This window comes from Nicotiana tomentosiformis, chromosome 2 (genome assembly GCF_000390325.3).
Source record: "Nicotiana tomentosiformis chromosome 2, ASM39032v3, whole genome shotgun sequence".
Classification (NCBI taxonomy): domain Eukaryota; kingdom Viridiplantae; phylum Streptophyta; class Magnoliopsida; order Solanales; family Solanaceae; genus Nicotiana; species Nicotiana tomentosiformis.
Window position 1 is genome coordinate 159913592 of NC_090813.1, and position 144179 is coordinate 160057770.

At 38.4% G+C, this 144179-nt stretch overlaps 4 protein-coding genes across 5 annotated transcripts; 3 read left to right on the forward strand and 1 right to left on the reverse strand.

Moving 5' to 3' along the window:
- The first annotated feature begins 13235 nt into the window (after positions 1-13235).
- LOC104118695 (alpha N-terminal protein methyltransferase 1) lies at positions 13236-38963 on the forward strand. 2 transcript variants are annotated; one of them, XM_009629999.4, is made up of 8 exons: positions 13236-13515; positions 13853-13997; positions 20442-20500; positions 27085-27204; positions 30186-30287; positions 32581-32635; positions 35319-35416; positions 38590-38963. In XM_009629999.4, exons 1-8 carry the CDS (start codon positions 13255-13257, stop codon positions 38713-38715), a joined length of 966 nt encoding a protein of 321 aa, XP_009628294.1. In that variant the 5' UTR covers positions 13236-13254; the 3' UTR covers positions 38716-38963. The 2 variants fall into 2 exon arrangements, with proteins under 2 accessions (XP_009628294.1, XP_033508050.1); XM_033652159.2 differs by lacking the exons at positions 35319-35416; positions 38590-38963 and adding an exon at positions 34977-35017.
- Positions 38964-48457: 9494 nt separating this feature from the next.
- On the reverse strand, positions 48458-72090 carry LOC104118697 (30-kDa cleavage and polyadenylation specificity factor 30-like). The gene is made up of 8 exons (XM_009630001.4): positions 71437-72090; positions 58997-59389; positions 53252-53414; positions 52912-53022; positions 52105-52173; positions 51540-51626; positions 48913-49770; positions 48458-48790 (listed from the first exon to the last, which is right to left on the reverse strand). Exons 1-7 carry the CDS (start codon positions 71829-71831, stop codon positions 48913-48915), a joined length of 2076 nt encoding a protein of 691 aa, XP_009628296.1. The 5' UTR covers positions 71832-72090; the 3' UTR covers positions 48458-48790.
- Positions 72091-135577: 63487 nt separating this feature from the next.
- Positions 135578-136405, forward strand: LOC138905945 (uncharacterized). Its single transcript, XM_070194459.1, has 3 exons — positions 135578-135868; positions 135933-135983; positions 136031-136405. Exons 1-3 carry the CDS (start codon positions 135578-135580, stop codon positions 136403-136405), a joined length of 717 nt encoding a protein of 238 aa, XP_070050560.1.
- A 2406-nt stretch (positions 136406-138811) lies between these two features.
- Positions 138812-139495, forward strand: LOC108944546 (uncharacterized). Its single transcript, XM_018769686.2, has one exon. It carries the CDS (start codon positions 138812-138814, stop codon positions 139493-139495), a length of 684 nt encoding a protein of 227 aa, XP_018625202.2.
- Positions 139496-144179: the final 4684 nt, after the last annotated feature.

Here is a 144179-nt window from a genome sequence, read left to right on the forward strand (position 1 = left end):
AGACCTTATGTAGTTGAATGGGGCATAGATTCTTAAAATGACAAGTCAGATCGTTACAATTCCCTACCCCGCGTCGCCACCGCCGTCGCCGCTGCCGCTGCCACGGTCGCCCCTCTCCTTCTCCATCTCCTAAAACTTCTAGGTTTGGATTACAACTCATTTATTTATTATTTTTAGGTTTTGTTAATTAGTTATGAATTAGTTTTAATTGATTAGTGTCTCAATTATTTGAACATTGCATTTTATTGAGGATTAGGGTTTAGGTCTTGTTTTAATTAGTTTTGTTAATTAGTTTTATTAACTAATTAGTTTTGTTAATTAGTCAATTAGTTATGAATTAGTTTTAATTGATGAGTGTTTCAATTTTGCGTTTGTATTGTCTTAAATAGTTTAGTTAGAATTGAATTATTAACTTTGTATTGTCTTGAATAGTTTAGTTAGAATCTATGGTTTATGATTTGTTCTTATGAATCGAACTTTTAGGGTATGGATTGAATTTCTTTAATTTAGTTAGTTTATGTTTAAACTCGTAAGATATGAATTGAAATTTTAGTTTTTAGGATTTGTTCTTGTGAATTGAACTTTTAGGATATGAATTGAACTTTTAAGATATGAATTGGACCTTTTGGATATGAATTGAACTTTTAGGATATAAATTGGTGTAATTAGGAAAAAATAATTATCTTGAATTAACTAAAAAAGATATAATTAATTTATAATTATAGAATAAATTAATTTGTTCTTGTGAATCGAACTTTTAGGGTATGGGTTGAATATCTTTAGTTTAGTTAGTTTATGTTTAAACTCGTAGGATATGAATTGAAATTTTAGTTTTTAGGATTTGTTCTTGTGAATTGAACTTTTAGGATATGAATTAAACTTTTAAGATATGAATTGTACCTTTTGGATATGAATTGAACTTTTAAGATATAAATTGGTGTAATTAGGAAAAAATAATTATCTTTAATTAACTAAAAAGATATAATTAATTTATAATTGTAGAATAAATTATTTTGTTCTTGTTTTATTTGTATAGATGGAACATCGTACTTGGATGTACAATAGGAATTATCCTAATCGGCGTGGATTGCGGGAGGATTTTGTAGAAGGGGTTGATGACTTTATTAGACATGCAATGTCACTTCCACCATACCAAAGTGAAGGAGTAATTAGGTGCCCTTGTGTCAGGTGCGATTGTATGAAGTTTAAAAAATCGGAGGAAGTTAACCTTCATCTTTATAGGAAGGGGTTTATAGAGAATTACTTTGTGTGGACTAATCATGGAGAGACCGATGATAGCCGTGGGATATTTTATAACATGGTTGTTGGTGGAAGTAGTAGGTCGGTGGAGAATACGAATCTTGATTCTAGAATTTAGGATATGGTTGCGGATGCTTTTGGGATGCACTTCGGGGGTGAGCCCAATGAAAATGTTGAACAAACTCCTAATGATGACGCAAAACATTTTTATGAACAGTTAGAGGAAGCTAGTCGTCCACTACGTGAAGGAAGTCCGCACTTTGAGTTGTCTGTTGCAGTTAGATTACTAAGTATCAAATCTGATTGGAATATTTCTCAAGCAGCCATGGACTCTTTCATTGACCTTATGAGTGAACTAATTGACCCTAATATCAACTTACCTGGTGATTTTTATAAGGCAAAGAGATTGGTTTCTAAGTTAGGACTTTCGTCAATGAGAATTGATTGTTGTGAAGATGGTTGCATATTATATTATAAAGATGATACAACTTTAGATAGTTGTAAATTTTGCGAAAAGCCTCGTCTCAAGAGGCTTTCCAGCGGGAATATGGTCGTTGTCAAGGCGATGCATTATTTACCTCTTATACCTAGGTTAAAGAGGTTATATGCGTCGATGAGTTCTGCTTCTCATATGAGATGGCACTTTGAAAAATAGAAGACCACCTGGTGTTATGTGTCATCCTTCAGATGGAGAAGCTTGGAAGCACTTTGATAGGACATATCTAGATTTTGCTAGTGAACCAAGGAACATTCGGTTAGGTCTGTGTGCGGATGGCTTCACGCCTTTTTCTATATCTGCGACACCATATTCATGTTGGCCTGTCTTTCTTACACCTTATAATCTACCACCTGAGTTGTGTATGACTAGTCCATATATATATTCTTAAATTGTATTATCCCCGGTCCACGTAATCCGAAAAGTTTGATTGATGTATATTTGCAACCTTTGATTGATTAGCTAAAACAATTATGGTATGATGATGTTGAAACATATGACATATCAACCAAGTGGAATTTCAATTTGCGTGCTAATTTAATGTGGACTATTAACGATTTTCCTACGTATGGAATGTTGTCTGGGTGGATGACTGCTGGGAAGCTAGCTTGTCCTTACTGCATGGAAAATAGTAAAGCGTTCACTTTGAAACATGGCCGAAAGCAATCATGGTTTGATTGTTACCGTCAATTCTTGCCTGATGATCATGAGTTTAGAAGGATGAAAAATGCATTCAAAAAGAATAAAGTGGAATATGATTCTCCACCTCCAATACTTTCAGGTGAGGAAATTTGGGAGAGGGTCCAGAACTTCAGTAAAGTTACTGAGGCTCCACCTTATAGATTTTCCGGATATGGTATTAATCATAATTGGATGAAACAAAGTATATTTTGGGAGTTTCCTTATTGGAAGGATAATCTTGTCTGAAACAACCTTGATGTCATGCATATTGAGAAGAATTATTTTGACAATTTGTTCAACACAATGATGATGTTAAAGATAAGACAAAAGATAACCCGAAGGCTATAATGGACTTACAAGAATATTGCAGGCGGCCTATATTATACTTGCAGACAGCAAACAATGGTAAGGTGTTCAAGCCCAAAGCAAGTTACACATTCACTTTGGAGGAAAGACGACAAATTTGTGATTGGGTTACGAAATTGAAGATGCCTGAGGGTTATGCGTCGAATCTTGGAAAAAAGTAGATATGGAGGTAGGGAAGTTGAGCCATTTGAAAAGTCATGTCTGCCATGTTTTCATGGAGACCTTAGTGCCTATTGCATTTTGTGGTTTGCCTGAAAGAATCTGGAAACCCATCACAGATATTAGTTTGTTTTTCAAAGACTTGTGTTCTACCACATTAAGGGAAGAAAACCTACTTCGGATGGATCAGAACATTCGTATAATTTCTAGTAAGATAGAAAAAATATTCCCATGTGGTTTCTTTGATGTGATGGAACACCTTCCAATACACCTTGTACACGAGGCACGACTTGGAGAGCCTGTTCAATGCAGATGGATGTATCCCTTTGAGAGGTAATATTATAAGTTTGATGTAATATTCTATTTTATTTGAATGTTCTTGACTAACATGACATTATGTAGGACAATTGGCAAAATGCAAATAATTTGTTAAGCAAAGGAATTGGATTGAAGGATCTATATGCGAAGCTTATCTTGCAAAGGAAACTGCACATTTTTGTTCCTATTATTTTGAGAGTAACGTGCCATGTTCTAGGTATAGGCCCAATAGGCACACAGTCGAATGTGTGAATGATTCATTATATCCACCAATATCCATATTCAATCAACCAGGCCGATGTTCTAAGGATGTTAGAAAGAGAAGCTTGAGTGATATGGAGTACAAGTCAGCTACACTTCATGTGTTGCTAAATTGTCCCGAAGTTGTACCATTTCTCAAGTAAGTATTGATTTATTAGTATCAAAATGTAAAATTTACTGTGACTACATATTGATGCAGCTTACTAAAAATATTTGATGTGTCACAGTCACTTCGTGGGTCAATTTGGCCATGATGTTGTATATACGAGATTTGATACGTGGTTCAAACAGTTTGTAAGTGTATATATATATATATATATATATATATATATATATATATATATATATATATATATATATATATATACACACACGTAGTGAATGTTTAAAAATTGATTCATAAGTTGTGCTAACTTATGAATTTTTTTAACACTACGTAGGTAAATAATTCAAATAATGGTGTAAATCAATTTTTGAAAAATATATCTTGGGGACCTGGGCTTCAGGTCACAACAATGTCTAAGTACGTAGTGAATAGTTATAAGTTTCATATAGAGGATTGCTCTAAAAATAAAAATAGCAACAACAACGGGGTGTGGGTTCAAGGTGATGATGGCAACCAAGTTGGAGATATTGATTATTATGGTGTGGTCAAAGAAATATTACAACTAGAATATGCAGGTTGGCCATATAAGAAATTGATACTCTTTAGATGCAAGTGGTTTGACCCAAATCCAACAAGAGGTACAAGAGTAGACTACCAATATAACATAATTGAGGTTAATCATACGAGGGAGTATGATCGCTATGATCCATTCATAATTGCACATAACGTTAGGCAAGTGTATTTCCTTGTAGTCCACGGGATTTGACTCTGGGGAAGCTCATTCCTTGGATGGATCATAACTTATACAAAGGATCCCCAACTTCCTTTCAATCCACATCGCTCCTTATCCATTGTGGCAGAATAAGTCCGATTGGTGTGTTGTAATAAAAACTAACCTTGTAGGTAGGGTGGAAGTCGAGAATGTGTTAGATGTTGCATATCAAAATGATATCTCCAGTGTTCACCAAATAGTGGACGGTCAGTTAGAAAATAATTTGGAACATCCTTAACGCATATTGGAAGAAGTTGATATAAATGAAGTAACAATTACAGAAAATGAGGACGAAGAATCAACTGATGAAGCTCAAACAAGTGAGAACGAAGAATTCTCGGACGAGGAATAATACGTCGATGAGGATTAAAAAGTTGGCTTTTTAAAGCACTCTCGTTTTATAGCTAGTTTCTTATATGTTTCAATATAAATGTATATTATATTATGTAGATGGTAGGCAAGGGTCAAGATAACAATGACCCTACTAGTTCTCGGGGTCGAGAAAAGGGTAGGAAGGGAAAGAGGAGGGTAGAAAATAATAGTCCCTCTTGTCCATCCTTTTTAGAGATGCCTATGTCTTATCCTCCACCACATGGCTATACTGAGCTTCCACAGCATCACGAGCCGTACACCTTCATTCAAACACCAGGTCTTCCATCACAGGGCCATAGAACTATACGTCCGACATACAGTCCAGCTGCCTCACAACCATCTGCATCACAACCATCTATACCATATCCATATGGATCACATCCCTACATATTATAGCCACATGGATCTCATCCATCCATGTCACAGACACTCGGGTCACAGCCATCAGTATCACATCCACTTGGGTCGCATCCAGCTATGTCGCAGTCATAGGTATCGCAACCATCTTCATCATCGACTCCATCTATTGCAGGTCTTCGCCTGCGAGGCAGTAGCTCGGACCCGCCTAAACCGTCTTCACATGCCTCTGATACACATGTTTCAGATGGTGATGACGAGGTAGTGCATTATGATCGATATGGCAGGATTATCATAGTCCCTGAGGGTGATGGGTAAGTGTTATTCATTATTTTTGCGTCTATTGATTTGTAACATTTTTACTAAGATATTAGTGTGTTTTTATTGTTAAATTGCAGGTTCAGGCCGGGTAATAAGACTACGAAGATAATCACCAATGCCATCAGAAAGCTTTATGATGGCCCTTATGCGACTTGGACTGATTGCCCATTTTCGCTGAATGAGCAAATTTTCAATCAATTTAAGGTATAAATGTTCTTTTAAACAGTTTAATAATTTATATTTATGATGTTTCCATCTAATATTTAACTTTTAAAATACAAAGCAAGTGTGTATGGGAAGACCGCTATAGCGCGAAAGTGGCTGCAAATTTTCATCATAAAGCTCGCAAGAGATTGACGGATGCTTTCTCGGATGCTAGAAAGAAGAAAAAGAGGCTTGTCTAGTTACTTGAGGATTTTGTGGAAGGGAGGCTCCTTGCACACTGGAGGTGCGATCAGCCTACGGACAATAAAAAGAAGATTGGTATGTAATTCCTTAAATTATTTTACTTTTCTAAGTATATCTATTCTGTTTATTAACTAAATTAATTTTTTTTTCAGGAAAAGAAGTATGGGCGTCCAATGAGTCATGATGAGCTATTCAAGGAGACGCATATTGTGAAGAAGAAGAAAGAGGGGGATCAAGATAGGTGGGTTGAGGACCGGGCCTTGACTGCATATGTAAGCTTTCAATTTTCTTTAAGTATTATAATTTACTTTTATAAATTTTTTGAAATACTGATTTAATTTAAAATAATATAGGGTCGCTACCAAAGTAATGTGGAGGAATTCATCCGTAGTCATCCAGTTGGTGAATCGGGTGAGCCAACCCAACCTTCGGACGAGGATGCTAAAAGAATATGGTTGGAGTTTGTTGGCGGTCCAAATGGGGGAATGTATACGGGCTTCCTACTAAAAACTTCCATCGCTATAAGTGTGGAATGCGAGGAATAGGGACTTCCTCGCAAGGCGAGCAACTTAATAGGGAGAGCCTCTCTGCTATGAAGGAGACAGTGACAAAGCTCACATCCGAGCTAGAAGCGGCCAAGGAAAGAGAAGGGCTTAGAGATGCTCAATTCCTTGGCATCCAAGCTCAGATCAGAACTCTCCTATCTAGTGGAGCTTTTCCGTTGCCCCGATCTCATGAGTCATCTCCAGAGGGTCGACCTCCACGTGATCGTTCCTCCCGTCCTGCTCGTGATCGTTCCTCCCGTCCTCCCCGTGATCGTTCTTCCCGTCCTCCACAAGACCGTTCTCTAATCCGTCTTGTAAATGAAAGTTCATCAGATGGTGATGATGATGTTATAGAAAACATCCCTTGACTTTTATATACTTTGAACTAGACAAGTAGAACCAGTTTTGAACTAGTTGTAATTAGTATTAACTTGGTTTTGGATTTTTATGTTCAATTGAATTTTAATTTGTTAGTTTTAAAGTATTTATTGAATGTTTTGGTTGTTGTTGTATTGTTATTATTGTTGTTGTGTTGTTGTTGTTGTTGTTGTTGTTGTTATTAGGTGTATTGGTATGCTGGCAGGTGGTGTAGCTGCCAAAACATGCATTTTATGCCAAAATTAAACCCAGAAAAACCGACCAAAGTTGGTCAGTTTTTAATAATAATAAAAAAAAATTATTCCAAAATACCGACCAAAGCTGGTCGGTTAATGAACATTGAATTCCCAGAATTCAACATTACCGACCAACTTTGGTCGGTATTTTGCCTGCACTATTGAGGTTACCGACCATAGTTTGTCGGTAATGTTTAATTTTAATTATTTTAAAATATATATATATTCAATTACCGACCAAAGTTGGTCGGTTTTTTTAAATTTTAATAATTAATAAAAAAATATAATTTAGTTAAACCGACTAACTTTGGTCGGTAAAATTAAATTAATAAAATATGTTTCCGACCAAAGTTGGTCGGTAAGTACTTAAACTTGTCAGATGGTCGTTTTAAGCTACCGACCAATTTTGGTCGGTAAGCCATTCCGACTATCAAAACACCGTCCACACCCTAATGATCGCGTTTTTGGTCGGTAATTGGCCATAACCGACCAACTTTGGTCAGTTTTTTGGTCGATTTTTAGCGAATTTCTAGTAGTGATATACATATCATCTTTTTCCATGTTCATCTTCTACTTCGAATTTTCAATTCAAACTACCTCAAAACTCTATCAAATCATCCCAAACATACACAAACTCCTCAAGATGTACCCAATCTATTCCGACAATACCCACTCAAGGGAAAGTAAAAATTTGACCTTTTTTTTTTTTTTGCTATAAGTAGCTATTTGGCTAATATTGTTAGCAATTAACTAATATTGGTAATATTTTATGAAACTAATTTTTATACTAATTTGCTTATGGGCACATAATCGGTAGTTTCTCAAATAAGCCCTAAACGAATGAAACCCTCATTTCACCCTCACCCTTTTCAACTTCTTCCTCCCGTCAAACGTTCACTCCAAAGGCTTCAATCCAGCACAAAATGAGCAATAGAAAATTTGTGCAACTTATGATATTCATCATATACAATATTCCTTCCATTCCAATGGGACATTGTAACATACATAGTCATAAAAATCAGAGTCGTAATTTTATTTTATTTAGGTAGAAGTGGGTAATGGGAATAAAGTGAAATTCAGAATAATTGGAATACTACGCAATTGTATGATCATTTAATTCTTCGATGACAAGAATAAGAAGTTTTCTTCTTTCATTTGCAGTTACGCACCTGCAATAAATCCACTGTGAACATCTACATGAATGCATTTAATTATGTTTTAAAATAAGGGCGTGTTTGGTATGAAAAAAATATTTTTCGAAAAATATTTTTCAATTTTCTCATGTTTGGTTGGCTTTAATATTTTGGAAAACATTTTTCTCATGAACTCATTTTCCTCCAATTGGAGAAAAATATTTTCCCTATCAAGAGAAGGGAAAATATTTTTCAAAACTCTTTTTTAACCTTCCCCATCCGATTTCTCATCCCCACCAACCCACCCCACCCCCACCACATCCTTGCCCCAACCCTTACCCCCGCCCCCAACCCCCACCCTAAATATAAATATTATTAATAGTACTTTCTTTTCATGTTATAGATAGAGTACTTTTTTTATTATTTCAACAAATGAGTATTTTCTTTCATTTTAACAAAATGAGCATTTTCTTTTTATGATGTAGAAAAAGTATTTTCTTTCATTTCAACAAAATAAGTACTTTATTTTCATATTGTAGAAAGAGTACTTTTCTTTTTATTAAAAAAAATATTTTCTTTTTAGTTATGGAACACAAATTTCAATGTTATTTTTGCGTAAAAAATTAATGTAACACATTAGTTATTTTGGGTTTGTGTGAATTTTTAGAAGAATAATTAAATTATTGAAGAAAATAGAGTCCTGAAACTGTTGGGTATTTGGAGGGGAGGGGGAGAGGAGAGCACGGGAAACACGGGGACTTGGGGGAAAGGGGCAAGGAGAGTAGTATAAAAAATTATTTTTCTAAAAAATATTTTTTACTCTCTAACCAAACACTAGAAAATATTTTTCGGAAAAAGCTTTTCACTCACCAACCAAACAAAGGAAAATAAGTTATAAAATCACTCATTTTCCAGAAAAATATTTTCCACGAAAAACATTTTCCTTCCTATCAAACACACCCTAAGTTCAGTTTTGTTAGGAAAATGTTTTCCATGGAAAACACTTTCCTTCATACCAAACACACCCTAAGTTCAGTTTTGTTTGCTGGGTGTGCTTACAATTACTCTGAATTTTAGGTCGTGAGGGTGAAATGAGAGTTTCATTTGTTTAGGGTTTATCAGTAAAGACTTTTTAAAATGATATTGGTAATATTAAAATATGTGCCTAATGAGTAATATAAAATTAAGAAAATACAAGCTCAAATTGATGAACAATTAGTCTATTTTGACGAAAACACCAAATTATGTCTAAATAGCAAATGATCAATCTAATACTTATTAAAAACATTGTTCGTTGTTACTCGTGAAAAGATTAATATTTCGTGGTTTGAATCTAATATAAAAGAAAAATCTATAGAATAATGTAATATCACAAAATTATTGAACGAATTATGATGTAATAATTGTGGCTAGGGGTGTACAAATCGAACCGGAAAACCGTATCAAACCGAAAAGTCAAACCAAACCGATTAAAAAACCCGACTAGATTTGGTTTGATTTGGTTTGGTATTTAGTAAAAAAAACCGAACCAAACCGACATATAAATATATAATTTCTATATCTATTTTTAAGATTTTATACAGAATTTTCTTTAAAAATGTCTAGAAATATTTGGGATTCTTTTACGTGATATAATATTTAATTGAATATGAAGTGCTCCATATTTATTAGCTTTAAATATATAATGGGCTGTATGATCACTTTTTTATCAAGTGTTACTGAAATGCGTCAATTTTTTTTATTCTTCCATATTCATATGTCAAGATCTATTAACTTTTTATATCTTTTTCAAATTTGAAGTGATCATTATTATTTAGGTATCATATTGATTTTTATGTTTAATTACTAAATTTGATTAACCTTGAAAGTGTACATCAACAAAAAAATTATTGTCAGACGACTAAAAAGATAACTATCATGTGTTATTAAGTAAATTCTCCCAAAAGAATATTTTAATAGATAATATGTTTGTCAATTTTTTAAATTTTTACTAAACATATATTTACTTATCAAAAATTTAACAAAGTAAGATTGAAATAATATTTAAGTAACAAAAATCCGAAAACCCCGATAAAATCGAACCAATCCAAACCGATATAATTGGTTTGGTTTGGTTTTGATAAAAACCGAACCAACCAGGTCCATGGACATCCCTAATTGTGGCACACATTTAATTTAGACCGGATAATAGACGAGCTCAAATTTTGTGACAATAACTAATGTTCTTCACCTAACGATGACTTACAATTATTCATTAGAGATCTTACGCTTGTTTGGATGGTTGTTATCTATTGTATTGTATCGTATTATTACTTTAAATACGATGTTTGTTTTGATTGTTACTTAAATTTTATTATATCGTATCGTTAAATCCATCGTTACGTAACGATGAAATGTGTCACTTTATGTAACAACCGATTCAGTGTGGTTGTATCGTTACCTTATCTTTTTCTTTCATCTCTCCCTTCGTTATTATTAAATAGTTTTATTTTATCGTTTACCCTACCTTGTTATCTATTATATTGTATCGTATTATTACTTTAAATATGATATTTATTTTTATTGTTACTTAAATTTTATTATATCGTATCGTTAAATCCATCGTTACGTAACGATGAAATGTGCCACTTTATGTAATGACCGATTCAGTGTGGTCGTGTCGTTACCTTATCTTTTTCTCTCATCTCTCTCTTCATTATTATTAAATAGTTTTATTTTATCGTTTACCCTACCTTTTTATATAATAATTCTATCCCGTATCATATTTTTTCTTTATAATATTGCAAGTTTATTCTTCATATTGCTGGTGCGTGATATCATGAAACGACAACAAACGATATAATCTATCCAAATATTATATTCATCAAACGATACAATACAATATATGTAATACAATACAATACAATACAATACAATACAATACAATACAATACGATACATTATAAAACGATATGTAACAACCGTCCAAACAAGCTGTTACTCAATAGGTATTGCAATACCTAAAATTAGCTGTTACTCAATAGGTATTGCAGTATCTAAAATTACTCTCACTAATATCTAAATTAATTATATTAAATAAAATTTATAGAAATTACGTATATAATATACTGACAGATTATTTCAAGTATTTTAAAATAAGTACATATTTTTTACCTTTAATAGATTTAAACTCTTTGTAATTGTCAACGCAATTTATTTTCTCCATCTAACAGGATTGTTGGAGAGGCTTTTTATTTAAATTCTTGAATTGTTAACTATGTGAAAAAGGGGTAAAGTTTGTAAAAGAAGAAGGAAAAATACATAAGTACCCCTAACCTATGACCGAAGTTTCAACTACACATTTTTACTTTTCGGCGGTCCTATTATCCCTGAACTATTTTAAAATGGAATAAGTACACCATTAGGTGCTGAGCTGGCATAGAGAGTGTGCTCACTCTCTTGGAGGCATGTGAAAAGCAAAGCATGAGTAAAGTCTGATTAATATTATCACATGTTATATTTTAGTTGGACAAGCATTTATAATTAATTAACATTATAACTTAAAATGATATATCTTTTTAGTATTTTTTTTCTTTTTTAATAGAATCAATATTTATTTATTTTTCCTTTCTTTCATTGGAATACAAACAAATCCTCCGGCGAAAGCTTACCGACATCCACCGGAAATACCATTAACACAAACATCATCCTGAACCTCCATAAAACCCCTCTCCTCTCCATGCTTCCAACACCTCATTTACAATCCACTATGGCCAATTTATCACAAAAATCCACTGAAACATCTTAACACTTGACTTTAGTTTTTACTGATTTTGATCAGATGCAAAACATATTTGGTTGATTTTGAAGAAAAGAGTTTTCATTGTCCACCCCAATCAGATCTCCATTAGTCGATTCACGCGGCGGCTGGCCTTCCCTCTTTCTCCATCGTTGAATTTGTCGCTCCGTTAGTGCGCCAGGACAATGCAAAATCACCCGTAAAAAAAAAAGATAAAATAAAATAAAACAAGAAAAGAACAAAGAAGAAGAGAATATGGAAAACTAAAAATACAAAAGGTGAGGAACTTGTATTTGATTTCGTCGGACAAACGACTCCAAGAACGAAATGAAGAAGAAAGGAAGGTGGAAAAGAAAGAAAATGAAAAAGAATAAAAAAAAAGAATAAGAAAATTTAAAAATTAAAATTTACACTTGATAGGCGCGTGTTTTTCACTACTTTGATACGAACCTGATTTTGATCTTTTAAGGAGAAATTGTGTAGTTGGAACTTCGGTCATAGGGGGTACTTATGCATTTTCCTAAAGAAGAACAAAAAAAGAACATGCACTATGGTTAAAATAAAAAACACAAAATAAAGAAGTAGACAAACCCTTCAAGCAAGTGTAAATGCTTCCAAATTATGAGCACAAACAAGATCATTAGTTGATTTCAAGAAATGTGAATTCTAGTGATATAATGCCAACTCTACTCTTACGAATCTTCATTATCATAGACGGCTGGTGCTCATTCAATACCTTTTTTTTGGACTTTGGAATAACGTCATAAACATTCATCACTCACAAGACTTTCACCCCCAACTTTTAAAGTCTTCCTTCAAACCTATCTTGGAAGAAGAAAGAATCAAACAATAAAGATTGAAATGACTATGAGTAATAACTAAGCAAATTTACACCTACAATAACTACAGGTAGATGAAACAATTCTCAGTTTACATTAACCTGATCTAAAAGTAATCATTTAATGAAAGGTTTTTTTTTTCTTCAAGGACAAAAAAGTCAACTAACTTTGAGGGATAGTTTAGTAATTCAAATGATTTTAAGTTGGGGGAGGGGAGCTAGGTCAGGTTATGGGTGGGTTTTAATGGATTTATGTAGTTTAAATTGGGGTGAGTCTATTTAATCTAAATTAAGAGCAATTTTGGATTAAAGTGTAATTGTAGAATTTCAAGTACACAGATTTTTGATATAAAGGGTAGGTTTAAATAATTTCCTATACTAAAAGGGGTATATTCGGCGCTTTTCCGAAGGAAAAAGAAATGAAAACTAAAAACAAAACGTAAGTTAATTTCTCTTATGATACTTTCATATGGACACGGGAAAAGCCCCTTCCCTTCCTAGCCTTGGCTCTCACTTTCAAATTCCCGACCTCTTTCTAGCGCCGAAATTACCAGCACGCAGAGCAAGGACAGCATTGGCCGCTCGGCCACTGACCCAAATGGAAATCGGCGGATTAGACTCAGATGGCCGTGAATTTAGAAACGCGGACGAGATGTGGAGAGAAGAAGTAGGAGATGGTGACCACCAAAAGAAGTCTCAATGGTATAACAAAGGCATCAATTACTGGGAAGTAAGTTCCCTTTTTTTGCTTTATGTTATTTATACGCGTTCGGTTGTTGGTTTTTGTCTGTATAGAGATTTGTTCAATGAAATGAGATGAGAACCATGAGGTGTGAGGTTCATCCAAGCGAGATAAAACACGCTAGGTGATTTCTCCCTGTCTGTCTAAGTGTTTGTGAGTTACCCGGCTTGCCTGGTGGGAGTAGCAGGTACCTGATGGAATAGTTGAGTTACGCACCGACACTAGCCAACTGGAACTAAATGGATATTGAGGATTAATACAGCTAAACCTGACTAGCTTGTAATTTCTATGTGTTTACTTGATTTATCTCTGTTGGTATGTGAAGGGTGTGGAAGCCACAGTGGATGGTGTGCTAGGCGGATATGGGCATGTGAATGAGGCTGATATAAAGGCAAGTGAGGAATTTCTCAACACCATTTTGGCAGAAAGGTTCCTTGATGCTGGAAGAGGCCGCCATATTGTAGCTCTGGGTAGTCCATCCATTCTCTTTTATTCTTGGATCTTTTTCTGAAACAATGGAACATATTGGTAACTCAGTATGACATGTTAGCATACAAGATTAAATGTATTTCTTAAAAAAAGCTCCCCAAATTATTTGGATTTTTAGTAAAATATTTTCTAGGAATATGGTTTTTAGTGTTTATGCAACACATGATATGTGGGTTTAGCGCAAGTCATGGGTTCGAACTTTGATGCAGATAGAAGTCTGGTATTTAAGTGGAGAAGGGTAGAAGGCCGACCCTATTATCCGCCGAGTTCCACCCGTGCGCTATTGTCCTATTCAATCTTACTCGTTTTAATCAACATTTGGATGTTGTCGTCAACATTTAATATCTAGAAATATCATCAAATATTGCTCTCATACTCTTTATACACCTTCTACAATGACCACACATGAGGTACTTTTGTATCCAATATAACATTTAAAAATGATTCAAAAAATTATTTCGTAAGGGATAAATCATAGATTGTTTTTCATGGAAGACATTTTCCTCCACCCTAAATGCCACCCAAGACTAGAACTTTATACCATTGCTATCTTTACACTATTTGCTACAGGGTTAAGGTGAAGCTGCCTCTTTGAGTTAAAATGTTTTGACAAATTTCTTACTCCCTTTGTTTCATTTTATATGAAGCTCTTTACTTTTTAGACCGTTTAAAAAATAATAACACCTTTCTTTATTTGAAAACTCCATGTTCTTATAGTAAAATGCCATGGTATGTTTATGACTACTGGTTCTAAGGGTACTTTTGATATGTCCCAAATATATATATATATTTTTGTTAAACTCCGAGCCCAAGTAAACATTGGAATATAATAATGAAATGGGGGAGTATTAGACAAATTTATTTACTAAAGGAAACTCTTAAACTAACGGGTTACTTGGGTGGATGACCCCTTTTAAGTCTTCAATTGAGTAAATACTTTTCAAATAGGTGACGGTGTTATGAAGGATAGGGCAGCCCACTCTATTGAAATTGCCATGGTGGTTGATGAGTTGGATACTCCAGGTGGCACAAGGAAAAGCTCGAAGCTGCGTACAACTAATAGAATGTTAAGGGATTATTCGTGGGACCTTCCCTGAGAATTCTGTTAGACGTCAGAGTGTGTGTGAGAGTTTTAAAGTTTGTGATATGGGACCATTATGGATTATGCTAATTGTGAACCTCCTTCCTCCCTTATCTGCCTCTTCTCTATCTTTCTTCTTCTCTGCCTATTCTCCTCCTCTTCTTCTTCTTCTTCCTCTCTACTCTGACTGTTCTTCTGGTTCTATTTCTAAGTTTAACTTCGTTTATTGTATTTTCATTCCCTAAGATTACTGTAATTGTTCCGTAAATTTGATCAATAAAAGTCTGTATTGTTGTTGGGTTGATTGTGAATTAGTAGCAACTGCTAACATTGGTACTTTCATTGATTTAGCCTCACAATGGTTGACACTCGTTTACAGAAGTTAGATGACTCCATGAAGTAGGTTAGGGAAACTCAGCTCGAATTCAAGCACGAGATTCGTGAAGTTACTGCTTCGATGGCCAATCTTGATGCTAAGGTCGATTGCCATCAATGGAAAATTCAGGAGATCATTCTCATATCACTGCCTTGGGTAATCAGATCACTTCTTTCTTTGCTGAATCTAGTCGTTCTTGTCCTATTCAGGTTGATGTGACCCCACTGTGGCGGCGGTCGACCACCCAACTCTGCGCCATAAACCGGCACAGGTGAAATTTGGTCGTTTTTCGGGGGACAATCCAGAGGCTTGGGTCTTTCAAGCTAATCGCTATTTTGATTTCTACGGTATTGAAGCTGACCATCGACTCACCATTGCTTCATTTTATCTGGACGGTGAAGCTATTGCGTGGTATTGCTGCCTTTTTCGTAATAAGTAGTTAAGTGACTGGTCGGCTTTCTCTGAGAAATTAATGTCCCACTGCAAAAAGAGGTACCTATAGGAGCCGGAAGGACATTTGGCCAAACTCCAACAAGTGATGACGGTGGCCGCTTATCGGGCGAGTTTGAGGCAATAGTTACTGAAACTGTAGCCCTTCCAGATGCTATGATTTTAAATGGGTTCACTTCGGGCCTTAAACCTGAGATAAAGGATGATGTGCTAATTGCAAAGCCCAAAATATTAGATGAGGCAGTCCACTTTGCCCAATTGTATGAACATATGCTGCAGCGTGACCATGGGCCTTCTCGATCCAGTTGGCCCAGATCACAACCCCTTTTGCCTACTCCCACATCCGCATTACCCACTTCGTCTTCCCCCTTTTCACCTGTCTCTAGTCCTGCTTTAGCCATGCCTAAATTGCTTATCAACCGACTCTCTACATTAGAGCTTCGTGAACGCCGCGAGAAGGGCTTGTGTTTTTCCCGTGACAAAAAGTTTACCAATTACCCCCGGCCACAAATGCAAACCTTTCTCTCATTTTTTTATTGATATCCAATGAGCATTTGGAGACATCAGGCGTTTTCGACCCAACTATTTCTGATAAGGCTCTGGCCGAGCATCTTCAAGCCTTAGAAATGGAAGCTCGCTCCACCATTTCCTTTCACGCCCTTACTGGTGCTTATTCCGTGGCCACCTTATGCTTCTGGGGCCATATTCAAGGATCTCCTGTCCAGGTTCTCTTGGATGGGGCTAGTACCCATAACTTTGTGCAGACTCGAGTTGCTAAATTTCTTCAATTACCAGTGGAATCAACATATAGTTTTTCAGTTGTAGTCGGCAGCGGACAACGCCTTCGCTGTGGGTATTGTTCGATCTGTTCCTCTGACCATTCAAGGCCTTGAGCTCCTCCTCGATTTCTATGTTTTGCCTATGCACAGAGCTGATTTGGTCTTGGGTATATCATCATTGGCTACTCTAGGCCCCATTCTGACCGATTATGCGCAACACATATTCAAATTTCACCATGATGGTCCACGCATCCACTGGGACGAAGCCTTCCCTGTCCTTCAACCAATACAGCTTCAAAGTCTCTGCCGTTTGTATAACTCTGATTCTGTGGCATCTTATTATCACCTATGTTGCTCGGACTCTCCGAAAATGTTACCGGGTGCGTGTCGGATCCTCCAAAAATAGTGTATTTTTGGAGGATCCGACACGGGTGCGGCATCATTTTGGAGAGTCCGCGCAACATAGATTATCACCTTGCTTTGGTGTCTCATGACCCAGATAGTCCGCTTGCTTATCCATTAGATCTTAAGGAGCTTCTCGATGGATTTTCTGACATCTTTCAAAATCTATGTTCACTCCCACAGGATCACTCTATCCATTTGTTACCAAACTCCGGGCCTATTACTGTCAAACCTTACACGTACCCGTATTTTCAGAAGCGTGAAATAGAGCGCTTAGTGGATGCGATGTTGAAGGATGGTATAATTCATCCTAGTACCAGTCCATATTCTTCACCTGTCTTGTTGTTTCGCAAAAAGGATGGCACTTGGGCATTTTTGTGTGGATTATCGGGCTCTCAATGCCATTACAGTCCGAGATCGTTTTCCCATTCCTACTATCGATGAATTATTTGATGAACTTCATGGCTCGCAGTTATTCTCTAAGTTGGACTATTTGGCAGGTTACCACCAAATCCGTATGAAGGCTACCGATGCAGAAAAGATAGCCTTCCGCACACATGATGGTCACTATGAATTTTTGGTAATGCCCTTTGGTCTGTCGAATGCCCTTTCAACCTTACAGGCCTTAATGAATAAAGTATTCTGGCCTTATCTTCGCAAGTTCGTTTTGGTGTTTTTGATGATATCCTGGTATATAGTCCGTCATGGGAGCGTCATTTGGAGCATCTTTCTCTGGTGATGCAGCTGCTTCCTCACCACCAGTTGGTGGCTAAGCTAATTAAGTGTATCTTTGGCCAGTCTCATGTCGACTAACTTGGGGCATGTTTTATCTCCACAAGGACTCTGTGGATCCAGACAAGGTACTTGCAATTCAGCGATGGCTGCCGCCTCGGAATGTGAAGGAACTCCGTAACTTCCTTGGATTAGCTGGCTACTATAGGTGTTTTATTCGCCACTATGCTCAAGTGTCTAGCCCCCTGACATATTTGTTGTGAAAGGACTTCTTTGCTTGGACCTCTGATGTCCAAGCTGCTTTTGATAAATTGAAGGAACTATTGAGTTCCACACCTGTTCTTGTGTTACGTGATTTTTCCCTACCATTCCAGGTTGAAACAGACGCTTCGGGTACTGGTATTGGGGCTGTTTTAACATAGGCCGGCCACCCCATTACTTTCTATAGCCAAAAACTATGTCCTCGTATGCAAAAGGCCTCAGCTTACCACCGTGAGATGTATGCTATCACTCAAGCAGTCAGCAAATTGCGCCAGGATTTGTTAGGACATAGTTTTACCATTTTGACGGATCAGCAGTCTCTCGAGAACTTAACTGAGCAGGTCATTCAAACTCCGGAGCAACAACACTGTCTGTGTAAACCTGTGGGGTATGATTTCACTATTCTCTACCGTCCAGGCCGTCAAAATTTAGCAGCAGATGTTCTGTCTCGCACCCCTATGGCTTCCTTTTTAGCTTTATCCACTAGGACGTTTGATTTCATCACTACACTACAAGAGGCTAATCTGTCCCATGCGGTATTATTAGATTGGCAAGCAGCACTGCAGCAAGATTTAGCTACTGTTGCAGAGTTTTCCTTTCGTGACGGTTTAATTTTCCACAAGAATAGACTGGTGATACCATATGATTCTCCACTTCGTCTGCACTTGGTCCAAGAGTTCCATTCATCATTATTGGGTGGTCATGCTGGGGAGGCAAGAACATTTCATAGGTTGTCTTCTAATTTCTTTTGGAAAGGAATGAAAAAAGATGTCAAGACTTACGTTGCCTCTTGCCAAATTTGTCAACAGATGAAGGACTCGTCTCAATTACCTGGGGGCTTGTTGCAGCCCCTTCCAATCCCGGATATGTTATTCGAAGAAGTAGCCATGAACTTCATTACTTGCTTGCCTTCTTCGGAAGGCAAGGCGACCATCATGACGGTAATTGGCCGCTTGACCAAATATGGACACTTTGTGGCCTTACCCTCTAGTTTTTCAACACAACCAGTGGCTACTGCTTTTGTCAGCCGCGTCTTGAAGCTACATGGTACTTCTAGAGTGATTATCTCTATCTTGATCCAAGGTTCCAACATTCCTTTTGGAAAGAGATTCACAGACTTCAGGGTACCACTCTTGCTACCAGTACGCTTATCACCCTCAAACCGACGGCCAGTCAGAAGCTTTGAATAAATGCGTCAAAATGTACCTTCGTTGCTTTGTTGCGGATACACCCCATGATTGGGTTTCCATGTTACCATGGGCAGAATTTTGGTACAACACCTCCTATCAATCAGCTGGTATGACTCCTTTCCAAGCTCTATATGGTAGATAACCTCCTGCTATGGTTCGATATGTCTTGGGTGGCAGCTCAGATGATTTGGTGGAGAAATATATGACCCGCAGAGATGAGGTCTTGGGCATTTTGAAACTTAACTTATAGAAGGCACAAACGAGGATGAAAGAGGTAGTGGATTGCAAGAGGCGAGATGATCACTTTTTCGAGGGTGATTGGATTATGAGCTAGTAGCAGCTGCTAACAGATGACCCTTTTATTACATTAAAGAATTAAGAGGATATCAATTTTTCTTCTGTTGCTGTTTCATTTAAATTGATCTGTCATGGTTAATCAACCTCCTTCTTTAGTCGATTATCCCCTATTGTCTATATTCAACCCTCTTTATTGGTCATTTAGTTTATCAACCTCCTTCTTGGTTGATTATCAACCTATTGTCGATAATCGACCCTCCTTTTGGTATCACCTCCGTGGTTAATCATTAACCTATAGTCAATAAAATGACCTCCTTAGTGGTCGATCATCAACCTTCTTGGTCGTCTATCAACTTGTTGTCGCTACTCAACCTCCTTCTTGGTCGGTTGCCACCTCCTTCTTGGTGTAAAACATCATCTGTCTGAATGGCTAAGTAGCAGGGACATCAACCTAGGGTCGATAATTGACCTCCTTCTTGGTTGATTAAGGGCATTCCCTTAATTTTAAACTTCCGCGAAGAGAAAGAAAAAAGAAAATGAATGTCTTTTAATTAATTCAAGACTTACAGAGGGCGCATACACCAAATCTTCTCTAACTTGTGCAGCCTGTCTACACCTTAATACACAGTTTCCGAAGAACTTGAGCATTACTATTTTTCCTGAATGACTTACCAAAAAGCAATGACCTCCCAAATGCTGATTTTAAGTGCAGTGTATCATTTTTGACTTGTGATTGAACTTTAATACCTATTGGAACTCTTTGTTTGCTTCAAGTTGCAGAATTGACAGCAATTGTGTACCATATTGTCTAGTTTCTTGGTTTATAACGCGTGGACAGTTTGCTCCAATTGGTGCAGATTGTGGATCTGGCATTGGAAGGGTTACCAAGAATCTTCTTATACGATATTTCAATGAGGTATATACTTTCAATTTGAATAAAGTATATCTGATTTATCATCAAATAAGATATTCAAACAATTTGATCTTTTTGACAAGACATTCTGTTTAATCCCTCTAAAATGGCTATCTAGGCTAAAAACAGCAGACAACCAGATTGGACTTTGGCTTGAATGATAGATTTCAGGGTACTTATATTCCTAAGAAGATAGTAAAGAATCCTTGATTAAGCAGAAAACTAGAAGTGGGGGAGGAGGACTCCATGATTCACCTCAAGAGGTCCTAATGATTATCCTTGAAGCAAGTTTCTATAATGATTACTGCATTTGATATCTATGGAAATTGGGGGGGGGGGGGATCCATGTTTCACTCGTCAGTCACTACTAAATGAGTAAATGGATTGAATCAGTTGGTTGATATGAGAAAATTGCCTTTCGTTCAGCTTAAAGTTGTAAAACATGAACCAAGACAAATTATATTTCAAATAATCTTTTTTCCTTTTTCGGTATATGTCTATTGTATCTAACTTTTTGTGAATGCAATTGTTTGGACTTAGAATTCAGTTGTGCATATTATATAGGCATTGTCCCATTACCTAATATCTACATTTGCCATTGTAAAGATAAGAGAAAACATGTTAGTGACTTTGTTAAGTGTTATATGTTGGCAAATAATTTTGAGTCATCTAAGCTGGGTAGCTATGGAGTCGAATTCACCACTATGATTCTGAGGGCGTGATTCCTCAACTATAGATTCATTGGAGTTCTTCACGGGCTGTCCTAGTTTTGAGAGTGTTACAACTATTGTTACCTTTCTCAAACAAAGAAGAAGAACATGTTATGATTATTGGCATAGAAATAAATATAGAGTTTTGATTAAATAATCTAGCTAGAATAGGCCTGTATGTAAAGAAAGCAATGTACTGGGAGCTGGAGGAAACTTGTGAATAAGCTAAATATATTCGATAAAGGAAAGGAAATACTAATTTGTTTGGAACTGAGGCGTAGTTGTTGTTGTTGTAAAGGAAAGGAAGTGACAAGAGGTAAGGATAGATTTGATGTTGGTTGTTAGGTTGAGATGATGTATCTATGTACAAGAAGTAAAGATAGATTTGATGTTGTGTTGATAGGTTGAGATGATGTGTATATGCACAAATGTATGTCTATTTGTAGCTACTATGTTTTGGGTCTCAGCCTCTTTCTTTGTTGTACTCCGGATTCTTGTGAAATTTTAGCGCATCATGAATAATGTGCAAGTGGCTATTGGCTTGATCAACTGTTCATTCTATGTCTATGAGCGATGCTGCCTAATTGTCTGTGTCATATGTTCAGTCAGCAATAATCTATCCCATTTTTGTGGAGAGCAGTTATTGATTGTAGAATCGATCATTGATTAAAAGTAGTTTTATTAGTAATTTCAATTCTTCCCGTGCCCGGAGGTGGTTGTTCTATTTTGATCCATAATTGTACAACCACGTACAATCCAAGTTGTTGAGTCTTCGCCTAACCTGTACTCCATGAAAGCTCATTTGTCAACCATTCGGCTAGGCAGCTAAGGTCAACCTCTTGATCATCCAACTTTGCGATGGCAAGGCTGGGTGCACATTTTGATTTTTTGGAATTTTGGCATTAACACTTTGTCCCCGTAACCGCTTGAGAATTTAAAAAGTTGAAGAGTTCTGCCGTGTTTAACACCTAAATTTGGATATCATTGGCAATTACCAAAGGTTATGACTGGTCTTTTCGGAGTCTGCTCTTCCTAGGAATATTTGCTCCAGTGATTACCTTTTGAAACTCTCTATAAACTTTTGCAATTGTTATGACATATTCTCACCCCTTTATGTACTCTTTGCTTCATTGTTTTCCCCTTCTAACTAACCTTCGATCACCCTCATCAATGCCTTTAATTATCTTCCCTTTCTATCTAACTTTCAAATCATCCACTTCAATGGCTACCAGATAATCTCCTTTCTAAACCTTTCAAGAACCTGTAGCCTCCAACGCTTTAGTTCCTTTTCCGCAAACAGAAAAGCTTATATGTTGGGTCCCCTCATAGTAGATGATTTTGAGAAGGGATCTTCAGACAGACCATCTCTATGTCCTGTTTGCCCTATAACATCTCACGATCTCAATGGTTCACCATAAATAACTTCCCTATACATCTCAATGATTCTGTACTTCCGTAAGAATTCTAGTGACCGTGGGGATTGGCTTATTCATGGTGAGAAGGCCAAGGCAATGATTGAAAGAAACAAGAAATTTACGACATGGTACAATTCTCCCGTTATGACATCCTTATGGATATGAAACCAATCTTGTGTTTTTTTTGGATTTTTGTCTTTATTTCAATCAGCAACTTACTGCTTGTTTTGGAGTGATGGGACCTACTATAGAGAATGTGATAGCCATTATTTGGCTCTCAGCAGATGGAGATGAGGCTCTAGCTTTATGCGATTAAGTCTGAGGATATTAGTTTCCAACAACATCAACAACTAAGCCTTAGTCCCAGACAAGTTGGGTTCGCCTATATGAATCCTCACTGGTTATATTATTGCATATAAATTATCTCAGGCCAATAATATACAATATAAAATAATAATTAGAATAAAACTAAAAAGTACTAGAACCTTGATATAAGAAATAGTAAAAAGTACAAGAAGTTCTTTATATTTTCTACTGATGTATAAATCTCTGAAAGACTACACCTCCTATAAAAGCATAAGACGTAAAGTAAAAGTGCTAACATGACTAAAACATATTCTCAATTAGTAGGTCTCTCTTATATAGATCTTTTTCTTCCACTTTGCTGTATCTTTCGCTATTTTTGCATGGATCTCAAAAGATTGTAAGTCTTTCGAGATAACTTCCTTCTAAGTGATTTTAGGTTAACCTTGTCCTTTTTAACACCTTTACCCACCATGGTGTCACATCTATGCACTGGTGCATCTGGCGGTCAACGCAAGACATGACCAAACCATCTCAAGTGACATTGTCTCATTTCGATCATTTCTAATCTTGTCAAATCTTGTATGACTGCACATCATCTTGACATACGCATCTCTTCGACACTCATCTTGTGGATATGCAACACCTTAGTGGCCCAACATTCACTCACATATAACATTGCTGATCTTATAATTACTCTATAAAACTTACCTCTGACTTTCACAGGCATCCTTTTATTACATAATATCCCAGTAACACTTCTCCATTTTAGCAATTCGATTTTGATTATGTGTAACATCTTCATCTATCATTGCATTCTAAGGATATTAGTTGCCAAATTTCTAAATCGGCCTCCTCTCATTACTTGTTCTCGAATAACAAGCAAGACATTTTGGACATGCTCAGTGGCGGTGAGCATTAGACCTTCCTCTTCCACAGGCTCTGAAGTACTATGTTTGTATGAATTCCGTGGCTGTCATACTTGACTACAAGACTCTTTTACCCTTGCCCTTTTGCTTCTTTCCTTGCATTGTTCTAAAACAATTAGTAGACTCTTTGATGGCTCTAGCTCTGGATTACACATGTATTTTTCTCAAGTTCGATTCTTTAACCTTGCATGAGGAGCGAGATGAAAGCTACCCACTTATAGGATGCGTCGAGGTACCTAATTGCGAATCATTGGCTCAGTAAGCTGCCTCCTTGCTTCTTGATGGGAGAAAAAAGAGTCTAGGTGATTTCTTTTTCCGGAAAGGAAATACGATCATGTTTAGTAGAGGACAGGCGCAATTGCTTCCCAAGAGAAAGGCTCGCAAAAATTGTTATCAGTATACGAGCACGTTGATGGTTAGGGATCCCCTTTTGGGGTGTGAAATTGACGTCTCGACGAAATATAATTTTCATCGAACATGTATTCGTCAATGTTAATACCAATTTGGCCCGATTCAAAGTGTGTTGAGAAGCTATTCTTTGCAGAGTGGCTTAATAGGCTAAATACTATGGCTGATGTAGACATAGTGGCAATGTTCAGCTTTAAGAGAGTGAGTTCCTTTCAAGATCTGGCATTTCCTACCATGTTGGTGAGGCAGTAAGTATAAGCTTTGCTAGTCAAAGCCATATTCCCTGTCTGCACTGGCTCAACTCATATATGGACATATCAAATTGAAGAACCATGGGTTTTAAAGAAGCAAACAGTGTTATCAAAGGCGAAAAGCGCAAAAAAGCTCTAAGGTCCGTTGGGACTTTAAGCGCAAAGCGCAAATAAAGCGTGGGCTTTAATGAAAAAAGGCGCAACTGGAGAAAAAGTAAAAATATGTATATGTAGTCCAAGACTAATAATTATAAGCATGAAAAACAAATATATGGACAAAGAAATTGGGAAAAAATTATGATAAAGTGAAATATTAATTGTTTAATGTCGTCTTTTCATGATTGCACTCATTGGCAAGGAATAGTATGCCTTAGAGCCTTGATGCGATACTAAAGCGCCCACAAGGCGAGGCGAATCGCTCAACATGTTTTTAGGGCTTAAGCGAGCCTTTAACAACACTGGAAGCAAATGCATTGGTTGCCACCCCTTTTAGACCCAAGGCTTCTTTTCTTCTGCCAAAATAAGATTCTTTGTCTTTCTCATGCATTCCGGTACTTACCCATCTTGTTGACCCCATATATTTAGCGTCTCGCAGCAAGAACATCCTCTCCATCATTTGTTATTGATGTTGACAATTTTAAGCATCTCTTTGGTGGAGTTTTGGCAGGATCATTATGTAGGCATACTAGACAGTCACACTGCTGCTGCTTGAATTATTACTTTTGCCCCTCCTGCATTGGGGAATTTAAAACGACCTCTACCCGAAGTTGATTTGGCTGCAACAGCTAGGTGATTGGACCATCCGACTATTTGTTGTTAAACAGAATCATTGCCATGTCACTCATTTGTTACACCCTGTTCTTGAGGCTTGCTCCCTGCTAAAAGATCTTCCTCTCTGTCAAAGAAATCGGGAGTTCTAATTTCAGGCGCAAGTTTCTTCTCTCCTGCTCTTAAGGCCCAATTTCCCACTACCGTCCAATGAGTTGATGGAAAATTATCCCCTTCTACTGGTCCTCTTGTCCCTGGTAGCTCTCCTTCTAGTGTTATTAAAAGTCATCTCTTCATCGTTTGAAGTGCAAAGTGAGGGGTTATCGTTTCATGGGCGAACTTTATTGAAGAGAGCACTTCAAACAATGACGCACAAAGTGATCCCAACAAGAAACAGTCAGCTCTTCGAATCTCAACTTTGAAGAGTTGGATTAATATTGACATTTTTGTATATTTGGGTACTGAGATTATTTATTTAAACTGCAATTTGATCATTATAGTACTTAATTCATATGTGTAACATCGTGAATTGTGCATTTCACTTCAAAGAAGCATGCGCTGCACATCTCGCTTTTCGCTTCAAGCCCCATGGATCTTGTCGCTTTCTTGCGCTTTTCACTGTTAATAAAACTGTTCCTTCTCTATCTGCTTGAGTTAGTGAACTGGTATATGCATGGCCCTATTCCATGAACAAAGTGCTGTGGACGCTATGAAGTCTGTTTTAATCAGGATTACATCTTGCATCTTCCACACTGCATTTACAATTGAAATGGTCATATAGAGTATAGCTTCTGATATTCTCAGTGATAGCCTTTTAACTATAAGCCTATAAGGCCAACAAAGAGCATGAACAACTCAGCAAGTTTGAGTCGAAACGGTAGGCAGACCGTCAGAGCAAGATGCCACTGTATTCTTGTTCCGTGAGTAGTTTTATTGGTGCTAACTGTTAAAAACATACTTGAAACCTTGATGGCTGAAGAGTCAGTTGATGATGCATAATCTAGGACTGTTCTGAAGTTAGGTTACAGGAAAGCTTAACAATTAGCAGAGAGGAAAGGTTTTGCTTGTAGTTGTAGATGGACAAATGATCATACCCTGTTTTATTATTGCTTTCTATTAACTGTTGACAATATTCCGGTTTCATTATTCATGCTACACGGAAAAAAGAAATGAAGGACCAAAAAGTAACCATCATCCTTGGATGCTTGTGATTGTTACGAAGTTACCTAATTCCTTTTTGTTATTTTTGTTTCTTGCGAAATAATACATTATGAAACTAGGCTGCGAATTGTGTGTAAACTTATAATGGATTTGCACATCGCATTTCAAATTGGGGGACTTATCAGACACTGGGTTGCTCAAGGTGGGCATCCTTCTCCTCTTTTTGTTTTATTGGACTTCTTTTGGAGAAGAAGTTTGGTAAATGCTATAATTACTGTGGGATGCAGTGTACATTTGCAATAAGTCTTGATTGATGTTTTTAGTTTAAGCTCTTCACACTTGATTGCTTTGTCCTGGTCCCAAGGATGATTCTGTAATATTTAGTTTCCTAGCATGTAGTCTTTTCTTGAATACAGGGGCACTTTTCCACACCCACCCTATAGTCACATGGCATATATATGCAACATATATTCTGCCCACCATTTTACACCATAATTTACTGCTGCCATCTCGTCTAAATGGCTGTGGTTTCTTCACAAACATGGTAAATGGCTTCACCTACTTAAGAAACTTTTATTCCTCAGATTTACCTGCAGTTAATATTCCTTTGACAAAAATTTGACATGTTCGTTTTTTCATCAGGTCGACCTTCTAGAGCCTGTATCACATTTTTTGGAATCAGCCCGGGTAAATTTGGCTCCTGAAAATTTAATGGTGTCAGAGTTGCACAAAGCTGCCAATTTTTATTGTGTTCCACTCCAGGTACAAGTTGCTGCCTTTTCACTAAAAAAGTTATTCCCTTTTTGCTATTATCTGCTTATAGAACTCATTTATGAAAGCATAATAATTGATATTTGATATTTGACTAACATTAATTATTGCATTAAAGTTAGGTAGATTTATATTGTCAAGTCAATAACTTGGTGATGATAAAAGTGCAAAACATAGGAGTATAAATAAACCAAAATATTATTAAAATAATACCGGTTCCACTAAAAAATAAGGAATTTCTAAAAACAAGAGATGAATAAAACAAGTATCCGTTGTAGGCATATAATACATAAATAAAAGTGTCCCCTCTAACATATTAAGATTTTAGATGTGGTGGTTACACAATTAAACATGGTGCTAGAGTCAGTAAAGGTCCTAGGTTCGAACTTACAGCTACCTGTCGACAAAAATATTTCCACGTGCATATCTCATTAAGAATAATCAGACCTCCACATGATGCGGAATGTTGTAGGCATATACAACGAATTTCTCCTCTTTAACAATTAAATTTTTAAAGAAGTGGTCACACAATTTAACAGTTTGGATTTATACAAAAAAAGTTGGAATGTAAAAGAACCATTTACTGTTTGCTCGGTTCCTAATTCATTCGGTAGATTCTCGTGGATCTGCCTGCTGAATTTTATATCATGATCTCCGAATAGCAACAATCCTACTATTCTCCTACGATTTTAGTCTGCAAAGATATCACCAAGCTGCAACCTCATCAGAATCAGGTGATAAAAGAAATTTTATCCCGTAATTATTTCTTTATCCGAGCCTCCTAGGTACAACTAGTGCTTGTGGAGAGAACGATATTTTGACGTTTCTGCTGGATTGTTGAATTTGAGATTTCAGTAATGGCATGGCTGGTGTTGTTTTCACTTATATGAGTACGTTTCAAACATTGAAGTATCATCAACATTATCATGGTCCAAACAACAAAATAAATATGGTAGTACAAGATTTAGTACATTGCTTTTAGGATTTCCAGCTTTCATCAGATAACATTATCAATAATGTCTTGGTGGCCTCATCTGGACAGGAAAGTTAGGGGCCATATAAAGGCAAGTTAGGATTCAATTGTAGAGGGCACCTTTTCGGTTAAAGTCTATGGGGACAAAACCGTGTCGTTCCAAAGACTTGCAAGAGTTAACAATACCTTGGCAGTTGGACTGAGGTCGTTACAAGTGGTGTTAGAGCTAGTAACCCCCTTAGTATGATGGTCGGAAAAACCTCAGCGAGGAGCCGAGTCTCTAAGGGAGGGGGAGTCGGTGTAACAGCCCATGAGCCATTGGCGGTTGAAATTGAAAGAAGGTTCATGGTGAAGCTTGACAAATCTCATATCAGGATGGGAAGTGAAAGCTAGGGGCCATATGAGGGTGAGTTCATGATTCAACTGTTGAGCCGCATTTAGCCAGAGGGACAAAATAGTGAGGCCTCAAAGTTGGGCCTTAAGGGACAGTACCTTGGCAGTTGGGCTTGAGCCTTTACACTCATCTTAATCCAAGAGTGTACTAGTGCGTTAATAACTATTTCGACATTCAGAATTTGCCTTTCTTCAGCGAATGCAATTGGGGAGGTTAAGACCATCACATCCCATAATTTGGTAAATCTGATAAAGAACACCTTAGCAACAGTGCAAACTCATATAGATGCTTCTTGCTACCGTCATAGGTTCAAAATTCTTAATGCTTGTAACTCATCCTTCCTTGATATGATTGTTTGAAGGAAGCATTGGCCCTCTTTTAAACTTTTCCAGTGGCTTGAAAAGAACGGACGGTCTCCATAGCATTTCGTTTGACCGAGCTTTGACAAAGTGAAACCATTAGGACCAATATCCACATCATAGAGCATTATCTTGCTTAAAAGTTTAAGCAAAACACAGCCCTTATGGATCATGCAATCACTGACCCGTCTAACCTCCGCGTTTGTGGGAAGTAGGACATATATCTAATTTAAGTTTTTTTTTTCACTCACCTCTTCAGTCATCAAATTGGAAACATGTTGCTTTCTACATTTATCTTTTCTTTTCCCTAGGTGATGCATAGGCAGCAGGTGATTTACTTTAACAATGCAGCTGTTTGTTTCTCCATGTAATCAGTCTCAAAATCAGGTGAAAAGAAGGAAGAATTAGTGGTAGGAGGTCCTATGATCAATCAGTATCTCTTGAGACATGGTCATTTCAAGTAATGAAGTCCTTATTGCGGTAGCTATCCCTTAGCATTTGATACTATGATTTCTGGAAGCAGAGAACAGAGAACAGAGACAATAGTATGCTATTCAGATTAAAAAATTTTAAAAAAAAGAAGACAATAGTATGCTGTGTTGTAACTTCTGCTGAGAACAAAATTGATTCCCCATTTTGCGGTGTGAAGAAAGAAAATAGATATTTTCCTTTTTAAACTGTTTCTTCTGTTTTGTTCTCCAAAGAACCATTTGCTGCTAGACAGAGATTTCAGGGAATTACGTTTTTAAAGAGATTCCTTTAGGCTTTTTCCATACATATCTCAAAATTCAGTTATTTCTAGTCATAGCGTGTCATCATGATGCATTCAAAACTTATTGCTGATCCATTGAGCTTAAGAACGAATCTCACTAGCACACCATATCAACCTCTGGTCATATCACTTTCTCTTATCTTCGAATGATTTCATTCGAAACAGTATGTATATTGAGTGAAACATTTTTCACGGTAAATAAATATGCAGCGCGTGCGCACACACACACACAAATGTATATGCATATAAATTTGAAACTTAAACTGAAACATTAGCTTATTGCAATTCATAGTATCTGTCACATGCTTATGGTTTGGGTGTTTTAAAGGTAAGTCTAGTGTGTTTATCTGACTCGTGCTTGCACTTTGTTTCCACATATTTGAATTAGAAAGATTACCGTGGTTTTGGTTAGTGTCTTACTTCACTTTTAGGCTGTTGCTTACTCATTGTTTTCCCTTTTCTTTTTTCTTCAAGGAATTTACCCCTGATGCTGAAAGATATGATGTTATTTGGGTTCAGTGGTGTATTGGGCATCTTGCAGATGATGACTTCATTTCATTCTTCAAGAGAGCAAAGGTGAAGTGATCTTCTAAAATGAAGTTCTATTAGGGCTCGATTGTAATAAGTAGCTATTGCACTATTCATTATGTTCATGATCCAGTACAATGTGAATATTTTGCAAGCTACATTAGCTTATGAAACATGGGCAGTAGTGCCAAAAAGCAACAAGGTCTACACGGCGAAGCAAAAACCTGAAGCGAAACACAAGCTCCTTTTGAATTGAAAATAACAATTTAGAGAAAATTTAAAAAATACAGAACATATTTAAATCTATTACTATAAAATAATCATATTACAATTAAAATAACTAATCTCAGCATCCAATATAAATAAATCCAACTCTTTAAAGTTGAGATTGAAAGAACATAGCTCTTCTTGTTTGGATCATTTTGCGCGTATTTTTGAAGCATGCACTTCTATGAAGCGCATGGCTTCACCCATGAAGTGATTCGCACATTGCTTTAACTGACAAAGCAATTGCTTTTAATAACACTAAAACATCATAGTTTTATTCTTTATAAAAATCTATTTTCCTGATCAAGAAAATCTTTTTAAAACTGTGATTGATTGAGCTTGCAACAACTTTTTATCCCGAGCCAACAGGCTATGCCATGTAGTAGATTTAGTTTCTGCTATAGCTTTGTTTCTGCAGGTTACTGCAACTTCCACTGTAGGCAACCGATAACCATGTATTCTACCATTTCTGAAACTAAAAGCTAGGATTCATTTTATGCTAGAGTGTCAGGGAGAATGCTTCCAAGTACTTGTTTTTCCACCCCGTAGCATAGCAAGTGATCCGTGGTCAGACAGGACCTTAGTACTTTCTTTGCTGCTATTCTCAACAATATGAACTTTTGGATTACTTAGCTCTCCATCCTTATATCCAGTGCGATTGAGAGAATGCGACTGGGCTTTTTTAGCTGCTAGGATTTTCACATCCACCACAATCTCGATATCCTCTTCATTCAACAATTTGTCAACAACCTTCTCAACAATATATCCTACTTGATTGCAGTCCCTATCGCTATCAGTAGAATGCCAGCTTGTGAACAATCTATACTTACTTCCGTGGCATGACCTTTTTTTTTTTTTTTGAAAAGGTAAAGCAGCAGAACTATTGTGCTGTGGTTACATCCCAGCAAAAAAGACAAGAAAGAAAGTAAAACCATTTCTGGCTATGTAGTGAATGTAGAAAGTCTAACAGGGTTTCAAATTCATTTATAATTTCCAATGTATAACAAAGTAAATCACAAAAAATATATTCTGATTTAATTTTCAGAGTAGAGCTAACCTTCAAAGCATGTTCTGTTTCTTTCTTTCCATTGGCTCCACCATTCTATCTTTGCTGTTTTAGACATGCCCTTCCTGCTCCGATATTTTAGCCAAACTGAGGCAGACATGGCATAGCCCATTGCAGCCCTGATATGTTTCAAAACATCTGCCAAACTTGTGCTGCCATTGTGCATGTTTTTCAGCCTTATAGTTAGAGATTTTGCATCTTCTTCTTTGTTTTCCTTACGCCTGGGATGTATACCCATAGCCGGGTCATGAAACATATTCTTGTGCATTTTATAAGCTTTTGTTGTTTTACTTGTTTAGAAAAATAGGTAAATTCTAATGAGATTTAGTTGTTTAGCTGACTGGGGTATGTAGTTGGAATATGAGACCTGAATCATTCTGTTATAAGATCTCTTTAAGTTATGCACGGGGATAGAGAACAAAGTACTTCTGCTCTCTGTGTTGCAAAGGCCATAGATCTCTCTTATGACTGGCATAATTGACCTGCATCAAGATCGAGATGAAAAAAAAACACGATTCTTTTGATATAACTTACACTTTTGATTAAGGAAAGCTCGTGCTCCTCCCTCTACCTCTTTTTTAAGTAAAATCTATTTGTTATCTAATATGAAAGAGCTGCTTGATCATATCGGATACCTGATAACTCATTGCCCATAAGTTTGTCCACTATAATGGTCTCGGCGAACATCATCTTAAAGATGCTTATCTCAGGTACTAGTACTTATTCCTTTATAACGCCCAAAATGTGTAATCCGAAAGAGTTACCTTATCAAAAAAAGTGTAATGCTAAAGAGTTATACTTGTTATATTTTTTTATCTTTATCTGTTTTCTGTTTTGGTTGCTTTTATCAAGGATTGACAGCTGTGTGAGGGACATGGATTTTCTGAACTTTAGTTTTGTAATAGAATACCTGACATGTTTACTTGTTCTCAATTAAACCACATCTGATTTTTTCTTTTCTCCGATAAAGCAGTTAAACAGTTTGTTTTTATTCTATTTTTCATCTAGGTCGGCTTGAAACCTGGTGGACTTTTTGTTCTAAAAGAGAACATTGCAAAAACAGGTATCATCTCTTTGACTTCTCTGTTATGTGGAAATTAGTATCACCTACTTCCTTCTCGTGTTATGTTATTTCATCAAGTTGGGCACGATTTTCGGTTCTGTTGCACTTTTTATAAAAGTATAAAACTTGAAAGGGAACTCTTATGTTTTTAAAATGATAAGTGTAAAACAACGATAAGACTCTTGGTGTTTTAACCAACAAGTGAAAGAGACACTCGTTAAAAGTAAAGCACACAAGTAGAAAAACTCTCTTAACATATAGAAATAGAGTAATTATATCATAACATTTGCTATTAGCATTACTAATCAAAAAATCCAAAATAGTGATAATATCTATCCTGACAACTACAATTAGCAATTTGATTTAAAAAATTCCATGAAGATTAACTTCAATCCCAATACTTACCCTTTCAAAAAAACAAAAGACCACTTTAACCCCAATTTTAATTAATTGGCTATAAAAGATCAATCTTTTGAGATCATATTTAACTGCTATAGTAACAATACTAAATATCATGTGCCAAAATCTTCACCCACCTTGATAGCAGAACTCATATTGAGGAAATCCCAGTGAGCCCTAATGTGTTTCCATAAACAGAGACCGAGAAGGAAGGAGTTGGTTTGGTCATCCAAGGATTGAGAAGCCCGTACTTGGTGCTGATTACACCTCTCCTTACTGCGGTTTTTACTTCTTGATTGAACCTCCGGATCCATTTGCTCAACAAGATGGTGTTATGAGTCTTCAAATCTCCGAGTCCCAAACCTTCTAGTTTCTTGATTTTCGTGTCAGTCTTCCAATTGCCCAAATTTTAAGACTTCTCCTTATTCCCTTGCCATGGAAGTCTGCACGGATTTTCTCCGAACTCTTAGCTAGCGTTTGGCCATAGATTCCCAAATTTGTTTTAAAAAATATGATTTGGGTGAAGTTTGGTTTGAAGATGAAAATCTGTTTGGATATCATTTTCCCAAACATATTTCACTTTTTTTTCTGAAAAAACATGAAACGTGACTTGTACCCATAAGTTCTAAAAACTATCAAAAATACCCAACAATACCAAACAAACAAACTTGCTAATCATGTATATGCAGAACCTTCATCAATGCCATTCATTATCATTATCACAAACCATAGTCTTGAACATAGATAAGTTTGGCACAAAATCATTATTTTTATAATGAACTACATAATACACTATCCTAAAACCATAACCTGATATTTTAATATCAAGTGCTAATAACACAATCACTAGCTACAACAATTCGTTAAATTGTAATAATATTACAAGATTTACCAGTCCAAAAAAAATGATAGTAACTATCTAGTTGATTAGTTGGGTCATAATAGATGGAGCGTTTTTTTATAAAATACAAAAGTTTGGGGTAATTTTTAAAATTGTTAAAAAATTCAAAGGTAATATTTTTGGCCAAAAACAGGTGTAGAGCTAGATTTGGGATTTGGAAAATTTGTTTTCAAAATCTGCCAAAATATGGATAAAATCTATAAACAAACAGGTTTTGCCAAAAATATTTTGACAAAAACTTGGCAAAATCTATGGCCAAACGGGGGCTTAGACGCCTGTACGAGCATGGGGAAAAGAGCTATGATGTATGTGGGTAAAGAATCCAACATACTGTTGATGAGAACCAATCTATCTCCCAATGAAAGATATGGTCGAATCCAACATACTGTTGATGAGAACCAATCTACCTCCCAATGAAATATACGGTCTTGTCCAATTTGACAACTTTTTGCATTTCTCCAAAATATCATCCCAGATTTGATTTCCCACCTAGTGAAGCCCCAAATAGTTCGTAGGGAGTGAACCAATGTTGCAGCCCATAATATCTGCCAGCAAATGCATATTGGTGACAGCATGCTTATGACTCTTTAATAAGTTAATGTGAAACCCTGAAACAACCTCAAAATTCACAAGACTCAGTCTCAGATAAAGGACTTGATCTACCTCTGTGTCACATGAGATTAAAGTGTCGTCTACTTAGAGAATATGGGAGGTGCAGGGTTCGTGTAGCCCTCTATACCCTACTGAAAATCCCGTAATCCAACTATTTTGCACTGCTGAGTATTGAAACCTTCCATCACAAGTATAAAGAGAAACCCAGAAAGGGTGATAGAGAATCACCTTGTCTCAGGGCCATTTTTGTGGGAAATAATCTGTGAGGACCATGAGGAAAATTATTGATAATCACAGATAATCTGACTATGGAAATGCACCAACAAATCCATTTGATACATTTATTGCCGAAACCCATGTCCTTTAGCAATTTAAGAAAAGAAGCATATTGTTTAAGATTCCATGTTTTAAAATACATCTTGTCTGCAGGTATATCAGTTCCTTTACAAAAATAGAGAATTGGTCGTAAATGTATTATAGTTTAAAACAGCAATTGCAGGGAAATTGATCCTACAGTGAAAGGACGTAAGGTGATTGTTCAGAATATCCCTGCTTTCCGTAATGTCTGGTCCATATTATTGTTTGGTTGGGCATCATACAGTTTCCATTTGTTTACTGTGCTGAGCTTTAGTTTTTGTTTCTTGATTTGATGAATTTCTAGTTAGAGCTGAGTAAGTTCTTGACTCCAGTTTTCTGATGTTATGGGACGTATATATAATGATTGAGTTGTAATGATATGCAAATTAACTGAAGTATGTAACCTATTTTAAGGATTTGTCTTGGACAAAGAAGATAAGAGCATCACAAGATCAGATTCATACTTTAAGGAGCTGTTCAATCAATGTGGACTATACATCTACAAGATGAAGGTAAAGATGAAGCCTTTACTTCTAGTTCATGTGCCATAAGGGAAGTCTTGAGAAAAAAGGGAAAGTTTATGTGTCCTATTTTCCATGTCATTGGAATTTTTTATTACTTAGCTTGTACAGTGCTTAGGTTGTAACTTTTAGGAAAAGAATGTTTTCTTCTAATGGTTTCGGTGCATCATTTTGTCCCTCTTTCTATAAGACGGAGGTGACAAACACAGCATTACTTCCATCTCATGTGCCATATGAAAATCATGATTTTCTTCCATGGTCACTAACTTTGTTACTTGGTTTTAGTAGTGCATAACATTTTAACTGTCACAAGATGATAAATTTCTTCAGATGGGAGCATAATTTTGTTTCGTCTCTGCTGATTCCCATTAGCAGCAAACATTTTCATTTTCTCTGCGCTTTTAGCAAGTATTGCATTCCCCTTTAACCCTTTATCTTGTGAAGCTGATCTGTTTCCATGATAGAAGCATGGCGATATTTTAGATTTATTTCTTATTTATGACCAACTTGATGTCTTCGATAAAGAAGAGGGCAGGCCCTCTCTGATATCACCATTGCATTAGACTATGATCCAAAGAAGACTAAACAAAAGGGCAGCCCGGTGCACTAAGCTCCCGCTATGTGCGGGGTCCAGGGAAGGGCCAAGCCACAAGGGTATATTGTATGCAGCCTTATCCTGCATTTATGCAAGAGGCTGTTTCCACGACTCGAACCCGTGATGTCCTGGTCACATGGCAACAACTTTACCAGTTACGCCGAGGCTCCCCTCCATCCAAAGAAGGCTATGAAACGATAAATACTAAAAGAACATCCTACTAATAACAATTAGTGGAGTTCAGAAGCTTAAAAGAATGTTATCAAAGATTTTAGTGACACTACTTTTAGTAACTAACATGCTGAACTACAAACAACAACAACAAACCCAGTATGCTCCCAACAGGAGGATGAGGAGGAGGAGAGGAGGAGGAGAGGAGGAGAGAGGGAGATAAAGGATAAGTAGTACCAAATAATAGCAATAAGGAATACAATACCTGAGGCGAAAAAAACCATAACTAAGAAACTCCCTACTAACCTTCTACCCTGATCTTCGACCTCCACCCCCTCCTATCAAAGGTCATGTCCTCAGTGAGCTGAAGCAGCGCCATGTCCTGCCTAATCACCTCTCCCAAGTACTTCTTAGGCCTACCTCAATCTCGCCATGGCCAACCTCTCACACCTCCTAACAGGTGCATCAATGCTTCTCCTCTTAACATGTCCGAACCATCTCAGCCTCGACTCCCGCGTCTTGTCCTCCACGGACGCTACTCCCACTCTGTCCCGGATAGCTTCATTCTTAATCTTATCTCTCATGGTACGCCCACACATCTATCTCAACATACTCATCTCTGCTACTTTCATCTTCTGCACGTGGAAATTCTTGATTGGCCAACACTCAGCCCCATACAGCATAATCGGTCGAACCACCACTCTATAAAACTTACCCTTAAGTCTTGGCGACACATTCTTATCACATAAAACACCGGAAGCGAGCCTCCATTTCATCCATCCCGCTCCGATGCGATGTGCGACATCTTCGTCAATCTCCCCGTTACCTTGGATAATAGACCCAAGATACTTAAAACTAGCTCTCTTAGGGATAACTTGAGCATCAAGCTTTACCTCTACATCTGTTTCATGGGTCCCGTCACTGAATTTGCACTCCAAGTATTCTATTTTGGTTCTGCTCAACTTGAAACCTTTAGACTCCAAGGTCTATCTCCAAACCTCCAACCTCGCGTTAACTCCGTTTCACGTCTCGTCAATCAACACTATATCATCGGCAAATAGCATGCACCAAGACACCTCCCCTTGGATGTGTCATGACAGTACATCCATCGCCAAGGCAAATAAAAACGGGCTAAGAGCCGATCCCTAGTACCGCCCCATCACAGCAGGGCTCCCACAATTCTCACCCGAGTCTTAGCACCATCATACATATCCTTAATCACCCTAATGTACGCTACCGGAACACCGCTAGCCTCCAAACAACCTCCACATAACCTCACTCGGAACTTTATCGTACGCTTACTTAAGGTCAATGAACACCATATGCAAGTCCTTCTTCCTCTCCCTATACCGCTCCACTAATCTCCTTACCAGATGAATCGCTTCCGTAGTCGAACGCCCTGGCATGAATCCAAATTGATTCTCGGAAATAGACACGCACCTCCTCACCCTGGCCTCCACCATTCTCTCCCAAACCTTCATAGTGTGTGACTCAACAGCTTGATACCCCTGTAATTGTTGCAATTTTGGATATCACCCTTGTTCTTGTACAACAGAACCATCGTACTCCACCTCCATTCATCGGACGTCTTCTTCGTTCTTAAATAACATTAAACAACCCAGTGAGCCACTCCAAGCCTGCTCGCCCCGCGCTCTTCCAGAATTCCACCGGGATTTCGTCTGGCCCGTCGCTCTGCCCCTGCACATCTTACGCATCGCCCCTTCCACCTCCTCTACTTTAATCCGCCTACAGTTTCCAAAATCTCGCCGACTCTCGGAGTGCTCTAACTCACCCAGCACAATGCTTCTATCCCTCTCCTCGTTCAACGTAAGTATGTCTGCCATCTTCTTCTAATAAGTGCCTCGTCCATCAATACTTTGCCATCCTCGTCCTCGATGTGCTTGACTTGGTCAGAACATGCTGAACTACTGTTAATTATTATTTGGAAATCGTAAATGACCTTATGGAGTCGGGAAATGTGAAAGAATGATATTCAGAATTTGTGTGCCTATCTTTTTGGGTCTAAAATTCTAACTGGTATTATCATTTGGAACTCCTACATGGCCTTTCTCTTCAAGCTTGATAATCAAGCTTCTGCTTTAGTTGGTGTTTTTTTCCATAATAAAATTGATGGGTGCTTATTTCCCCCCTGTTGTAATCTTTGTGGTAGTACCTTGTGGTTCTGAATTTGCTTATAATTTTTCTTACCCCGCATCAGCTTTGGAGAATGAAATATGAACGTGATTCCTAAATCTTTTCTCTCGAGTATCCTCATCTAGATACAATAATAATATTAGCTAAATTGTAGTTGGAAGTGTGTAACGCTACTTCTAATATGTCTCGTCTCCCTGAAAGGTACAATTCATTTTTGCTCTAACGATAGACTTTACTTTGTCAGGATCAAAAAGGATTTCCAGATGAATTATTTGCTGTGAAGATGTATGCATTGACTACTGAGATGCCAAGGCAAGGTAATAAACCTAGACCTAAACGGACAACTAATAGACCTGCTATCATCAGATGATGAATATCACATTGGTGTGTAAATCATTGTTTGGTTTTACTAACTTTGGATGAAGTAATTCATAGGTTATTTGTTTTTAGGTCGCATGTATGCGAGTTCTGTCAATGTTAGGTTATTGCTTTTGGATATAAGTTATATACATTGATAGTGAAGAGATTTGTTGTGCACTTTAGCTTATTATAGGTTACTTCTTATGTTGAATTATTTATGCAACCACTTTTGTATCAATGTATTCTTCTGTTCTTGTATGGTTAAAAGACCCAAAGAAAAAAGAAACGGGTTTGCTTTTCTTTTATGCAATTCAAGTTGAAGGATGAAAAAATAATTAACCTGAAATTTGACCAAGGTACAGGCACTTAAAATCCAACAGCTAATAATGTGTGTATACAAAAGAAAGTGTTTATTACCATTTTGCCTTAAACATCTTGAAGACCTTGTTTCCCAATTTATGATGTGATAACTGGCTGAAGCGTCTTGTACAATTAGATTATAAAATACTTCGAATATTTATTAATACAACTAATCGCAGAGAAGGATTCACTTATTATTAGTGCAAATGATTTTTTGAAATAATGTTCAAATTTTTAGGGAACAAGATCTAATCTCGTCAAGTGGGCTTATTTTATTATCTGAAGTTAGAGTTATAAGTTCTAATTCGAAGTTTTCTTTGAAATTACATTTTTTTTATCGTACCCATTTTCTGGAAAAGTAAGCAAGTGGTTTTGAAATAAAGGAAAAAAGAAATGAATTTTAAGAATGCGACAAGTTTACTAAATCGAACGGTTTCTTTTTAAATTTGAATCGTCCACCTTTGTTGATTTTAGTTACCTGTTAAAAAAAAAAAAATAGTAATCGTCAATTAATTTAAGAGAGTTGAAATGATTTTTGTTAATGGAAGGACAAAAAATTGGTAACTTTACTTGCAACCTTTTCCCATCCATATTAACGAATCCCATTATGGTTCTTTAATTTAGCTCTATATCTGAAATTTAATATTTATATTACTGAAATTCGTTCAACTCACCGAAAGTTGAGTAATGAGAATATCAAGCTTCTTCTCTGAATGTTATATATATATTATGCTTAGAAAATTTATTTATAACCTTACTCCTTAAAACAAAATATGTCACGACTCAAAATCCCTCTGAAGGAGTCGTGATGGCACCTAGTCTCTAAAACTAGGTAAGCCTAACATTAACTGAAATAACGACAATGTTTACTAACATCGAACAATTTCGAAATAAAAATCTCTATACAATTTACAATCCCAAAACCGGTAGTACAAGTCATAAGCCTTTCTAGGAGAAATTTTACATAATGAATACATCACTGTTCCGGAACAAAAGGAAACAATGGAAATAAATACAATAGAAGGTGACTTCGGAGCCTGCGAACGCCCAGCAGGTGTACCTTGAAGTCTCCAGCCTCACCAAGCGTAAGTTTCAAAACCAACTCATCCGAGGTACCTAGTTCTGCACAAAAAAAATGTGCAGAAGCGTAGCATGAGTACAACATGGTGGTACCCAGTAAGTGTCAAGCCTAACCTCGGTAAAGTAGTGACGAGGCTAGGTCAAGACACCTACCAAACATATAAACCTGTGCAGGATATAACATAAAGCTAACAAGGAAGGAATATCAAGCAATACCAATAGCAAAAAGAAATAAGATTACAAACAGTAGTAGCGACAAGAAAAACACGACTGGCAACAAGAAATAGTCAAGTAATTAAACAACAATATAGTTGGGATACATATAAGTATAAATGTGCTCAAGTAGGGAAAACGATGTCAACTCAACCAATCAAATCGTTTCTAATACACGATTCCAATAATCCCAATTCTCGTAATCTCATACCATAAATCACATCTTCCAAATCTTTAACACACACGACACCTTATGCCCACATCTTTCTATCTCACTTTGCATGGCAAAATTCACGTGCTACTCGGTACATAATATCCGTGTCAAATGCTAATTAAGATGTTCACGAGATTCCATCTATATATCATAAAATAAATTTACAGTTTCTAGACCAAGTAGAAAATCAACGAGAAAGATGAGTTTATTTTATAAATCATTTGAGTGAAAAAAATAACATTTTCAAATAAAATACAACATTGAATAAGCTATTGCATTTAATATAAATTTATTAAATTAAAACATAATAACAATTCCTTTTTAAGTAAAATAAAAACCTCAGACAGATTAAGGAGATTAAGTTGAGAAATTAATTGAAATAAAATATAACAATTATTAGAAATAGTAAATACTGAAATATACGGCGAGTTCTAACTCAAAAGTCACACAAGGTAGCATGATATTAATTCTTTTATTTTAAATCACTATATTACTAACAACTCAGCAGAGCGGGAACTACTGACTCAACGTAGTAAATTCACCTTGAAAATCAATTCACCAGAATGATAGTATTAGGAAAAGAGCTCAGGAAATGACGGCAAGGCAATAAGTCAATGACAATAATTCAACCCTCAGAAAAACAGTGACAACCGGAATTACGAATTCTCAGAGTCTCGTACGAAGGAACTGAAGCCAATACGATAAAACAGGGAATACAAAATACAAAATATGTTGCTGCGCGCAACCCGATCCCACCATATAAGATCAACTTCATAATTCATCCTTATTTCACCATAATAATTCATCCTTATATTACCTGTTGCGGCGTGCAACCCGATCCCACCGTACAATATCAATATCATAACAATAAACAAAATATGTTGCAGGGTATTGATATGCTTACAATATCAATATCAATACCCGAAGGAGTAAGGTTGAAGTGGGATCACTAAATTGCAAGAAGAGATGGAAATAAAAATAATTTTCTCAGAGTTTACCCACTTCCTTCAACAATAGCTAATGATTAATTGAGTGTTCGCATACATTAAAATGTCGCTACTGGATTATCTCAGGCAAGAAACGATTGTTAATGAATTTTTAAATTCTTTTTTATGTTTGGATGTCCTCGAAGGGACATGACTTTTGTAGTTGTAACATTAATAGAACAGAGTTTTGGTACTTTTCTGGATGGATAATTGTATAATTGTACAGATTATTCAAAAATTAATAGAGTTTGTGCTTTGATTTGAATTTATTTTTGTGCGTGACATATGTAGGTGGAAATATACCATATGGAACTGGCATGTCTTTACATACAAAGGAGCTAGGCTCGTTGAAGTACTCTCGACTCTTGAGCTGGCAAATATAAGAGCTACAGTGAAATTTTGAGAGAAGGTGTCACGATCCAAAATTCATTAAAGGTCGTGATGACGCCGTACACCGCTGTCAGACAAGTCAAAAATAAATACTAACTTGGTTCTCATTTTAATATTTTTTGAAATCATATCCCCTTCAATTAAATGGTGAAAGATAAAATTTACAAAATAAATAATAATATTTTTAATAATTCCAACACATAACAATCCATAATCATCCCAAAACCCGGTGTCACAAATGCATGAGCATTTACTAAAAATATAAAATAAAATACAACAGTTGTCCGGAATACAAATTGGACAGGAAAAATATAAGTACTCTGAAGGAGACTCTCCCGACTGCGGATCGTAGTATAGAATGCAACTCACTTAAGTTTCCGTCATAACCGCGCCTCTGCGCCCACAAGGCCACTAGACATATATGCACCTACACAAAAACGTGCAGCAAGTGTAGCATGAAAAATGAAGGAAAAATGGCCAAATCCCGTCTTTAAAACAATCTGCCCAGGCCAGGCCCTTCTTCGCGTTCGCGATCGAAGCTTCGCGTTCACGAAGGCTGCAGACACCACTGCTTCGCGTTCGCCGTTGGAGCTCCGCGTACGCGAAGGCCAAACTACTCAAGGCCCCCACTCCGCTTTTCTTCTTCGCGTTCGCGATGAAGGAAACCAGATACAAGCAACAACAATCCGAAACAATCCGAAATGATCCTAAATCATCCCGAAACACACTCGAGGCCTCCGGGACCCCGTCCAATCACACAAACCAGTCCCACAACATAGCACGGACCTGCTCGAGGCCTCAAATCATATCAAACAATATCGAAATCATGAATCGCACCCCAATCCAAGCTTAATGAACCTTAGAACTTCAAACTTATACATTCGATGCCGAAACTCATCAAATCAAGTCCGATTGACCTTAAATTTTGCACACAAGTCACATTCAACATTACGGACCTACTCCAACTTCCGGAATTGGAATCCGACCCCGATATCAAAAAGTCCACTCCTGGTCAAACTTCTCAAAAGCCTTCAAATTTTCTAACTTTCGCCAAATGAGCCCAAAATGACCTACGGACCTCCAAATCCACATCTGGACGCGCTCCCAATATCAGAATCACTATACGGAGATATTCTTAGACTCGGAATCCCAAACAGACATCTATAGCATTGAAATGCACTTCAACTTAAATTTATGAAATTCTTCCAAAATGCCAACCTTCCACAATAAGCGCCAAAATGCTCATGGGTCATCCAAAACCCGATCCGGACATACGCCTAAGTCCAAAATCATCATACGAACTTGTTAGAACCTTCAAATCCCGATTTCGAGGTCGTCTACTCAAAAATCACATTTTAGTCAATTTCTCCAACTCAAAGCTTCCGAAATTAGAATTTTCTTTCCAAATTAACTCCGAACTTCCTGAAATTAAATTCCGACCACGCGTACAAGTCCTAATACCTGAAGTGAAGCTATTCATGGCCCCAAACTGCTGAGTGATGTGCTAGGGTTCAAAACGACCGGTCGGGTCGTTACAGAAGGGAAGTGGCCGGCTTCTCAACATGTTATTGCTTATCTTAGAATCAATGGCCACTAAAAGGCGTTTGGTAAGAAACAAGACAGGTACAGTTTCATTCACGGGCTTTACCGCTGGTGCATATGTAAATGTATTCAGGTGATTGTTGCACAACAACTTTTATTTTAGAAAAACTATTGAAGCATAAGGGTAAATTTGTAAACAACGATTAAACCGACAATTATTCTTTCTCTCATTTTTTGGCCATTCTTTCCCTTTTTACTTTTTCCCTATTCTTTTCATTGATGTGATATATGCTAGAAGATCCACAAGTTGTCTCTTTAGTTCCCAAAGAAATTACTATTCCTTTAAATGGATTTTGTAACAGATTTTAGATGGACTTTCATTGAGAGGGAGTTTTAAAAATAGTAGGAAAAGAAAAGAAGAACAATGAAAGAAAAATATTGGAAAAGGAAAAAGAATAGGAAAAATTCAGATATTGGAAATACAGTTCAATGGACAGACACCACAACTTTTTTAGATGTTATTTATTCTCTTCTTTCTTTATGTTTTTAGTTGCCTTGCATTTCATTTCAAGTTCTTATTTGAATAGAAGATTTTTTTTAACTATTTCATGAAAGAATCAAATAAAGAAGTGAAAGGAAATAAGGTGCGCATACACAAACACACATATTTATGAAAGTGAATTTTTTTTCTTATGAATTCCTTTTTTTCCCCAACATTTCATAAAGAAATCATATTATGAAAAATGATGTCCATCTAACGTCTAACTCTAATAAAAATATTAAATTTGTGATTAATCAATATATATATATATATATATATATATATATATATATATATATATATATATATATATATATATATATATATATATATATATATATATATATACAATTTAGTTTTTTTTATGTATGTACATTAAAATTTTCTCTCTTTTATGTTGATTAAATTTATAAAAAGATTGTTTTTGAATTAAATATGTTTTTCGCGCGGTTAAACTCATGCATCTATGTCGCCTAACAAACGGGTAGGATATAGTACAAAGTTATTTAGTGAACTTCAATAATATTTGAAGTAATTCAATCTGGCATCTTTCTGTGGAGTATTATGATGTCTTCTTCACCAAGTTAACTATATAAAATTTTATTATTTTCATGAACCTGAGTTTTTTTCCTTTAATTTTATTTTATAACTCAAATATATTTTTAAATAATATTAATGTGGTTTTAAAAAAAAATATTATACTAATTAATATATGACACACGCGCAACGCGCGTGCCCATAAACTAGTTTATTAATACAACTAATCGCAGAGAAGGATTTACTTATTATTAGTGCAAATGATTTTTTGAAATAATGTTCAATTTTTTTGGGAACAAGATCTAATCTCGTCAAGTGGTCGGCTTATTTTATTATCTGAAGTTAGAGTTATAAGTTCTAATTCGAAGTTTTCTTTGAAATTACATTTTTTCTATCGTACCCATTTTCTGGAAAAGTAAGCAAGTGGTTTTGAAATAAAGGAAAAAAGAAATGAATTTTAAGAATGCGACAAGTTTTACTAAATCGAACGGTTTCTTTTTAAATTTGAATCGTCCACCTTTGTTGATTTTAGTTACCTGTTAAAAAAAAGATTAGTAATCGTCAATTAATTTAAGAGAGTTGAAATGATTTTTGTTAATGGAAGGACAAAAAATTGGTAACTTTACTTGCAACCTTTTCTCATCCATATTAACGAATCCCATTATGGTTCTTTAATTTAGCTCTATATCTGAAATTTAATACTTATATTACTGAAATTCGTTCAACTCACCGAAAGTTGAGTAATGAGAATATAAGGGGGATTTGCATCTATACCCAGTTTTTGGGTCACATTTTAACCTATACCCCGCTTTGTAAAAAGAATTGCAAGCGTACCCACTTTTCGGGTAACTTCAGGCATACGGGCCTGAAGTAGCAAAAATTTATGTCTGAAGTTTGAACTTCAGAATTTTTTGCCTGAAGTGTAGCCTTATCAAAGCAAAACTTCAGATATTTTTGCCTGAAGTTTGGCCTGACTTGCAAAAGCAATCACGCAAACTTCAGTTCATAGTGCAAGGAAAAACTTCAGTTTCCCCTCACTTCATAGTGCAAACTTCAGACAAATTAGTCTGAAGTTCTTCAATTTATAGTGCAAACTTTAGGAACTTCAGTTCATAGTGCAAGGGCAAACTTCAGTTTCCCTTCACTTCATAGTGCAAACTTCACACAAATTAGTATGAAGTTCTTCAATTTGTAGTGCAAACTTCAGGAACTTCAGTTCATAGTGCAAAGGGAAAACTTCATTTTCTCCTTACTTCATAATGCAAACTTCAGGAACTTCAGTTCATAGTGCAAGGGCAAACTTCAGTTTTCCCTCACTTCATAGTGCAAATTTCAGACAAATTAGTCTGAAGTTCTTCAATTTGTAGTGCAAACTTCAGGAACTTCAGTTCATAGTGCAAAGGGCAAACTTCAGTTTCCCCTCACTTCATAGTGCAAACTTCAGACAAATTAGTCTCAAGTTCTTCAATTTGTAGTACAAACTTCAGGACAAATTAACTCTTTAGTGTAACTAAGAACTGGTTTGGCATTACATCGGGCTTTACCTCATGGGAAATTCTTCATATTCTTCATACTGGATTTGGAACTTCTGTATATTCAGTATGAGATAAACACATAACAAGATGAACTAGAGAGTATCTGTTGCGCTCTCGATGCATTTGGATTTGCATCTCGAGCTTGCAAAATAAAGGATTGTAAAATTTGCAGAAGCCTACGTTTTACCTTTTGTTGACAGGGTTTCTGAATTCAAATAGAGAACAATAACAATACTCTGTTTTATTATTTTATGACAGTATTTGATCAAATGTAGGTTAAGTTGTTAATTTGACTTCACATTTTATTAGTGAATATATTAAAGTAGTGGTTGAAAAATTAATTTGATAGACAAGAAGAGGAGGAAGAAAAGCGCATAAGTCAGAAGAAAGAAGAGGAGGCGTCTGAAGTTATTAAAATTAGTGTATAGGTTAAATAATTTTAAAAATATGGGTATAGGTTAAATGGGAGAGACCAAATAGGGCGCCCCGTGCAATTTTTACGAATATCAAGCTTCTTCTCTGAATGTTATATATATATATATATATATATATATATATATATATATATATATATATATATAATGCTTAGAAAATTTCTGCTTAACTACATATTATAAATACTTCTATATACCAAATGACGACTAATTAAATATCAAACATATTTTATATATAATAATTTAATTGAGAAAACTTTTAGCTATCAATACTATATTATAAACTTATTTACCTCTCTTAGAGAGGTTATCACTTAATTAAATTTCATATACATATTAACCATTCATATAAAAAAGTAATGTATTAGATTCCAATCTTTTCCATTCTCTCCCTCTTCTTCCTCCCCAAATTCAAACCTCTTCACGTGTACAGGGAATTCAAATATGCTGGAAGACATTCTATTGTTCAACCTTAATCTCCTACATGTAAAATATAAGTATCCCAAGTTTATGTTGAACTATATTTCGAAGACTTTCTACAATTTGTAAAGCTACTACAAAATAAGAAAATGAAACCCAAATTCGTGCAATACTAGTAATGACAATAGATCCGGTCCTTCAAAGCACTTTTGTCTCAAACGAATATACATAATCCTAGTATTTAGTGGCGTGAATGGTTTGGTTCAGCCGGTTATTTTATAAAATTTATACCATACCAATTTTTTAATTATTCTATTATGTATAACTAAAATTAGACTTTTCAAAACCGTCCAATCATGTCGATTTCTCTTCGGTATCGATACGGTTCAGTTAATTTTCGGTATTATTTTTAAATGTCAAGTAAAAGTCACTAGTAGAAGTAGAATGCAATAATATACGTACTTTTATAGGACTTAGCAAAACTCTCTAGAAAATTTTATTGTTTAAAGAGTGATGAATTAAGAAAATATGAAATATGACCAGAGTATATCCATCAACTATTCTACAACAGTGTAAAAGAAATCAAGCAAAGACAAAAAAAAATATAAATCACACGAGTGTAAAGATATTAACCAAGCTGGGACTTAAGAATGAAGTCTATAGAAGATTAAATATTCAAAAGGATAAATCTAAATCATATGAAAGGAAACGACACATTGTAGTTTGCTACTCATAATCTTTAGAATACATTGTGTCTTGCTGGTGAATATGCTGGAAGTAATTTAGTTTCAATTGAGTAGCATAATAGGTTTGGAGGATTCTGAGTTTTAAATACTTGTTGGCTTGTAAACATTTTCATTATTCCAAGACCCAAAGAACAATGTAATACTTTATTATTTTTAAACTAAATATACAAATATATTTTTCAATATAAATTTATTCGGTATGGTTCGGTTTATTTTCATAAATTTAAAAACCTACCCTAATTATCGGTACGGTTATAGATTTATAAAAAACCTACTGTTTTATTAAAAGAAACCTAAAAATCGGCTCGATATGTTACGGTTTGGTCGGTTTTTAAATATCCATTGACACCCTACTAGTATTGTTTATTCACAGCACAAAACAAAGAATATGTATATTCACAGCATAAAACAAAGTCATGTTATTAGTTAAGAGCTTAAACTCCATCGTATTTTGAGCTTCTTACTTTTCTAATGCAAGTCTTTTTTACTTAGATTTTATAAAGTGTTTACTGGATTAATTGGCCTTTTATTTTCTTATCAAGCACATTACATGTCTAATTACTTAACATAACTTTTAAGCCATCAAATAAGGGAAATACGGCAAAGATTGTTTTAGATTTGTCAACTACATGAAGGTTATGCACTGCAATATAGTCAAATGGCAAACCTGAGCAACCATTTTCACCTTCAAAATAGATTGTAATCTAAAAGGAAGGGGGCTGAGTACAAACCTGCTAAACTTATTTTCCAAAGATCAGCAACAAAACTAATTTATAGACACAAATCAAGTCCATCAACTTCTAATGTTTCATGACACGACCTTCAACCAACTTTCATGCTTCAGTATGTCAGGACTATGCCAACAGGAATGTTCCTCAAATTGTATCTAATCTAAGCTTGTATATGTAATTGTTTTACCCACCAAAGGACATATAATATAACTCAAAAAATCTCGACCAAATGACTTCAACAGTTCTGGGCTAACTAAAAGTTCTGTTAATTTCTCAGTCAGGCCGAATATTCTGGCAGGAGGGCGACATTTAGTATGTCTCCCAGCCGGAATGTAAGATGACTTCTCTTTCTTAATCTGCAAAAACAGTTGGCAGATGGGTTTTTAATTTAAAACTAGTCACATTTGCCCCTGTGGAAGCATGTGTTACAAACAGCTGCAAAGACAAGATGACTTCTATATTTAGTTTAGGATGACACCTATTTTTCTGAAGCAGTTGCAGCATCATCATCAGTATCCCGCCTTTTCTTCTTTCCATCCCCATGTCTTGATCTTCTTGGTGCTTCATCCTCACTTTCACTTTCATCATTTTTGAAGCTGTTTCCAGCACCAAACTGGGCATCTTGTTCGGGTTTCCCTCTTTGGGGATAATTTACTCCATCTGGTCCGCCAACTGAGCCCGCCATCTCCTGACCCTTACCTTGATCTGAACCGGAGCTGAATCTATCATTCCTGTCATGAACTGGAGCTCTCTGTTCTCTTTTAGGCCTATAAGGATTTTGAGAAGGCTGAGATGAGGGTGGAACAAATGATGGATGCATACCAACTGCTCGACCAGCTCTGGGTGGGCCTGTCGCTCCGGGACCCATCCCGCCCATGAAAGGGGGCCTTCCGGGACCCATCATCATCCCAAATCCACCAGCTGGAGGGCGGCCATGAAACATCATATCATTTGAAAATCGCGGGCCGTATGGACCGAAAGGTCTGGGACCCATTCCAAAATGATCAGGCATTGGGAAACCATCAGGTGTCATAGCTCCATAAGAAAATCCATCACCCATCATGCCCGGAGGGAAGCCCCGCATCCCAGGAAGAGGTCTGGGCCCATGTCCTAAAGGCATTATTGGAGGCCACACAATTCCCCTCCCCCTTCCTCTGCCAAGAGCAGCTGGTCCGAAACCTTGATCAAAGCTTTCATCCTCGTCCTCACTTTCTTCATCTTCCTCTTCTTCATTGTCTTCAAATGGTACAATATCTGGATTATCATTCCCATTGTCAGGGTTCACTCCCTTCGCCTTTTCTTCCTGTCGCTTGGATTCTGCTGCAAGTGAGATTGCCTGAAATACAGTTATTATCCCATTAAAATACAGTCTACCCGAATTCCAACTGCAACAGGACATAGTTTCTAATGTTCCTATAGCCACCATGTGCTTTTTCATCATGGATACTTCAAGAATTAGATGCTTAATGACAATCAGCACATTACAACCAAAGGGAATGATTGAAGCCAAATTTGAGTTTGAGGACTCAGAAACACTGGGTTGAACTTGAAGCATGATTGGATAAAATCGAGTCATTATCAAATCAAGCAAAATAAAAATAGACAACCGTGTGTAACATGTCCAAACCAAGCTATGTCATGATTTAAATGAAATTAACCCAGTCCCAATAGAGATTGGCGCTTTGTGGAAAATTAGGGGAGAACTGAAGAAACTAGAGAATCAAATCACCAACAAAATCTTGGACAGCCATGTGAGGACAGTGGAGAGTCTTGGTAGGGAGACAATAGAACAAAGAGATTTCCAGTACTAGTACGGTCCTAACCTTTTCCACTTAAATACTTGTCGTGCACCTAATCCACACATCACGTGTTGTGCTCTTGATGTGACATTTTGATTATTAACGGGCCAAAGCAGAACCTTTTCCACTAAAAGCAATGTGAAAATAAAAACTCCACCAAAGATAGCAAAGTTTGTTCAGAGAGCAACATGGGAAGAGCACTTACCAAGGATGACTTGCAGAAAATAGGTAAGTTTTGAATTGTGTGACAACCACATTGAGAGTTTAAGCTATTAGAGAGGGAGCACGTTATTTATTCATATTAGGTCTGCAACACGCGTGAGACTGGCCCTTTTTTCTTGGCCCAAGTGTGTGGAAATTCTTTTTGGTACTTGGGCATTCATACTTCAACAACTTTTCCTAAAATATGATATTATAGGTCAAACCACTAGTTGATACAATCATCTTTGGAAAATGGCATAGATTCTTTAATTGTCTTACAAAAGGAATTGACTGAGTTTCAGGAATAATTAGTTCAATTGAAGCCAACCTCAGACATTCTGTCATTTTTGCAACCAAACAAAAAAGTAAATCAGACTTGCTACAATAAATAGCATTATAATGTCAGGAACATCTGACTAAGATCAGGCAGCAAACCATATTCACAAACGGCACAAAATATTCTCGCTTGTCATCCAAATTAATAATGCTAAAAACTTCAAGACGTTAAAGCTAGCGACTGTCCAATCAAAGCCACTCATGACACTACTGAACTCCTACATGGGACAATTTAAGAATTTTAACTAAAATAAGCAGATAGCCAAACAGGACTGACAACCCACCAGAGAAATAATTTAAACACCCATTAAAGTCACTTGCATAATAACTATCACAGGGAAATTAAAAATATTTGTATATAGTATCAAGGTTCAATATTGTCAATCAGCATTGACTAATTCAATGCACAAGCAAATAACTTGCACAAACTATGGAATCAGAAACTCTTGCAACCAAAACCAGAAATTCTTTTTGATACCAAAAGCAGAAACTATACCATGCACCTGCAGAAACAGTGCTTCACGGAGATAGCCATGAAAGCAGTAACAAAGTGTTTCATTGTATATATCAGCAGTGGTTTTATGCATATTGTCAATATTCATAGCTAATGTAGTCTTTCCAAGAACATATTATCAATTTGGTCTTATACATATTATACCGAGACAAGTGACATGCTGAAGTGCCCCGAAAGCTCCAGGAACGGAAGCATTACCATCTAGAAAAAGAAAACTCTATTGAAGACAACATTCAAAAGAAGTAAAAGTAGTACCATAAGTTCGCTATCTGGTTCAAGATAAAGTAAAGAAGCCAACTGCTCACCAACAGAGGGTTCTAATTCTTGACAATCTCTGCTTATCTGCAACAACAGGAGCAAAATACAACATTAAAAAGGTGACTGAAAGGAACAACAGCATGCAGACCAATTCTAGCATCCAAATAAAACAAAACAGACCAACTAAAGAGCTTCTATTTCGGATATCGTAAGCATCAATCACCAATTAAAATCTTAGTACAAGGAAGATCATAAAATGCAAAAACCAAGGTTGTTTTTTGTTAAAACGAAAGACTTATGGGGATAGAGCCATAGAGGGGTGGGAAATTCAACTAGTCAATGGTTGGCCAGGCCCGTTGGGGATGTGTATTACACATCCATGAGGAAAGACTTTTGGAAAATTACAGCAATCTTCAATACAAACACAATTTCTTGCCTATTAGATATGTCAATCCCAGTCTAAATCAATCATTGGACATCAACATTCTTAGAGCAGTTACACTGGAAATTAAACTAGTTGAAATTGGTCAAAGAATCAACAGCTAAAGGCTTAGGCTTATACCTTCACTGGTAAGTTCTCATTGTATGGATTCCTCAAGTGGTGAGTTTTCTGGAAGGACAATTCACACAGCTGCATTTTAAACCTTACAGTTAGTCCAGATGTGCAAGCAATTATGCAAAAAGAGAGGTTAAAAGAAGAGATTTTCATTTTTTATCGTTAAGGTAAAAAGAAGAAATATACAACAAAAAGAAAACAAAACCCCAGCCAGTCAGTTATATCAAGTACATGTTAGAAAAATTATCATAGTCCTAAAGCTAAATAGAAAGGGCGCTAAAAGCAATAGGATTTCTCTAGTGTGACACTTTTGGTGAAGAGAGAATTGTACTTTCACCTGTTTAGGTTTTAATACTCGCACTAACCTCCATATTGGAACCCAAAACTATAGAATGCTCACCTGCCATCATAACTGAGCGTAAATTCAAATATACCCTTACTAGTATTACCAATTTAAGTTCCCAGATAAATATAAAAAAATTAAAAACACAAAAATAATGCTCCATATCTTCTAGACACATGCCCGCACATGATATCCTTTTTAGACTGGCTGATAATTTTTATCACTGTTGTGTTTCTCCCACTTCCAAGAGACAAGAAAAGCAATATTAATATCCCAAAAAGAAAAGGCAAGTTGATTTCATGCCACGATGCGTTTGCTCCCATCCCCTAAATAGAAGTTAGTAAGGTATTATATAAGCAGATACACATTTAAGATCAACCAAATGAAAAAGGTTCATAAGCAAACAACAGAGAAATCAAGATTAGAGGTGGGAGGGAGGGGGGGGGGGGCAGAAAGGAAATCTGAATGACCTTTAACCATTTTACTGAAAAATTACGTCCATAATGGGCAGTTCCATGTTCATGCTTCCAATTTCCTCCTTTAGCAGCGCCACCAATTCTAGATGTCATCTTTGCACAACCCTAAGAAATAGCAAACAAATTTCACACTGTGAAAACTCATGCGCCAAAGGAAGCTTTGTTTACAACCATCAACTAGCCTTACACTCGCACATTCCTTTCATGACAAGTCAAAATCAAATTATACACTCTTACAATAATTGTATACTAGTAATACTTAACAAATTCCTCCGCTATTTGGTAATGGACAAACTTTATATCTGTAGCACATAAAGATTAGAGAATAGCTTACCTGAAAATGTCTAGTCCGATTAACGGAAAATATCAGAATGACATTTTCCACAGAGTCAAAAGCTTCATTTAGTTTAGCCTCATTGCTTCTTTGAGTTGCCCAAACTCCTTGTTGTACTGACAATTCAAGATTCTCACGGTTGCAGCTTTTAACTATAAAGTACCTAATTCCATGCAATGACACTGGATAAGTATGCTAGCAAAAACAGAGATATGGAATGCAGCTGTCCCTTCTTTTTTCATTAGCCCAACAAGGAGAAGAATGGATAGAGAAGAGGGACAGTAGTACTATACGAACAAAGATCAATGAATTAAAAAATGGAAGTCACTGCTATGCCAGGATCAAAATCAGAAGTTCAAAAATTAAAGGAAATTCATCACCAGTAACAAATGAAGATATTGCAAGTAAAACAGCATCACAAAATGAATCACGACCTTGTGTCACTAAACAAGACAGAATACCAGTTCTGACCAGCAAACCTGTAGTGTTTAGTCCTAGACAGTTTTTCATCCATATAGCTTACTCATACTTTATAGGACATTGCGGGAAATATGTGACAGACCACTATGAGAGAATAATGAAGTTGCTTAACCAAAAAAAATAAAAAAAATAAAAGAATAATGAAGTTGCATCCCACTGCTAACTCATACTTGTGAAACTAGTCAATTAAACTATCAACAGGGCTCTTCCTTTTTCTTGCTATAGCTGTTTCATTACAACAAAACAGGGGTGCTGGTAGCAAATATGTATCGTACTATCATATCTAGTCAAATTGATTTAGATACTTCTGGTATTTGCTTTTTGCTATACTCGTAGTAGCAAAGAAGTTGTACTTCCATGAAGAAAAAGTTTTTGGACTGCTCGATATGAACCGATAAAACAATCACAAGAAAAATCTTTAAGTTACAATGGTAAAATCTCCCATTCAGTAGCAAAAAGAGAAGCTACAACATCATATGATTCTCTCTCCCTTCAAAAGCTCTCATGTTCAAGAGGGCCTACGTGAGTGTAATGCTCAATATTCCATGCTTTTCACTTCTCTTCTTTCTTCAACATGTCAAACTGGAGAAAGCCTCCTTTGTTTTGCCCGGCATCGCCATTGCAGTCCGTCCCATCTCAAAATCTCACAACACGAGCAAGTAGCCACTTGACAATAACAGAGGAAATAGTCCGCATCTTCACCAGACCATTTGCACATATATGACCAGCTGACATTTGTAATCCGCCTTTTTCTCAAATTTCAGTTTTCAGGATTACTTCCTTCATTGCTAGCCAAGTAAAAAAGCACACACTTTTGGTGCCATATGAATCCAAGCCGGTAAGTGTGAAAGATCTGATTCCAACCTCACCAAGAGTTATGATAATATGATTGTACTGACAACAATTCATCTCTTCCCAACATCCACCTCCATGAGTCCTGACTAGTGCGTGATTTATTTTGCTTGTAAAGCCTTTCAACCAGACCTTGGAATTTAACTACTTCCCAATCCAGAAGATTCCTTCTAACCATTATGCCCCAAGGAACTCCCCCCTATTGTAACCTCCAAAACCATCATACTGCCATCTCTCTCTGACTCGACTCTCGAGATATTATAGATGTTCAAGAATGTCCTTCTCAACGTCTCTTCCATGAACTTGTGACTCCAAAAGCTAATTCTACTTCATCCAAAACTTGAAGGTTTTGTTACCAATGAAATCTTTCCATCCTTTCATAATATCCCTCCAAAGTCTGCATCCGAATAGAAGTGTGATATTATTAGTCCTCTACTCCGCTTCACAATTCCATACTTATCCTCTATTACTTCCCTCTTTAGCTCGTGCTCCTCAATCCAAAATCTCTAGAACCATTTCCTTAATAGGGTTTTGATACCCTGGCATCTTTCATCCCGAGACCAACCCCCCACCCCCCCCCCCGGATATGTTACATTCTATCCTCAAATCTAAAATATTAAAATCTTTCTTTTTCGGTAAGTCTAGAGCAGTGTTGTTAAAAGTGACCGTCCTCGCTTAAAGCGAGAAGCGATGCGAAGCCCTCTGGCGCTTCTCTGAGGGTATGCAGTAGTTATTTTATTCTCATTCTCCTTTTCTTCTCCATTGTCTATGCAGTATTTATTCTCATTCTCCTGTTAAAAGCGACCGTCTTAGTTGTCTATGCAGTATTTATTTTATTCTCATTCTCCTTTTCTTCTCCTTTGTCTATGCAGTATTTATTTCAATATTCTTTTTTAAAATTCCGCTTCACATAAAAAATGCGAGCGCTTCGCTTCTCGCTTTAAGCGAAAAGGGGCTTGTCGCTTTTCCTCGCTTCACGCTCTTCACAACACTGGTCTAGAGAAAATTCATTCATTACATCAAGACGGTGTTAGATAATCAAGTATCCCGATACATCAACCTAATTAGATGTATTCTCACACCTGTATCCAAAATTGTATTGACACCCCATATCATAAAAGTAAACATCTTGACAAACCCAACAAGCACCTATGTCCAAGTAATGTAAAACTGCTTAACTAATATCAGTAGCTATGAAAACCTAGCAACATATGTGCACTTCATCGTCCAAAGGGTCACAATCCAAGTTACAATAACCAAATAATACAAGCTAAAACTCAACATCGAACTGGAAAGCCAGTGAAAGGATCACTTGAAAGTCAATATGCAACAATCAAAAAAGAAAAAAAAGAAAGACAAAGTTCCAACATGCAGTTCTGCAGTCAACGCAGTAAAGTCTATCTTCAAGCTATAGCATATCCAAATTCACAAAATGGTCTTTAACAAGAGGTTCACAACATCAACAAAAGATATCTCACTATACTTTCACCAAATGAAGATGATTCCGCCACAAGAGTATAACTTCCAAAAAACAAATTACCTTATTGCCTAACCTGAGAGGTCATCCACAACTTAGACTGAAAATAATAAATCATGTTTCTGTAAGATTGGTACGAAGTTATATTTCATGGAAAATATTTTTATAGAAAATGTTTCCTGTGTTTGGTTGGTAAGGAAAATATATTACAGAAAAAACATATATCAAAAGATTAAAAATAATTATAGCCAAATCAGAGAGTATTTGATGAAATTTTTTAGTATTAAAGAATAATAATAATTTCTAGGTGTTATGACAAGTAATAATAATTTAAAATAATTGCAGGGAAATAACTTCCCTCATAAGTGTGAGAATCATTTTCCCTCTTTGATTGAAATGTTTTTCATTAAAAACATTTTTCTAGTAACTAAACACCAAAAAATAACTTCCTCGCGCAGAACATTATCTTGAAAAATGAATTTCATCATACCAAACACATATCAGCTTATTATTTAGGGGTATGTATTAACTCTGACTATATATTAGACCACTGAGTTCTTCCATTAACTTTGTATGATATAGTTTGTTGCATGGGTCTTTAGAGGTACTAAAGAGGGTAAAGCTATTTGGAGAATTTTTAGTTCCTTTTGGTGCATTGGTCATTATATATAACTGCTATCTTTTAAGATCTCACCTGTCCACGATGGCGAAGCCACGTGAATTTTATTACTTTCCTTTTGGTTTAAATTGGTTTATTGTTATTTCATTCATGGAGGCACTAGAGAGCTAAGCTTTTGGTTCACATATAGCTTGTCCTCTCAACAATAACCAAAATGCCTCACTAAATCTATAGTCTAAGACTCCCATGTAAATACAAAAGGGAGTACAATATCTTGAAACCAATACACGAGATGATGCCCGCAATATTCTCGAATAAGAAAAGACAAATCAAGTGAGCATATAAGCACCCTGAATGCAGGACTTGTCAGATTTCATTTCTATCCAGAATTTTATCCTCAAAAAGTTAATGTTTTTGTCCCATCTATGACCCAATCTTTACCAAATGACTAGTATGCAATTGGGGATGGAGCAGGACAACAAGTTGAAAGTTAATATCCCCTTGTTCTTCCAAAAAGAAAATCGACCAAAAGCACAATTCCATAATTGTATGGCATGTAGACAATTATCAAAGGAGGTAAGATAAATAAAATAAGAATATAGGCAGGCCAAGACTCTGAAATCGAAACATCAGTAGCTTCTTAAAAACCCTAGCCACCTGGCCAGTCTAAATATCAAAAAACACCCTAACTTTTGCAAGAGACTGCCCAGGCATAGTCCTGCAGTCACACTAAAATACCAGAAATCAAAATCCAAAATAGAGAAAAATAGGTATTAAAGTGGCTCACCAAGCTACTAACACTCATCCAAAGACATTACATAAATTTCAAAGATCTCAATAAGCCACACTGGTACATGAATCTGCTTTAGAGAGGAAGAAGGGGAATGGAATCATGAAGGCAAACACAGATAATCTCTCAAAAGCTTAACCATAGTACATACTTCAAAATTTGCAAACCAGGTTTAAGGCAATATTTAGCATTGTCAAGACCTTGATCATGGAAAGCAGTTGGAGATGCATATTATGCATTTCTAGACTATACAGGTTAATCATCACATTTTCTGACAAGTAAATAACATTCTATTGCAAGAAACAACACCAGGAAAGTGCTGACTGCTAATCCATCAAGCAAAGAAATTTTTATAAGATTGTATACCTCAAAGACACAAAAAACAATTCGACAAAAGCTATACATTTCCCAAGTTGCACCAGAAACATAGCTGCAATACTTGAGACTAGAAACAGATTCTAGTTTGCATGTTGATGAAAAGAAGGCGCTTATCTCAACAGGAATAACTCAATATGATAGGATCTATTTAGTAAGCCTGAGACACCATTTCCTTAAAGTCTAAGGAGAAAAGTAACCACCTCGGGTCGCTGAACCATGATTAGTACATAGAGCATGCTTGTCTGCAACATGGAGCCATAGGCTCCTTTGCCCTAGAGTTATGGAGAGGAAGAGGACCACACTTAGAGCTCCCTAGGTCTAAGATGGTCTAATTGTTGTCTGACAGGCGCCACAGCAAAATCTTACTTTTCAAAAGGAACGCCAAAAAATGAGAAAACAATTCAAAGGACATCTCAGAATCAAGATATAGTACCGCTTCACTTTCACAAGCAGGGAGGAAGTTACAATGGGTGCATCACCTCACCCACCCCTCCCTTGACGAAAAATTATCCAATGCCTTTAGTCTTAACCTAGTATTTGATATTTAGATCACTCTGACAAAGTTAGACTAGCTAGAAGAGCAAAACGCAGCGACCACAACAGCTAATGAAATGCTAGTGAGAAAAAAATGAGCTCTTTTCTTTCAAAGAGAGTTGTTTTAGCTTCATTAGTTGTAAGCAATCATTAGGCCTAAACTTCTAGCAGCTATAGATACACAAACCATTGGGAAAACTAAGAAAAACGGAATGAAGAAAGCAAAGTAGCTACATATCTTCTAATCCGATTCCCCTGTCCTCTTTTGGAGGAGAGTGATCTCTAAATTTACGTATGCATCAGGGCACTCAAATTATCCGTAAAAGTATGTATCTTTTATTGCAGAACTCTGATGAACTAAGATCACAATAGTCAATATCAATTCCTCAGACATGCAAACTATGCCTAAGTAGAACAGAAAATAAAACAAAGGGAAAACCAGTATACAAGTGGATATAGAAAACAACAATCACGAAACTAGTTGAACTAGTTACGACCCCAAGGCTCTGGACGAACTCATTACAGCTGACATAGGGGACTGTTAAATTATTGTAAATAATATACGTACATGAACTGATTACATAACCTAATTAAAGACCTTGAAACTCTACACACCTAGAGGTTCCTTGAGGCAGGACTACTGCAGTTCTATCTGTTTGATTTTGCTGGCCATTGGGATGAATTTGTGTTTGAGTTGGGCCACCCTGTTGTTGAGTCTGTAAAACTTGTTGTTGATGAGGCTGGATCTGTTGTATAATGGGTGTCTCAGCTGCTGTAGATTTCACAGCAAGACCCATTCCATTCTGTCCTTGTGAAGCTTGAGATTTCTCAGCCTGTGTTGAATAATTAGCATTCCGGTTTTGGTAAAACCTGTTTGAGTAACCATAGTTGTTGGACGCCAGATGCTGAATTTTCTGAAGAACTTCTTCCACTGGTGGTGGAGGTCCAGGCAACTTTGCATGTCTATATCGACAATCAGGACCATTTGGACAAAACCCCAATTTGTACCTGTATTATAAAAACCATCATAACCAGCAATAGATGTCATTACCTAACCATATGGCATTTCTCTGAGGTTCTCGCTACTGTCATTTTTTGCTTATTAATATATGTTTACCCTCAAAATCGGATAACAATTGAATTTATAAGTGGTTTTAAGGATACGTGATTTAATTTGATACTAAACGACAAATAAGATTGCAATTGAAATAAGTAATGGAAAAGTGAATGCAAACCGCTTAAGTTGAACAGTCTTAGCCTTTGAAGGTTAGCCACCCTCGAGCCCAAAAATGCTTTTATTGATAACAGAACAACAAGAGAATAATAAGAACTTGAAGAGAATAGTAATATACTGCTTTGGGATACGTGTTACAAAGTGTTTTATAAGTAATCAGACTCCCCTTTATATAGTAGGGGAGTCTTACCTTAGATACAATTCTATAAAAGGTAAAAATATCCTGGCTTGTTGATTTGCCGGGTCTTTACTGACACCTGCCGAGATTCCCGCCGAAATATCCGATCGGCTACGGATATTTCGGCCTTCCGTTATTCCGGTCAACCGGGTTATTCTATTCCACCTCTTAGAAAGAAAAGAACTTAAATAGTCTCGCGTGTCTACCATTTCACCACCAAGGCATCTTGAAAGTGAATCGTATTCCATGAATATGATATCTATCTAGTGTGATGTACCTATAACTTATGCAAATTTTGATTTTCCGAACTTAGTTAATAAATAAGGCGAGATGGAGACCCTGATTTGGACCCTCGTGTTTTAAACCGGCAATGTTTCCTCGAGCTTATTCGGGGTCAGGGTTGATTCCGGGATCACGGGCTCAATGTTCCTGAGGACGGACATTCTGACCTCGTGTTCTGGTTCGATGAGATTCAGGGTCGATCTTCAACCCTTCGCGTTCTGAGCCCGATCTGTTATGCAATAGTCCAGCCCGATTTCGACCGTATACAGATAGTCCCCTCGTTTTTCGGAGAATAAACGACGAGAAACGATATGAGCTTCCGATATCTCTCCTCGGTACTCCGCGTCAGAAACGACAAAATGAACGAAACGTCTCGTTAGTCACGTCTTCATGGCATTAAATGTTCGTCAGTTGCTGGTCGGCCACTTGTGGCTTTGAACCGTCGTTTGGAAACTATAAATACCCCCTTCTTCATTCATTCAAACTTTTACATCCAAATCTTCTGTACTCTTGTTTTTTAGAAATTTCAACACTTCCCAGTATTAAATTTCTGGCTATTCTGAAATCCTTTCACAAGAACTTCAGCTTTGTTCCCCAACCATCAAACTTAATCTTTAAACTTCCCCTCTTTCCTTCATCTATCAAGGAAATGGCGAAGACTTCAAAGTCCTTTCCCCAAAAAGAAACTCCCTCTGCCTCGCGACCGGCTGTAGAGGAAAACGTTTCGTCTGCTGCTACTGAGGAACCGACATCGGAACCTCCCCCGAAGATGTTTGTTCCTACGGGGTGCCCAACTGGTGCTGATTTCAAGGTCGAGAAAACCTCCTCGGTACCGGGTCGGTGTGAACCGGTCTCGAGATATATATGTTCGGTCACCGATAGTTTCCTTTCCAAGGTCAAGGAGGATTGCAACTGGGTTAATAAGCACGTGGTGGTCACCACGCCCGAGGAAGTGATTGCTACCCACGTGGAGGTTTTTTTTAAGTGTTTACACTTATCCCTTCACGCTGGGCCCCTTGGATCCGGTCATCATTGCCTTTTGTAAGAGGTACGAGGTGACCCTCGGTCAAATTCATCCTTCTTTCTGGAGGATAATAATTCTCCTCCAAATCTTCGTAAGCAAAATCGAGGGGTGCCCCTTCACCATCGACCATTTCATGCGTTTGTATAGTCCCCGACTCTATCGAGGGGGATTAATCAAACTTGTCCGTCGGGCTAGTAAGGCCCCATTCTCGAGCATCGACGAGGATCGGGACTGAGGCTGGTTAGGCCGATTCGTCCGAGTGAAGACCTCGAATTTAATCCCGGCCGAGTATATGCCATTTCTTGAGAAATGGAACATGACACGTAAGTATAACCTTGCTCTCAAGATTTCGTTTATCGCTTTTCTTTTTCTTCCCTTCTCATCGATGTTTTGTGGTGGTGCAGCTGTTGCTCGTATGCCGGATGTAGTTCCTCAACTCAAGTAGTGGGTCGAGGGCATCATGTTCCAAGAAACCATATTCCGAGCGCGCATGGCGCGAACTTTCGAAGGGCCAGTGGGAGGCCCGTTCTCACGGTGAGATTCTGTTCTCGTGTGAACAACACTTAGGTTTCCTCCGTGTTGCTGAGCCCTTACTCATTTTCCTTTTCCTTGCAGGTCTTCCCAAGGATGTTGCAATGAGGCCTCATCTGGTGGCGAGGATTGCCCCTCTGAGTCCCCTTCTTCGAGACAGGGTGAGGAAAAGAAGAGAAAAAGGGCTCCGAGTTCTCCGAACTCAGAGAAGAAAAAAACGAAAAGGAGGCTGGTGCGCAAATCCAAGGAAAGCACCAGCGGCCGGGTGATCCCATCGGACTCACTCAATCGGCTGAGGAACGAGTCCGAAAAAGAAGAAGAAGCTTCCGTACTGGTGGCCCGCGTGCGAAGCGATACCAAACTGCCTCAAACCAGAGTGGCTGATAAAGAGGCAGTGACCAAGGCCTCTGAACCAGAGAGGGGCGAGGCCGTTTCGCCCCGAGCTGGGGAGGTCGACAAAGAGACCACGACCGGTGCTTCTCGGGCAGAGGATAACGTCCCGAAGGATGCACTTGGGGTGATAGATCTCTCCGAGTCGCCCTCATTTACCGATTCCATGATCAACGAGGCCCAGATGCTGAAAGGACGCTCAAATGAGGGGCCCCAAGGGGTGGCAGACTCTTTTAACAACTTCTTTGATGGCTTAGATTCTACCGCCTCGGAGGACGTCACCGGGTTGGGTGACTTACCGGTACCAAAGAAGAGACCGTCTTCGGGAGCCACCGGGCCTTCTTCAAGTCCGAAATTAGAAAAACCGGTTCCCAGCTCCGAGCGCAGATCCTGATCGAAAGTGGTCAATTATTATGTCTATTCCGGAGGATGCTCGGGTTCTCTTTGCCCCCGTGGGGGTTGCCAGTTATTTTCGGTGCTTGGTGACCGAAGAGGATCAAGCCAAAATGGACGAGGTGGAAGCGCCCTGCCTGTTCAACAAAGCACAACAGGCGTTAAATTGGGTAACTTTGAATGCCTTTTGTCGACCTTTATTATGTACTTTAAATCAAGTCGCAAACAATCGTAACCCTTTTCTTTGTGCTTGCAGGCCTCGGTGCTTCATGACGAGACTTTTCTCCGACATTGGGAAGAGTTAAACCAACACGAGGCCGAGACTCGAGGGCTCACTGAGAAGAGGGATGCTTACAAACTTCTCAGTAAGAAACTCCAGGCTGGGCTAGAGGCGGTCTGGAAGGAACATGCCGACCTGGTCGAGTAGGTAAGAAGAGTATTTGAAATTAGTGACGATGAGTCAGACACGGTGGCTAACGGTCCGAACCCGCAGGTTCAAAAGAAACTTGATCAGATCGAGCAGCTCCAGGCAGACGTGGATGCAGTAAAGGCCGAGGCCGAAGAATGAAAAAGAAACATCGATCGCTTGACCTCGGAAAAGGAGGCTGCCCGGGCACAATTTACTTCGGCTGAGGTTCAACTTCGGACTGCAAAGGAAAAGGCCTTGGTGCAGGCCAAAAAGGTCGAGGGGCTCTAGTCTCAGCTGAGTTCGGCTGTCTCTGATCAAGAAAATCTGGCCAAGGAGCTTGAGGCGGCCAATCAGAGGTTGTCGTGGTCAAAGCCGAAGCTGATGAAAGGGTGGCCCAGCATAAGGCCGATGCCGAGGCGGGGTTTTGATTTATCGGCTTAGATCAATGATGCCAAGGTGCTCGAAGTCGCGGCTAGGAAGCTGGCCTATCCCGAGGAGGAAGATTCCGAGGAGTCTGAAGATTCAGGTGAGTCCGAGGGCGGCGGAGACCCCAAAGGTGATGACGCGGCCCCCGACGAAGACTAGGCCACTTAGAATCTTTTTAGATGTTTTTGTCTTCTGCTTTTGGTTGAGGCCGTTCGGCCTTTGTAAAATTTGTGTCAGGGCTATTGATATGTATATATAAGGCTTTTTCCCTTTCACAGCTTTTGAATTTTCCCTTTGCTTTATTGTGTGTGTTCGCAAAGATCGAAATGCCTTAGCATGAAATAGTTAGGTTATGTTCGAAGGTTCGAACAAACCTTGCCTTTAACATTATTTAGTTTTAAGGCATCATGGGGATTCGGTATTACCGGAAACTTTTTCCCAAAGTAGTTTAGTTTGCCGAGGGTAGCCTTTAGAACCGGTTATGGAATTTTTTGAAGGCCTCGTTTTTGTTGCGAGTCTCGGACGTCTCCGAGCCGTGTTAATATGGCCATAGACTTTTTAGTTCGGGTGTCGTCCAGTGGGCTAGCTGTCTCGAGTTATCCGGGCTTACCTAAGATAACAGTCTCCGATTGGGGGTGGCCGTGGCCTTTGAAATTCGGGCGTTGCCTAATAGGTCTTATGCCCCCCCAGGTCTGATAGCTCGAGCCGTCCGAGTTTGTTTTCGGACGGCAATCCCCGAGTGAGAGTGATTGTTCGAACTCGGATTAAGGTGGCCCTTGGGCTCGATACCCTTAGGGGATCGTATGTAGGAAATTCTTTGAAAAATGCAAGAAAAATTTTAAAGGACAAGATGTTTGTGCGCAAGGAAGAGACCTCTTTTCATTCTTGTGCATAATAGTTATACATGTATACATGCTTTGTGCCAGGGTTTGAGCAGTCTATGTGGGCACGGTTCATTTGACCTTTTGGCCTTTACAATAAATCCTATCGATTGAGACCTTTTATCACGAAGTCTCTTTCCTTGCTAAAGTCGATATTCGAGGGTAATGCCCCTCAGTGTTCGGGGCTGATCGAAGAGAGGCCTCGAATGTTGTTGTCACCGGTTCGTAGCCGGCCTTCAATTCTAAGTTAGCACGATTTACTTGTTGCCTCGTTAAACACCTTGCCGAAAAATCCATTTGGGACAAAACCGGTTCAAGGGAAAAAGAGTGCAACGCGTGCTTTCAGACCTAAAATCTCGTATTGTCCCTTGTTGGTTACCTGCAAGCGTTAGCTTAAAATGTAAATAAAAGAAAGAAAGGGGCCATACCTTAGCAGTAATATCGCTTCAAGTGAGTTATATTCCAGTTGTTCGGCAGTTGCTCGCCGTTCATTGTTTCGAGTTTGTAGGATCCCTTTTCGGTGATCTCGATAATTTGGTACGGTCCTACCCAGTTCGGCCCCAATTTCCCTTCGTTCGGGTTTCGGGTGCTCAGTGTGACCTTCCTTAGTACCAAGTCCCCGGTATTGAAGTGTCGAAGGTTGGCCCTTCGATTGTAATACCTTTCGATCCGCTGTTTTTGGGCGGCCAAACGGACAAGGGTGGCTTCGCGCCTTTCATCTAATAGCTCCAGGCTCGTACTCATGGCCTCGTCGTTTGATTCCTTTGTCACATATTGGTTCTCCGACTTCGACCGGTATCAGAGCTTCGGCGCCATAAACCAAAGAAAACGGGGTTGCCCCGGTACCGGACTTCGAGGTCGTACAGTATGCCCATAAGACTTCGGGTAGTATTTCTTTCCATTTTCCTTTGGCGTCGGTTAACCTCTTTTTAAGGTTTTGGAGTATGGTTTTGTTGGTAGATTCAGCTTGTCCACTCACACTAGGGTAATAGGGTGTTGATAGGATCCTTTTGATCTTGGGGTCTTCAAGGAATTTGGTTACTTTGCTGCCGATGAATTATTTTCCATTGTCGCATACAATCTCGGCCGGCATTCCGAATCGGCATATGATGTGATCCCAAATGAAATCGATGACTTCATTCTCCCTGACCTTCTCGTACGCCTGGGCTTCCACCCATTTAGAAAAATAGTCAGTCATAAACAATATAAATTGAGCCTTACCGGGTGCCCATGGAAGGGGGCCGACGATGTCCATTCCCCACTTCATGAACGGCCATGGCGACAAAACCGAATACAGCAGCTCCCCGGGTTGATGAATCGTCGGGGCGTGTCTTTGGCATCCATCACATTTTCGAACGAACTCCTTTGCGATTTTTTCCATGTCGATCCAGTAATAATCGGCTATGATTATTTTTCGAACCAACGATTCGACGCCCGAATGATTTCCACAAGTACCTTCGTGGATTTCCTTCAAAACGTACTTGGTATCCCTTGGCCCTAGACATATTGCAAGTGGGCCATCAAATGTTATTCTGAACAGGATTTCATCTTCTGACAGGCTAAACCGGGTTGCCTTTGTATGCAGGGCCCTCGATTCTTTTGGATCCGAGGGCAGTTTTCCGGTCCTAAAATATTCTACATATTTATTCCTCCAGTCGCAAGTTAGGCTCGTCGAGTTGATCTCGGCATGGCCTTCTTCCACCACCGATCTCATAAGTTGTACGACTGCCCCTGAATTGAATTCGTTATCTTCGACCGATGACCCTAAGTTAGCGAGGGCATCGGCCTCACTGTTTTGATCCTGAGGTACATGTTGCAAAGTCCATTCTTTGAACCGATGTAATGTTACCTGCAACTTGTCTAAGTATCTTTGCATTCGTTCTTCTCTGACCTCGAATGCTCCATTAACTTGGTTTACAACAAGAAGGGAATCGCACTTAGCTTCGATCACTTCTGCCCCCAAGCTTTTGGCTAGTTCAAGGCCATGATTGTCTAATTCGGCCTCGTTGTTAGTCAATTTCACAGTCTTAATAGATTGTCTAATTATATTGCATGTTGGTGGCTTCAATACGATGTCAAGTCCGGACCCTTTCGCGTTTCAGGTGCCATCCGTAAAGAGGGTCCAGATTCCCGAGGAAGTCCCTGAGTTAATGAATAACTCTCTTTCGACCTCGGATATTAAGGCCGGCATAAAGTCAGCCACAGTCTGCCAAGATTTGAGACTGAATGGCGGTTCGAGGTCGATATTCAATATCGTACCCGCTTATTTCCACGGCCCATTTGGCCAACCGGCCCGAGAGCTCGGACTTATGCATAACGCTCCTCAACGGGTAAGTAGTTACGACACATATGGGGTGACACTGGAAGTATGGTTTTAGCTTCCTAGAGGCGCTTAGCAAAGCGAGCGCCAGTTTTTCTAGGTGAAGGTACCTAGTTTCGGCCTCACCTAAGGTCCTGCTAACATAGTAAATTGGAAATTGCGTACCTTGATCTCCTCGGACTAGGACTCCACTTACCGCTATCTCCGAAACCGCCAAGTACAAGTACAGTGGTTCGTCTGCCTTCGGCGTGTGAAGTAGCGGCGAACTCGATAAGTACCGTTTGAGTTCCTCCAAAGCTCGTTGGCATTCCGGAGTCCATGAGAAGTTATTCTTCTTCTTCAATAGTGCGAAGAATCGGTGGCTCTTGTCGGACGACCTTGAAATGAATCGCCCCAGGGCAGTTATGCGCCTAGTTAGCCTTTGAACGGCCTTCACGTTGTCTACAACCGTGATGTCATCAATGGCTTTGATTTTGTCTGGGTTGATCTCGATTCCTCGGTTGGATACCACGAACCCGAGGAATTTACCTGATCCAACTCCAAACGCGCATTTCTCCGGGTTCAGCTTCATATTGTATTTCTTCAATATGCTGAAGGTTTCCTGCAAATGTTTTAAATGGTCCTCTGCTCGCAAGGACTTAACCAACATGTCGTCAATATAAACCTCCATTGATTTTCCTATTTATTCCTCGAACATCCTATTTACTAGGCGTTGGTAAGTGGCACCGACATTCTTTAAACCGAATGGCATCACGTTGTAGCAGTATGTGCCGTATTTTGTGATGAAGGAGGTTTTCGCCTGATCACCCGGGTCCATCCGTATTTGGTTGTACCCGGAGTAGGCATCGAGAAAACCGAGGATCTCGTGGCCGGTCGTGGCATCGATCATTCGATCGATGTTGGGCAAAGGAAAAGAATCCTTGGGGCATGCTTTAATTAAATCCTTATAGTCTACACACATTCTTAATTTGTTCCCTTTCTTAGGGACTACTATCACATTTGCTAACCAATCCGGGTATTTAACCTCCCGAATGGACCCTATTATAAGGAGTTTAGATACCTCGTCCTTGATGAAAGCATGTTTGACCTCGGACTGGGGTCTCCTCTTTGCTTGACCGGATGGAACTTCGGGTCCAGGCTCAGCTTGTGAGTGGTTATCTCCGGTGGGATCCCTGTCATATCAAGGTAGGATCAAGCGAAACAATCTACGTTAGCCATAAGAAACTGAATGAGTTTTTTCCTGAGCTTGGGGTTTAGCCCCGTGCCCAGGTGTACCTGTCGATCGGGTAGATGCTCGACCAATGTGACCCGTTCCAGCTCCTCGACCGTCGATTGGTGGCGTCGGAATCATCGGGGGCTATAAAAGACCTGGGTACTCCGTAATCATCGTCTTTATCAATCCCCTATTCTCCCGGTTGGATCGGAGCCAGTGTTGGTAATTGCTATTTGGTTTCTGGCTTTGTGATCGAACTCGACCCCTTTGGCGTTGTGAGTGCGGATATCAGAATCGCCTCTTCAACCGCAAACATCTCCTTCGCGGCTGGCTGTTCTCCGTATATCGTTTTAATTCCATCTGGTGGTGGGAATTTTAACACTTGGTGCAGGGTTGAGGGTACTGCCCTCATGTTGTGGATCCATGGCCTTGCGAACAAAGCATTGTACCTTATGTCTCCTTCGATTACATAAAACTTAGCTTCCTGTATGGTCCCAGTGGTGTTTACCGGTAACATTATCTCACCCTTGGTGGTTTCACATGCCATGTTGAATCCGTTTAGAACTCGGACCGCATGCACGATTTGGTCTTGTAGACCGAGCTGCTCCACGACTTTCGATCGAATGATGTTGGCCGAGCTACCTGGATCGATTAACACACGTTTAACTCGAATTTTATTTACGAGTACAGATATTACCAGCATCATTTTGCGGCTGTACAATCCTTTCCGCGTCCTCGTCGTTGAAAGATAAAGTTCCTTCCGGTATGTAATCTCGAGTCCGTTTCTCCCTAGTGATGGATACTTTGGTGCATTTCAACATCGGCCCCTGTGGGATATCAACCCCACTGATGATCATGTTAATGACGTGTTGAGGTTCTTGTTATTCTGTCTGTTTGTTAGAATCCCTGTTCCTGAAATGATTCTTGGCTCGGTCGCTCAAGAATTCTCGAAGGTCCCCATTGTTGAATAGTCGGGCTACTTCTTCTCTCTGTTGTCGACAATCTTCCGTTCTGTGATCGTGAGTGCCATGATATTTGCACATCTGGTTAGGATCCCTTTGGGTTGGATCGGATTGTAGAGGTCGATGCCATTTGGTATCTTTGATGCGCCCGATAGCTTATACAATGGCGGCAGCATACATTAAAGTTGTATTCCGATGGCCTCGGCGCTTCTTTAGGCCCGATGGACCTGTCGAAATTGTTTTTGGTCATGAGTCCCCGGTTGTTCTGACCTCGATCATTTCTCCTTTCGTTTCTCATGGGGTTCCGCCCGGACCCACTGCTTCTCCGATTTCCATTATATGGCTAATATCGATCCCTGTTTAATCTCGGTTCACGATCGATATCTCTCTTGATTCTGTCAAGGGTTCTGACAGGATAAACAGACCCCGAAGGGGCCTCGAGTTGATCATCTTCGACTCTAATTTTCGATTGATACATGTTATGCACGTCAGCCCAGGTAACGACCGGGTATTCTATCAGGTTCTGCTTCAGTTGTTGTGAAGCCACCGAGCTTCGAACATTGAGTCCCTGAGTGAAAGCTTGAACAACCCAATCATCAGCGCGACCGGTGGCAGATCCATTCGTTCCATTTGAAAACGGGACACGAGCTCTCTGAGCATCTCGTTATCCTTCAGTTTTACTTTGAAAAGGTCTGATTTCCTAGTCTCGACCTTGATGGCACCAGCATGTGCTTTCACGAAAGAATCTGCAAGCATGACAAATGAGTCAATAGAATTAGGAGGTAAGTTGTGATACCATATCATAGCTCCCTTTGACAGGCAGGGTCTCCCCAAATTTTTTCAGCAGAACAGACTCGATCTCATCGTCCTCCAAGTCGTTCCCTTTGATGGCACATGTATAAGAGGTTACATGCTCGTTTGGGTCGGTCGTTCCGTTATACTTAGGTATTTCGGGCATACGGAATTTCTTGGGGATCGGTTTCGGAGCCGCGCTCGGGGGAAAAGGTTTTTGCACGAACTTCCTAGAATCCAGGCCTTTCAATATCGGAGGCGCTCCTGGGATTTGGTCTACCCTGGAATTGTAGGTTTCCACCTTTTTGTCGTTAGCTTCGATTTTCTTCTCCCCTGATTCTATCCGTTTTGTCAGCTCCTCGAGCATCTTTATGATCTCGAGGTTAGCCCCGATTCATGTTCATTTGACCTTTCTATGACCGGTTCATCCCTGCGGGTGACTTCACGGGGAGGATCGGGCTCAACCTTGCTCAGTGCACGGCTTTGGTTCTGCAACTGGGCTATCGCCGCCTGTTGAGCCTGCAACATTTCGAAGATCACCCGTAGACTGATCCCGTCCCCTTCAATGTTTTGTGTGTTTTGAGTTGCCGATCGGGTTCCACCAAGGACGTTATTTTCGGGGTCGGTAGGCAAGTTCGTGTCGATAGCCACATGTGAATTAGCATCAATTGGATCTACGATCGGAATTCCAACGGGATCAGCAGGCGGTACCTCGTTACCGGTTGCTATATTGTTATTTTCACCTTGATGACCGGACTCGTTGTCAACATGTAGGGGTGCTGATTGAGAGTTTGACATTTTGTGTTTTAGCCTGGAATCAAAGACACTTCAAAGAGCAAGTGTAAAGTAGTGTGTGTTATGGAGATTTGTACCAAACAACCACTATTATCCTTAGCCCTACAGTGGGCGCCAAACTGTTTACCCTCAAAATCGGACAACAATTGAATTTATAAGTGATTTTAAGGATACGTGATTTAATTTGATACTAAACGACAAATCAGATTGCAATTGAAATAAGTAATGGAAAAGTGAATGCAAACCGCTTAAGTTGAACAGTCTTAGCCTTTGAAGGTTAGCCACCCTCGAGCCCAAAAATGCTTTTATTGATAACAGAACAACAAGAGAATAATAAGAACTTGAAGACAATAGTAATATACTGCTTTGGGATGCGTGTTACAATGTGTTTTATAAGTAATCAGACTCCCCTTTATATAGTAGGGGAGTCCTACCTTAGATACAATTCTATAAAAGGTAAAAATCTCCTGGTTTGCTTATATACCAGTTCTTTACTGATACGTCCTGAGATTCCCGTCGAAATATCCGATCGGCTACGGATATTTTGGCCTTCCGTTATTCCGGTCTTATGTTGTTTTATACCGGCAATATTTCCTCGAGCTTATTCGGGGTCAGGGTTAATTCCGGGATCACGGGCTCAATGTTCCTGAGGATGGACATTCTGACCTCGTGTTCTGGTTCGATGAGATTCGGGTCGATCTTCAACCCTTCGCGTTATGAGCCCGATCTGTTGTGTAATAGTCGAGCCCGATTTCGACCGTATATATATATATATATATATATATATTAAAAGCAAGCAAATTAACATTAGTCATTATCATAAACATCTAAAGCACCTATGTCACGAGTTCAAACCCTGCTGCAGACAAAATCTGGTATTTAAGCGGAGAAGGATAGAGGGGAAAGTCCATTATCCACGGAGTTTCGAACCGTGTGTCATTGGCCCTCGGGGATTTCTCAGTTATTAAGATAAAAAAAACTTTAACCTCTACGACATGCAAGGCTGAGACTAAAGCCCTGGGGCCTCATAGAGGCTAAAGTTTGGACGGAGATTATAGCATTATTCTAGTAGGAAACCTCATAGCCAATTGCAACATATAGGAGTATTTGTTTTCTTCAATTACCAGTTTACACTAAATATAGATAGTTTTGGTTGGTTGCGTTATTAAAGATAGATGAGCATAACCCGAAAGTTAAAATATCAGTTAAAGAAAAAAGGTCATACATGTTGCATTCCTTGATATCCTCAATTGTGTGCTTATAAACACAGTCCTGTTCACGGCACTCCCCATACAGTCTAAAAAACCGACAGATTGGCATTCGAGATTTATCATACTGATGAAGGAAGCCGCAGGCTTCACCCTTCATACACAGTGACCGCAGCCAGTGGCGGCAAACAGTCTGCCTGAAACTCCGACGATTGCCAACAAACCCTACATCCCCGCCTACATGGGCCGAGACAGTAGGCGGCTGGTTAATGTTAGCATTTGGGGCGGCGGCCGCGGCAATGTTGTGATCGGAAGATTGTGTCATTACTGGTACGGAAGCAGTTGGGTGTGTCGGCCCAGTGTCTAAGCCGCCCTCGAAATCAAAGCTTAAACCCCCTTCTCCTTCGTCCATTAGTTACTCTGAAATTGTATATTCAAATGGATACTTTTGTATATGAGAGAGAGAGAGATAACTAGATTACTGATTTTGATTGGAATTCGGGGTTTATGATCCTCCGGGGTTTTTCAAATTTTACCAGTTTTCTGCAGTCTGGTTGCGGGGTTAGGAGAAAACAAAGATCTATGTATAAGGGGGTTTTCGTCCTCTCCGTTTTTCTGGCCGGGGAAGGAAAATGAGGAAAGAAAAAGAGAGAAAATATATAGCTTTCCCTCTTTTACTAAATAGCTTTAAGTTTACATGCATTGCACACGGGTGTATTGTGTCAATTATATATATATATATTGACATTAAAATAAATGTAACGTTTGTTTAAATGATGAAAATAATATTGTTACATTTTTGCAATAACTGAATTCAATATCTTCTGAATATGCAAGATAATGAATTAGTTAAATTATATGTACAATATTTGTAATTATACATATATTTATAATATTAAATATAAGTATGTTAAGTTGTATCTCACCTGACATCTCTTTATGATATATTTTATTTTCTATTATTTAATTATACATATATTTATAATATTAAATATAAGCATGTTAAGTTGTATCTCACCTGACATCTCTTTATGATACATTTTATTTTCTATTATTTCATTCTTATTTATTTAAGTTTGCATTTTAGCTAATTTAGTTTTTAGTATTATATTATAGCAGATTTTGCTCTATCTTTTGGTTTCTTTCATCGCTGATAGTATTTTATGAAAACATATTTATGTATTTTAATATTTGTGTCAACTTGAAAAATTATTTTACTTAAAAGACGAATTTGGAAAAAAAAATGAAATTGGATTATTTTGCTAATTAATTCATTCAAATATTTTTTTTAATTAGTTAATCCAAACACTTAATCATTTATTCTCAGCATTAAAAAATACTTATTTTTTGAGGATGCAAATTCTTAATATTAGCTCAATCAAAATTTAGATATTTAATATTAATTATACTTTTATCCACAATAAATTTTGTTTTCAAGCGGTAAAATATTAAAATTTTACACTTTATGTTTGCCGAAGCGTTTGTGTTATTAAATTATTCCAATTATTCTCTCTCTCTCTCTCTCTCTCTCTCTCTCTCTCTCTCTCTCTCTCTATTATTAAATAACTTTGTAACTATTTTTTTAATTATATTTTTAAATCTATATTAATATTTATATTTAAGCAAAATAATGATCAAAGAATAAAACGAATAGCCAGTGCAATCTCACATGACTACTCATAGAATTTAAAAGGGGAATTGTTGAATCGGGATAAAGAACAAAGTAAAATTTTCCCTCTTTCTCTAATATATTTAATGCCTTTTTAATTTAATATTATTGTTTACCTAAAATTTAGCACAATGAAACGATCTATTTTGAGATTAAAAATTGTGCAATTAGAGACAACTCACGGCATAAAATTTTTGTATATTTAGTCATAATTTTAAGTTTACTATTTATAGAAGGTATAATTGTTTTGTTTAAAGTTCTAAATATAAGGATTTCTACTTAGTTCAAACAAGAAAAAGATTTAATGAGTAAAAATTCTAATTTATTTCATGTTCTAAATATTAGAAAAGTAAATCAAATAATAATTTTGTCTAATATGAAATCTATTTTTAAAGGATAGAACGAACGACATTTTTACTAAAGAGTTTTTAAATATGAAATCCACGTAAATTCACATTATTGTAGCATGATGCCTCATGAGTTTTTCAAAGATGCCCTTTTGTTTTTTTACCTAATAAGACTTAAAAGATTTAGGAAGTTTAGTAACATAAAAAGAATAATAATCATGTTACATAGTTCAAATAACAAAAAGTCCAATATATTAATTCTAAAATCCAATATATTAGTAATTAATATATATGTCAAAGAAGGAAAGTTTAAATAGAAACTTTCCTACTGTAAATTGTTCATGGTATAAAATTTAATACTCTTCGTAAATATAAAAGGATAAATTTAATACTCCTAACTATATTGGAGTAGAAGGTGACAGATTAGTAGTCCTACCATATGACCCAAAAAAACTCCTACGAGACTTTCCTAGTTTGAAATTCTAGAACTAAAGGGAAAAAGTAAAATCAAATTTTTAAATTTTAGAAAAATAATTAATGACTATTCCTAAATAGTAGGGAGTTAATTAAATGACTACTCTTAAATATTTAAAGAAATAATCAAATGACTATTTTGTACAATATAAACTCTAATTTAAAATAAAGAATAAAAAAAACGAACGACATTTCGCTAAGGGCTATCGTGCTTTTAATATAATATAGATAAGTGTGGAGAGCCTAATACAATTTTTTGGGATTCAATTGATTGAAAAGAACTTCTCCTACTCTAGTTGGGAAATTTCAAAACTACTTTTGCATTACTCAAAATTGAGCAATTTTGTCCTAGTTAAACTTTCAGTCTAGTACTCCGTGTTCGTTTTTACTTATCACGTTTCACTTTTCGAGAGTCAATTTGATCAATCTTTGAAGTTAAATTGGATTAGATTTTTTTAATATTTTAAAATTAAAACTTAGATATTCGAAAACTATACGAAAAGTACTATAATTTGTAACTCGTCTCATATGAATATGGTAAAAATATACATGTTAGAACGTTGGTCAAAATTTATGTAGTTTGACTCTCGAAAAGCGAAACATGATAAGTAAAAGTGAACGGAGAGAGTATTAAATTAAAAGTTGAAGTAGGAAATTATGAAGTTAAATAAAAGGTGTTAACCGGACGGGCTGGTCCGGACTGGACACGAAAAAATAGCTCGTCCGATTAGTGGTCCGAGCTAGATAGTGGCCTGACTAACCGGGCTGGTAACAGGTTGAGAAATTTCGGCTTAATTAGGGCTCGTCCGGGTTCGGGCTTAGCGGGTCCGGACCGGGCCGCGTTACTTTTTTTTTAGTATATTATCTTTTTCTTATTCAATGTTATTAATACTTAAGTGTTTGCAAACTTTTAATTAAGGAAATAAGTATTTTAAGGCTTAAAATTAAACTTTAAAACTTTAAAGTTGAAAGTTTTAAATTTGAAATTTGAATTTTAAAATTGAAAGTAAGTGGCTACAAAATATTATTTAATAAGACCAATATATAAGGATCAAACTCCGAAGGTTTTCATTTTATATTTTCATTGAATAATAAATAATACTTCAAATTAATTTGCAAGTTCTATTTTGATTTTTTTTTTTAATTTTTGAACTTGCAAATTAAAATTTTACAACAATTATAAAAAATAAGAAAGAGTACATCACATGCTTTGCATCATTTTTGTAAGTTCATCCATGTCAACATGAGGTTCTTGGTTTCCGGCATTGCTTGAATCAGAACTATAAATGATTATATCTCCAATTTTTTGGTCCTCCATTTCATCTACTTCTTCACGTCCTTAATTTCGTCGTTATGATCTTATCCAATCTCTGAAGCATACTAGAACTTCCAAAGCGTTGCTACCCAATGAATGACGTGTATCTCCTAGTTGCTGCCTTGCTTGGCTAAATGCGCTCTCTGATGCGACTGTCCAAATCGGCACATTTAGCACGTCTCGAGCCATGGCCGAAAGAACAAGAAATTGATTTGAGTTGCTCCTCCACCAACCCAGCAGTAGAAATTTCTTTGTGCGGGTCTCTGGTGACTTTTGCAAGTAGAATTGGAGTTCATCAATATTCCTGCTATTGATTTGTTGATGCTCTCCTAGTGTAGACTAAATCAAATAATCTTCAACACCATCATTATCCTCCAAAGTACCAGATGCAGATGTTGAAACTGAACTTGAAGGAATATTTGCATCTATAACAACAGAAGCATCAACAATGGTTGCCTAATAATTATATAAAGTTTGTAAATGTTTGTGTAGATCAAAAATACAAGTTTCAACATCAGGGATTTCAGTTGGTCCAATATCCATATAAACATATAAAACAATGATTAATTGGCGACAAGTGGCCATTTTGATAGAAGGGTTTAAAATAACACCAATTAGGTAAATAGGGGGAATTGGATAGAAATATTTCTTAAATTTATCTAGCATAGATTCAACAACAAAACTATTATCACGACCCAAAAATCTAACTAGCCGTGATGGTGTCACGCCCCGACCTCGGGCAGCGCTACCGACGCTCAATCGAGATACCCCGGTCAAGCAAGCCTACTTGATGCCTTCTATCCAACCTTAGCCATGAATAATATAAAATCAATAATAAGAGATATATGTGAGAAGAGTCAAGCATTCCACATTCTTTTTTCATTACTCAAAGGATATTCATTTATGATTTTCCAAAATATTACAAGTTTATAGATATGATGAAAAATATGTTTGCCAAATACCAACACTTCTAGCTTAATTTTCAACATCAAACACCACACACAACCTGTCTACGGAGCCTCTAAGTACAACAGAAGAGTAGAATGAAAGTGTCGGCGACAAGGCCCCGACTATACCTCAAAACACAATAAATAATGTCAAGTGACATAAGGCCCGAAACAGAGTAAGGTTCACCAAAACCAGGTGAGTAGAGAGTAACTGCTAACAAGGATCAAAACTGCCCGCTGACGAACCACCTGCATCCATTGAAGATGCAACGCCCCCGACAAAAGGGACATTAGTACATATAGAATAGTACTAGTATGTAAAGCTAAATGTCCTCTTTTGAAATAGAATGCCAATTTAACAAAGGGAAAAACCATGGAAGCAACAAGTAATGATCAATGATATCCAAATGCCGAGTTAAAACATAACAATTTATTTTTTAAATTATGAAAATAATATTATTTTTGGTTGGGAGATCATTAGCACCGATATACCATCGTGTTTTTAGCACGAAGTCCGATCACGCCCGATCGGCTAGGCCATCTCCCCATAAACAATGTGGTTTGACATGTGATGCGAAAAAAGGTGTTACCAAGAGTAGGAACCACCATGTGCGCAACATGGCGTCTGATCACCACCCGATCGGCTAGGTCGTCTCCCTACATATGTCGTATGAGTCGACGTTAAATCCAAGGCTATCAACAATCTCATCCTAATTAAGGGGAATAATCACAATCATATCAATATTTCAATCTCATCCCAAATAAGGGGAATAGTCACAATCCACTCCTACAGTGGCACGTGTAGTTTCGGGTGTGGGCCTTACGACCCACCCTTCTTCGGTTTGCTAATGATACTCCCAAAAATGTTTTGTTATGCACACAAAGGAAACAGAAATACAAATACATTCATCTCCTCACCTTTCACACCATATATAGTTTTATTAATACTTTCAACCACATTTACAACATCATTATTTCCTTGGCTCTATTGGCCATACGCATGATTCTTCTCTCATGGCACGGTGGCCGTATTTCACATTTCCCACTTCCATTTCTTTACTTTCAAGGATCATCAACATAAACATCAATATATAGAATATCCCGGAAATCACAACTTCAAGTTCATTAGTAATGAAGGCTTTAAAAACATTGGATTCCTTTTCAAAGTATGGAGCACAATGACTTGTAATCACAATACAAGTTAAAAATCATAAGTGAGTAACACACTGTATCTTTTTAAAATACTTCTTCCCAAAGGTCATACACAATTTCAACTCTTGAGTACGTAAGAACTCAAATCACATTGGAAATATTTATAAAGGAGGGCATGATGATTTACGATTTAAATACGACTTCAAATCAAATGGTATAACAACCATGGCCACGTTTTATATCTCACTTTAGTTCTTTCACTTTCAAGCATATTTATAGATCATCAACAGTAAGAGCATTTAGGATCAAGACCTTAACCATGAGTATGAACAATAGGGGTCTTAGGCGCATTGGGTTTTCTTTCACAACTGGGCATAACAACTTGCAATTAAAAACATGATTGAAATCATAATATTCTGACACATTGGTCACATTTGAATACATTCCCGAAGGAGAGCACAATACGATAGGAGCATTTGGTACACATTTCTAGTACATATCTTTCAACATAAGTTTATTTGGAATAGTAACATTTGTACTGGATAACTCGGAACATGGGATTAGGAACTTGGGCCAACCATACTTGAAACTTACGGGAACATCATGGAATTCGATTCCAAGAGAGAAGTTTAGCCAACATACCTTGTCTGAGCTTTCCTTAGGTTACTAATACGCCCCAACACTTCTAGCAATAATAATCTATAAGAAGATAGCCATAATTAGTTAATAATTAGAAGGATACCCATAGTGTAACTCTCTTAGGAATTTTGTCAAACACCTAGTATGCAAAATAGAATACAAAGCTCTGCAATGGTAATCCCTTCCTCCCTCAACTAATTTCAACAAGAAACTAACCAAAATAGTTCATTAACCCCACATACTACAACCTATTGTCATATGCATGGCATATTTCCAAACCCACAATATAATTTAACTCATAACCTCTTGCATGAAAGCCTAGGAGTAGGACTTACCCGGATAGATGATGGTTTAGTGAGTGGCTTCAATGATTCTTGAAGATTTGCGCAATAATAGATGATTAGAATGCTAGGTCTCCTCCTTCTCTCTCTAAAATCATCAGACATCCGCTTGGAAATGAGCCCCTAAGGTTATTTATCAAAATAGGCTCAGGTTATAAAAATAGGAAAATGAACCCTCCGAACTCAAGTCAGCGGTCGCATAATGGACCGCATAACAAATATGCGGCCCGCAAAATGGGCCGCGAAAACGATGCCAAAAACTGGGCTGGTCTGGACTGGTCTGCGATCTGCGGACCACTTATGCGTCCATAGAATGTATCGCAGAATCGCCCAACAAAATTCTTCATGTCAAATTTGCGACAGAAAATGCGGACCGTGAAATGGATGTGCGATCGCATAAATGATCGCAAAGCGTCCTTCAAATTTCAACAAACTTTATGCCCAACTCCACGATGGATATACGGCCCGCAGAGTGGTTCTGCGATCGCGATCTTGACTGCAGAACTGCCTTTTTCTGCCAAAAATTCCACCAACGTCTTTAGTGCAATCTACAACCCAAAAAGTCAGTACCACTCGACACCACAAAACTTGAATCGCTTGGCAAAATTTTACGGGGCCTTACAGATGGCACATAACCCAACCCGCTAGGTAAGCCAGTTAACAACAAACCAATTCGAATGAGTTTCATTAAGGGAAGAAATGATAATACAACTGAACTATTATACAAAGAATTCTCAAGGACTGGTAGTACAAATCATGAGCTTCTAAGATTTAGAGTTTACAAAGCTAGTATGAAATAAATACATCATCTGTTTGAAATATACATAAATAGATTTAAAATTCTAAAGCTACCAAGATCAAGAGGCAGCTATAAACGGAAGGCAGGTACATCTTCAAATTCAGCTCCCGCCATACACAACAACCTCGGCATTCAACATATGCACGCAAGGTGCAGAAGTGTAATATGAGTACAACCGACCCCATGTACTCAATAAGTAACAAACATAATCTTAGGTTGAAAGTAGTGACGAACTGGGACAAGGGTCAGTGTCCAACTCCAATAACCATCAAAAGTTCATAGCAACATAATAAAAATGTACACGAAATAACTCAAAGGTATGATGCTCAACTCGTTCATATTTACAGAAAAATAGGCATGTTTTTCAAAGATGTTAGTAAAACTCAATTCTTTTCACCAAATCACCAAAAATATGAGTAAGTCTCAAACTGTGATTTTTCCCAAAAACCTTTTAACAATAAATAAGATGTTTCATTTTTAGATAGCATGAGGAAAGTACATCTCTATGCCTACATGTCAATATGCAAGTGAAATCATGAATGTCACCAAAACCAGGTAGCATGAGGAAATGCATCTCTATGCCTATATCTCAAGTATGCATGTCAAATGCAATGCATTTTAGTGGTGAACTCTTGTACTCACACTCTCAAAGTACTCAATCTCACTGTCTCGCATTCTCACTCATCATGCTCAATACTCAGCACACTCAATCACTCAGTACGGTACATGGCAGATCCAGGCCAAACATAAATAAATCCTCATACTCATTCACTCAGTACTGTATAGGACAGATCCAGTCCAGGGCACATTCAGCCCAAAAATCAATAGCAACTGCGCTCACTGTGGGTGTGCAGACTCCGGAGGGGAAGATCCAGCCCAAGCGCTAATATAACCTGCTTTGGCGTGCAACCCAATCAACATATATATAACCATAAGGCTTGTTGCAGCGTGCAACCCGATCACACACAAATCCATAAGGCTTATTGCGGCGTGCAACCCGATCCACATATATCAATAATACCTATTGCGACGTGTAGCCCGATCCCATAAATATCCTCACAAACAGGCCCTCGGCCTCACTCAGTCATCAATTTTTTCAGTCTCTCGGACTCACAATGTCATGAAAATCAACCCCAATATGATTATGTGATGTATCAATAAATGGTAACAGAGACTGAGATATGATATGCAAATGAATGCGTAAGACTGAGCATGTAATTGCAATGTAAGCAAATAACTCAACAGCAGATATGATCTCAGTGGGTCCCAACATGATAAGCATATAGCCTAGACATGATTTCTAACATGGATCACCGCTCAATTACTCTAGCACGTAGAGATTTCATAGATACAAATAAGATTAGGTAACTATAGAGTACCATAGAAATAACCAAGTCACAACTCACACGGTACACGCCCACACGCCCGTCACCTAGCATGTGCGTCACCTCAACACCAAACACATATCACATATATTCAGGGGTTCATACCCTCAACACCAAGTTTATAAGTGTTACTTACCTCGAACAAGCTAAATCCAATACCGAGCGAGCCAAACGATACTCCAAAAATGCCATCCCGTGCATACCAACCTTCGAACGGCTCAAAAATAGCCAAAAGAAACACAAATACACCAAATAAATCCTAAGGAAACAATTCCAAATGATAAAGGTCGAATCTTTAATCAAAAGCTCAAAGTCAACCAAAACGTCAAACCCGGGACCATACCTCGGAACCCGATGAAACTTACAAATATGATAACCTATTCAATTACGAGTCCAACCATACTAGTTTCACTCAAATCCGACTCCAAATAGATGTTCAAAACTCGAAAATTCACTCTATGAAACTTTAGACAATAACCCCCAATTTTCTCTCTTGAAATCCTCAATCAAATGCCAAAAACGAATATATATTCATGAAATATAATTAAAAATGAGTAGAGAACACTTACTCCAATCTATATGGTGAATATTGCTCCAAATATCGTCTCAATCCGAGGTCTATAGCTCTAAATATGAATAAAATGACCAAACCCTCGATTTAAAGCTTCTGCCTAGCCATTTTCGCATTTGCGAACAAATGAGCCGCTTTTGTGGCGTCGCTTTTGCGACCAGAACCCCGCTTCTGCGATCATGACTAAACAGCGACCCCTCACACCTACGGAACAATTTCCGCTTCTGTGCCATCGCATGTGCGAGCTCCTTTTCGCTCCTACGCAATACCTCGTTTCTGAAACCATGACCCTCGCTTCTGCGAAGTCGCAGATGCGACTTAAATTCTGCATCTACGGAGACTCCAAGCCCAGTCTTCTCCCGCTTCTGCAACCAATTGTCCGCATCTGCGTCCATCCTTCCGCAGATGCGGAAACACCAGAACCAGCGCAAACTAGCCTTTACCAAAATTTCCAAAATGATCTGGACCATGACCGAAACTCTCTCGAGCCTCTCGGGACTCCTTCCGAATATACCAAGAAGTCCCATATCATAACACAAACCTACTTTAGGCCTCAAATCACGCATAACAACATCGAAACGATGAATCGCACCTCAAATCAAACTTCATGAACTTTTGAACTTTCAACTTCCAAAACGCGTGCCGAAACATATCAAATCAACTCGAAATGAACTCAAATTTTGCACACTAGTCCCAAATAACATAACGAAGATATTTCAATTCTCGAAACCACAATCCAAATCCGATATTCTCAAAGTCAACTCCCGGTCAAATTTATGAACTTTCCAAACCTTCAAGTTTCCAACGTTCGCCAAGTCGCGCCCAAACTTTCTAGAAATATCCAAATGCAAATCCGGGAATATGCCTGAGTTCAAAATCACCATCCGGACTTAACGAAACCATCAAAACTCCAAACTGAGGTCAAATACTAAAAAGTCAAACTTGGTCAACTCTTCCAACTTAAATCTTCAATCATGAAATCCATTCTTCCAAATCACTTTCGAATCACCTGAAAACTAAAAAACCGACGATTCACACAAGTTATAATACATCATACGATACTGATCAAGACTTCAAATAGCTGAACATAATGCAAATGCGCAAAATGACCGGTCGGGTCGTTACATTCTCCCTCACTTAAACATACGTTCGTCCTCGAACGTGCCAAGAGTTGTTCCTAAGCCGTCAAATCACTGTGTAACCTTACCACACACATACCCGGGGGTGATCCCACGTTACCCTAATCCATATAAGCCTGATGACATAACCTAGCTGAAGATCCTTAATTCAACCTTAGCCCATAAATCTTAGAATCTAATTTCCAACACCCAGAATTTCCTATAAGACCTGAATCTTGCATCTACACACTGTATAAGCCTGAATAAGCTGCATCAAGCCATAACCATAACCCAAGACACAATCAAATGATATACCACATAACTCCAATACTCATAGCAATAACTTTCGATCACAGTAGCTGCTCAAAATAACCCAATACCGGTAATAAACGTCATATCGAACAACATCTTGTTCTAAAACCTTCGTACACTGCCGATGATGAAAGAAACACACAAAAACCCGTAACCACTTATCAGATCAACAAGTCATGGAGCTCCCCCTCCTTCGACAAGAACTATAGTCAATTTCTAAGTCGATCAGTGACATTATCTTTCCAAATATACCACAATCAAATCCGTAGCACCCATTCTAGGTCCGACATCCTCTTCTTATCAAATACAGTCGCCCTATAGACATCCACACCAATTCAACCCAGAGCCACAAACCATGTAATCCGTGCACCAATATGCAGCAATTCAAATGCATAGACTCGTTCTATGAGAATTAATCTACTAGGTAAGAGTAAGTTTAGATTTGTTGATGATCGATATCCTAAATTTAAGTTTGAGCTTGAACTGCATGATCAATGGGAGAAGATGAATGTTGTGGTTATGTCTTGGATCAGAATATTGTGTGACCACACATATTGAGTAGTGTTGTGTATGCATCTAATGCTCACAAAGTCTGAGAGGATTTGAAGAAAAGGTTCGACATGGTGAATGGATCTAGGTTACTTCATCTTCATAAAGAGATTCATACTGTGACTCAGGGTACTATAATTGTGGCTGATTATTTTTCCAAACTTAAACATCTCTCGGATGAGTTTAATGTACTCATGCCCTACCCTGGGTGTCCTTGCCTAGAATCTAAGAAGTATGCATCTCACTTTGAATATCACAGACTTCTGCAGTTTTATATGGGCCTAAATGACTTTTATTCTCAAGCAAGAAGTTAGATCATAATGATGTCTCGAGTTCCTAATATTAATAATGCTTACTCTCTGCTCATAGACCTTGAGAGTCAAAGGAGCCTTTCAAACCTTACACAGGTAGTTCAAGTTATAGAAGTTGTTGAATGAATTCCGTTGTATAGTAATAGAGGTTTAGTATATCCAGGGGAAATTTAAGGTCTTAGAAGAAATTAATTCAGTATGAGTATTGTTACTACAAAGAACATACAAAGGAGAACCGTTGCAGGTTAATTGGATATCCCCTAGACTTTAAGTCAAAGAAAAAGGGAGGCAATCTTGGCTTGTATACAAACTATGCCAGTACAACATTAGGCTCTACTTTAGTTGATGGTTGCAAATTCACTGGTAATGGCCATGAGACGTACTATGGATTTCAATAGCATAAAAGAGGAGGACCACCAGTGGGACCTCAGTAGATGCTACCAGTTGTGCCTCAACATATGCCGTAGCAATCTGCTCAGCAACATGCTCCTTTCTTTACTCAAGTACAATACCAGTATATTATTCAACTGCTCAACAAAGGCAATGATGAAGGATCATCTAGCAGAGCTGTAATGGCAAGTACTTTGATAGCGTTGTTATCCAAATATTTTAATTATAATTAGATAATAGACACTGGAGCTTTTAATCACATGACATGTACCCTACAATTGTTAAATATTTGTCAGTTATATCCAGATTAAGAAAGAAGCAAGGTTTACTTACCTACAGGGAATGTAGTATTAATCACACAAAATTATCTGAACGTAATAATCAGTGTATCAAAGATGTACTATACATACCTGATTTTTAAACACAATTTATTGTCAGTATCTAAACTTACTAAGGAGTTGCACTGCTTAGTGGCATTTTCCCTGATTTTTGTATCTTTCAGGATCTCTATAATGGTCATTGTAACGACCTGATCTGTTGTTTTATGTATTTGCATACCATTTTACCTTTCTATACTTCACGCATATGCATTTGTGGTTTTATGACTTGCAGGGTTGGTTAGTTTCATTGTGGAAAGATTTTGGGTTGATTTGGACCCTTAGGTTCTTGACTTAGAAGCCTAAGTTAGAAATGTTGACTAATATTTGACTTTTGTAAAAACAATCCCATAATGGTGTTTTGATGACTTTGATAGGTTCGTATCGTGATTTTGGACTTGGGCGTATGCCCGAAATCTAATTCGGAGGTTCGTAGGTTAATTTGTGTTATTTTGCCAAAAACTAGCAATTTAAGGTTTAGAAGTTTGACTGCATGTTGACTTTTGTTTGTTGGGTTCGTAATTTGATTTTGGGACTTGGAATAGGTCCGTTATGCTATCTAGAACTTGTCTGCAAAATTTGGTGTCATTTGGAGTTGATTTGATAGGATTCAGATGCATGGTTGCAATTCTAGGAGTTCTTGAATTTTTCTTTGACATTATTGTGTTTCGATGTCTGATTCGTAGTTCTAGGTATTATTTTTGTGTTTTGATCACGCGAGCGAGTTTGTATGATATTTTTAGATGTGTGTGGATGTTTGGTTTGGTGCCCCGAGGGCTCGGATGAGTATCAGACGTGTCGCAGAATGGTTTTGAACTGAATCTAAACTGCTGGTATATTGATGCCTCTGGTGTCCCATTTGAAAACACCAGCATCGCAATTGCGACCTTAGCAGGGGGGTCTCAGGTATCGCAATTGCGATGCCTGGGTCGCAATTGCGAAGTTGACCTGGGTTGGGGTAGTTTCACATTTGTGACATTTTTGTCGTTTTTGCGAGGGAAGCAGGCTTCGCAATTGCGAAGCCCATGTTACATTTGCGACTTCCCACGTAGACTGGCAGTGCCCCATTTGCGAGGCATTCTTCGCAATTATGAACCCAATGTCTCAATTGCGACACCTGCAACTGAACATAAAGGCTGAAAATTCGGGACTTAGTCTTATTTCTCATATTTTAGAACCCTTGACTCGGTAGGAGGCAATTTGGAGAGGGGATTTCATCTACAAACTTTGGGTAAGTGATTCCAATCAATTTCCAACCATATTTTATGACTATATCTTAGATTTAACATCAAATATATGAGAATCAAAGAGGTGAAGATCTGAATTTTGAGAATCGATATGGACTCGAATTTGAAAACTAATTATATATATAGACTCGTGGGGTTATGGATAGTCAGAATCTACCCTTGGACCCGAGTTTTGACCGGACGAGCTCGGGGTTGACTTTTGTTGACTTTTTGGAAAAAGTGTAAAGATCATAGCTTTATCTATTGTAATTATTTTTCTTGCATTATTTGATAATATTAAGTCATATTTGGTTAGATTTGACTCGTATGGAGGCGAACTTTAGGGGAAAAGCTATTTTCGATGGTTGATTTGGCCTAGTTGAGATAAGTATCTTGCTTAACTTTGTGTGGGAAAACTACCCCTTAGGATTTGATTTAATTGTGCTATTTGTACTATGTGAAAGATGTGTACGTGAGGTGACGAGTGTGTACACGGACTATATGTGGTATTAGACCGATTTAGGTTATTTAGAATCTTCCCATGACTCTAATTGAATTGTCATAACATGTTATATTCTTCATTGTTAATCTACTCTTACAAGTGTTAACCTACTTTTACATGTTTTCTTTGACGTTGTTAGCACTTGTTCCATCTCTTACTTGTTATATTTGCTCTCATATGCTTTAGTTGAAGTTGGTACCTCCCTTATTGTCTTGTTACCTCTTTATTGTTGCACTACTCTTACTTAAAGTTGTTATTTCGTGGGAATTATCTTCTTGTTGGATTATTGACGTTGAAGTTGTGAAAGCTATTATCACATTGAGGTTGAAGTTATTGATTTTTGAGATATCTTTTCTTGTTGAGCATTTCTCATGAATTTTGTCATTATTGAGATTCTTGTACACATAGTAATTGAGCCGTGGGCTAATTATTGTGGAAACATTAGTATTGTTGATTTTGGCAAGTTGCTGCATGTGGGCACTTGTGGTGCGAGTTGTTATTGTGTTGTGATATTGATACGCATGCGGTAGTATACGGATGGGGTTGATACACATGCGATGAGATAAGGTGGGCTTGATACGCATGTTGCTAGTAAGGGAATTACTTGAAGCCACGTGGTAAGATAAAGTGGGCTAAAACACGTGTAGCTATTTCGGAAAAAATAATTTTCAAAACTAAATGTAAGCCTCACGCGGTAATATAAGGAATGATTATGATTAAAATTGTGAAATGTGAATACGGAGCGGTACCTCAGTTGTGATTCTTATTGTACATTCCATGTGGAAAATATTTATTGGTTGAACAATTCTTGTTGTTTTCTTTCTTGTCTTACCTGTCCTTATCCGTATTTGATTACTTGTGGTTCTCATTATGTGTTCCCTTCTTGTTGCCTTTTTGCCTTATATTCTGTCATTAACTCACATTATTAAACTGCTTTGTTATTATTCATTTCTTTGCTTTCAGTTACTTAGTCTTTATTATATCTTGTTCCATTTATCTTATCCTAGTAGGTGTCTTGACCTGGTCTCGTCACTACTCTACCGAGGTTAGACTTGATACTTACTGGGTATCGTTGTGATGTACTCATACTATGCTTCTGCATATTTTTGTGCAGATCCAGGTACATCCGCCCGTGCCGGAAGCTAGTGATCATTCAACTATTTTTGGAGACTTGAAGGTATACATGCTCGACGTCCACAGGCCTCAGAGTTACCTTCTGCTATCTCCTATTACTATTTATCCTTTACTTAGATAGTGATGTATATTGAGATTTTAGTAATTTTCTGTCGAGCTTATGACTCAGTCTCATCGGGTTTTGGAAAATATTATATTGTGATTCAATATTGAGATCCTTATGAGACTTATCAGTTTATATCTTGTTGTTTAGTTGTTACATTTCTTCTTTATTATCTTGTTGTTAGGCTTACCTAGTATTAGAGACTAGGTGCCATCACGACATCCTAAGATGGGAATTTGGGGTCGTGACAGTCATGTAAAGGGGGTTGTTAAGGAGGAGCTGGGACTCTATATACTGCAAGGAAGCTCAGTACATAAGGGTTCATTACTACATAATTAAGCTCACTCAATGATAATGTAGTTCAACTAGTAAATAAGTATTGTTATATAACTAGTAGTTGTTCTGATTCCAGTTAACTCTGGCATATGAAGTTAGGTCATGCTCTTATTCATGTAACTAGGAAACATGAATCACTTAGTAAGTTGAAAGTTAGTGATCACTCTCATTGTACAGTTTGCCCTTTGGCTAAGCAAACAAAGTAACCATTTCAATTGAGCACCAGTATTTCACAGTTTGCCCTTGAGTTGGTACATTGTGATGGACCCTATAGTGTACCAATCTATGATGGTAAAAGTTTTTTGTGTTACACTTATAGATGACTATACTAGATATACTTGGATTTTCTTGATCACTTCGAAGTCAGACTGTCACGACCCAAGACCCCTTTAAATTTAATAATTAATTATGTATTCTAAGACCTTGAAAAGCACTTTTTATCATTCCTCGACTTGCGTGCATAGTCCGTATAATTTTTCGGAAAGTCTTTATGTGAAAAATGGATTAAAATGTGAATTAGAGCTTTAAAACTCAATTGAGTTGACTTTGGTTAATATTTTGAGCAAACAGACTCAAATCAGTGTTTTGACAGTTTCGGTAGGTCCGTATCGTGATTTGGAACTTGGGCGTATGCCCGAAATCAAATTCCGAGGTCCCTAGCCCGAGATATGGAATTTTGACGAAAATTTAAAGTTTAAGTTCAAATAGTGACCGGATGTCGAATTATGTGCAAATGACCCCGGAATAGAATTTTGATGATTCCAACAGCTCCGTATGGTGATTTGGGACTTAGGAGCATGATCAGAATTTTATTTGGAAGTCCGTAGTGGAATTAGGCTTGAAATGCCGAAAGTTGAATTTTTGGGAAGTTTGACCGAGGGGTTGACTTTTTAATATCGGGGTCAAAATCCAATTCTGAAAATTTTCACAGCTCCGTTATGTCATTTATGACTTGCGTGCAAAATTTGAGGTTAATCAGACTTGATTTGATAGGTTCTGGTATTGTTTGTAGAAATTGAAAGTTTCAGTGTTCATCAAGCTTGAATCTATGTGTGATTTGTGATTTTAGCGTTGTTTGATGTGATTTGAGGTTTCAAATAAGTTTGTATGATATTTTAGGACTTGTTGGTGTATTGGGTTGAGGTCCCGAGGGCCTCGGGTGAGTTTCGGATGGTTAACGGATCAAAAATGGGACTTAGACAGCTGCTGCAAAAGTTGCTACAAATTCTCTTCTGCTGTGCAATCGATCCCCCAGAAATCGAGCCGAGGATCGAAGGCAGGATCGAGATCCATGATTGAAGGCCACTGATCGAAGGCCCAGGATCGAGGGTTATGACCAAGGCCAGTGATCGAAGGCCATAAAGATCGAAGCCATGATCGATAGCCAGGATCGACGGCTGTGATCGAGCCCCAGGGCCGAGGGCCATGATCGGACTCCCCATGATCGGACTCCCATGATCGAGGTCCAGGATCGGACTCTCATGATCAAGGTCATGGATCGGACTCCACGATCGAGGTCAGCCTGGACAGATCGGTAAGTTATAAAAACATGGGGGTTTCGTCCCATTCACTGTTTTTAACAACTTGGAGCTTGAGCAGAGGCGATTTTTTATATATCTTCAAGGAAAAGAATTGGGGTAAGTGTTCTTAACTCAATCTTGGTTAGATTACCCGAATCCATCACTGTTTTTAACATTTAATTGGTGATTTAAGTTGGAAAAATTTGAAAACCCTCTTGGATAGATTTGTGGATTTGAGGGTCGAATCGTTATTGGAATTTAGTCATTTTGGTATGGTTAGAATCGTGGTTGAATGGGCGATTATATTTCGTAACTTTTGCCGGATTCCGTGATGTGGGCCCCACGGGCAAATTTTGAGCTAATTTCGGATTTTATTGAAAAATGTAATATTTTCTTATGAATTTGATTACTATAATTTTTGTTGACTGTATCGAATTGATTATGACTAGATACGAGTCGATCGGAGTCAGAAAATTGAGGAAAAAGCATAATACTTGGTTAAATTGGAGCAAGTCGAGGTAAGTGACTTGTCTAACCTTGTGTGGGAGAAATTTTCCCTAGAATTAATATTAATATGATTATTGAAATATGTTGAAAGTCGTGTACACGAGGTGACGAGTGTGTACATGGGATAAATGTGAAAGATTATATTTTTAAATTGTGTAGATCATTATTGCGCAGTTATTAAATTATTTTATCTTGTTATATTCTTCATCATTGATCTGTGATATATATTTTAGATTTGTTTACCTTTTTCCTGCTAATTATTTTACCTGTTTAATTGAAACTTGGTGTCTTTTATATTGTGCATTATTTGAAGGTTGATTTTCTTTAAATTAAATATTATTAATATGAAGTATTTGACATTTTTAAATTTGATATTGAAGCAACGTATTAAAATTTTGAAATATTATTTTCTTGAATTATTTATTCTTGAATATTTTTGTAAGATTGTTTTTTTTGGATTATTCTGGCATGAGCCGTTAGCTCTTTATTATTGAAAAATATTGTTGTTGATTTTTTTGTGGAAAATTGAAATATTGGGTACTTGAAGTGCAAATTATGATATATTGTGATATTGATACGCATGCGGTGGTATAAGGTCTGGGTGTTGAAATGCATGCGATGAGATAAGGGTGGCTTGATATGCGTGGCTAGTAGGGGTGACTACTAGAAGTCATGCGGTGTGATAAGGGTGGCTAAAACGCGGGATGCTATTTCGGGATAAAAATGCTTTCTTTAAATAAATTGAGAAGGCTCCCGCGGTGGTATAAGAAAATGAGATATTGTGAAATAATTTATAATTTGGGACTACGAGGCGGTACCTCGGTAGTGCCCTTGTTGATATTGATTTATGGCCATAGTTGCCTTCGATTAATTGTTGTGATTTTCATAAAGTTGAAGGAAATTTTGTTTTGATTCCACGAGATATTATTTGCAATTATTTGTTGTCATTAAATGTGACATACTATTTGATTCATTTCCAATATCATTTTATTTTACTATATTGATAAATATTTTACCATGCCATTATTATATTCTAGTAGGGCCTCACTTGACCTCGTCACTACTCTACCGAGGTTAGGCTTGGCACTTACTGGGTACCATTGTGGTGTACTCATACTACGCTTCTGCACATCTTTTTGTACAGATCCAGGTACATTTTTACCAGCCTAGACATCAGTAAGTTACCTGCGCATGGAGACTTCGAGGTATATCTGCCAGTGTCCGCAGACTCCGGAGTCCCCTTCTATCATTTTATGTTGCTTCCTTATATTTTATTTAGACCTTGACATATAGAGACATTAAGAATAAATTCTTAGAAGCTTGTGACTTATTTCTACCGGGTTTTGGGAGTTGTAATCATTTGAGTTGTAGTTTATTTATTTTCAGATATTTATGATTATTCCGCATTGATAGGCTTACCTAGTCTTAGAGACTAGGTGCCATCACGACCTCCTACAGAGGGAATTTGGGGTCGTGACAAGTTGGTATCAGAGCACTAGGTTCATAGGTGTTATGAGTCACAAGCAGGTTTATTAGAGTCTTGCGGATCAGTACGGAGACGTCTGTACTTATCTTTGAGAGGCTATGGAACTGTTAGGAAATATTCACTTCTTTGTTTCTTTATCGTGCGTATTTGTTGACTTCAAAATTTTAAACAATTTTCTTTCTATTCTCTCACAGATGGTGAGGACACGCATGACTGGATCTGATGATCAAACACACGCGCCCCCTGTTGGAGCCGCAAGAGGCCGGGGTCGGGGCAGAGGTCGAGCCAGAGGTCGAGAAAGACCATGTGGTGCAGCCAGAGCACCTGCACAAACTGCTGCACCAGAGCCACCAGTAACTCCAGTTGGAGAGCAGACGCCTGAGACGCCTGTTACTACTCCTGCACTTCAGGAGACTCTTGCCCAGTTTTTGAGCATGTTTGGCACTTTAGCTCAGGCAGGATTAATTCCACTTGCTCCTGCCACATCTCAGGCTGGGGGAGGAGCGCAGACTCCCGCCGCCCGTACTCCAGAGCCACGTACCCAAGTTGACCATGCCCCAGAGATTATACCAGTGAAACCAGTTATCCCAGTTCGGCCTGCTATTAGGACAGCAGTTTCAGAGGGGGAGCAGCACAGGCTCGAGAGGTATAAGAAGTACCACCCTCCCACTTTCAGCTGTTTAGCTTCAGAGGATGCTCAGGATTTTCTGGAGGAATGTCACCGTATCCTTCGTACTATGGGTATTGTGGATTCCAATGGGGTTTCTTTCACTGCATTCTAGTTTAGAGGAGCAGCCTACCAGTGGTGGCGGGCATATGAGTTGGATAGTCCCGCTGAGGCATCTTCACTCACTTGGACTTAATTTTCGGATATATTCTTAAGGGAGTATGTTCCTCAGAGTCTTAGGGATGCATGGCGCGCAGAGTTTGAGCAGTTGCACCAGGGTTCTATGACTGTGTTAGAGTATGCGGTCTGATTCAGTGATTTGGCTAGGCATGCACCAGCCTTAGTTGCTACTGTTCGAGAGCGGGTTCGCAGATTTATTGAGGGTATTCACCCTAGTATCAGATACAGTATGGCCTGAGAGCTAGAGATAGAAATCACATACCAACAGGTGGTGTCAATTGCTAGAAGATTGGAAGGTATGCTGACTCGGGAGAGGGAAGAGAGGGAAGCTAAGAGACCCCGAGGTTCTGGAACATATAATAATTCTCGTGCCCTAGTTGCAGCTCGTCATGGTAAAGGTTATGTGAGCCATCCTATTAATTCAGCACTTCCAGCTTCCAGTGGTATTCCGACTACTCCCAGACCACAGGTTCCATATTATGCACCACCAGTGTCTTCTGTACCTCCTGTACGGGGTGCTTTCAGCGGACAGTCTAGTCGATCAGGCCCGAGCCAGTCTCAACAGCCACGTCCTCCGAGGGCTTGTTTTGAGTGTGGTGACACTCGTCATATCATGAGGGATTGCCCCATAATTAGGAGGGATACACCTCCACGGATTTCTCAGGCCCCACCTATTCCACAAGGTCCTCAGGCTTCTCAGGCCATGATTACTGCACCAGTTGCCACTCCACCTGCACAACCAGCTAGAGGTGGACGTCGGGCAGGTAGAGGTCGCCCTAGAGGGGGAGGCCAGGCCAGATATTATGCCCTTCCTGCTAGGACAGATGCCGTTGCATCCGATTCTGTTATCACAGGTATTATTCCGGTCTGTCATAGAGACATATAGAGACATTAAGACTAAATGTTTAGAAGCTTGTGACTTATTTATATCGGGTTTTGGGAGTTGTAATCATTTGAATTGTAGTTTATTTATTTTCAGATATTTATGATTATTCCGCATTGATAGGCTTACCTAGTCTTAGAGACTAGGTGCCATCACGACCTCCTACGGAGGGAATTTGGGGTCGTGACAAGATCGGACTCCGTGCTAAAACTGTAACACCCCAGAAAACTTCGAAGTACTTAAGTGTAAATCCCCGTAAAACTTTGCAAAGAAAGTAATGTTTCGTAGTGCGAAATTGGTTTTACATGTTGAGTATTATAGAAATTCTTCGCGGTGAGCTTGCAAGACGTGGCTCGGACTTTTTGAGTTGAACAATGCACTGAAAAGTAAAGGAAAATGTTTGGCGGAAAAGTGCATTTATGCGGTCCATTATGCGATCGCAGAATCACTCTGCGGACCGCTTAATGGCCGCAGAGTGAGGCAGTTAATTGGATCAGTTGGAAGAAACTATGCGACCGCATAACTGTTATGCAGTGCATTATGCGAATGCATAACAGTTATGCGGACCGCATAGTGACAGCATACACAGACAGTTCCTTTGCCTGTATTGTAACCAATTATGCGACCAATATGCGGTCTGCATATTGGTTATGCGATCGCATACCTTGTTCCGGAGCTCCATTTTTGAATTTTTAAAACCCAACTCTATTTCATTAAATACACTCTTTGGGCCATTTGTGAGACATAACTTGATATTCTAGGGTGAGAGAGAGTGCCCTAGAGTGAGAAGGTGTTCTTCAAGTCTTCATCCTAGAGGTAAGATTCTACACCCTAAACCCTAATTTCGAATTTTTCTGAAAATGGATAACTAGCAAGATAATTTTTGGGCATGAGAGTTGTTTATTTTACATGCATGTGTTATCAAAGGGTGTAGGAAGATTTTTGAGCTAAAAATGGTAAATATTGGGTAGTGGGATGATGGAATTCTCCATAAAAGGACCTTGAAACCTTAATGCACACTTAGTGTTTGATAAAACGCTCAAATGAGTTCGAACCATGATCTTCCTAATTTTGATTCAATTTGTTATATTTCTACAATAGATTGAAGGTTCTAAGAATTCCAAAACATTTAGAGTGTAAGGAAGCTCAAGTGAGGTATGTTGGCTGAACTCTTCTCTTAGAATTGGATCCCACGATATTAATGTAAATTATGTAAGTCCTGAGTGATTCATTATGAAACTGGCCATTCCGAGTAAGATTGGATTGAATAGATATATATTCAACAAGAATCCTAAATGCTTTATTCATGTTATGTTACCAATTGAGGATGTATTAAAATATGGGTCGTGCATTAATAATGTTTCGACTTTAAGTCTCAAATGAAGGCTATTATGCCAAATTTTGTGAAATATCTCTATGTGCCTTAGACTCTAAATTACTCACATGTGTACTACACACCTTGATTTGAGTTGTATTTGTTGTTGATGATGATAATGATATTTGAAATTGATAAGGTGAGCATGAAATACTGAATATGGCCAACGTGCCAAGAATGATCTTATAATTATGTCCATTAGTGCCAATGAAATGAAAGGATGTGAAAGTAATATGAAATGCGATGATTGATATAAAAAGGTTGAAGTCTCAAATAAGACATCCTAGCCGGTCGGGTCATGATCGGACACCATGCCACACACATAGTGGTGATTGTGCTGGAAATTGTAATTGAAATTGTGATTGTGGTCGATGTCCCTAATGGATAGCCTAGCCAATCAGGTCGTGATCGGACTCCGTGTTAAACACGGTGGTATTGATATTGAGAGAAATTGTGGTTGATGTCTCTACTGAGATAGCCTAGCCGATTGGGTCATGATCGCACTTCGTGCTAAGAGTACGGTGGTACTGGTTTTGTGAATAATGGTATTGTGAATAGTGGTATTGGTATGGTGAATAATTGTACTGGTATTGTGGACAATGGAATATCGATACTAAAAATTTCCCAATGTGAGATATGAAAATTAATTTGAACACTGTCTTGATCCTAAATTGAGGTTTGATGGTGAATAAGGCTTTCATTGATATTATGATAATCTTATTTCTATTATTTGTCATTCTATTAAGAGGATGTTTAGTTATACATACTAGTGCTATTCAACGGTACTAACGTCGCTTTTGCCAGGGGCGCTGCATCTTTCAATGGATGCAGGTGGTTCCACAGCAGGAGATATTGATCAGTGATAGAAGTGCACTTTCTTCCTAGCCGACTTGGTGAGCCCCACTTTATCCCGGGTTCATGTATCTTTTGTACTTTGTGTATTCGGTTTCAGTTATAGCCGAGGCCTTGTTGCCGGCATTATCATTGTACTCTTCTTTATCTATAGAGGCTCTGTAGACATAGTGTGGGTTGTGTATTGGTGTTGGGGAAAGACAAACTATGTTATGTTGTGGATGTATTACTTGTCCATCTGAGACATTAAAAATGATGAAACTATTGGAAATGAATTAGTATTGTAGAAATGAACACATGTTCGTCTAATTAATGATAATATGTATTATCTCTATTCATGGATGAGTTTGGGTAGAATGAAATCTAATAGGCTTGCTTGGTCAGGTTCACTCAATTGAGCGCCGATCGCACTCCTCGGTTTTGGGGCGTGACAAACTTGGTATCAGAGCCTAAGGTTTTAAACTGTCCTAGGATGTCTTGGAGCCATGTCTAGTAGAGTCCTTATTATCGGTGTGTTGTCGACCACATCTATAATTAGGATGCTACATGAGCATTTAGGAATATTATCCTTCTTTGATATTCTGAATCGTGCGATGAAACTAGTTGTGAAACTGTTCTTCCTCCAACTCGTGCGTTGAGGTTCAAGGTAAGTTCAAATGCTCTTTTGGTTTATTCCAAGCAATGCCGTCATGTGACATGACGAAAGGGTAAAGGCTTGAATATTAAACAGATGGCACATGTATCATGTTAAAGGAATAGTATGACATATGAGACAAGTATATCGTACCATGAGCATACTTTATATGAGAAGAGTGCTAGAAGTGATTACCTACCTTGAAAGAGGCAGTGACGTGATAAATGAGACATAAGCTTAACTAGTACATGTGGATAGTGTGGGAACCATGTATATGATTCTAAGATATAAACATGTTACATAGGCACGTGATATATGAAAGGCATGGCCTGGAGAGTAATGATAAATGTGTAGGTCTCTCACGGGAGACAAGAAGTTATAAAAGGAGAGTTGGTTGAACCCACAATGAGAAGACCCTAGCACTATGAACGTTATAAGAATCCTAGGAATGTGCGAAGTGGTGTTACACTCCAAAAAGGATATTGACATGAGGGAGTTGGATCCCAAGCCTATGTGGCTGAATAAGAGTAGAGAACGTTTGAGGTTAATACCATGGTGACTTAAATCTCCCTAATAGTCGAACATATATATGAGGGATAGAGACATGAGACATATGTCCCTGAAGTTTCTAAATTCAAGACTTGTGTCAAAATGTAAATCATTCACCCCAAGTGGGGGAGGAAGGTCCATAGAGATGCCACTTAAATACAATGAAACAAGAGTAATACCATTTAGCTATGATGTTTGAATATTTTGTTGCAGACAGGTGTAGTCAAGAAAAGAGATAATGGGTAGCATGACTCTCTGAAAGCATATGCTAATGATAGACCACTAATACCCCCAAAAAGGTGGAAGGTTAAGAAAGGTAAATTCTTCATATATGACAATGTGAATGACAGGGTCAACAATCCTAGAAACTGAGAGTATGTTTACAAAGGGATTTTATACTTGTTAGGGGGTCAGGAACAATGGAACCCAAGGAAGTAATATAGGTCAAATGTGAAAGGTTGCGAGTTTTCAGAATGAGTTAATCACGGATTTGCGATTTAGCTAAACCTTTAAGGCTTTAAGAAAGACAGAACGAGTGGGAAAGATAAATGTGATGTTATAATAACCCAAGAATGCATCGGTACTTGATGGAGAGTCTCTTAAGAATCTTACAAGCAAGGAAGTGTTAAGTGATACACGGATGAACACACTTTCCCACGGATATCCCAACAAGTGTCGAGAGGCGAGCAGGATGAATTCCCTACTAAGGGAAAAGACCACATAACGTATGGAAGGGCGCATAGCTATTCAATAACTAGGGAGAATGAAGCGAGCAAAATTGGAAGAAAATCTATAAATTGAGATGGTCATGGTTATCGCAAAATAGTTAGTATCAGAATGGTGGACTCGCCTAGAGCACAAGTGTTAATAGAAGATATAAAGAATCAACTGTAATGCAGCCGACTTGAGTGACGCCGAATATCAACTAAAAGATATAAAGGGAGTTCATGTCTACATATTACATTGGAAAGTGAGACTACTGGTGATGAAGTGGTGGTGTGATAAACTCAACAAACCAGACACAATGATACTACGAGTTCATGGGAGGCAAACAAGTGTGTGGCACAATAAGGTTGTCAACTATGAATTAAGGGCAAAATGGGATGGGAGTGATGTAACATCCCCGAAAAATTTTGAAGAACTTAAGTGTAAGGCCCGGTAAAATTTGCAAAGAAAATAATGTTTCATGGTGCCGGACTAGGATTACGTGTCTCGGACCTTTTGGGTTGAACAATGCACGGGAAAGTAAAGGAAAATATTTGGTGAAAAGTGTATTTCTGCGGTCCATTATGCGACCGCAGAATCACTCTGCAGACTGCATAATGGCCGCAGAGTGAGGAAGTTAATTGGGTCAGTTGGAAGCAATTATGCGGTTGACTATGCGACCGCATAACTGTTATGCGGTGTACTATGCGACCGCAGAACAGTTATGCGGACCGCATAGTGACCGTAGACTCAGGCACATTTTTGGTCATTTTGGACACCAATTATGCGACCGATATGCGGTCCGCATAACCATTATGCGATCGCACTTGCGACCGCAGAACCTATTCCGGAGCTTCATTTTTGGGTTTTTAAAACCTGACCCTATTTCGTTAAATACACTCTTTAGGTCATTTTTGAGGTATAATCTGATATTTTAGAGTGAGAGAGAGTGCCCTAGAGTGAGAAGGTGTTCCTCAATAATTGATTCTTCAATTCTTGCTCAAGTTTTGGAAGATTAAGGAGGGAAACTCACTAGGTCTTCATCCTAGAGGTAAGATTCTACACCCTAACCCTCAATTTCGAATTTTGTCTAGAAATGGATAATAAACAAGATAATTTCTGGGCAGGAGGGTTGTTTATTTTACATGCATATGTTTTCAAAGGGTGTAGAAAGATTTTTGAGCTAAAAATGGTAAAGATTGGGTTGTGAGATGATGGAATCCTCCATAAAAGGACCTTGAACCTTAATCCACACTTAGTGTTTGATAAAATGCTCAAATGAGCTGAGACCATGAATATCTTCCTAATTATGGTTCAATTTTGTTATGTCTCAAATAGATTGGGATTGCTAGAATTTTCGAAACGTTGTAGTAATTTAAGGAAATCTCAATTGAGGTATGTTGGCTAAACTTTCTCTCTTGGAATTGAATTCCATAATGTTTTCGTGAGTTTCAAAGTATGAGTTGTGTATTAAAATGTGGTGGCTTGAATCGTATTTCAAATGAAAGCTAGTATGTCAAATTATATAAGAAAATCTCAATATTCTTAAGACTCTTAATTGCTCATATGTGTACCTAAAGTCTTGATTGGGAATGTCTTATTGTTGATAACCTATAAAGATGGTTGGAAGTGAAATCAGTAAATTGGGAATATAAAGTGTGGCCAACGTGCCAATAGTGAAAGTTATACTTGTGACCAATAGTGCCAATGAAATGAAATAATGTGAGAAAGATTATGAAATGAGCTTTGACTCAACTATTCCAAAATTGACTACGACAATATAATCGGCTAAAAGTTTATGAACTCAAGTGATGCCCATATGTGGCTGTTTTAGCTAATGTTATGCTTTGTAAGTAATTTTTAATGTGTTTTGCGTTCTTACATATTCGTGAGTGGAAATTGTGTATGACTTTAACTTGTACTTCGATTGCCAATCATTTTACTTCATTTATTGGAAAGAAATAGATTGTGTTTAAAAGCCTTCATTACTAATGAATTTAAAATTGTGATTTCCGGAATATTCTACTTGTTGATAATTATGATGATGATCTATGAAAGGGAAGAAATGAAAGTGTGGAATATGAAATACGGCCATTGCGTCATGAATAAAGAATCATATGTATGGCCAAGAGAGCCAATGAAATAATAATGTTGTAAGTGGTTGAAAGTACGGATTAGGTGATATGTGGTGTGAAAGGTTATGAGATGTGCGTATTTGTACTTTTGTTTCCAATGTGTTATGAAACTCTATGGACGGTCTATGAAACACATAGGTATATTGTGTTATGAAACCTTATGGGCGGTCTATGAAACGCATAGGTACATTGTGTTATGAAGTACATTGTGTTATGAAATCCTGCGGACGGTCTATGAAACGCATAGGTACATTGTGTTATGAAACCCTGTGGACGGTCTATGAACGCATAGGTACATTGTGATATGAAACCCTATGGACGGTCTATGAAACGCATAGGTATATTGTGTTATGAAATCCTGTGGACGGTCTATGAAACGCATAGGTACATTGTGTTATGAAATCCTGTGGACGGTCTATGAATGCATAGGTACATTGTGATATGAAACCCTATGGACGGTCTATGAAACGTATAGGTATATTGTGTTATGAAATCCTGTGGACGGTCTATGAAACGTATAGGTACATTGTGTTATGAAATCCTGTGGACGGTCTATGAACGCATAGGTACATTGTGATATGAAATCCTATGGACGGTCTATGAACGCATAGGTACATTATGTTATGAAATCTATTGTGATATGAAATCCTGAGGACGGTCTATGAAACGCATAAGTGTATAATATGATATGTGAACACTAAGGACGGTCTAATGAGACACATTATTAATGCCGACAATAGGTGCCCCTTTTGTTGTCCTTGTTTGTACAGGTTGTTTCAATTACATTATATTATATGTTCCAAGTATAGATCATATGGCATTCTATTTTGAAAGAGGATTTCTAGCTATACATACTAGTGTTATTTGACAGTACTAATGTCCCATTTGTCGGGGGGCGCTGCATCTTTAATGGATGCAAGTGGTTCTACAGCAGGTGGCATTGATCAGTGATAGCAGTACACTCCTTTCAGCCGATTTGGTGAGCCCCACTTCATTTCGGGGTCATGTATCTTTTGTTTCTCATGTACTTAGTGGTTAAGGTATAGCCAGGGCCTTGTTGTCGGCATTTCCATATTACTCTTCAGTTGTACTTAGAGGTTCCGTAGACAGGTTGTGGGTAGTATTTGATGTGGGAAATTGGATTAGAACTGTTGGTATTTGGCAACATATTTTTCATTAAATCTATAAACTCGTACAATTTTGGAAATATTGAATGATGTTGTTAATGGGAATGAAATGGAAGCGGTTAATGAAATCTCTTCAGTATTTGATTAACGTAGTACATCTCCTCTTTATTCACGAGTGAATTTGGGTAGAATGAAATCTAACAGGCTTGCTCAGTCGGGTTCACTCGGTTGAGCGTCGGTCGTGCTCCTCGGTTTTGGGGCGTGACAAGTGAATACTCTAGTCACAAAGGAATGTAACACCCCGAAATATTTCGAAGTACTTAAGTATAAAGCCCCGTAGAATTTTGCAAAAGAAAGTAATGTTTCGTGGTGCCTAATTGGTTCTACGCGTAGAGTATTATACAAATTCTTCACGGCGAGCAAGCTCGCCGTGGCTCAGACTTTTTGGGTTGAACAATGCACCGAAAAGTAAAGGAAAATTTTTGCCGGAAAAGTGCATTTCTGCGGTCCATTATGCGACCGCAGAATCACTCTGCGGACCGCATAATGGCCAAAGAGTGAGGCAGTTAATTGGGTCAGTTGGAAGCAACTATGCGGTCGACAATGCGACCGCATAACTATTATGTGGTGAATTATGCGAACGCATAACAGTTATGCGGATCGCATAGTGACCGCATACACAGACAGTTCTTTTGGCTATATTGTAACCAATTATGCGACCGATATGCGATCCATCGCATATCGGTTATGCGATTGCATACCTTGTTCCAGAGCTCCATTTTTGAGTTTTTAAAACCCGACCCTATTTGGGCCATTTTTTGAGACATAATTTGATATTCTAGAGTGAGAGAGAGTGCCCTAGAGTGAGAAGGTGTTCTTCAATAATTTTTCTTCAATTCTTGCTCAAGTTTTGGAATATTAAGAAGGGAATCTGGAATCTCACTAGGTCTTCATCATAGAGGTAAGATTCTACACCCTAAACCCTAATTTTAAAATTTTCTGAAAATGGGTAACTAGCAAGATAATTGTTGGGCATGAGAGTTGTTTATTTTACATGCATGTATTATCAAAGGGTGTAGGAAGATTTTTGAGCTAAAAATGGTAAATATTGGGTAGTGGGATGATGGAATTCTCCATAAAAGGACCTTAAAACCTTAATGCACACTTAGTGTTTGATAAAATGCTCAAATGAGCTCGAACCATGATCATCTTCCTAATTTTGATTCAATTTGTTATATTTGTACAATATATTGAAGTTGCTAAGAATTCTGGAATATTTAGAGTGTAAGGAAGCTCAAGTGAGGTATGTTGGCTAAACGCTTCTCTTAGAATTGAAACCCACGATATTCATGTAAATTATGTAAGTCCTGAGTGATTCATTATGAGACTGGCCATTCCGAGTAGGATTGGGTTGAAAGATATATATTCAACAAGCATCCTAAATGCTTTATTCATGTTATGTTACCTATTGAGGATGTGTTAAAATATGGGTTGTGCATTAATAATGTTTCAACTTTAAGTCAAGTTCAAATGAAGTCTATTATGCCAAATTTTGTGAAATATCTCTATGTGCCTTAGGCTCTAAATTTCTCACATGTGTACTACACACCTTGATTTGAGTTGTATTTGTTGTTGATGATGATAATGATATTTGAAATTGATAATGTGAGCATGAAATACTGAATATGGCCAACGTGCCAAGAATGATCTTATAATTATGGCCATTAGTGCCAATGAAATGAAAGGATGTGAAAGTAATATGAAATGTGATGATTGATATAAAAAGGCTGATGTCTCAAATAAGACAGCCTAGCCGGTCGGGTCATGATCAGACACCATGCCGCACACATGGTGGTGATTGTGCTGGAAATTGTAATTGAAATTGTGATTTTGGTCGATGTCCCTAATGGATAGCCTAGTCGATCGGGTCGTGATCGGACTCCGTGTTAAAGACGGTGGTATTGATATTGAGATAAATTGTGGTTGATTGTCTCCATTGAGATAGCCTAGCCGATCGGGTCGTGATCGGACTTCGTGTTAAGAGTACGATGGTACTGGCTTTGTGAATAATGGTATTGTGAATAGTGGTATTGGTATGGTGAATAATGGTACTGGTATTGTGGACAATGGTATATCGATACTAAAAATCTCCCAATGTGAGATATGAAAATTAATTTGAACACTGTCTTGATCCTAAATTGAGGTTTGATGTTGAATAAGGCTTTCATTGATATTTTTATAATATTGTTTGTATTATTTGTCATTCTATTAAGAGGATGTTTAGTTATACATACTAGTGCTATTCAACGGTACTAACGTCCCTTTTGACGGGGGCGCTGCATTTTTCAATAGATGCAGGTGGTTCCACAGCATTAGATATTGATCAGTGATAGCAGTGCACTTTCTTCCCAGCTGACTTGGTGAGCCCTACTTCAGCCCGGGGTCATGTATCTTTTGTACTTTGTGTATTCGGTTTGAGGTATAGCCGGGGCCTTGTTGTCGGCATTATCATTGTACTCTTCTTTATCTATAGAGGCTCCATAGACATAGTATGGGTTGTGTATTGGTGCCGAGGAAAGACAAACTATGTGATGTTGTGGATGTATTACTTATCCATTTGAGACTTTAAAAATGATGAAACTATTGGAAATGAATTGGTATTGTAGACATGAACACATTTTCGTCTAATTAACGGTAATATGTATTATCTCTTTTTATGGATGAGTTTGGGTAGAATGAAATCTAACAGGCTTGCTCAGTCGGGTTCACTCGGTTGAGCGCCGGTCGCACTCCTCGATTTTGGGGCATGACGAAAACATGATAGTATATCGGTGCTAAAGATCTCCCAACTTAAATTGCCGAAATCTTCATGAATTTTACGCTTCACCTAATGTGGCACTTTGATACCATTTGGGTCTCTTATTTATATCATGTTTATTTTCCGTTTACTGTTGCTCGTTCTATTGAGAGGGTGTTTAATTTTACATACTAGTACTATTCTATATGTTCTAACGTCCCTTTTTATCGGGGGCGCTGCATCTTTTATGGATGCAGGTGGTTCCATAGCATGCGGTATTGATCAGTGATAGAAGCACACCCTCTCCTCAACTGAATTGGTGATCCCCACTTCATTTCGGGGTCCTGTATCTTCTATATTTTGTACATAGCATTTTGAGGTATAGCCGGGGCCTTGTTGCCGGCACTGTCATAACACTCTTCTGTTCCTGTTAGAGGCTCCGTAGACATAGTGTGGGTTGTATCTGTTTTTGGGAAAGTTAAACAAAAATGTTGTAATGGTTTCATTTGTTCCACTTTAACTATGATTGTACAACGTACTGTTTTGAAGACTTGTTAATGACGTAACTAATGGAAATGAACCGGTATTGTTCACATGAGTCTTATTGACTTATTAATGAACTGTATTCTTCTCTTTATTTGTGGGTGAGTTGGGTAGACGACACTGTGTAGGCTAGCTCGATCGAGGTAACTCTGTTGAGCGCTGGTCGCGCTCGCCGAAGTCGGGGCGTGATAAATTCCAAGTCTAATTTCATGGTCAAAATCCAAAAATTCAGTTTCCAAGTTTTTTCCAAAATCTTACAATTTTCACCAATATTTATGTTCAACTCCATATATAATTCGTGTATTTAACTCACAATGTGTAGAAACCACTTAGCTTATGATGGATGATGAAAAAGCTGCTTCATGATCGCCCCAAAATCGGCTCCAATGGAGGAAATAGGATAACAAAGAACCCAAGAGACCTTTCATCGTGAATGCGGCACTACCCTCGCGTTCGCGAAGCTCAACAAACTCTGGATCCAAAACTCTTCTTCACGAACACTAGAATCGTCTCACGAATGCAATACGTCACCAGGATGCACAGTCGCAAACGCGTCCACTCCATTGTGGACGCAAAGGCCTATTCCCCCAAGCTAGCTTCTTCATCACGAACGCAAAGCTGACATCGTGAATGCATAGCATTGCCGTCCAAACGTTCGCAAACGTGAGGCACCAGTCGCGAACGCGAATCACAAAATCTCAGTAGCCAACACTCCTTCTTTGTGAATGCGTGAATCCCTTCGTGTTCGCGAAGAACAATACCAGACACCAGCACCAGCACCAGCAAAGCATGGATAACCTTGAAACTCACCTGAGGCCCCCTGGACCCCGTCCGATCGCACCAACAAGTCCTAATACCTTATCCAAACGCATCCAAAGGCTCGAAAGGCCAAGAATAACAACAAAACCATGAATCGACGATCAAATCCTTCTTTTAACTTTTATACATTCAAACTTTGATGAATGCGTCCGAATCGTATCTAAACATTCTAGAATGATGTCAAAATTTATGCACAAGTCAACCTATTCCAAGGCTCGGAACCCAAAACGGTCATTGATAACACCAAAGTCCACTTCATATCAAATTTAGGAAATTCTTAAACTTTCAAAATGCCAACTTTCCATAATAAGCGTCGAAATCATCCAGGACCACCTGATACACAACCTGAATATACGCCCAACTCCAAAATCATTGTACGAATATATTGGAACCTACAAATCCCAATTTGATGTCGTTTACTCAAAAGTCAAACTTTGGTCAACTCTTCCAACTTAAAGCTTTCGAATTGAGAATTTTCCTTCCGAATCAACTCCGACCTTCCGAAAATCTAATTCCGACCACTTGTACAAGTCATAAAACATGAAGTGAAGCTACTCAAGGCCTCAAACCGCCAAATGATTCACTAGAGCTCAAAATAATCAGTTGGGTCGTTACATGACATTTCGCTTTCAATCACAATCTTTCATTATATTGCCGTGTGTTCCTTACATTTAGATAGTTTTGAAAATATTTTTCCCGAAATAGCTACACGCACTTTAGCCCACCTTATGTCGCCGCGTGACTTCAAGTAATTCCCTTACTAGAAACGCACACACATAAATCCCACCTTATGCCGCCGCATGAATATTAACCCATATCCTTATACCGCCGCATGCGCATTAATATCATAACACAATAACAAATCACACCACAAGTGCCCATATGCCACAACTTGCCAAAAATCAACAATATCAACGTTTCCACCACAAATAGCCCATGGCTCAATCACAATGTGCACAAGAATCTCAATAATAACAAAATGAATGTGAATTTGCTCAACAAGAAAGACATCTCTACAATTAACAACTTCACCTCAATGTGATAACGGCTTTCACAACATCAACACCAATAACTCGACAAGAAGATATTTCACGGAATAACAATTTTAAATAAAAGTAATTCAACAATTAAGGATATAACAAGGCAATAAGAAAGGCAATAACTTCAACTGAGCATATAAGAGAAAAATAACAAGTAAGAGGTAGAAAACATATTAACAATGTCAAATAAAGCATGTAAGGGTAGATTAACACATGTAAGAGTTGATTAACAATGAGGGATATAACATGTTATGACAATTCAATTAAAGGCATGGAAAGAGTCTACATAACATAAATGGTCAAACACCACATATAACCTTTGTAACCACTCATCACCTTGCGTACACGGCTTTCACATGACACAAATAGCACAATCAATCCCAAATCCTAAGGGGTAGTTTCCCCCACACAAAGTTAGGCAACATGCTTACCTCAACTAGGCCAACTCAACCCTCAAAATAGCCTTTCATCTAAAATTCACCTCCACAATCAAATCTAATCAAAATTGACTTAATAACATCAAACAATGCAAGAGAAATCAATTACAATTGATAAAGCTATGATCTTTACACATTTCCCAAAAAGTCAACAAAAGTTAACCTCAGTCCTGCCAAGTCAAAACCCATATTCAAGGGTATATTTCGACTACCCATAACCTCACGAGTCCATATATGTGTTTTGTTTCAAAATCCGAGTCCAAAATCAACTCTCAAAACTTAAATTCTCAGTTTTCAAATCTTAGGCAAAATTTCTCAAATTGTCACTTTGATTCACATACATTTGATGTTAAATCTAAGATATATTCATGAAATATAGTTGGAAATTGATTATAATCAGTTACCTAAGTTTGTAGATGAAACTTTCCTCTTCAAATCGCCTCCCACCGAGTCTAGGGTTCTAAGATGTGAGAAATGAGACCTAAATCCAGACTTTCTAACCTTTTGTTCAGTTGCAGGTGTCACAATTGCCACACTAAGTTCACAATTTCGAATAAAAGCTTGCAATTGCGGCACTGAAAGTCTTAAGTGAAACCTCGAAAATGCAAAAATTGGGTTCGCAAATGAGAACCATATTTCCTTCGCAAAGCGACACAGTTATCACAAATGCAAACCAAGCGCAGGCCAGGTCAACTTTGCAATTGCGACTATGATGACCCGATAGGACATTCTGAGTTCTAGAACTTATTTCAATGTTCTAAGACCTTGATTAGCTCCGTTTAGTTATTATTGATTTACGTGCGCAACCTGTGTCTTTTTCGGAAAGTGTTTATGTGAAAAATTAAAGAAAGCATGAATTTTAGCTTTAAAAATAATTTGAGTTGACAACGGTCAACATTTTGTGTAAACAGACCCGGATTGATATGTTGACAATCTCGATGGGTCCGTATCGTGATTTTGGACTTGGGTGTATGACCAGAATTGAATTCGAAAGTCCCTAACTTGATTAAACGTGATTTGTTGAAAACTAGTAATTTGAAGGTTTAAAGAATTCTGAAGTTGGACTGTAGGTTGACTATATATTTACCAGGTTTGGATTTTGGTTCCAGAACTTGGTATAAGTTCATTTTACTATTTAAGAGTTGTATGCAAAATTTGGTGCAAAACGGAGTTGATTTGATAGGATTCGGACTCTCGGTTGTTCATTTGAAAGTTCTTGAGTTTCTTTGAAAATTTCATGCATTTTGATGTCTGATTCATAGTTCTAGGTATTATTTTGGTGTTTTATCATGCGAGCGAGTTCTTATGATATTATTACACTTGTGTTCATGTTTTGTTTGGAGCCCTACGGGCTCCGGTGAGTTTCGGATTTGCTACCGATCAATTTTTGGACTTTGGAGATAGCTGGTTGATTTTTCTGTTGCTGGTGTAGTCTGCAGATCTCACATTTGCGAGGCTTGGCTCGCATTTACGAGCCTCGCTTTTGCGAACAAGAGTTCGCATTTTCAAGCATGGGCTAGGCTGGGTAATCTAGCATTTGCGAGGAACATGTTAGTATTTGTGAACTATCAGAGGTCACATTTGCGATCTCGGAGTCGCTTTTGCGACTCAGTGTGCTCTTGAGTGATCTTCGCATTTGCGAAGATGTTGGCCGCATTTGCGAAGGTGGGATATTTGCATTTGTGACCTTTGTCTCACATTTGCGATGTTTGCAATTGCAAATAAGACTTCGCAATTGCGACATTTGCAGCTAGATGAAAGAGGAAAGAATCGAGACTTAGCTCATTTTACACCATTTCTCAACCCTAAACACTCAATAGGCGATTGTTAAAGAGACTTTTCTTCTAAAATTCATTGGTAAGTGACTTTAATCAATTTCCTTTCAATTACGCATTACTTTTCATAATATTTCAACATCAAATTTAGGATTTTCATGCTAGAAATTAGGGATTTGGGTAGAATTGGGGACTTTTATAAAATTGAGATTTAGACCTCATATTGAGGACGGATTTCGAAACAAATTACATAAGCAGGCTCGGGGGTGAATGGGTAAACAGATTTTTATCCGAATCTCAGGTTTTGACCAAGCAGGTCGGGGTTGACTTTTGTTGATCTTTTCCAAAAACATTAAAGATTGAATATTTTTTCATTTGTGGGTAGTTTCTAAAGCCCATTTTGAACCGTTTGATCGATAATTTGCTAGATTCCAGTTTGGAGGCTTGTTCAAAAGGCAAAGCCGTGGTTGATTGATTTCTTTGATTGCTGAGCGAGGTAAATGTCATGGTTAACCTTGATTTGAGGGATTAGGACTTGTTGGTCTATTTGCTATGTGTTTTTTGTGTAGGGACAACGTATATGCGAAGTGAAAAATACCTATGCGTTGTCATTGGGTTAAAGCATGCAGGTGGAAATTATTTCTTTGTATTATATTGTTCTGTTAGTTATGATATCCATGATTAGGTTAGATTATTACTTATTTGATTATTCATTTCATATTTATTGCTTACTCCAAAGTCGTTGAATATTTTTGGAAGTTGAAGTTTGATATCATGACACCATATTTGAAATTAAATTATTCTCCGCGTTGTTTATTATTCTAATTCATATTATCATTATTACATGGTGAGGAAGAGAGTAAAATAATGAAGGATAATGTCGTGCCATTTTATTCATATTATTATTACATGATGAGGATGAGAGTAAAAGCACGAAGGGTGATGTCGTGCCATTATATCCATATTATTGCATGGTGAGGACTAGAATAAAAACACAAAGGGTGATGTTGTGTCATTTTCATATCATTGATTTGACTAATTTACGGTTTAGGTGATTTAGTTGGTCTTTTCATGATTTCATACTTGTCGTATTTATTATATCTTCCCCTTTTTGCATGTCCCCTCCCAGTTAGTATTGTATCATTTTTTGTTATTGTTGCTGCTTTACATACCCTTGTACAAGTTTATTTATTTTAATAGCCTCGTTACTACCTCGTCGAGGTTAGGATCGACAAGTGTATTCCTTTCACTTTGATAGAGGAGTATCGCAGGCAGTTCGAGCGCCTTCAGCATGGTAGCATGAAGTTACCCAGTATAAGCCCCGATTTGTGGACCTAGCTCACCATGCAGTTATTTTACTCCCTACTGAGAGGGATAGAGGGAGGAGATTCATTGATGGACTTACTTTCGGTATTAGGCTACAAATGTCCAAGGAGATCGATGATGATATTTCTTTTCAGATGGCCGTAGAGATTGCTAGACGGATCGAGATAGTTCGTGGTCAGGAGAGAGGGCCGGTATCTGGTAAGAGGCCTCATCATTTTGGAGGTTTCAGTGGTGCCTCATCTAGAGGCAGGGGTATGTTTGGTAGGGGACATCCTCCCAGGCCGTTTCAATCATCGCTTCAGGCATCCCACGCTATTTTGGGTAGTCATGGTATTTATGTATCTCATCCTAAGCATCTAGCCTACAGTGCACCATCAGCTCCTATTCGTGAACCTCCGACCTCCGATCCAAAGTTATAGGGGTGTTTATCTAAGTCGACAGGTCCAGTTCCAAGGTCAGGAGTCATAGTAGCCGAGGGCTTGTCATACTTGTGGAGATCCCTTTCTAGATTTTTCCCCAGGTCACATGGCGGCATGCCACAGCATAGTTCTCATTCCATGGTTTCAGCACTATTCACCGCTCGCTCAGCCAGCTAGAGGCAGGGGTCAGGCTGCCAGAGGTGGAGGTTAGACCGTTAGAAGTGGAGGTCGGGCCATTAGAGGTAGAGGCCAGCCAGCTAGAGGTCGTCCGAGAGGCGAGGTCAGAGTGGCTGGGACCAGCCTCATTTTTATGCATTCCTAGCTAGACTTGAGGCCTAGTTATCTATTTGGGCATGGATTGTCTATCACCTTATATTGGATTGTCACGCCAAGATGGTGACCTTAGCCATGACGGGGTTGCCTCGATTAGAGTGGAGAGAGACTCCTGGCCATTCTACCAGCAGGGTTATTTCTTATGCTAAGGCTTGGCGTATGGTCGAGAAGGATTGTCTAGCTTATTTGGCCTATATCCCTTATTCTAGTGTAGAGGTTCCTTTCATGGATTAAGTACTACTTGTGCATGAGTTTCTAGAGGTGTTTCCTGCAGATCTGTCGGGGATGCCACCCGACAGAGATATAGACTTCTGTATTGACTTGGATCCGGGAACTCAGTCCATTTCTATTCCAATATACCGTATGTCCCCGCCTGAGTTGAAGGAATTGAAATAGCAGTTGCAGGATTTGCTTGATAAAGGATTCATTAGATATAGTGTCTCGCCCTGGGGTGCACCAGTTTTGTTTGTGAAGAAGAAGGATGGTACGATGAGGATGTGTATAGATTATCGGAAAATAAACAAAGTCACTATTAAGAACAAGTATCCATTGCCGAGGATTGATGACCTATTTGATCAGCTTCAGGGTGCCAAAGTGTTTTCGAAGATTAATTTGAGATCTGGATAACATCAACTGAAGATTAGGGCATCGGATGTCCCTAAGGCATCTTTTTAGACTCGGTATGGGCATTATGAGTTCCTAGCGATGTTATTTGGGTTGACAAATTCCCCTGCAACATCTATGGATTTGATGGTCGATGGTCAATGTGGTGGTCGATGCCTTGAGTAGAAAGGCTGTGAGTATGGGTAGCCTTGCATATATTCCAATTAGTGAGAGACCCAAATAACATTTATGGTCATTTACGGATATATTCGGACTCGGTATGGGCATTTACGGATATTTAGGCCTTGGCCAATCAGTTCGTGGGGTTAGATGTTTCGGAGCCTATATCCGCAAGATTGTTCATTTTCACTGTGTGCCGGTGTCCATTATGTATTATCAGGGTACGCAGTTCACATCGCACTTCTGGAGGGCCATACAGCATGAGTTAGGCACAAGGTTGAGTTGAGTACAACATTTCACCCTTAGACGGACGAATAGTCCGAGCGCACCATTCAGATATTGGAGGATACACTCCATGCCTATGTTATGGATTTCGGGGGTTTTTGGGATCAGTTCTTGTCGCTTGCAGAGTTTGCCTACAACAAAAGCTACCAATCGAGTATTTAGATGGCTCCTTATGAGTCCTTATATAGGAGGCGGTTTCGTTTGCCAGTTGGATGGTTTGAGCCTGGAGAGGATCGATTGTTGGGTACCGATTTGGTTCAGGATGCCTTGGAAAAGGTCAAGATGATTCAGTGTCGACTTCGTACAGCTCATTCTAGGTCGAAGAGTTATGCCGATCAGAGAGCTGGTGGTATTTCAATCATGGTTGGAGAGAGGGTTTTGCTCTGGCTTTCACCCTTCAGTTGAGCCCTAGGTACATCAGACCCTTTGAGATTCTTGAGAGAGTTGGTGAGGTGGCCGACAAGTTTGCATTGCCCCCTAGCTTATCAGAAGTTCACCCAATATTCCATGTCTCCATGCTCCAGAAGTATCATGATGATCCGTCCCATGTATTGGATTTCAGCTCAGTCCAATTGGATAAGGATTTGACTTACGAGGAGGAGTCGGTGCCCATTCTAGCACGACAGCTCCAGAAGTTGAGGTCTAAGAGTTATCCTTCTATTAGAGTGCAGTGGAGAGGTCAGCCGATCAAGGCAGCTACATGGGAGTCCGAGTCCGATATGCGGTGTAGATACCCACACCTTTTTACCAGTCCAGGTACCTTTCTATGACCATTCTAGGACGAATATTTATTTTAGAGGTGGAGAATGTGATGACCCGATAGGTCATTCTGAGTTCTAGCACTTATTTCAGTGTTTCGAGACCTCAATTAGCTCTTTTTAGTGATTCTTGATTTGCGTGCGCAATCCGTATCTTTCTCTGGAAAATTTGTATGTGGAGAATTGAAGAAAGCATGAATTTTAGCTTTAAAAATGATTTGAGTTTACTACGGTCAATATTTTTTATAAACAGAACCAGATCGATATTTTGACGATCCTGGTGGGTCCGTATTGTGATATTGGACTTAGGCGTATGCCCGGAATTGAATTCGGAAGTCCATAACTTGATTTAATGTGATTTGTTTAAAACTAGTAATTTAAAAGTTTAAAGAATTCTGAAGTTTGACCATAGGTTGACTTTATTGCTACCGGGTTTGAATTTAGGTTACGGAACTTGATTTAGGTTCATTTTACTATTTAAGAATTGTCTGCAAAATTTGGTGCAAAACAGAGTTGATTTGATAGGATTCGGACGCTCAGTTGTGAATTTGAAAGTTATTGAGTTTCTTTCAAAATTTCATGCATTTTAATGTCTGATTCCTATTTCTAGGTATTATTTTGGTGTTTAGATCATGCGGGCGTGTTCGCATGATACTACTACACTTGTTGCATGTTTGGATTGGAGCCCTAGGGGCTCGAGTGAGTTTCGGATTGGCTACGGATCAATTTTTGGACTTTAGATATAGCTGGTGATTTTTCTGTTGCTAGTGAAGTCTGCAGATCTCGCATTTGCAAGGTCTGTCTCGCATTTGCGGGTCTCGCTTTTGTGAACAAGAGTTTGCATTTGCGAGCATGGGATGGGCTGGGCTGGGTAATCTCGCATTTGCGAGGAACATGTTCGCATTTGGAACTATCAGAGGTCGCATTTGCGATCTCAGAGTCGCATGTGCGACTAGTGTGCTCTTGAGTATTTTTGCATTTGCGAAGACGTTGGTCGTATTTGCGAAGGTGGGATCTTTGCATTTGCGATCATTTTGTCGCATTTGCTACTTCTGTGGCTCTGTACTGGGTTCACATTTGCAATGCTTGACTCGCATTTGCGATGTTCGCATTTGCGACATCTCCAATGGGGTAAAAGAGGGGAAAATCGGGACTTAGCTCATTTTACATCATTTCTCAACCCTAAACCTCTAGAGACAATTTTTCAAGCGACCTTTTTTCCCAAATTCATTGATAAGTGACTTTAATCCATTTCTTTTCAATTATGCATTGCTTTTCATAAGATTTTAACATCAAATTTAGGATTTTCATGGCAGAAATTAGGGATTTGGGTAGAATTAGAGTTTTTTATAAAATTGAGATTTAGACCTCAAATTGAGGTCGGATTTCGAAACAAATCCCAAATCGGGCTCGAGATGAATGGTTAATCAGGTTTCGGTCCAAATCTCGGGTTTTGACCAAGCGGACTAGGGTTGACTTTTGTTGACTTTTGTTGACTTTTTCCAAAAACATTAAAAGATTGTATCTTTTTCATTCCTGGGTAGTTTCTAAAGCTCATATTGAATGGTTTGATCGATAATTTGCTGGATTTGGTTGGTTTGGAGGCTTGTTCAAAAGGCAAAGCCATGGTTGATTGATATCTTTGATTGCGGAGTGAGGTAAGTGTCGCGGTTAACTTTGACTTGAGAGATTGGGACTTGTTGGTCTATTTGCTATGTGTTTTATGTGTGGGGACAACACATATGTGAAGTGACAAGTACCTATGCGTTGTTATTAAGTTAAAGCAGGCGGGTGAAAATTGTTTCTTTGTATTTTATTTCTCCGTTAATTATGATATCCATGCTTAGGTTAGATTATTACTTCTTTGATTATTCGTTTCGTATTTATTACTTACTACGAAGTCATTGAATATTTTTGGAAATTGATGTTTGATATCATGGCACCATATTTGAAGTTAAATTATTCTCCATATTGTTTATTATTTGAATTCATATTATCATTATTACATGGTGAGGAAGAGAGTAAAAGCACGAAGGGTGATGCCATGTCATTTCATTAATATTATCATTATTACATGGTGAGGAAGAGAGTAAAAGCACGAACGGTGATGCGGTACCATTTCATTCATATTATTATTACATGGTAAGGACTAGAGTAAAAGCACGAAGGGTGATGCCGTGCCATTATATTCATATTATTTCATGGTGAGGATGAGATTAAAAGCACGAAGAGTGATACCGTGCCATTTTCATATCATTGATTTGAGTGATTTCCATTTTTGGTGAATTACTTGGTCATTTTGTGATTTCATACTTGACGTATTTATTATATCTTCCCTTTTTTCGCATGTCCCCTCCCAATTAGTACTTCATCATTCTTTGTTATAATTGCATCTTTATATACACTTGTGCAGGTTTATTTACGTAGAGGTCTTTTCATAGCCTCGTTACTACCTCGTCGAGGTTAGGATCGACACTTACGGAGTACATTGGGTCGGTTGTACTCATACTACACTTCTGTATTTCTTGTGCAGATATTGGTATTGGTCCCAGTGGTGCGTGAGGTGCGTCATCTGGGATCATTTCATATAGAGACTCGAGGTAGATCTGCTGGCGTCCGCAGACCTTGAAGTCCTCTTCCCTTTCCCGCTTTTGTTGTTTATTTCTTTCGAAACAGTTGTATTTATTTCAGACCTTGTTTGTAGACTTCTAGTTGCTCGTGTACCCATGACACCGGATTTCTGGGAGTAAATATTATAATATGGTTTATATTATTACTATGATAGACTTGGATTTTATTTCTAGGTGAATATCATTATTTTATTTTTAATTGTTAAAATTGGTTAATTAATTATTTAACATCGGCTTGCCTAGCAAGTGGATGTTAGGCGCCATCACGACCCCGAGGTTGGGATTTTGGGTCTTGACAGCCTTCGAGGAATCGCAATTGCGATGCCTGTGATCCCCCTTCTAAGGTCGCAATTGTGACCCTGGCGTTTGCAAATGCGACACTATAGGCATCAGCACACCATCAGCTCATATTAAGTCCAAAATCATTCCTCGACGCGTCCGAAACTCATCCGAGCCCTCGGGGCTCCAAACCAAAAATTTAAACAAGTCTAAAAACATCATACAAACTCGCTCACACGATCAAAACACAAAAATAACATCAAGAATTACAAATCGGACACCAAAACGCATGAATTTCAAAGTAAAGTTCAAGAACTTCTAGAATTGCAACTAAGCGTCTGAATCCTATCAAATCAACTCCACACGATACCAAATTTTGCAGACAAGTTAAAAATAGCATAATGGACCTATTTCAAGTCCTAAAAATCCAATTCCGAACCCGATATCCAAAAGTCAACCTACGGTCAAACTTCTAAACCTCAAATTGCCATTTTTTTTGGCAAAAAACACAAATTAACCTACAGACTTCCGATTCGATTCCGGGCATACGCCCAAGTCCAAAATCACGATATGAAGCTATCGAAGAGATCAAAATAGTGTTCCAAGGCCATTTTCACAAAAGTCAAAGTTTGGTCAATATTTCTAACTAAGCTTCTAAGTCAAGAACCAAAGGGCTTAATCAACCTAAAATCTTCGCGAAACAAAACCAATCAACCCCGCAAGTCATGAAACCTAAATTATACATGTGTGAAGCATCAAAGGGGAAAACGGGGCGCAATTACATAAAATGACTTGTAGGGTCGTTACATTCTCCCCCTCTTAACACAAACGTTCGTCCTTGAACGTGCATAAAGGCATACCTGAGGTGATGAATATATGAGGATAAAGACTATGCATGTATTTCTTGGTCTCCCAGGTCACCTCCTCGACCAGATAACCCCTCCACTTAACCTTCACCAAAGCAATATTCTTTGATCTCAACTTCCGGACCTGTCTGTCCAAGATAGTCACTGACTCCTCAATATAAGTCAAATCCTTGTCTAATTGGACTGAGCTGAAGTCTAATACATGGAACGGATCACCATAATACTTCCGAAGCATAGAATCATGGAACACCGGGTGAACCGTTGATAGGCTGGGTGGCAATGCAAGCTTGTAGGCCACCTTCTCCACTCTCTCAAGGATCTCAAAAGGACCGATATACCTAGGGCTCAACTTGCCCTTCTTCCCGAACCTCATCACACCCTTCATGGGTGAAACCCGGAGTAAAACCCGCTCTCCAACCATAAATGTTACATCACAAACCTTTCGATTAACATAACTCTTCTTTCTAGACTGGGCTGTACAAAGTCGATCCTGGATCAACTTGACTTTCTCCAAGGCATCTCGAACCAAATAGGTGCCCAACAACCTAGCCTCTCCCAGCTCAAACCAACCGACTGGAGATCGGCACTATCTCCCATACAGGTCCTCATAAGGAGCCATTTGAATACTCGATTGGTAGCTGGTGTTGTAGGTGAACTCTACAAGTGGAAAAAACTGATCCCGAGAACCCCCGAAATCCATAACACTTGCTCAAATCATATCCTCCAATATTTGAATGGTGCGCTGGGACTGCCCATCCATCTAAGGGTGAAAGGTTTTACTCAACCCGACCCGTGTGCCTAACTCACACTACATAGTTCTCTAAAAATGTGATGTAAATTGCGTACCTTGATCGGAGATAATAGATATCGGCACACTGTGCAGATGAACAATCTCACAGATATAGATCTGAGCCAACTGCTCAGAAGAATAGGTGGTCACCACCGTAATGAAATGAGCCAACTTAGTCAACATGTACACAATCACCCATACCACGTCAAATTTCTTCAAAGTTCGTGGGAGCCCGACAATGATCCATGGTAACACGCTCACATTTCCACTGGGAAATCTCAAGTGTCTGAAGCAAACTGCCTAGCCTCTGATGCTCATACTTCACCTGCTCACAGTTTAGGCATTGTGCCACATACTCCATTATATCTTTCTTCATTATCCTCCACCAATAGTACTGCCTCAAATCCTGAAACATCTTAGCGGCACCCGGATGAATGGAGTACCGCGAATGGTAGGCCTCCTCAAGGATCAACTCATGTAACCCATCTACATTGGGCACACATAACCGGCCCTGCATCCGAAAAACACCGTCATCTCCTATAGAAACTTCCCTGGCATCATCGTGTTGTATCATGTCCTTAAGGAAAAGCAAATGGGGGTCATCAAACTGATGCTCTCTAATGCACTCATATAAAGAAGACCGAGAAACCATGCAAGCAAGAACCCGACTGGGCTCCAAAACATCCAATATAACAAACTGATTAGCCAAGGCCTGAACATCTATGTCTAGTGGCCTCTCTGCTGCCGATAGATATGCCAAACTACCATACTCTCTGCCTTTCGACTTAAGGCATCGGCCACCACATTGGCCTTTCCGGGATAATATAGAATATTGATGTCATTGTCTTTAAGAAACTCTAACCATCTTCGCTGCCGCAAGTTAAGATCTTTCTGCTTGAACAGATACTGGAGACTCTGATGGTCGGTATACACCTTACATGAGATGCCGTACAGATAATGCCTTCAAATATTCAATGCATGAACAATAGCTGCAAATTCCAAATCATGGACCGGATAATTATTCTCATGAACCTTCAACTACTGAGATGTGTAGGTAATCACCCTACCATTTTGTATCAACACCGTGCCAAGGCTAACACGTGATGCACCACAATACATAGTGTAGGACCCCAAACCCGTAGGCAACACCAATACTAGGACTGTAGTCAAAGAGGTCTTGAGCTTTTGAAAGCTTGCCTCACACTCCTCAGACCATCTGAAAGGAGCACCCTTCTAGGTCAATCTGGTCATAGGTGCAGCAATGGATGACAAACCCTCTACAAAATGGTGATAATACCCGGCCAAGCCAGGAAAACTCCAAATCTCAATAGCTGAAGACCGTTCGGGCCAACTCTGAACTACTTCAATCTTCTTTGGATCTACCTTGATCCCCTCACTCGACACTACATGAGCCAAAAATGCCACCGAATCAAGTCAGAATTCACACTTTGAGAATTTTGCATACAACTTCTTCTCCCTCAAGGTATGGAGCACGATCCTCAGATGTTGCTCATGATCTTCCCGACTGTGGGAGTACACCAAGATATCGTCAATAAACACAATACTGAATGAATCAAGATATGGTTGGAATACACTATTCATTAGGTGCATAAATGTTGTTGGGGCATTGGTTAGCCCAAATGATATCACAAGGAACACATAGTGACCATACCAAATCCTAAAAGCAGTCTTCGGGATATCCGGATCCCGAATCATCAATTGATGATACCCTAACCTCAAGTTAACCGAAATTTGACTTTTGTATAAACGACTCTAGAATATAGTTTTCATGGTTCCGATAGCTTTTTATGGTGATTTTGGACTTAGGAGTATGAGCGTATATTGACTTGGAGGTCTGTAGGTTGGTTTGAGGATTTTTGGTGAAAGTTGGAAAGTTAAATGTTTGGAAGGTTGAGAGGTTTGACTGAGAGCTGACTTTGTTGGTATCCGAGTTGGATTTTGGTTCCATAAGTAGGAATAGGTCCATCATGTCACTTGTAACTAGTGTGCAAAATTTGGGGTCATTCAGAGTTGGTTTGATAGGATTCTGCATTAGTTTTAGAAGTTGGAAGTTCATTAGTTTCATTAGGCTTGAATTGAGGTGTGATTCGTGATTTTTGATGTTGTTTGATGTGATTTGAGGCTTTGAGTAAGTTCATATTGTGTCTTAAGACTTTTGGGTAGGTTTGGATGGGGTCCTAATGGTCTCGTAGGTGTTTTGGATGGTTAACGGATCATTTTGAACTTGGTGTTGATTGTTGAAGGTTTATGGCTGCGGTGGGCTTGGCCGCAGATGCAAATCCATATATGCGGCTGAGGGTCACAGAAGCGTAAGATTGCCTAGCCAAAGGATCTTCACAAATGCACGTAGAATTCCTCAGAAGCGGATGCGCTTCTACGAGGAAAACTCCACAGAAGCGGAGTGTAGCTGGATGGGCTTTAGACCGCTGATGCGGAAGAGTTCCGCAGGTGCGGATGCGCAGAAGCGCGAGTTGGACTGCAGAAGCGGTTGGATGGGATTTAAGTGAAATGCTCAGTTGCGCAATTTGGACCGCAGAAGCGGAAAATAGGAGTGCAGGTACGGGATCGCTGGTCAGTATATTAAATTGATTGGTTTGACTGTTTTCTCATTTTGGGAGATTTAGAACTCGGCTAAGGGCAATGTTTGAGAGGGATTTTGCGATAATTGAAGAGGTAAGTGAAATTAAATCGCCTTTGTAGATAAATGTTGATTACCCATTGATTATTACACCCAGTTTATGTGAATTTGAAGTGAAATTTAGGAATTTTTAGACCATGGTATTGGAGAGTAAGATTTGGTGATTTGAGGGTTAATTTGCGGATGGAATTGGATAAAATTAGTATGGTTAGACTTGTAATTGAATGGGGATGACTTTTTGGGTTGACTTTTTGTATTTTGGTTAAAGATCTGATCTTTATCATTTGGATTTGATTGCTATGGTTGATTATATTAAGTTGATTTGGCTAGATTCGGGTCGTCCGGAGGGAAAGGGCTTGTTAGAGGTGTGATTTGGCTTGCTTGAGGTAAGTATCTTACATAAACTTGATTGAAGTACTAGTTGCCTGAATTATTTGTGTTAGCTACAGGCTATGGGTGTGTATATGTGTGGGGTTTGAGCCCATGTGTGAGCATCGGAGTATTTATCCATGTTCGGGGTAGTGCTTAGGCTATGATATTGCCTAGAATTGACTGTTAAGCTTTAAGCTATGAAGTTTCTCATGTTTGTAACATTGTTGTGAACTATTTGAGCCATGTTTGAGATTACATAGAGGCTAATTCCCTAAATGAACTTGATAACTATTATTTCTGCGATGAAATTGTTGATTTGAACTATGATAGCACACTTTGCACATGCCTACTCTTTAGCATGTCATTTATACCAATCCAGGAGCATGAGAATTTTTATTTATTCATCATATGCATGTATTTTTTGTATATTTGCTCCTATTTGATATGATTTGGACTGGATCCTATGACCACGCCGGACGGATTATGTTGTTATGCATGTGACCATGCCGGGTGAATTATGTTATTATGCTTGTGACCACGCCTGGTGGATTGTACTGTTATGCATGTGACCACACCAGGCGGATAATAATATTGAGCCTACGACCCCTGTCGGGCTAGTAGCACGTTGAATTGGTCTTGCACGCGTGTGGATATGAATCAATCCCCCTAGGGTCACCCTCTCATGTTTCTTTCTTGATGGTGTACACGTAGATATTGAAAAAAATGAATCAGTGGTTTGGTACGGTTATGGAAAGGTAGAGGAAAGTCTAGCCACTATTTGTTTTGGATTTGCATTTTATCTTTACTTGCATTTTCCATGGTTCATTACCAGATTTATGTGCATATCATCCTTATATGATGTATCATTGACAGAACAGAGAACATGAGTAATAGCGCGCACACACACACAGAGGATTCTTTCTGTGCTTTATGACTTGATCATATTATTATTCTGTACTTGTTAAATTGATGAAACTGTACAGGTTATAGCAAGTGTCATTTTATAATTCTTGCTTATTTTACCTTGCCGAGGTTAGTTATAATACTTGCTGAGTAGATTGGGTCAATTGTACTCATGCTACACTCTGTACTTAATTGTGCAGATTCAGGTGTTGGGACCAGCTATCAGTAGTGGAGTTTCTTGTTGAGCTAAGTATTGAGAGACGAGGTAGAGCTGCACTCTCGCCCGCAGTCTTGGCTTGTCTTTTCATATGTACTATTGTCTTTACTTCAGACAGTATCATATTTGGTCATTTCAGACTTGTATTTCAGTATTAGAGCTCATGACTCTGTATTTTCCAATTTTGGGGATTTATCATATATTAGCGGTATATTGTTAAATTGAGGTTTTAGACTTATGTTATTTCTATAAATTCCATTATTTTGATTCTTTATTATTATGTCTGGCTTGCCTGACAAGTATGTTAGCACCATCACAATGGGTTGGGATTTTGGGTCGTGACAGCGATGTATATGTCACGTTTGCGACTACAGTTGGGATGGGACACTGATCATAATTGCAATCAGTGGTTCCCTTTTTCGAACATCGCAATTGCGAACAAGAGTTCGTAATTGCGATATCTGCAGCTGGATAAAAGATGGAAAAGTCGAAACTTAGCTCATTTTACACTATTTTTCAACCCTAAACTCCTTAGAGGCGATTTTTTGAAGAGGTTCTTCCCAAATTCATTGGTAAGCAACTTTAACTAGTTTTCAATCAAATTCAAATTACTTTTTCATGAATTTAAACATTAAATCTATGAATTCAAGGTAGAAATTAAGGGTTTTGGGTAGAATTTATGAATTTTGTAAAATTGAGATTTAAACGTCGGATTGAGGTCGAATTTCAAAACAAATCACATAACCGGGCCTGGAGGTGAATGGGTAATCGGGATTTGTTTCGTAGCTCGGATTTCGACCAGGTGGTCCCGGGTTTGACTTTTATTGACTTTTTAAATTTAGTTAAAGAATGAACCTTTTTCATTTGTGGGTAATTTCTAAAGCTTGTTTTGGATTTTTTGAATGATAATTGGCTAGATTCGATTGGTTTGGAGGCTTGTTCTAAAGCAAAAGCCATGGTTGATTGCTGATTCTATTCCAGAAAGAGGTAAGTGTCGTGGTTAAACTTGACTTGAGGAAAATAGGACTTGATTGGTCTATTTGCTACTTGATTTAAGTGTGGGGACGACGTATATGCAAGGTAACGAGTGTATATGTGTTGTCGTGGGTTTAAACATGCGGGGTGGGCTATTTAATTGCTTGTCTTCAATTACTTCATGCCTTCACTTATTCCATGTTTCAACTTATTTCATGCATTAATTGCTACATGTCCTTACTTGTTCATTACATGTTTTCATTCGTTACATGCCTCAACTTGCTACATGTTTCCATGTATTCATGCCTTCGTTTATTAACTGTCTTTACTTGCCATATGCTCTTATATGTTATTAGTTAGCTGCTTTTACTTGTCTTATATCTTTACTTATTTATTCACCTTACTTGTTTCTATTTCACTTTGAATTGTTGTATTAGATTGTCTTAGAGCATTTATATATTTTGGTTCCTTTTACGTACATTGTGAGATACGTCGTAGTTGTTTGTAGTATTATTACTATACTTGGGATCAGGTTGCTCTCCGCAACAGATATTGATATAATATTTAGGATCAGGTTGCATGCCGCGATGGATATTGATATTGTCACGACCCAAAATTTAACCAGTCATGATGGCACCTAACCCGACTCGCTAGGTAAGCCAAATATCAACAATCCAATTCAAATGAGATTTAACTGAGAAATTAAATGATGAAATAACTGAACTTTTATACAAAATTCCATATATTGGTAGTACAAATCATGAGCTTCTAAGATTTAGAATTTACAAAGCTGTATGAAATAAATACATCATCTGTTTCAAATGTACATAACAGATTTTTATAAATGTAAAGCTACCATGAACAAGAGGCAGCTACTACCGAAATGCAGGTATGTCCTCAATGCTAGCTTCCACCATACACAGCAACATTAGCTCCAAAATCTGCACTCAAGGTGTAAAAGTGTAGTATGAGTACAACCAACATCATGTACTCAATAAGTAACAAACCTAACCTTAGGTTGAATGCGGTGACGAGCTTGGACAATGGTCAGAGTCCAACACCAATAGCCAAGAACAATTCGTAAAAATATAATGAAAACAGTACAAGTAATACTCAAAGATATGATACTCAACTCATTCATAGTTACGGAAAATAGGCATGCTTTTTAGGTATAACTATAAAACCCAATTCTTTCATCGAAATCACCAAAATTAGAAAAACTGTAACTTTTCCCTAAAACATTCAACAACAGATAAGATATTTCATTCTCAGATAGTATGAGGAAAGTACATTTCTATGCATATATGTCAAGAATGCATGTCAAATGCAATGCATCACAGTGATGATGTCACGTACTAATACTCTTAGAGTACTCAACCTCACTATCTCGCACTCCCACTCATCACGCTCAATCACTCAGCACACTCAGTCACTTAGCATTGTACGGTACATGCGCTCACTATTGGTATGTCAGACTCCAGAGGGGCGGATCCTGCTGAAGTGCTAATATAAACCAATATGGCATATTGGGCATGCAGCCCAATCCCATCAATAATAATAAAGCCTATAAGGCCTACTACGGCATGCACCGATCCATATAATAATATATATAAAACCAATATGGCATGTTGCGGTGTGCAGCCCGATCCCATCGTGAATAAACAAAACCTGTTGCGGCGTGCAGCCCGACCCCATCAATATCACTCACAATCTGGCCCTTAGGCCCCAACTCAGTCATCAATCTCTTCAGTCTCTTGGGCTTGCAAATATCATGCCAATCAGCCCAAACAATGATACATGATGTAACAATAAATGATAACAGAGACTGAGATATGATATGCAAATGAATGAATATGACTGAGTATGTAATTGCAATTTAAGCAAATAACTCAACAATAGAAATGACCTCAGTGGGTCCCAACAGAATAAGTATATGGCCTAAACATGATCTCTAATATGAATCACAGCTCAATTACTCTAACACGTAGAAATTTCATGTGTAGAAACAAGATATATAACTATACATTACCACAAAATCAACCGAGTCATAATTCACATGGTGCACGCCCACACGCCCGTCACCTAGCATGTGCGTCACCTCAACACCAACACATAACATATATATTCAGGGATTCATACCCTCAACACCAAGTTTACAAGTGTTACTTACCTCGAATACGCCAAATCCAATACCGAGCAAGCCAAACAATACTCTAGAAATGCCATCCCGCTCGTATCGACCTCTGAATGGCTCGAAACTAACCAAAAGCAACTCAAGAATATTAAATAATGCCAAAGGAAACAAACTCAATCAATAAAGGTTGAATCTTTATTCAAAAGCCCCAAAGTCAACCAAAAAGTCAAACCTGGGCTTGCACCTCGGAACCCGACAAAACTCACAAAATTTGACAACCCATTCAATTACGAGTCCAATCATACTGGTTTTACTCAAATCCGACTCTGAATCGATGCTCAAAACATGAAAAATCACTTTATGAAATTTTATACAAAACCCCCCCCCCCAATTTCTCTTTTATAATCATCAACCAAATGCCAAGAACGAAGATAGATTCATGAAATATAATCAAAACCGAGTAGAGAACACTTACCCAATCCATGTGGTGAAAATCGCCTCAAATATCGTCTTAATCTGAGCTCCATAGCTCCAAATATGATAAAATGAACAAAACCCTCGATTTATAACTTCTGCACAGCTATTTTCACATTTGCGAAAACATTCCCGCTTCTGCGAACGCGCACGTGCAGCCCAGCCTTCGCTTTTGCGAACATGCCCAAACTCAGCAGCCACTGCTTCTACGATCATTCTCAGCTTCTGCGATCACACTTCTGCGCATATAGAATCGCACTTGCGGTCGCGCAGATGTGCCCATACACCCGCACCTACGACCTTCATGCCGAGCCTGCCACTTACTCTTTTTTGATGAAACGTCTGCATCTGCGGACTCGCATCTGCGTCCAAACCTCCGCAGATGCGGAAACACCAATTCCAGCACTTCTTCAGCAATGCAACATGAGACGAAATAATTCGAAGCACGTCTGAAACTCACCCGATCCCCTCAGGACCCCGTCCAAACATACCAGCAAGTCCCATAGCATAAAACAGACCTACTCAAGGCCTCAAATCACACACAACAACATCAAAATCACGAATCGCACCTCAAATCGAACCTAATGAACTTTGAATCTTTCAAATTCCAAAACTCATGTCGAACTTTATCAAATCAACTCGGAATGAACTCAATTTTTGCACACAAGTCCCGAATGAAATAACAAAGCAATTCCAATTCCCGGAACCACAATCCAAACCCGATATCATCAGAATCATCTCCCGGTCAAACTTATGAACATAAAAAACCTTTAAATTGTCAACTTTCACCAAATAGTATCGAAATCTTCTAGTAATATCCAAATGCAAATCCGGGCATACGCCCAAATCCAAAATTACCATCCGGACCTAATGGAACCATCAAAACTCCATTCCAAGATCAAATACCCGAACGTCAAACTTGGTCAACACTTACAACTTAAAGCTTCCTAGTTGAGAATCTTTCTCCCAAATCAATTCCGATTAACCTGAAAACCAAAAACAATGATTCACAGAAATCATAATACATCATATGGAGCTACTCAAGATTTCAAATGGCCAAAAGCAATGCAAATGCTCAAAACGACCAGTTGGGTCATTACATTCTGCCCCACTTAAATATATGTTCGTCCTCAAACATGCCCAGAGTAATTCCAAAGCCATCAAATCGACGTGTAACCTTACCATGCACATACCCGGGGGTGATCCCATGTCACCCCAACCCATATAAGTTTGACAACACAACATAACTGAAGATCATTAATTCAACCTTAGCTCATAAGCCTTAGAACCCAATTTCCAACATTTGGAATTCCTTATAAGACTCGAATCTAGCATCTACACATTGTATAAGTTTAAACAAGCTATATCAAGTCATATCCATAACCCAAGATATAATCACATGATATACCATACAACTCGCATACTCCTAGCAATAATTCTCAATCACAGTAGCTGCTCAAAACAAATCTCATACCGGTAATAAACCTCATATCAAGTAAAACCTCATTCAAAACCTCCGTACACTACCGATGATGAAAGAAACATGCAGAAACTCATAACCACTTATCATATCAACAAGTCATGGAGCCCTCTCTCATCCGACAAGAACCAAATTCAAATCCTAAGTCGACTTCCGATATTATTCCTCCATACATATCGTAATCAAATTCGATAGCATCCATTCTAGGTCCAATGACCTCATCTAATCAATACAGCCACTCTACTAACATGCCACACCAATACAACCTTAAGCCACAAACCGTGCAGTCTGTGCACCAATACGCAACAATTCAAATGCACCCAAAGATGGAAAATGACTCAAATGAGAGAACCACCCCACCAGCTCAATGAGTACCCCCACAACCGCAATGATATGAACCCATCACACATAGTAGAATCAAGAAACATGAAGCTAACACAAAGGATCATATCCCAACATAACACAGTTGAAATGCGTGACCCCCTCCAAACACTGGTTCAAATGAAATACCTCAAGCCATAATTCTCAAAATCAACAACCACGTGCAATTAGATATCAAGTACATGAAGTGCATGACCATAACCACGGAGAAGCGAATAACACAATATACCACAGCCCGGAAAGATCATAGCCAAGGTGCAATCAACCTTTCAGCACACCAATAACTATATTGCTCGAATTTCGCTACAAGTCCCAAACAGAACCGCATCGAGTGTGCATATAACCAACAAATCACAAATCCTCGTAGCATAGAAAAGTAATACATAGAACATATCAAACACGATCAAGTTCAACTCTAACCGAATGACACACCTTTCGGCAATAACGGTGCTGAGTCGACAAATCCGACCTGGTTTAGAATACACATCCTCATTATACCTACCAATAGACCCCCAAATAAACTTCAGTCATCCCTAAATGGATAAATGGCCCTCCAAAATTCCACAATGACCTAACCATAGCACTTATTACCATCTAGCTAAATTTGGCCACATCTTCACATTCCACAACCCCGAAACAATTTGCTTCTGAGAAGTCCCAGTCTCCAAATCCATAGAACACATGAAACACCAAAGTCAATCCCAACTCCACCACTCGAATGACTAACACCTCTCTCATACATAATCATCCCACAAGGAATACTTATATAATTCTTCCATGCCACATAGCAAAATCTGAATATCAGCAGTCGATCAAGCAGGTGAGTACCGCAATACCAATGAAGCATTCATAAGTCAAAACACAGTGCGCCTTCTGAAATGCGCACCCTTATCCGGCAATACCAAGTAGTAATAGCATTTATCTAGTCATCTGAAACCGTCGATGTTGTCTAAGAATTCATGATCTTCCCTTCAAAACTAAACTGTGACCTTGCACATGCAAATCTCAATCTCACATAACGCACCGTGTCTATAATGCCATCATATGAAAAGCATGAGAATCTCATAATCAACTCTGAGTCACAAGTAGATTACATACTCAATTAGCTGGAAACCCTCCACCTGATCCTATTCAGGAGAAAATCACAATGCAACACAAACTCCCATGCTTGTAGAAAATATCCATCCAAAGTCGTGGTAGAAATCATTGAGAACTCTACGAAGCCAATTTGGATATAACCAAGCCATCATCATTGAATCACTCTAACTCAACCAAGCCACGCAGGTCGCCAAACCCAAGAGTATTACCACAAAACACCTGTAGAGACTCACCACATCATAAGTACACAAAGAACCGATCATATCCATTACCGTGTTGATCCAACCTACTACCAAGCTGTCCTATTTCTCCGAGTTCCTTCCGAATTACCTTCAATTTGACATCTATCCTTGCTAGAACACCACGATCCTTACCCAAAGTTCGGCATAAGAGATCCTATCATAAAATCACACCACCCTAAGGCCTATAAGCCGTTGTATTCTCTCTTAAGTGTCTTAAAAGTACCACAACCCACTCTGAAGAGACCTTCTGCGCATCAAACATTGTTCCTTTTACCTCTCTGATATTGAAATTTAGAATCCATGGTGATACAAAAATACCGGAAGTCCCGGCACCATCCAATGCAAATCTCAGATCTTAGCCATATACAAATCCGAAAAATTCTCAATTGCCACATATATCTTAAATCCATTAGAAACTTCTTGAGATTCATTCACTCTGCTTAAATCTCAATTGCACCGCCCCAAACGGGCCGACCGACATGTCCCCCATTAGCACAATAACACCCAAAGAAGTAATCCACATCTCTAAGCAACTGAGTGAATACTTTTTCTTGGTACATTACATCCATCACGAACAGCAACCCTAGACCATTTCCAAGACTTACATATATCCATAAGGTATAGTACATCATGCATCCAGAAAATCCTTGCTTAAGTCATCTTCAAAACCTACCTCTGCAAGTCATAGCCGATTCCCAAGTATGCCTCAAACCGAAACCATTACAACACATACCATGAAATCAAATCGCCAAAGGCAGACTCCCCCACTTGGCTCAAAGCCATAGAATAAACATCTGATAACTCACAATACCCATACTCTATTACTGCCATAATCCTGCAGTAGGATTCAACTAAACCCTTCATAAGCTCATGTAACACAAACCATATAATACCTCAAATAATCAGCTAAGCTCGCATTCATCCTCGTGACAGTTAGGTCAACCAATCGAAACTCAAATCGCAACACATATACCCACTTTTAGAAAAGAAAGCCTTCATACAACATCATAAGGATCACACATCTGTAAATTACCCCGCAGGTGATAACCCACCTGCTTAGCCTCAAACTAATATCTCTCTATATGCTTTCACAGTCACAACTACTACACAATCACTTAATCTTCCTGAGTCTGAACTCATCAACAAGACATGAAAATCTACTTCGTTCCACAAATGAAATAACACGAAAGAATCTCTCAAAAACCTTCATAACTCAAGATTGTATGACACATCCATAGAAATTGAGCATCCAATAGTCCTTTTCACATCTAAAGCAAATTCTTCCTGTCATGTTCAAACCATCTGAACACATGCTGAAGTCACATCCTACTCATATAGCCATCCAACCACTCACCGAGCTACCAGTCCCACTCATAGGGACACCACCGGACATAGAAGTCCAAAAGCATATGCTCACATAACTGAAACTACCGAGCCTAAGTTGCGGTCCAAACTGGGCCTCAAGTCCTCCAAACTGGCCTATCCCAAAACACAAAAAACAAATCTCGTACCTAATCCATAGAGTCACAACCCGTTGATGCATAGCTGATACCAAGCGCTCACATATACATACGAGTGAGTGAAAGGAATTCTAAGAGTTATGCTACAAGCAGAATCAATGTCGCATGATAAGGAAAGAAAGATGGGAAATTTATCCTAGATTCCATGTAGCCTCTAGACGATAGGTATGGACATCATCATACCGATCCGCAAGGTCCTACTAGACATTTGCTCATGACTCGTAGAACCTATGAACCTAGAGCTCTGATACCATCTTGTCACGATCCAAAATCCAACTAGTCATGATGGCACCTAACCCGACCCGCTAGGTAAGCCAAATAGAAATAATCCAATTCAAATGAGAGTTAACTGAGAAAATAAATGATGAAATAACTGAACTTTTATACAAAATCCCTAGGATTGGTAATACAAATCATGAGCTTCTAAGATTTAGAATTTACAAAGCTAGTATGAAATAAATACATCATCTGTTTGAAATATACATAAACAGATTTTTATAAATCTAAAGCTACCATGAACAAGAGGCAGCTACAACCGGAATGCAGGTACGTCTTCAATGCCAACTTCCGCCATACAGGGCAACATCAGCTCCAAAATCTGAACGTAAGGTGCAGAAGTGTAGTATGAGTATAACCGACCCCATGTACTCAATAATTAACAAACCTAACCTTAGGTTGAAATCAGTGACGAGCTTGGACAATGGTCAGAGTCCAACACCAACAGCCAAGAATAATTCATAACAATATAGTGAAAACAGTACATGTAATACTCAAAGATATGATGCTCAGTTCGTTCATAGTTACGGAAAATAGGCATGCTTTTCAGGTATAACAGTAAAACCTAATTCTTTCACTGAAATCACCAAAATATGAGTAAATCAGAGAAACTGTGATTTTTCCAAAAACTTTCAACAACAGATAAGATATTTCATTCTCAAATAGTATGAGGAAAGTATATCCCTATGCCTATATGACAAGTATGCATGTTAAATGCAATGCATCACAGTGATGAACACATGTACTCACACTCTCAAAGTACTCAACCTCACTGTCTCGCACTCCCACTCATAACGCTCAATCACTCAGCACACTCAGTCACTTAGCATTGTACTGTACCTACGCTCATTGTTGGTATGTCATACTTTGGAGGGGCGGATCCTGCTCAAGCGCTAATATAAGACAACATGGCATGTTGCGGCGTGCAGTCCGATCCCATAAATAATAATAAAACCTATAAGGCCTACTGCGGCGTGCAGCCCGAACCATATAATAATATATATAAAGCCAATATGGCATGCTGCGACATGCAGTCCGATCCCATTATGAATCAATAAAACTTGTTGCGGCGTGCAGCCCAATCCCATCAATATCACTCAGAATCTGGCCCTCAGTCCCCAATGCAGTCATCAATCTCCCCAATCTCTGAGCTCACAAATCTCATGCTAATCAGCCCAAACAATGATACATGATGTAACAATAAATGATAACAGACACTGAGATATGATATGCGAATGAATGAATATGACTGAGTAAGTAATTGCAATTTAAGCAAATAACCAACAGCAGAAATGAACTCAGTGGGTCCCAACAGAATAATATATGGCCTAAACATGATCTCTAACATGGATCACAGCTCAATTACTCTAACACATAGGAATTTCATGGGTAGAAATAATATAGATAACTACATAGTACAAGAGAATCAACCGAGTCAAAATTCACACGGTGCACGCCCATACGCCTGTCACCTAGCGTGTGCGTCACCTAAACAACAACACATAACACGTATATTCAGGGATTCATACCCTCAGCACCAAGTTTAGATATTTTACTTACCTTGAACAAGCAAAATTCAATACCGAGCAAGCCAAACAATACTCTAGAAATGGCATCCCGTGCGTACCAATGTCTGAATGGCTAGAAACTAGCCAAAATCAACTCAAGAACATGAAATAATGCAAAAGGAAACAAACCCAATCAATAAAGGTTGAATCTTTATTCAAAAGTTCCAAAGCCAACCAAAAAGTCAAACCCGGGCTCGCACCTCAGAACCCGAAAAAACTCACAAAATCCGACAACCCATTCAATTACAAGTCCAACCATAATAGTTTCAGTGAAATCCAACTCAGAATCGATGCTCAGAACTCGAAAATTCACTTTTTGAAATTTTAGACAAATACTCCTAATTTCTCTTCTGAAATCATTAACCAAATTCCAAGAACAAAGATAGATTCATGAAATATAATCAAAATCGAGTAGAGACCACTTACCCAATCCATGTGGTGAAAATCTCCTTAAAAATCGTCTCAATCCGAGCTCCATAGCTCCAAATATTATAAAATGAACAAAACCCTCGATTTATAACTTCTGCCCAACTATTTTTGCATTTCCGAACAAATTTCCGCTTCTCCGAACACGCACATGCGGCCTAGCCTTCGCTTCTGTGAACACACCCAAACTTAGCAGCCACGGCTTCTGCGATCATCTCTCAGCTTCTGCGGTCGCACTTCTACGCATATAGAACCGCACTTGCGGTCGCGCTGATGCGCCCATGCACCCGCACTTGCGACCTTCATGCCCAGCCTGCCACTTCCTCTTTTGCGATGAAACGTCCGCATCTACGGATTCTCTCCCAAATGACATAAAGTATTAATTCCAATTTCCGAAACCACAAACCGAGCCCAATATTATCAAAGTCGACTCACAGTCAAACTTATGAACATTAAAAACCTTCAAATTGTCAACTTTCGCTAAATAGTGGTGAAACCTTCTAGGAATATCCAAATGCAAATCCGGGCATATGCCCAAGTGCAAAATCGCCATTTGGACCTAACGGAACCATCAAAAACTCTGATTTGAGATCAAATACGCAAAAGTCAAACTTTGTCAATTTTTCCAACTTAAAGCTTCCTAGTTGAGAATCTTTCTCCCAAATCAATTTCGGTTAACCTGAAAATCAAAACCAACGATTCAAACAAGTCATAATACATCATATGGATCTACTCAAGACTTCAAATGGCTGAAAAGAATGAAATGATCAAAATGACCGATCGGGTCGTTATAGATATGATATTTGGAATCAGGTTGCATGCTGCAACGGATATTGATATGATATTTGGGATCGGGTTGAATGACGTGAAAGTATTGATATTGTATATGGGATCGGGTTGTACACTGCAACGGTAGTAGTATATACATGTGTGGATCGGGTTGCGCGCCGTAACGGAGAGGTTAATTATGATTATTCTTGGTTGTTGGTTCTGTTTCAGTTTTGTGTTATGAAATTGAGCATAGATGATATTCCGGGGTCCTCTGTTGTGTATTTCTTATTCCAAATTTCATGTTAATTATTGTGCCTCTATTCCATTATTGTTTTCTATTTATACTCGTACAGGTTTATAATGAGTGCCCTGCCATAGCCTCGTCACTACTTCGTCGAGGTTAGGCTCGGTAGTCACGGAGTACATGGGGTCGGTTGTGCTCATATTACACTTCTGCACTTCTTGTGCAGATCTTGGTGTTAGTCCCAGTGGCACATAGAGGATATAGCTCGAACCCGGATATTAGGAGACTTGAGGTAGAGTTGCACAACGTTCACAGACCCCTGAAGTCCCCCTTCCTATCTACTTTACTATTTATTTTGTTTCAAGCAGTTGTAATTATTTTGGAGCTTGTTTGTAGTATTTTTAGCAGCTCATACACTTGTGACACCAGTTTCTGGGGTTAGACTAGACATCGTGTATGTATCTTATTATATATTTCAAAGCATTTAGGTCGTATTTCTTAATAATCTGCTTTTAAAATAGTTAAATTGGATAATTGTTTAGCTAATGTTGGCTTTTCCTAACAAGTAGATGTTAGGCGCATTCACGGCCCCGTGGTTGCGATTTTCGGTCGTAACAACCTTAAATTCCAAAAGTCCTAAATTCTAGTAAAGGATGTAAAATCGTATTATTAGGAAAGATTTTAAAATCAAAATTAGTTGATCTCATAGTCAAAAATATTAGAAAAATAATTTAATTACTATTTTGTTCAATGTGAAATTTATTTTTAAAGGGTAATTTATTTCAATAAGGGCTTCGTGTTTTTAATATAGTATATAGATAAATAATACAATAATGTAAAAGTTACTATGAGATACAAATCAACTACAACATCTTAACTTTTAAACAATTAAAAATTTATAATTTCTTAAAAAATATTATCAAATTACACATTTTACCTAACTAAAAGTAAATTATCAATAACTTCATTCATACTGTAATTTAAAATATTATTCCTTTATGAACAAACATAAATTTGCTTTCAAATAGTAAAACAATAGAAGTCTCATAATATTGAGAGACATAGAACTAAGATATGAAGACCGATAGAAAATAAGTTATAAATTTTGGCTATCTATTTTCATAAGAAATGTTCAAATAATATTTATCCCACGATATTCTCAATTAGTAAATATACAATATTATGAATTGTTATTTGACTTACTTTCTCAATATTTATATTCTAAAAAATCACTAAGGTTTCAAAGCTTAGGTTCTGTCTCTATGAAAAAGGATTATTTTTAGTAGAGGCGGCCTAGGGTTAGCTCTAGCGACAGGCGACGTGAGAAGAAAGATGAAGCTCGAGCAGGACTTCGATGGCTTCTCTAGCCACTGGCCAGCCACCCACTGGGGCTGGTCAGTCGTCCACACCAACCCCACAACCCATAATAGCTAATAAAAACCCTAATCCTACCCAGAATTACGCAAAACTTCTTCAACCTATAGCATTAAATGCGCCCATGCATCCACTTCCCCACGTAACTCTAAAACCTATCGAATATCTTCATGGTTAACCAATAGTGCGTTGGAAGAAGCAGGAGGTGTGTCAATCCATTGCACAACAGGGACTACACTTAGCAATATTGGGTAAATTTTCATATGGTAAGCATGTTATTTATGAATTACGTAATAATATCCCTATACAGTGTAAGTTAAAGAGTCCTTGTTCAATTGGTTTAATTGAAGACATCCATGTCCTTATTAAGCTCTCATTAATGGAGGATTATATCCATGTATTATCAAATCTGGCTTAATATTTGAAAATACAAGGGGAGATGTGGCAGATGAGATGAACAGAGTAGAATCCTTGGTGAAAACCTGAGGAAGAAACTCCAGTTACTACTGCTTGGATCTCTTTTCAATACTTACCGCCTAATTTCTTTGGAAAAGATTTTGTGTTTTCACTTTCAAGTGTTGTAGGAAAGCCATTACATGTTGACTTAGCCACACAAAAAAGTACGTGACCTAGTTGTGCCAAGGTGAAGGTGAAGGTGAATTTGTTATCAATCTTCCCTCAATGAATCAAGATTGTGGAGGGGGATGAAAAGGGCCTGAAGAATTTAAGTGGTCAAAATTAGGTATGATTATGTACATAATTACTATAAGAAGTGCAAGAAGCAAGGTCACAAGGAAAATGAGTGTTGGCTAGCTAATCTAGAGCTCAGGCGGGTGGAAGAGGCAGTGATGGATGAAAACAATAGAAAGGAACTTATTGAAATTGCTGCAACTAGTACTAAAGTATTAACTAGTGGGAAGGTGGTAGGGAAACCTATAAATCCTACTCCAAGATAAGAATGGATGCAAAGAAGGAAAAATAAATATCAAAGAGACAAGAGTGGTCATATTATAGAAGAAGCAGCTGGGAAACAGGTGGTTAATGTCGAAGGCAAAGGCAAGGATCAAGTGGTTACAACAAAGAATTCATTTGATGTGCTAGCTGGAGAGGAGGAAAATAACAATGTTATGGTAGTGTTTGAGCCACAGGACCAAACTCTAGGGCAAAAGGAGGCTACAACAACTGGGAAAGAAGCTACCAAGTCTACAAATCCTAGTGGTTCTGGGATTCAAATTGCAGCTAAGGATGCAAGACCTAATCCTACTGTTACTAGGACTGGGGAGAATAATAATAAGGAGAGAATTGTTGACTGGGTTGCTATAAGATTTGGAACGAGTAATGAATCTTTGAATGTCACTACAAATAAACCCTTTTAGGAGGTACCTCCACAAGGTATTGATGATAGCTCAAGATGAATTGGAACAACTGATGCAACAAGCAATAGAGGCACATCATGGGGTGAGGAAGTTGAAGAGATGGAGTCAAACAATGTTGCAGGTAAGAATGCTCACAACAATGATCAAGAAAAGCAGTCTAGCACAGTAGATTCACAAATAACAGTAAACCCTAGGATGCAGGAAACTAAGGTTGAAGCTATTGAACAAACCATAATGCAGAACACATCATAATCAACTGGAGCAGGTGCAGGATCATTAGTAGAAGATGCAATCAATGAGGGTGCAGGTGACGAAGCTACAGGGAAAAAGAAAGGCAATGGAACAGTAAACCCTAGCAATATTGCCACAGGTTTCACTTCGGCTGCAGCTCATGCAATGGATGGTAAGGGTGTAGAACTGGTTAGCAAGGCTTCTATAGTGGTCTTGGCTGATACAGTGAGGTCAAACACCAAAATAGTTGATGGCAACCCTAAGAAATCCAATGGAACAGTAATTCCAATGACTACTGCTACAATAAACCCTAATCGGGGCTCAATCTACGAATTGCAATTCAAGATGATGCAGGAGGATTTGGGAGTAATGGAGAATCATAACCAGGGATTGAAAGAGACGACTAGGGTGTCACAGGAGCAGACCATTATTCCTAAGGCCTCATATGCAATTGCGGCATTGCCATTGGCATGTGCATTAGGAACTGGGTAGTCCATGCAGCTTCAAACCAATGTCCCACTGAAGTCACCTAACCAAATACTACATGACATTATCACTCACAATGTGGAACCTGTGGATCTTCAGAACATAGTGGTAGAACAAGGTGAAATTGAGGAAGATGAATCTAATGCAGGAAATTTCAAGGCAGTAGCAAGAGATGTAGACTTATCTCCAAGAGTTGCTGGCTGAAGTGGTAAGAAGGGCAAGAAGCAGGGTCAAGGAAAAGAAGTACCTCAACCTACCAGAATTATGCCCAAGAGGGCAGTATCAGTTACTAAATGATGATCAAGGCCTTGATATAGAACATAAGGTCTGTTAAATCTCAACAGGCCTTTCAAAGAGTGATCAATATGCACAGAAACATGGATTCTTTGTGGTTGCTTTTATGGAACCTTTTCAGAATTCGAGACATATTCAAAGTTATAGAAGAAAACTTAATATGGCTGTTGTTATGTCTAATAGTAATGGGAAGATCTGTCTTTTCATTGATGTTGTTGTAGTGTGGGAATTAGTGATGAAAATTGAACAACAGGTGATTATCAAACTGTATCATCAGGATATTGGCCAATACATCATGTGTACATTTGTATATGCTAAATGTTCTTCAATTGAGAGGCTGGAATTGTGGGATAATTTGTATTATCTTGCAAGTGATATGGATTTACCTTGGGTTGTTGGTGGTGATTTCAATGTTGTGCTACATGAAGATGAGAAGATTGGAGGAATGACAGTTCACCCTCCTTAATATGAAGACTTTGTATCTTGTGTGAAATCTTGTGAGTTGTTTGATTTAGGCTACAAAGGAAGTCCTTTCACCTGGTGAAATGGTAGACCAAATGCAGAGTGTACATTTAAGAGGCTGGATAAAGTTTTAGTGAACTTACCATTCCAGACTGTATTCCCTACCATTGATGTATTCCCTACCATTGATGTAGAACATCTCATTAAGACTAGCTCAGACCATGCTCATCTATTCATGAGTTGTGGTGAACAAGATACTAACTTCATCAAGCCTTTTAGGTTCCTAAACTTTTGGACTAATCGTGAAATATTTAAGGAGGTGGTTAGGCAGAACTGGATTGCTGATCTTATTGGTGATCCACATCTCATATTCAAGCAAAAACTAAAGAGGGTGAAGATTGCTCTAACTAAATGGAGCAAGGAAACATATGGAGGCATATTCGAACAACTTGCTATTAGGGAAGACACTGTGAAGGTGACGAAGATACTTTTTGAAGAAGAACCTACAGTTTGTTCAATGATCTAGCCAATATTTCTGCTGACAGTATAAATAAAGCAAGAGATAATGGATCTCCTTACTTCACCTCTCTTGTAGACTGAAAAAAGCCTGAAGATTGGCCATTCACCAAGATTGAGTACCAATTATTTGACAATAAGTTCCATATCATGATGTCAAAATGTTCAGCAAATCCCATCATTCTTAACACATGAAGCAAGTACTTCCAAGACACCCTATCATATGCTTTAGCCATGTCCAATTTAATCACTACATTGGCAGGCTTGCCCCTTAACCTGATGTCAGTAACAATCTCCTGAGTGAGGAGTATGTTTTCAAAAATACTTCTTCCTTTCACAAAGCCAGAATGATTGGAGGATATAAAAGAAGGCAAAAACTTCTCCAGTCTATCATGCATGACTCTAGACATCACCTTGTTTATGAAATTTCTCAAACTTATGGGCCTCAAATCAGAGTAAGTCTGAACCATTGGCTTTTCTGGAAGTAAAACAAATTTAGTATGTGTAATAGATTTAGGCAATGGAGCTCCCCCAAAGAAGTGCAGTACCAGGTTATGAATATCCATACTAATGATGTCCCAACATGTTTGATAGAAATATTAGTAAATCTATCTGGACCACTAGCACTCTCCCCACTATGTTCAAACAGAACATACTTGACTTCTTCAAGAGTGGGATATCTACATCATTCCAGATTCTGCTCCATAGTCACCATAGCAGACACATTGTCTAGTAGAGTGAAGTTAGTAGGATCAACTTCTTTAGTGAATAGCCTTTGGTAGACTTTCACAGTTGCAGTAGCTATATCATCTTGACTTTCCACCCAATCTCCATTAATTGCAACTTCTGTCTCTTTCCATTAACATGATTGTGAAAGAGGCTTGTATTCCAATCTCCTTCAGTAAACTATGTCATCCCAGCTTCTGCTTCTAGTATTGCTCCCCAATGCTTATGGAGACATATTCGAACAACTTGCTATTAGGGAAGACATTATGAAGATGACGGAGATACTTTTTGAAAAAGAACCTACAGTAGAGAATAGAATAGTGCATAAAACGCACAAGCTAAACTGGAGAGGTACCTAAGCATTGAGGAGCAATACTAGAAGGAGAAGGCTGGGATGACATAGTTTACTGAAGGAGATAGGAATACAAGCCTCTTTCACAATCATGTTAATGGCAAGAGACAGAAGCTGCAATTGAAAAGAATATAAAAAGGGAATGGAGATTGGGTGGAAAGTCAAGATGATATAGCTATTGCAGCTATGGAATTCTACCAAAGGAAATTCACTAAAGAAGTTGATCCTACTAACTTTACTCTACTAGACAATGTGTCTGCTATGGTGAATATGGAGCAAAATCTGGAATGATGTAGAAATCCCAATCTTGAAGAAGTCAAGTCTGTTGTGTTTGAACATTGTGGGGAGAGTGCTAGTGGTCCAGATGGATTTACTAGTATTTCTATCAAACATGTTGGGACATCATTAGTATGGATATTCATAACCTGGCACTGCACTTCTTTGGGGGAGCTCCATTGTCCATATCTATTACACATACTAACGTTGTTTTACTTCCAGAAAAGCCAATGGTTCAGACTTACTCTGATTTGAGGCCTATAAGTTTGAGAAATTTCATAAACAAGGTGATGTCTAGAGTCATGCATGATAGACTGGAGAAGTTCTTGCCTTCTTTGATATCCTCCAACCAGTCTGGCTTTGTGAAGGGAAGAAGTATTTTTGAAAACATACTCCTCACTCAGGAGATTGTTACTGACATCAGGTTATGGGGCAAGCCTGCCAATGTAGTGATTAAATTGGACATGGCTAAAGCATATGATAGTGTGTCTTGGAAGTACTTGTTTCATGTGTTAAGAATGATGGGATTTGCTGAACATTTTGATATCATGATATGGAACTTATTGTCAAATAATTGGTACTCAATCTTGGTGAATGGCCAATCTTCATGCTTTTTTCAGTCTACAAGAGAGGTGAAGCAAGGAGATCCATTATCTTTTGCTTTATTTATACTGTCAGGAGAAATATTGGCTAGATCATTGAACAAACTATTTGATGACTTAGGGGGTTTGGAATGCCAAAGTGGACTGATCCTTTGAATCATCTTGCGTATGCTGATGATACAATTATCTTTGCCTCAGCTTATCCAGATTCATTGAAGAAGATAATGGCAGCGTTGTGTGATAATGAGAAGATTTCAGGCCAGCTCATTAATAAGGCTAAGAGCTCTTATTACATGTACTCTAATGTGGCATCTACTTTGATTCAAATAGTTGGCGATATCACAGGCTTTGCTAAGGATGTATTCCTTTTCATCTACTTATGGTGTCCAATATTTTATACTAAGAGAAGGAAAGACTACTATGACGATCATATAAAGAAGATAAAGTCCAAGCTGCACACATGGAAAGGAAAGTTGTTGTCTTATGGAGGCAAGGCTACACTGATCAACAGTTTGCTTCAAAACATGTTAGTGCACCTACTTTCAGTGTTGGATCCTTCCAAAAACATATTGGAAGAAATAAGGAACATTTGCATAAGTTATTTGCAAGGTTTTTCTGGAGCAATAAGGAAGAAGGGAGGAGTAGACATTGGTCCTCATGGAAGAAACTTTGTCTCCCAAATGAGGAAGGAGTATTAGGCTTCAGATCCTTATTTGATGTATCTGCACTGTTTTCTAAGCTATGGTGGATATTTAGGAAAACAAAGTCATTGTGGTCAAATTTTACGTGGAACAAATATTGCAAGAAGGAGATACCAACAGTGGTACAGTTTAGGCAAGGTTCTCATATTTGGAGGCAAATGTTAAATGTTAGGCAAGATATGGATCATGAGATTTGGTGGGAGATGAAGTGTGGTACTACAAACATTTGGCATGAAAACTGGACTGGATTAGGAGCCTTATATCATGTAGTGCCACCTAATTTTCACAGCAATGAGGACTTACAAGAAGTGGCATACTTGAGGCAAAGAGATGACTGGAATGTGCAGTTGCTTGAACAATCTTTTCCTGAGGATATTGCAGAACATATTATACAGCAGGTGCAATTTGAAGACACTGGAGGATACTGGGATAAGCCTTGGTAGAAACCTACAGCTTCAGGCAAGTTCACAGTCAGTAGTGCATGGCAACTAGTAAGACATAGGGCAAATCCTAATCAAGAATTCAAGCATATATGGATTAAAGGGCTGCCCTTCAAAACTCCTTTCTTCCTTTGGAGGTTATGGAGATTCAAACTGGCTACTGATGATATGTGGAGAAGGTGAAGATAGATATATATATATATATATATAGGTGTTGGTGTTGTCAATCTCCATAAGAGGAGTCATTTGATCATTTGTTCTTAACTGGACATACTGCTACTAAAAAGGGTGAGGACATTCATGAATGGTGCAGGCCTTAATTCCCAGCTAATACAGGTACACCAAGTGATTAGGGCATGGTGAATTCTACATGATGTCCAAAACCCAAGCTACTATTTCAAGCCTTGCCAGCTATTGTAACATGGGAGTTGTGTAAGATGAGAAACACAAATAGAAATGGTGGATCAGTGTCGGTTAGTAAAGTCATTCATGAGATCAACAAGACCTTATATTTCTTAGCAAAAACAAGATACAAGCGGCTTTCTGGTATTCCTTATCTCTAGCCAGAAATGATAAAATTCTTTGAGGGATACAAGCAAGATATAGTGACTAGAAAGGTAACTTAGCAGTTGCCTCATAGTGGATGGTATAAGTACAATACTGATGGAGCTTCGAGGGGTAATCCAAGAACTAGGTCTATAGGATTTTGTGTGAGGGATGGTGAAGGTGACTTGGTGTATGCACGAGCAAAACTTCTGGAGGACACAACAAATATTATTATTGAGGCTAAGGCTATTGAAGAAGGCTTATCTTATTGTGTGGCTCACGGCCTACACCCTCTCATATTAGAAACAAATTCTTTGGGGGTGAAGAAGATTATTGAAGGGAAACGGGATCCACCATGATGTATTATAGTTGAGGTTAGAAGGATACAGGAGATGAATGAGTACTTCAATGTGCTATTCCAGCATGTTCTAAGGGAAGGCAACATTGTGGCAGATGTTTTAACTAATCTTGTATTTTTTGTTAGGTTATCAAAAAGAATAGAACCAAACTGATGTTAACTGCTACTACAACACCGCCTGCCTTTGCTATCTTCACTAGTCTTTGTATGTTGTTAAGTTGCTTGCCAGTGGTATTAGCATGGTTACATGCTCAGTCTGGTGGTGGCTCTATAATTCATAAAGCAATCATAGCAGGCAGGAGGCCTTTTATTACATATATAAGTATACAAAGTCACATACCGATACTTCTACTTCTTCACATCTCGAGTCATGCAAGAGGCATTCATGATAGCTAGATTACTATGTATTGGTAAGAGTTTTGGCCAATTTGTAACATGCTGGAGGTATGGTTCGAGACTGTGGCACATTACCAAATTGATGTGAGGATAGTTCGAGCTTTGTACCACGCGATCTCAATAATAAAGGCTATGTTGCACATATATGGTCAGAGTCTACTAGATGGCTTCTAAGGAGTGGTGTATTTGTTAGAATTTCACATTTGCCCTGTCCTTTAGAATGCAAAACCTGGCGCCTGGTGAGAGATTTATAGGTGCTACTGTTGGGTGTTTGCGCTTGGCTTGTGAAGTTACATACACCATATCCCTATTGAAGTATTCATCTGATGCTTATATAATAGCTAGTTTAGTTGTCTGCATATTTATGCCTTATAGGAGTTTAGATCAATTAGTAGTAGTTGAACAATTTATAAGGCATGGACCCTATTTGGGATTGTTTTTATATATATAATTTAGCCACTAGGCAACATGCTTAGTGACATATTTGCTAAAAAAATCTTTATATTCTTATAAATGAATAGAACTTAATCTTTCATTTTGCTAAAGAATTTTGAGGATCAACAATACTAATTAGGGGATCTGACACATGCTTTTATGAAGAAACTGTTGGGCAAGTCTCGAGCGTTGAGCGTTAGACGTATTTAGGGCACACAACCGAGCACTTGGGGCATACGCCTCACAGAACTAAGCCCCACATGCGAGCCTTATGGCGTTTGGATAGTGTCTCACATGGGAAAGTCCCAAAAGCCTTGTAAAGCCCTGCACAAAACAAGTCTACTTTATTGACTTTGATCCCAACATGTTGAAAATCAGTCGTCATTTTTAGGGCTACTATTTAAAACAAGTAAAAGCTAGCGAGCATAGCCACTTTTCATCAGCTATTAGAGTTTAGCCATTATTTAAAATATAATAGGAGATACTCATTCTTTAATGTGAAAATAAAAATAGGACATAAATAAACCTACATAAAACACGAAAGAACTCTGGGAACGAGTACTGGAATTTCAACATGTCTTAGTTGAAACTCTAAAACAATTCTTGGAATTTGAAATGTGTAATTGGAACTCCAGGAATAATTACTTGAGTTTTAAACCTTTTCCAGTTCAAATTCTAGGAACGATTCCTGGAGTTTTAACTCGCAGTGCTGAAAATTAAAGTTCAGAAAACCATGAAAAAGAAGAGAGTTTCTTGAGTATCTTAGTTTGAATACATTGGGATAGTCAGTTGTTTGATAATATCAGAACTTTACCCGCATAAACGATCATATTGCAGAGCTCCACTTTTTTGCTTTATAAGAGTACATCAATAACAACAATAACAACATGCTCAATAGATTTTCACAAGTTAGGTTTGGGGAGAGTAAGATGTATGCAGCCTTACCCCTACCATGGAAGGCAAGAGAGGTTATTTCCGATAGACCCTCGACTGAAGAAAGGATGAAAAGAAGTAATGGCAACAAGTAGTAACAAGAACATGATAAAAGAAAACCAAAGTAAAGGTAGCAATGAAATGGTAGGTATTAATAGCAATCTAAAAGTATAAAAATATCAAACTAGTACTAATGCTACCAAACAGAGGAAAACAATGGGAAATGGTCTCCTACCTACTAACCTTCTACCCAGATCCTCGACCTACACACTCTCTTATCAAAGGTCATCTCCTTAGTTAGCTCTAGTTGTGTCATGTCCTGCCTAATCACCTCTCCCCAAGACTTTTCAGGCCTACCTCTACCCCTCCTTATACCCACCAAAGCTAACCTCTTACACCTCCAAATTGGGGCTTCTGTGCTTCTCCTCTTAACATGCCCAAAACATCTCAACTTCACCTCTCACATCGTATCTCCCACAGGGGCGACTCCCACCTTATCTCGAATAACTTCATTCCTAGTATTATCTAACCTGGTATGCCCGCACATCTATATTAACATCCTCATTTCAGCTACTTTAATCTAAAGGATATGAGAGTTTTTGACCGGCCAACACTCTGCCCCATACAGCATAGTCGGCCTAACTACTGCTTTATAGAACTTAACTTTAATATTCTAGTGGCACATTCTTATCACACAAGACACCGGAAGTGAGCCTCCACTTCATCCACCCTGCTCCAGTGTGGTGCATGACATCCTCATCAATCTCATGATCACCTTATATTATTGACCCAAGGTACTTAAAAATTCCTCTCCTAGGGATGACTTGTATCTCAAGCCTCACATCCATGTCCTCTTCCTGGGTAGCATCACTGAACTTGCACTCCAAGTACTCCATCTTGGTCTTGCTCAACTTAAAACCTTTAAACTCTAAAGTCTGTCTCCAAACCTCCAGCCTCTCATTAACATTATATCACGTCTCGTCAATCAGAATTATATCATCCGCAAATAACATATACCATGGAACCTCCCCTTATATGTGTCGCGTCAAAGCATCCACCACCAAGAAAATTAAAAATGGTGTAACGTCTCGACCGGTCATTTTAAGAATTGTAACCTCTTCCCCCATTTACTGCTCATTTTGTACTTTATAGCTGTTATGTGACTTGTCGGAGTAGTTGGTTTGGGTCCGGAGAGATTTCAGAATGAATTGAGACACTTAGTCTCAAGGTTGAAAGCTTAAGTTAAAAAGGTTGACTGAATGTTGAATGTATAAACAACTCCGAATTGGAGTTTTGATGGTTTCATTAGCTCCGTTGGGTGATTTTGGACTTAGGAGCATGTCTGAATTGTGATTTGGAGGTTCGTAGTGGAATAAGCTTGAAATGGGGGAAGTTGTAAATTTATAAGTTTGACCGAGAGTGGACTTCTTGGTTACTGGGCTCGGATTAGAATTCTGGGAGTTGAAGTAGGTTTGTGGTGTCATTTGTGACTTGTTTTGCAAAATGTGGGTCAATCGAACGTGATTTGATAGGTTTCGGCGTTATTTGGAGAAATTGGAATTCCTTAGTTTCAATAGGCTTGAATTGGGGTGCAATTCATGTTTTTGATATTGTTTGAGGTGATTTGAGGGCTCGACTAAGTTCGTATCATGTTTTAATACTTGTTGGTATTCTTGGTTGAGATCCCGGGGACCTTAGGTGGAGTTCGGATGGTTAACTGATCGAAAATGATAATTAGAGCACTGCTAAAGGTGGGAGTCTTCTGGTGTGATCGCACCTGCGAGGGATTGGCCGCAGGTGCGGCTGAAGTTGTGCAGGTATGGAGCTGGGATGGCCCGGGGTAGGACGCAAGTGCGAGGGGTACGCCGCATCTGCGAGCCCGCAGGTGTGAGTAAGGCTCAGAAGATGCGGAGAAGAGGTGTTAGGCTATTTTCACAAAAGAGGATCATGGGCCGCAGAAGCGCTTCCACAGGTGCGGAACCTAGAGCGTAGGTGCATGTAAGGCCCCGTAAAAGTTTG

Coding starts and splice junctions, on each gene's coding strand:
- LOC108944546 (XM_018769686.2), top strand. CDS start 138,812: ATGGAAAGGAAAGTTGTTGTCTTATGGAGGCAAGGCTACACTGATCAA.
- LOC104118697 (XM_009630001.4), bottom strand. CDS start 71,831: ATGGACGAAGGAGAAGGGGGTTTAAGCTTTGATTTCGAGGGCGGCTTA. Junction 59,390..71,436: donor GATATCAAGGAATGCAACAT/GTATGACCTTTT, acceptor TTTATAATACAG/GTACAAATTGGGGTTTTGTC. Junction 52,174..52,911: donor TTTCAGTAAAATGGTTAAAG/GTCATTCAGATT, acceptor TTTAAAATGCAG/CTGTGTGAATTGTCCTTCCA.
- LOC104118695 (XM_009629999.4), top strand. CDS start 13,255: ATGGACACGGGAAAAGCCCCTTCCCTTCCTAGCCTTGGCTCTCACTTT. Junction 27,205..30,185: donor TTTATTGTGTTCCACTCCAG/GTACAAGTTGCT, acceptor TTTTTCTTCAAG/GAATTTACCCCTGATGCTGA. Junction 32,636..35,318: donor AGAGAACATTGCAAAAACAG/GTATCATCTCTT, acceptor ACCTATTTTAAG/GATTTGTCTTGGACAAAGAA.
- LOC138905945 (XM_070194459.1), top strand. CDS start 135,578: ATGGCTGTTGTTATGTCTAATAGTAATGGGAAGATCTGTCTTTTCATT. Junction 135,869..135,932: donor AGAAGATTGGAGGAATGACA/GTTCACCCTCCT, acceptor TGTTTGATTTAG/GCTACAAAGGAAGTCCTTTC. Junction 135,984..136,030: donor TGGTAGACCAAATGCAGAGT/GTACATTTAAGA, acceptor TTACCATTCCAG/ACTGTATTCCCTACCATTGA.